Below are 144,179 nucleotides of genomic sequence, written 5' to 3'. Positions count from 1 at the left end.
GGATTATTTCATTAGCTTAACCATATCCCATTAGAAAGAATAAGCATATCTAGAAAGTAAAATTACAAAATAATTATATTTTGGAAGTAAAACACTTGTATAAAATTGTAGAGAAAAAATTGAGAAAAGTTTATGGGGACAAATTTCCCCTCGTCTATACCTCACTGGACCAAGTCCAGTCACATAGGTCACCACTGAAGATGAAAAAATGGAGCACTGGTGTGTCCATGGAAACAACACATCCACTCATCTCCCTCCCGGACGCCCTGGGAAATGCCAGCTCTCTCCACCCTTGCCTTACCCAGGAAGCCACCTCAGCTATTCCCCTTCCCCCAGGGAAATGAAAATACACAATGTCCAGAGAGTTTTCAGGGATTGTCTCGTTTTTGAAAGCACTTAAAATCTTCAGACTCTCAGACCTAGGCTAAAACTCGGAGACAACAATATCATTTTAACTGTTTTCATTCTATTTCCCTACACTGAAATGTTTTTATATACTTTAAGAACAGAATCAAAAGACAGTTGCCCAATGTAACCAAACACAGCGATTCAGAGACTTCACTTTATTAGCAAACAAAACTTTCAACATTCTAAGATCTATTTGACTTTCAAACTAAAATTTATTCCTCTAATTCTTAGTTGAGAAATGAAATAATCTTCACTGCAATATTTATTCCACGTGATTTTGAGGGTCCAAAAAGTCATTATTTCTACTGCAAGAAATTTAACAAATAAATGTATATGCCTGAAACTTGATAGAATCAAGTGCCAGTCTTCTTGTTCCTCTTTTGAAAAGTAACAGATTAAACACAGCAAGTAGATGGAATGTGACATTAGGCTCTCAAACTGAAAACTAAATTACTGTGATGGTGCCTTTATTTCTCATACCAGTAAGTTGAATTTTAGATTATTCAGAAGGCTTCTCAAAGACTTAAAGGGAATAAAAGAAAAAATTATGAAAGTACACAGAAACGATTGTTTAAATAGGGTACTTCATTTGGTTGGAGAAGGAAAGAGCAACCCAGTCCAGTATTTTTTCTGGAAAATTTCATGGACAGAGGAGCCTGGAGGGCTGAAGTCCGTGGGGTCACAAAGAAATGGACACAACTGAGTAACTGAACATGCACTTCATTTGGGTATACCAAGTATGGATTCTATTTTGTATACTTACTCTCCTGTTTCTCCTTCATTACCTTATCCGGGTACAGGCATACCTCGGAGATACTGCAGATTTGGTTCCAGATCACTTTGATATAGCAAATATCACAATAAAATGAGTCACATGAATTTTTCAGTTCCCAGTGCAGATAAAATTAGTGTTTCAACTATATAACATAATGCAATATTATTATGTCTAAAAAATAACACACATGAGTGAGTGCTAAGTTTCTTCAGTTGTATCCAACTTTCTTCTACCCTATGAACTCCAGGCTGCTCTGTCCACGGGATTCTCCAGGCAAGAATACTGGAGTGGATTGCCATGCCCTCCTCTAGGGGATCTTCCCAACCCAGGGATCGAATCCGCATCTCTTAAGCTTCCTGCATTGGGAGGTGTGTTCTTTACCACTAGTACCGCCTGGGAAGTCCGCAATTTAAAAACTACTTTACTGCGAAAAAATGTTAAACATCATCTGAGTCTTCTGAGAGTTGTAATCTTTTTGCAGTAGTAGCATCAAAGATCACTGATTACAAAGACAAACAGTGTATGCTTTCACTTGTATGTGAAACCTAAAAAAATAAAGCAAATGAACAATTATAACAAAGCAGAAGCAGATTCACAGATGCAGGAAAAAAACTAGTGGTTACCAGAATGAAATAATCTTCACTGCAATATTTATCCCACGTGATTCTGAGGGTCCAAAAAGTCGTTATTTCTACTGCAAGAAATTTAACAAATAAATGTATATGCCTGAAACTTGATAGAATCAAGTGCCAGTCTTCTTGTTCCTCTTTTGAAAAGTAGTGGTTCCCCAGAATAGGGAAAGGGGTGGGGTAGGGGCAAAATAGGTAAAGAGAATTAAAGGTACAAACTATTAGTTATAAAAATAAATGTTACAAGGACATAATGTACAGCACAAGGAATATAGTCAATATTTTACATACCTTTGTATGGAGTACAATCTATAAAAATATTGAATTGCTAGGTTGTACACTTGAAACTAATATAATATTGTAGGTTAACTATGTTGTTGTTGTTTAGTCATTAATCCGTATCCAACTCTTTTGTGACCCATTGACCTAGCCCACCAGGCTTCTCTGTCCGTGGGATTTCCCAGGCAAGAACACTGGAGTGGGTTGCCATTTCCTTCTCCAGGATATCTGCCCAGATCAGGGATTGAAAATGCATCTCCTGTGTCTCTTGCATTATCAGGCAGAATTCTTTACCACTGAGCCACCAGGGCAGCCCTCAAGTCACTATACCTCAATTAAAAAAAAAAAAAAAAAAGACGGCTCACAAAGGGAAAAAAACAAGAACAAAGATCATTGATCATACATCATCATAACAAATATAATAATGAAAAAGTTTGAAATATGGCAAGAATTACCAAAATGTAAAAGTGATGAAATTCTGTTAAAAAAAAAAATTGGTGCCAATAGACTTACTCTGTGCAGAGTTGTCACAAACTTTCAAACTATTTAAAAAAAAAACATTATCTATGAAAATAAATACTATATATCTAGCGAAATAAAAGTGAAGCACAATAAAATGTGGTACAGCTGGGCCAACTCTTAACTTACTAAATTAATAAGTTAATTAATCTCTTAGTATCTCTTAGCCAAAAAGTTTAAGTTTTCAAGTATAAGTGGAAAACAGAATACATCAAACTAAGTAAATATTACATTGATTAAAAAGTCTCTTGAGGCTTAAGTTAGTACACAGTATTTTAACAAATAGCTGATTTTTATACAAAAGAAGAACTATTAAAGTAGGCTAGCAAATAGAAATGCACTTTAAATATTACCAGAACTGAAGCTCTATGCAGACAGCAAAAACAAGACCAGGAGCTGACTGTGGCTCAGATCATGAACTCCTTATTGCCAAATTCAGACTGAAATTGAAGAAAGTAGGGAACACCACTAGACCATTCAAGTATGACTTAAATCAAATCCCTGATGATTATACAGTGGAAGTGAGAAATAGATTTAAGGGACTAGATCTGATAGACAGAGCGCCTGATGAACTATGGACAGAGGTTCATGACATTGTACAGGAGACAGGGGTCATGACCACCCCCATGGAAAAGAAATGCAAAAAAGCAAAATGGCTGTCTGAGGAGGCCTTACAAATAACTGTGAAAAGAAGGGAAGTGAAAAGCAAAGGAGAAAAGGAAAGATATTCCCATCTGAATGCAGAGTTTCAAAGAATAGCAACGAGAGATAAGAAAGCCTTCCTCAGTGATCAGTGCAAAGAAATAGAGGAAAACAACAGAATGGGAAAGACTAGAGATGTCTTCAAGAAAATTAGAGATACCAAGGGAACTTTTCATGGAAAGATGGGCTCGATAAAGGACAGAAATGGTATGGACCTAACAGAAGCAGAAGATATTAAGAAGAGGTGGCAAGAATACACAGAAGAACTGCACAAAAAAGATCTTCACGACCCAGATAATCACACTGGTGTGATCACTCACCTAGAGCCAAACATCCTGGAATGTGAAGTCAAGTGAGCCTTAGAAAGCATCACTACGAACAAAGCTAGTGGAGGTGATGGAATTCCAGTTGAGCTATTTCAAATACTGAAAGATTATGCTGTGAAAGTGCTGTACTTGACATGCCAGCAAATTTGCAAAACTCAGCAGTGGTCACAGGACTGGAAAAGGCCAGTTTTCATTCCAATCCCAAAGAAAGGCAATGCCAAAGAATGCTCAAACTACCGCACAATTGCACTCATCTCACACGCTAGTAAAGTAATGCTCAAAATTCTCCAAGCCAGGCTTCAGCAACATGTGAAACATGAACTTTCAGATGTTCAAGCTGGTTTTAGAAAAGGCAGAGGAACCAGAGATCAAATTGCCAACATCTGCTCGATCATTGAAAAAATAAGAGAGTTCCAGAAAAACATCTATTTCTGCTTTATTGACTATGCCAAAATCTTTGACTGTGTGGATCACAATAAACTGTGGAAAATTCTGAAAGAGACGGGAATACCAGACCACTTGACCTGTCTGTTGAGAAACCTGTATGCAGGTCAGGAAGCAACAGTTAGAACTGGACATGGAACAACAGACTGGTTCCAAATAAGAAAAGGAGTACGTCAAGGCTGTATATTGTCACCCTGCTTATTTAACTTATATGCAGAATACATCATGAGAAACGCTGGGCTGGAAGAAGCACAAGCTGGAATCAAGATTGCCGGGAGAAATATCAATAACCTCAGATATGCAGATGACATCACCCTTATGGCAGAAAGTGAGGAGGAACTAAAAAGCTTCTTGATGAAAGTGAAAGAGGAGAGTGAAAAAGTTGGCTTAAAGCTCAACATTCAGAAAACTAAGATCATGGCATCTGGTCCCATCACTTCATGGCAAATAGATGGGGAAACAGTGGAAACAGTGGCAGACTTTATTTTTGGGGCCTCCAAAATCACTGGAGATGGTGATTGCAGCCATGAAATTAAAAGACACTTACTCCTTGGAAGGAAAGTTATGACCAACCTAAACAGCATATTAAAAAACAGAGACATTACTTTTTCAACAAAGGTCCGTCTAGTCAAGGCAATGGTTTTTCCAGTGGTCATGTATGGATGTGAGAGTTGGATTGTGAAGAACGCTGAGTGCCAAAGAATTGATGCTTTTGAACTGTGGTGTTGGAGGAGACTCTTGAGAGTCCCTCGGACTACAAGGAGATCCAACCAGTCCATCCTAAAGGAGATCAGTCCTGGGTGTTCATTGGAAGGACTGATGTTGAAGCTGAAACTCCAATACTTTGGCCACCTCATGCAAAGAGTTGACTCATTGGAGAAGACCCTGATGCTGGGAAGGATTGGGGGCAGGAGGGGAAGGGGACGACAGAGGATGAGATGGTTGGATGGCATCACCAACTCGATGGACATGGGTTTGGGTAAACTCCGAGAGTTGGTGATGGACAGGGAGGCCTGGCATGCTGCGATTCATGGGATCGCAAAGAGTCAGACATGACTGAGCGACTGAACTGAACTGAACTGAACTGAGGCTACCATTGTCTCCAGTGTTCTCTGAAATAATGACATGAAGGACTGAGTTATCTCTACAGAGTTCCTCTCTGGAAGTTAACATGGTACACATCGAAGAATGATGAAATGGCCCAAGTGATTTTCCCACAAAAACAGAAACATCTTCTTATAATCAGTAATATCCTATATACTGTTCATATCCTCCTTCCCAAGCAATGAATTTTCTGATTTCCATTCCCATGGTGGCATTAGAAAATATTGTCACTAAATAACAGGGGATACTCAGGCTGGAAAACTCCTAGATCTTAAACTGCAGAAGATCATAGAAGTGCACAAAAGTAGTACTTTGGGGCTGGGGTGGGAGAAACGGTTAGTGAGCTCAAAAAAATTCTGAGAACTAGAATCAATACATAGAGAACAAACCCAGCTGAAGAGAAAATGGGTAAGAATAAAGCTGACGTTTTTACTTTCATCCAGGTTTAACTTTTAGCTGTTAGAAATGCCCATTATCCACTCATTCTCTCACTCCTTTTTTCAATTAAAGATTATTGAGCACTTACTATGTGCCAAACCTCATTTATTTTTCGCTTCAACAATATATGTACTCAGTCTCTTAGCCGTGTCTGACTCTTTGCAACCCCATGAACTGGAGCCCGCCAGTCTCCTCTATCTGTGGGATTATCTCAGCATGAATATTTCCTCTTCCAGGGGATCTTCCCGACCCATGTATCAAACACACATCTCTTGTGATTCTTGCATTGGCAGGTGGGATTCTTTACCACTGAGCCACCTGGGAAACCCTCAACAACATGCAATATTTATTTAAGTCTTGTGCTTATAAATGAAAAGAAGTGAAATAAGAGGAATTAGGAGTGTCAGAGGGGCTTCCCTGATAGCTGAGTTGGTAAAGAATCCGCCTGCAATGCAGGAGATCCCAGTTCAATTCCTGGGTCAGGAAGATCTGCTGGAGAAGGGATAGGCTACCCACTCCAGTATTCTTGGGCTTCCCTTGTGGTGCAGCTGGTAAAGAATCCACCTGCAATGCAGGAGACCTGAGTTCGATCCCTGGGTTGGGAAGATCCCCTGGAGAAGGGAAAGGCTACCCACTCTAGTATTCTGGGCCTGGAAAATTCCATGGACTGTATAGTCCATGGAGTCACAAAGAGTTGGACATGAATGAGCGACTTGCACTTTCACTTTCAGGAGTGTAAGAAGTGGGATGGGATGGGTTTGCAGTAAAATGGTCAGGAAGGGCCTCAAGGAGAGGGTGACATTTGAACATGGATGAAGGAGGTGAGCTTGTCAAAAGTTAGACACCAGCAGTAATCACAAGAACAAGCACCTGCCTAGGACTGACTCCATTTGGTAATGAGCCATACAAAGTCCTGACACTGGAATTTGAGCAACAGAGCCAGATTTGCCAGCCAAAGCTGCTCATGACGCAAAATAATCAAGAGCTCTACATTTCTCCAGATCCACTCCCTATTTTGTTCCACTCCCAAGGAATTTTTTCTAGACTTGCAAACATAGGAATGTAGGAGGCAGAGAGTTCTTTGTATAAAACAGAAATCTACTCAATACAAAGACCACTATTAAAACAGTAACATAAATACACATAGATCCTAGTTACTCCTCTTTTTTAATTAATCAATTCTGGTTTTGGCTGTGCTGGGTCTTTGTTGCTACCTTCGGACTTTCTCTAGTTGCAGCATGTGGGCTTAGTGTTGAGGCTCTTGACTATAGAGCTTAGCTTCAGTAGTTGTGGCACATGGGCTTAGTTGCTCCTCAGCATGTGGGATCCTTCCAGAACAAGGATCAAGCCTGTGTTCCCTGCATTGGCAGGCAGATTCTTAACCACTGGACCACCAGGGAAGTCCCTCTAGTTACTTCTTTAGCACTTGCTTCCTCTCACTGGACACTCCACCTCATCTCATTCACCTTTTCCCCAATGTCTGGTATTTTCTAACAGTTAATATGACAGTTAATGACCTCAAAGCAGGATCTGCTACATAATTTGTGAGGCCAAAGACACAATGAACATGTGGGGACCCTTGTTCAAAAAGTATTCAGAATTTCAAGGTGGTAACAGCAGAAGTTTAAAAGCATTCAAATGAAGCTCTGGGCCCCTCTGAGAGTGGTGCCACCATGTATAACTTCCCCGGTCACATGTCCAGGAAGCCCAGTCCAGCCATGGACATCTCTTTCCTATTCATTCCTTCTGTACAAATGAGAGCATGAAAACAAAGCCAAACCAGCCTGGATCTCAACAGAAGTTAGACCTTAACATGGATTTCGATCACTGTGTTGTTTAGAATTCTAAGGACACCTTAAAGTAATAATGACTAAAAGGAAGCATAGTGAACTATTGTTTCACTGCACCTCATGGTTAAGACAGTTATGGAAAGAACTCCCAATTTGTCATGACCATCCCAAGACATTCACATAAAGATGATATGTGGAGATGTGGGAATCTCCTAAGCAAAGATGTCCTGTGCCAGTATATTCAAACAATAAACCCTCTGCACAGTTTTCCACAGTGCTATGCTAAGATACATGTTTCTTCCAGAGAGGGAAAGGTTTCTTAAAACAAAAGTGCTATGCCACATTTCTTTGCCAAACATAATAGCCCACCCACAAAGGACACCATGTGATGAGGTACAATAATTTTGATGCCTTGTTAAGGAAACTACTTTTTGATAACCAGGGATGGTTTTTCCAGTGTGCTATGGAGTGATAATGCTACTCCGCCAAGCCCTCTACTGACAAGGATCCCCACGAACTTCCTCAACATTACTAGATGGTGAAAAGGAAAAGCTGCTTCTTTAGAAAACTGTGATTATAACAAGCCAGAGACTAAGTGACTAAATCTAACAAGAGTCTAAACAATACAGCATAGTTCAGGCTAGAATCAAAGCAGAGTTTCCACTTCCTAATCTACAGACTGAAACCACCTAGCTTCTCTAAAAATAAGATAAGAATATTTTAATTTATTCAATTTATTTAAATGGCAGTGGTGTCATTCTGGGAAACTCAAGAAGTTTCCTCACCAGGAGCCCTGTGACATGTCAACTTTCCTAAAACACTACAGGAATAATTTGAGTGAGATCCATACTTACAGTTTTTATGTAAAATCCCAGTAACTGGGTGAAATTCACTCAAACCATTTTAGACATAGAGCCAGGTGATTTTCTGAACCTCTAGCTTCTGTCTTAAGCATGAAGTTTTCAATGTGTAACTACATCAATAATTGACATGGAGTGATACAACATGTTAAAAGGAGACACAACAGCTACTCAAAATCAATCTATGCTACCAAGTCTAGATAACAGACATCTCAAGCACAGGAATTCTGCAATTAAAAATAATAATAACACCAAACTCCCAGTCCATCTCTTCTCTACCTCACCCCTCTTGGCAACCACAAGTCTATTTTCTATATCTGTGAGCCTATTTCTGTTTTGTAGATGGGTTCACTTGTGTCATATTATAGATTCTGCAAATAAGTGGTACCATATGGTATTTGTCTTTCTCTTTCTGACTTACTTCACTTAGTATGATACTGCTGCTGCTGCTGCTGCTGCTGCGTCGCGTCAGTCATGTCTGATTCTATGCGAGCCCATAGACGGCAGCTCACCAGGCTCCTCTGTCCCTGGGATTCTCCAGGCAAGAACACTGGAGTGGGTTGGGTTGCCATTTTCTTCTCCAATGCATGAAAGTGAAAAGTGAAAGTGAAGTCGCTCAGTCGTGTCTGACTCTTTGTGACCCCATGGACTGCAGCCTACCAGGCTCCTCCATCCATGGATTCTCCAGGCAAGAGTACTGGAGTGGGTTGCCATTGCCTTCTCTGCTTAGTATGATAATTTCTAGGTATATCCATGTTGCTGCAAATGGCATTATTTCATTCTTTTTTATGGCTACGTATCTGTATATACCACTTTTCTTTATCCATTCATCTGTCAATGGACATTTAGGTTGCTTCCATGTCTTGGCTATTGTGAATAGTGCTGCTCTGAACATGGGCTTCTCTGATGGCTCAGTCATCATTCTCTGATGGCTCAGAGATGGTATTCTCTGGTCAGAATACCAGACCATCTGACCTGTCTCTTGAGAAACCTGTATGCAGGTCAGGAAGCAACAGTTAGAACTGGACATGGAACAACAGACTGGTTCCAAACAGGAAAAGGAGTACGTCAAGGCTGTATATTGTCACCCTGCTTATTTAACTTATATGCAGAGTACATCATGAGAAACGCTGGGTTGGAAGAAACACAAGCTGGAATCAAGATTGCCGGGAGAAATATCAATAACCTCAGATATGCGGATGACACCACCCTCATGGCAGAAAGTGAAGAACTAAAGAGCCTCATGATGAAAGTGAAAGAGGAGAGTGAAAAAGTTGGCTTAAAGCTCAATGTTCAGAAAACTAAGATCATGGCATCTGGTACCATCACTTCATGGGAAATAGATGGGGAAACAGTGGAAACAGTGTCAGACTTTATTTTTTGGGGCTCCAGGATCACTGCTGATGGTGATTGCAACCATGAAATTAAAAGACACTTACTCCTTGGAAGGAAGGTTATGGCCAACCTAGATAGCATATTTAAAAGCAGAGACATTACTTTGCCAACAAAAGTCCGTCTAGTCAAGGCTATGGTTTTTCCAGTGGTCTTGTGTGGATGTGAGAGTTGGACTGTGAAGAAAGCTGAGCGCCGCAGAATTGATGCTTTTGAACTGTGGTGTTGGAAAAGACTCTTGAGAGTCCCTTGGACTGCAAGGAGATCCAATCAATCCATCCTAAAAGAGATCAATCCTGGGTGTTCATTGGAAGGACTGATGTTGAAGCTGAAACTCCAATACTTTGGCCACCTCATGTGAAGAGTTGACTCATTGGAAAAGACTCTAATGCTGGGAAGGATTGGGGGCAGGAGGAGAAGGGGACGACAGAGGATGATATGGTTGGATGGCATCACCGACTCGATGGACATGGGTTTGGGTAGACTCCGGGAGTCGGTGATGGACAGAGAGGCCTGGCGTGCTGCAATTCATGGGGTCGCAAAGAGTCGGACACGACTGAGCAACTCAACTGAACTGAACTGATATACATACTACTATATATAAAAGAAATACACAACAAAGACCTACTGTATAGCACAGGGAACTATATTCAATACCTTGTAATAACCTATAATGGAAAAGAATTTGAAAAAGAATATATATATACATATACATGTATATGTATATATGTATATAATTTTCTTTGTATAACATATATGTATATAATTGAATCACTTTGCTGTATACTTGAAACTAACACAACATTGTTAATTAACTATACTGAAATTTTAAAAAGATAAAGTAACAATAACAGCACCTATTCTTGTATATCATTTAGGCTTAAAAAATAAAAATAATACATTCATATTCATTATCTCATTTGTCCAAACAGTCCTATGAGTATTTTCAAAAGTATATGTTACCATCTCCATTTTGTAGGTGAAAAACCTAAGATCGAGGAAAGTTAAGGAATTAGTTAAATAGTGGAAAATAGCAAAGTCTCTGCTCATAACATCACGATAAATTCTAAAAAACATCAAAACCCCATCTTCACCCTTGTTCAGAACTCCATCTGTTTTTCACTCTTAATAAAAGTTTGAAATGGAGCAAAGAGAAGAATCTATGGAGGTTCTTCTTCATTCAATCACATTTTCTAACCCAAACTTTCTTCATGTAATCATATTTTTTAACCCAATCCTACAGTCTCTTATCCTCATCCCCAAGCTGTTAGAAGTAGAAGTGGGAGAGGAAAGAATGTAATACCATTTCAGAAACATTTGTTATCACTTTAACAGTGTTGAGAAGAACCATTTTTCAGAGTATCTCATTTTCTAAGCCTGTTACTTTCTCCCCATCCCACTTTCATGACATAGTCTCTTCCCTTCCAACCAGGATTTCTTAAGGCAAAGACACTGTTGCAACTCTCATAGCCCCTCAACACTAGCTGAAGCACAAAAAAAATCATGAATGAAAAAGTGAGTGAATAAAGATCATCAATCTGAAAAGGGGGAAGAAACCTAGTGATTGCCTGCCCAGCTAACGGATTTTTTTATTGAAGACATGGTCACAGCTTAGCACCACCCTTTGATTATTCAGGGGCTTATTTTGTGTTTGTTCTGTATTCTTATTTTGTTTTGTCACTATTAATTAGAACAAACAGGAAAGGATAGACAAAGGAGTAAAAGAGTAGAACATAAACTGGGTTCTATTTAGAGATCTGTCACAATTTGTTGTAAAGCTGGGAAACAAGAATAAGATTACTAAATAAAATAAGGTTTAGAAAATTTGTGCTTTTTAATTCACCACATAAGTAGCAATGATAACTACATCCAAATCCCATGGCTAGCATAAGAATTAGGGTTTTTCAAAGATAAATTCAGAAATAATCACAGGACCATGAGAAAACTTAGGGATTTCTTGGTCCACATTCCCATCCCCATTACAACATGCTCAAGAGATGCTCATCCAGCTTCTCCTTGAGCACTTCCAAAATCAGATGGATTAGTATCTCTCAAAATACCCTATTCCATTTAAGAAAAACTATGTGCTGTGTTCTGACATAATGTGCCAGAATCCAATTTCCTTTAACTTCTTCCCAGTCATCTTGACTCTAGTCACTGAAGCTGTATACCTTCATTTTCTTGATTTTAATCATTCTTCATATCACAGGCTCATTCTATAAAGTGAAAGTGAATGTTGCTCAGTTGTGTCCAATTCTTTGAGACCCCATGGTCTGTATAGCCCATAGAATTCTCCAGGCCAGAATACTGGAGTGGGAGAGCCTTTCCCTTCTCCAGGGGATCTTCCCAACTCAGGGGTCAAACCCAGGTCCCCCGCATTGCAGGCAGATTCTTTACCAGCTTTTAAATGTCTGTGTCACTCTTAAAATTTGATGCTGAGAGTTGAATAGAACAGTGACCTGTACAAATCCTTTAATGCTATATGTAATCTCACTTGTTTGGCAAATTGAATTTCTACAGATACATTCGGGAAGTGATACAGGGTGGTATAAAAAGCATTATCCTTGGAATTTATAGAAAATTAGGCTCTATATCAATTCCAACACTAGACCAACCTTATGATTTGGGGACATTGATAAACTCTCTGGTCGTCACATCAGTGTCTCTAAAACTAATAACAATTAAATTGAAAACTCAATATTCAAATATACAATGAATATACAAAAATCAAAAGCTTTCTGAAAAACAACAGTCAGAAATTGTAATTAAAACAGTGAGACATGACCAAGCATGCATGATGTAATGTGAAAGTAATCCATTCCTGATAGCCACATTAAAAAAAAAAAAAAACTGTTAAAGCCTAAAAATAATTTTATTTAGGAAATGTGAAGAATTTATATGGTGAAATCTTTATGTTTTTATACCTACTAAGGAACTGTGTGTAGGATATATATAATGACATTTTACTAAGTAATATAATATATATGTCTAGAGAGATACACCATTTCTTGAGGTAAAGTCTGAAGACAAAAAATATCACATATTTTCAAATCTATTTTAAGTTTAATGCAATTCCAATCAAAATCTCTATGGAGACATTCTTATTCACTTCTGATGGCACCATGAAATTGTTAAAACAGGATAATTCGGCAATCAGTAAAAGAAAACTCAGAAACTGTTTTACCATTTGACCAAGAATTTTATTAACAAAAAAACATACAAATAATAAAGAAAAATAAGAAATGCATACAAGATGTATTCTTAAGACATTCATAAGATAACAAAATCATTTCTTAGAGTATTTAGTAAAAAGTGGAATCCAATTCAATGTCCAAAAGTAGGGATTAGTTGAATAAATACAGTGTACATATACAGGTATGTAAATATAGTTGTATATATACATATAAAATGGAATAATAAGTATCCATTAAAAATAATTTAGAGGACTAATGATGTGATATATCATGATTATATATATATCTATTTCATGATATATTAAGAGAAATAAGATTACTAAATGTTAACAAACAATTCCAGCTTTAGATGAGCCATAACATATTATGCAGGTGTAAATCATATGTAACAGTATCAATCTCTGATTATCTCTGGATACTGATAATTATTATTAGGAGTAACTTTTAAAATTCTACCAGTGTATGTGAGTTTTTGTTTGCTTCTTTGGCTGTTTGTTTGGTTGGCTGGTTTGTTGGTTGGTAATTTTGGTTTGGTAGAGAGTGACGAAGCATAAGGAACTGGCTGAGTTTTCCACTTAGTTTCTATCAGAATTTAACAAAATGATTGCAAAATTCAATGGGAAAAATAAAGTACTGCTACTAATCAAGACATTTTAGAGAAAAACAACAAAGGAAAACTTGCCCAATAAAATGTTAGTTTATCTCATTGGTGCTACATAGTATTAATACCAAAATCTATAACTAAAGACACACACAGATAAACAGGAGTCAGACCCTAGTGTACAATTTTTAAATGTAAATGATAAAATTAGTAAACAAAAAAGTAAACCAATAAGAAAGAATTATTTGATTAAGTTTCAAATTTAGTTGAAATTTGGGGGGAAATAATTAGACCCTCAGCATTTACCACAAGTCAAAATTAATTCAGCTGGATTTAAGAATGTTTAAAAAACTCTTTAGAAAACTAGAAGAAAATCTAGATGAATAATTACTGTATCTCAAAAAGTAAAAGATATTAAAAATATAAAAGCAAAAAAAAGGGGGAGCTTCCCAGGTGGCACTAGTGGTAAAGCACCCGCCTGCCAATGAAGGAGACATGGGGACAAGGGTTCATCCCTGGCTCAGGAAGACCCCTAGGAGGGGGGCATGGCAACCCACTCCAGTATTCTTGCCTGGAGAATCCCCATGGACAGAGGAGCCTGGCAGGCTACGCTGCATAGGGTCACAAAGAGTCGGACAGGACTGAAGTGACTTAACATAGCACAGCACGTAGGAAAAGTAACTTTTAGTACCTTTAGAAGCAACACATATTAAAAAAAAAAAATTAAAGGAAACTAGGAGACATTATTACAACTAAGTATGGCAAACAAAGGGGGCTTCCCAGGTGGTGCCGGTGGTAAAGAATCTGCCTGCCAATGCAAGAGAGGCAAGAGATGGCAAACAAAATGCTGCTATTCCTTATTCAAAGAACCTGTGTGTGTGTGTGTGTGTGTGTGTGTGTGTGTTCAGTCACTTCAGACTCTTTGTGACCTTATGGACTGTCGCCTGCCAGGCTCCTCTGTCCATGGAATTCTCTAGGCAAGAATACTGGGTAGAGTTGCCTTTTCCTTCTCCGAAAGAACTCTTTCAAGTTGTTAACTGAAAAATTAATAGGCTTACCAAAAAAAAAAAAAAAATGGACTTCCCTAGTAGCTCAGCTGGTAAAGAATCCGCTTCCAATGCAGGACACCCCAGTTTGATTCCTGGGTCAGGAAGATCCACTGGAGAAGTATTCTTGGGCTTCTCTGGTGGCTTAGTTGGTAAAAAAAATCTGCCTGCAATGTGGGACACCTAGGTTCAATCCCTGGGTTGGGAAGATCTCCTGGAGAAGGGAATGGCTATCCACTCCAGTACTCTGGCTTGGAGAATTCCATGGACTATCCATGGGGTTGCATAGAGTCTGACACGACTGAGTGACTTTCACTTTCACTTTACCAAAAAATAGGTGGACATCACGGCTCCCCTGGTGGGAAGAATCAGCCTGCAATGCGAGAAATGTGGGTTCGATCCCTGGGTCAAGATGATCCCCTGGAGAAGGAAATGGCAACCCACTCCAGTATTCTTCCCTGGGATATCCCACAGACAGAGGAACCTGGTGGGCTATAGTCCCTGGGGTTGCAAAAGAGTTAGATATGACGTAGCAACTAAACCATCACCACCAGGTAGTCATCACAAAAATTTTTTACATAATTAATACAAATAGCCAAAAAAATTATACACAGTAATATATAATATTTGACCACAGTAATCTTATAAATCTCATTTAGAGATCAAACTTAGACTATTTTTGCTCTATTTATATTGCTTAAGGATCTTTCATTTATAATATTCCTACTTAATAAGAGTGAGGTAATATACACTGTTTGGCAGAAATGTAAGTTAAAATAAATTTTCACTGAAGCTTTTTACCAATCTGGAAACATCCATACCCCTTGGCTAGGTAACTACATTCTAGGGACCTATCTTGAGGAAATAACTAGACAAAAGTGGTCGAAATTTTATAAACAAGGAATTTCATCATACAGCTACTTATAACAGCAAAAGATTAAAAACAACCTATCAGGTGGAAAAAGGGAAACTGATTAAGCAAGTTATGCTTGTCTGAATAAAATTGAGTTATTTTATTAACAAAATTCAATTACATGAGAAATGCTCATGACACAGTATTAAGTGCAAAAGGTAAAACACAAAACTGCATATGGGCCTCCTTGTGTGGTTTGTTCATGTGTTTTTATAAACATAGTTATCTGTTTTAAGCATTTTGAAAAAAATGCTGGAATAAAATGTACCAAAACGTAGATGGTTATTTCTAAAGTAGTGGGATTATGGGAGATTTTTATATTTTTCTTTAAAGTTGTCTAGATTTTTCAAACATTCAAACATGCCATTAACATATCCTATAAGTTTCATAGTTCACCTTTATTAATAATAAAATTAATCATTAATTTGGGTTCCTCGTTCCTAACAGGCAAGATGTTTGAAATCTTGCCTTGGTCATCTTTTATTTCATTGCTTCCCAAACTTGGCTGTTCATTAAAGTCATCTGGAGCAGTTTTTAGCAACAAGTCATCCGTGCACCCCCACTTTACCCTTGAAATTCTGGCTCAAAGAATTAGCTCAATATGTTTATGTTTACTTGCTTATTGGGCTTAGTTTTATTTTTCTATCTCTATAGTCTAAAAAAAAATGTTACAAAAATCACTTTCAAATAAATATTCCTATCTGTTCACATTTACACAATTTTAGCAAAAAAAAAAATAAGAAATTTTCTCAAAAGTCATGCTGAAACTAAGATATACTGAATTCTCATAATCTAGATACCTATGCTCCTCAGTTGCTTTACCTGCATAACAGGAATAAACATGGTCCCTACTTCTTGGCAACTTGGGGAAAATTAAGTAATTGACACATTTAAGTTAAGTATTCCTGACACATAAGCACTCAGTAAATGTTAGCTAATCATCATCATCTCCAGATCTTAAAATTTTAAGCAAAAGAAATACTTTTAAATGTTTTTTAAAATAATCAAATATTATCTCTTAGATGTTCCTTGTCTAAATACAAGACTGTTTAATAATTAATTCTACAACTTTGAAAAAGGATTAATCAATACATTTAACAGTCTTCAAATATTCCTAATTCACCTTTGTCTCTGTTCAAAAAACTGAGTCATGTATACCTATGACTGACTCATGTTGACATATGGCAGAGGCCAACATAATATTGTGATGCAATTTTCCTTCAGTTAAAAATAAATAAGTTTGGGGAAAAAAATAGGTCATATGCCACCTTCAGCCTTCTGAGGTCTCTTCACTTCACCTAAGATTCCAAGACTATCTGACATTTTCCTGTTGTGTCTATAAATGTTTCTGCTCCCTGAATTGAAATCCATTAGAGTCTGAGCAGCTGTGTCTTCAGTGGTTTATTTCCTCCTGGGCTTTGAGTTTCCTTTAAGTATATTTATTCTACCATTTCCAGGATCAAGATTATTCTCCTTAGTCAAAAAAAAAAAAAAATTGTAGTAAAATAGGAGTGAAGTAGTTCTAGTTTGTCTCTGTCTTGTTAATATTACACTGTGTATCTCAGCAGTAGTCTTTTTGCTCTCAACATAACTTTTTATATAGATTTATTTTTACACACACGCTTTTTGTACCCTTAGTGTTTGCTACATGCTTCACATCTTCTCATCACCCTGCATCTGTACCTTATTTACACTGTTACAAATGGGTAACCACCTGTTCATCTGTATTCTTGGTTTCCTGAACTTTGGGGAAGCTTCCAGTAAAATAAAAGTATTTAGTTTGGTTTTGTTTAGTTTTCTTTTTACTTGAGATCATTTTTAATTGTGTATCAATATTTCCATTTGTAAATTGCCTATGCTTCACGACCTATGGTCCCTCCTTAAAGGTTTGCCTCTTTTTCAACAAATTTTTAAGACAACTTTTCAAGAATTTTAAAAATCTACTTTCATTGAAGTGTAGTAAACCTGTAACTATGTTGAGTATTCTTTTCTGTGAATATTGGGTTAGCGCATCCCTTTCCTTCAAGGTTACTATTATCTGCACTTCACCAGTAAGTTCTGCATTGTTGATAGTATTTAAATCCAAACAATTAGCTTCTATTATTGTTCTTTTGAGACCTTAAACAATGAAAATATCAGCAACGATAGTCATGAAGTTATAAGATACTGCTACCAGAATGAATCTGAAACCATTTGCCTAATTGAATTGGCCCAATTCACCAAGTTCTATTATCAACAATATCTAAATGGCCCCCAAATAAATTTCCATATGGATTGCATTCCTCCAATAACCCTAAATGTAGATGCTTCATAAGGTTCTGTCTTTAGCTGTCCCCTACTTTTCATAAATACATCTCTTGTCATGCTTTGACATAGTCTCCTGGCCTCAGCTATCCCTTCCAAAACTCTGGCAGATTTATCTCTATTTCTCACTTCTGATCTCTCTTCATCCAACATTTCAACTACCTGCCAGATTACTCCACTTAGGTGTCCCAAAGACACCTCAAACTTGCTGTGAATCACCATCTTTCCTCCCAAACTCTCTTTTCCTGAATTTCCTATTTCAATTAATGATTCTGCTCTCCTCTCAGTTACCTGGGCATCAGAGACTTGTACTCCCATTTGACCTGTTCCTCTCCTGCACCCTTGCATTATCAGTTGCCAAGTCCCGCTAATTTTAACTCCTTGGTATCTCTGACATCCACACCTCCTGTTACCTCTTGTTCCAGCTCTCTTGATCTTTTGTATGAGTTGTAAACGATTATCCCCTTCAAGTTGTCCTCCTTCAATATCTACACAATCAGGCTCTCTTAAACTTCTTAAAATGTGGTTTAAACTCTATTATTCCTCTCCCTCTGAAAATCTTTCATTATTCTCTATCTCAACATGTAAATTAATTCTAAACTTTGCGCTCTGCCTTTCAGTATTTTTTAGTGAGGATTTATCCTCATTTCATTTTCTTATTTTATTTCCCACTACTCTCTGTTCAGCAATTTATATTCCAGACTTTTTAATCCGAATAATGTCCCAATTTTCTACATCAGGCCTTTGCTCACAGTGAGCTTGAATGCCTTTTCTCCCTGCCCTCCAGCCCACTAGCAACTACCCAAAGTATTGTTTTATTTGGATGCTTCTTCAAAGCCTCTCCTAACCATATCATGATGATCATGATATCGTAGATAGCATCACTTCCTGTCTCACCTCAACTCTCACCGTACCTCACTTGTGCCTTAGTGATGACATTTATCACTTTATTTCTTATAGGTCCCTGCACAAATGGTTTTCCTTCTTTAAGACATGTAGCTTTCTTGGTGAAAGTATTTACTTCTGAGTAATCTTCAAACATCGAACAACTCTTAGCGTTGCCTTGACAAAAGCATTTGTACAGAAGTCACAAACTATTGAATAAATTAAAAATTAAATAACTCAGGACCAATCCTGCCATCTTGACAGAGTCAAGCATTTTAGAATATTCAGTTCAGTTCAGTCGCTCAGTCGTGTCCAACTCTTTGCGACCCCATGAATCGCAGCACACCAGGCCTCCCTGTCCATCACCAACTCCCAGAGTTTACCCAAACCCATGTCCATCGAGTTGGTGATGCCATCCAGCCATCTCATCCTCTGTCGTCCCCTTCTCCTCCCCCCTTCAATATTTCCCAGCATCAGGGTCTTTTCTAATGAGTCAGTTCTTCCCATTAGGTGGCCAAAGTATTAGAGCTTCAGCTTCAGCATCAGTCCTTTCAATGAATATTCAGGACTGATTTCCTTTAGGATGGACTGGTTGGATCTCCTTGCAGTCCAAGGGACTCTCAGGAATCTTCTCCAACATCACAGTTCAAAAGCATCAATTCTTCGCTGCTCAGCTTTCTTTACAGTCCAACTCTCTCATCCATACATGACTACTGGAAAAACCATAGCCTTGACTAGATGGACCTTTGTTGGCAAAGTAATGTCTCTACTTTTTAATATGCTGTCTAGGTTGGTCATAACTTTTCTTCCAAGGAGTAAGCGTCTTTTAATTTCATGGCTGCAATCACCAACAGCAGTGATTTTGGAGCCCCAAAAATAAAGTCTGCCACTGTTTCCACTGTTTCCCCATCTATTTGCCATGAAGTGATGGGGCCAGATGCCATGATCTTAGTTTTCTGAATGTTAAGTTTTAAACCAACGTTTTCACTCTCCTCTTTCACTTTCATCAAGAGGCTGTTTAGTTCTTCTTCACTTTCTGTCATAAGGGTGGTGTCATCTGCATATCTGAGGTTATTGATATTTCTCCCGGCAATCTTGATTCCAGCTTGTGCTTCCTCCAGCTCAGCATTTCTCATGATGTACTCTGCATATAAGTTAAATAAGCAGGGTGACAATATACAGCCTTGACATACTCCTTTTCCTATTTGGAACCAGTCTGTTGTTCCATGTCCAGTTCTAACTGTTGCTTCCTGACCTGCATACAGGTTTCTCAAGAGGCAGATCAGGTGGTCTGGTATTACAGTTTACCCTGCCATAATGAAACTAAACTGTTGCCATATTAGTTTTCAGTAATGCTTATAGATCTTCATGAAATTTGGCAAAAGGACAATAATTTGCAGTTGATGAATATCTTATGAGGAAAAAGTACTCGTATCTTAAAATAGAGTCATGCCTATAACATTAGAAAATTACCTTCTTAACTACCTACACTGACATGAGAAAGGCATCACATTATCTCTGAGTGACAAAACATTGGGGTTCCTTAGCAACCCTTCTATAAGCATCCTGTTGCCCAAACACTTCAGATGCCCTGCCTCTACACACAGCTTTCATTATGTTATTACTAACCCAGGTAATAACGACCAGCCCAAACTGGCTACCAGCCCGGGTAGGCAATCATTGCTGGGTTCAGTGGTCATGGTCACACATACATAGCGTGCTCTTCTCTATGGGCTGTCCATGGAGAGAGGTGGACAGCTCCACACCAGCATGCAGGGAACTGAAAGTGTGTGTATGCCTTTCTAATGAGAAGCCCCTCCAGTACTGGCTGCCCTGGCGCTGCCAACACACCTCAGGGGTTCACAATAGACAGGACAACTGGGGAAATTGTGAGAAGCTGACTAATTTCCCGCTCAGGGAAACAATGTAGTGAATTAGCTAAGAGGCTGAACTTGAATTGCCTGGGTTCAAATCCTGGCTCTGCCATTGTGGTGTTTTTAGTCATTAAGTCAGCTCTTTTTGTCGGCAAGGACTGTAGCCTGCCAACTTCCTCTGTCAAAGGAATTTCCCAGCAAAAATACTGTAGTAGGTTGCCATTTCCTTCTGCAGGGGATCTTCCCCACCCAGGGATCAAACCTGCATCTCCTGCACTGGCAGGCAGATTCTTTACCACTGAGCCACCAGGCACCAGCTGTGAGAACTTGGTTAATTAATCTCTGGAAACTTCCATTTCCTCTTCTATAAAATGAAAATTATTACACAATATCTTTGTTATCATAACTACTAAGTGTAATATTATTATATCTCTGTTATTATGACTATTAATTGAAATAGTGCCTGAAAAATACTTACCCAAATGTTTGGGACAATAAGTTAAAATATTACTGATATTTGCTCAATAACAGTTTCAAGATATAGTGAAGAATTGACTCAAAGAGATCTTCATAGTTTTTACTGCTATACAACCAGATTTCATTCAAATAAACAAGTGAATCTGAAAACCCAGGCTTGTTGCCAAGCCCTTTTTTTTTCCTTCAAAAGAACTGTTCATGAAATTAAAAAAAAAAAAAACTGATAAGGTCATATACACTTCTTACACACAAAGAGAAACATGTCATATATTTGGACAGCAATGTACATTCAAATGAATTCTGTTACATTCAGCAAATGTACCTGAATTTATACATCAAAAAGGAGTTTTTGTCTTCAAAGGAGTTACACCAGGAAGCCATGCACTTGTTTCCATAATGCTGCCAAATATTTTTGGAGCTCTTCCTTCTGGATTACCTTCTCAGCCTGCTTCAAATTCCTTTAGAGGTCTTTATTGGCAACAAGTGTTTACCTTTGGGAGTTTTCCATTTTGAAAGCAGATTTAGCACCAATTTTTATAAGTAAAATGGAGGATAATGTCACCTCTGGTCAAAAAATAAGGAAATAAGGGCCTTTTTGCATGGCTTGTAAAATGTCTCAAACAATTCCAGACAGGAAAGTTCTAAAGCATTTCAAACCAGTGGAACCATTATCAGAGTTAATGTGTTGCTTTCTGTGTGATTAATGGCTATGTGTTTATTTACTTAATTTTATTAAACAAATACTTATGGAACACTATGTGTCAAGCATTGTTCTCGGAGCTTTTGCATATATTCACTCTATTAAGGCTCATATCTTATGACTTAGATACCCTCACTACCTCCATTTTACAGATAAAGGTAATGAGGCACCAAGTTAAGGATTTTGTCCCAGGATGCACAGCTAGTAAATGGCAGAGCCAGAAACTGAAACCAGGATTTCTACTTAGTATGCGGGGTTTATCTTTTAAAAAGTACAACTTCTGTGTACCAATAGTTATGCTCTCTGGGATTTTAAGGTATTGTAGTTTAAACTTGTGATTTGCATTTCTCTAATAATTAGAGATGTTGAGCATCTTTTCATGTGCTTTTTAACCATCTGTGTGGCTTCTTTGGAGAAATATCTATTTAGATCTGCCCATTTTTTTATTGGGTCGTTTGGTTTTTTGATATTGAACTGCATGAGCTGTTTTGTATATTTTGGAGATTAATTCTTTGTTGGTTGCTTTGTTTGCAAAAGAAGAAGTGGTACATACATACAATGGAATATTATTCAGCTAGTAAAAGGAGCATTATAATGCCATTTGCTGCAACATGGATGGACCTAGAAATTGTTATACTGAGTGAAGTAAGACAGATAGAGAAACAAAAATATGATATTGCTTGTATGTGGTGTCTAAAATAAGCCTACAGATGAACTTATCTACAAAACACAAATAGAGGTACAGATGTAGAAAATAATTTTATGATTACCAGGTGTAAGGGAGTAGGGGCAAACTCTACTTTGGGATTGGGATTGACACATACATACAACTATATTTAAAATAGATAACTAATAAGGACTTACTGTGTAGCACAGGAAACTCTATTGAATACTCTGTAATGATCTACATAGGAAAAGAATCTAAAAGCAAAAGAGTGGGTATATATATATATGTATATATATATATAAAGCAGATTCACTTTGCTGTACACATGAAAGTAATACAACATTGTAAATCAATTATGCCCAATAAAAATTTAAAATAATAATAATAAACGTGATGAAAGATACTATATCTCTCCATGAATTTTTTTAACCTCTGCTAGAAGCCCTCTTAGTATTAACATGCATTATCTGATCCTTTTTTCTCTCTTTCTTCCCATAGCAACGTTTACAGGAGGAAACGGTCACATTTTCTAGCTCCCTAGTGTTCTAATGCTCTGTAGGCTATCCTGTTTTCACACATAAGCAACGCCTTTTACCCAGTAGCTTCTTCAGTCTTGTGCCAAGAACAATCTCTCTCCTCACAATATTTCCTCATGCCTATTTCAAAACTCCCACCTTAAAATTCACAGTTTCCATTGCATCTTTCAGTAGCTCAATCTTGCTAGACTCAATGGGGAAGATAGAAAGATGGAGGGGGGGGAAGGAAAGTCATTAAAATATTTTTAGATTCTCTTTGAAAAAGCTTTTTATATCATTTTCCATCAGTAAGGTACTTTGCATGTTCCACTTCACTCTCTTTTGCTTTGAAATAAGGGTTTCCAAAGCAGCTTCATACCAATGCCAAGAGCATACCACTGGCCAGCCATTCAGTAAAGATAACATCCCCTGGAAACATACTTAAGCAAATTAAAAAAACTGATCATGTTGGAATATTTTTTATTTCAGGATAAAAGAAAAATACAGGAAGAAATCTCACAGAAGCGTCTGAAAATAGAGGAAGAAAAACTAAAGCACCAGCATTTGAAGGTAACTTATGACTTTAACTTCATTTCAGTGATTCTGATTCAAATATTCTAATTGCACTCAAATTTCAATAGTACAGATGCTTTAAGGAAGGAAAAAAATCCCAGCAGACTTATACTAACACCTTAAGAACTATGGAGGAAGACAACAAGCTAGTCTTATTTGCATATGAGACTAACACCTTCTGGAAAACATGGAAAATTGAAAACATGGTTTTATTACTTTTATCCTTTATTACTGCATTTCCTCACTTTCTTGGTAACCTTGAGAATTCAGTCTTAACACTTTGGCCCTAAGTACAGTCTTGCTTATTATCCCTTGGGAGTGGATCCAGCTGGGAAGTTCCTTTTGAAATCAATGAAAAGCCAGCCTTTACCCAGGGGGTGTAAAGCATAACTGTCTGGTCTGCTCAAGGATGTTCGCATTTAAGAGTTCAGTGCAGTGGACTCAGTGTTATCTGAGTGTGGTTCAAGGTACTGTTTTATTTTGTTTTGACAAAACATGAGCTCATAACCAAAAATAAACCTCCATGTTTAAAATCAGACCTTACATCTTTCATGGGTGTGGTCATTTTGTAATAAAAGCACATTGAGTCTCAACATTTTATTATGTAGCTTAGTCACAGGATGCAACCCAATGACAAACAGGAGCTCCTTGTGAACAGGCCTAAGCAGGAAACTACTTATCTGGCAGGGCTTCTATCAGTGGACATAATAAATCCCTCAGTGAAACAGTGCCACATACTCATGGGGTCTACAGTCTTTTGCTAAACTTGCTGAATTCTGCTAAATCCATCTTTCTGATGGATCAAGCAATCACCTCTTGAGAGAAGAGATACAATTTAAGATTCCAGTTAGCTTCATTTCTCTGGATTCTGTTTGCTTCTTTGCTCCTATACAAATTGACATTTCCAATGTTTGATGAATAATTTCAAAGTATAGTCACCCTGCTATCCTTACAGTATGTCACATTGAATTTACCTGAGTAGGAGATATAGTCAAGAAATGCAATGTGTACTCCCAGAAAAATCAATGAGATAACAAATTTTACCAGGTTATCTTGGTACAAGTCAAGTGAAGTCGAAAATATAGATACAACAATTTTTGAGATAGGCAATTTCTAACTGCAAAATCTTTTTTCCTCTCTCTCCTTCTCTCTCTCTCTCTCTCTCTCTCTCTCTCTCACACACACACACACACACACACACACACATTTTGGATCTCAAGTGAACTAATTACTGTTTCTGAGTAATTTCTATCCTTGCAGAATGGGTAGCCAAACATCAGTAGAGTTCACAGTAGGAGAAAAGGTTAATATATCTCCTCTGTTCATTGCAGGAAGTAAATTTCACAAAGAAAAACTCTAACACACTAAGAGATCAATTTCTGAGCTGATGCTTCATCTCAATACTTAACCAAAAAAAAAAGTCTGAAAAGTAATCTAAAATCTTCCCTATAGGTTTGCCTTCTGGAACCCAGGAGATCTCCTCTAATACAATTCAGTCGTCAAAGCATGTTTTATGCTTTGGACTGCAGTACACAGCTGTGCAGATTGTATACTGTGTAAAGATAACTGAGAAAAGAGGGTGCTGAAATCCTGCCCATACTTCCTTGGAACTGTGCACCCTAGCATAGGGCTGCTTCTGTCTGGACGAAGTTTCTTTCTCTCTGCGCAAAAGTGTGGTCCACCTTCCCAAGCTGTGCACTGACCTGGCCGGGTAGGAGTGGGGAGCTGTACCATTTCCTAATTTGCATATTAATGCCTTAGAGACTAACAGTGGCCCTGAGAGTTTCAGCCCTTCTGCTTGCAACTTAGTGGGAAATTCAAGGTTAAATAAATAATTAGGACAAGTTAAACGATGGTTTTTAAAATTTAAACATAAGTATAAACAGCAATTTTTTAATCTGGGATGGTCAAAAAATGTTCTGTTAAAGGTATGCGATTTAACCCAAGTCTTAACAGATAAATAGAAAGTCTTTTGGTCAATAAGCATTTATTAAATAAGCACCTATTACGTGCAAAGCACTAAGCTGAGCATTAAGAATATAAAATACATTTGATCTGCACCCTTAAAATGGTAATGACACCTGAACTGATAATGACATTTATAATTTATAAACATAAGTGATGAACATATATTTGAGGCATCAACTGCAAAGGGAACATAGAGAGAGTGGCTGTTCCAGTAAATCATATTCTTCCAACTTCTGCAGAAAATGGTTGGCTATTCCAAACAGCAACTAGGCATAATTCCACAACAGGATTCAAAAATGTGCAGAAGTATTTTAAAAATCGATTCTAAAATATGTTCACCAAGTCAAAAAAGCTCTGTTGGCTTCAGCAATTACCAGTCTTTCATTTTTTTCTTCATCTACTTGTCTCCATTCCAGTGACCATCCTCACCACTTTCCTGGTTGCAAAGTATTTCATTAGACTTCAGCAACCCATTTTAAAAAACACAAATGTAAATATTTTCAAAGTGCTCCTTCTGTATCAGCAGCACACACACACCTCAAAATAGTTGTGGGAACTCACTCTAATATCCTATAGGTCTGGAACCTGACATTCATATCAATGACATTCTTGGAAAGGAGTTTCCAGGGCCATTAGCAGCATTCTCACATTCAAACACTCCTGAGGCTTGTTCACTATGGATCATCTTGCTTAGTATCATGATCACAATCTTATACCACCTAGAAACACACTAACCTAAACATACTCAACCTAGAAAGCTTTTCTTATCTGGAAGTCTACTTAAATCATGGTATAAAAAACTAATTTATTCCTAAAGTCTCTTGTAATTGCTGTGTAGAATACAGAAATGCTGGGGGGAAAAATGCCAAAAGATCTACTACATGCATGTCACTTATATTTTCATTTAGCTGCTATAGATTTTGATCCTGAATGTCATTGCTGTGAAGTAGATTTTATTCTATTCATCAGCCTCTCAGACTGAAGTGTAAGTCTAAATTGTGACATAAAAGCAAAATAACTGTTGTGATTACTACAATTCGTACCATATCATGTTGATTGCCCATTCAAATTACATATTTTATATTTAGATGCAAAAAATTCTCTGCCAGAGTTGAATGATAATTCCTGAATTATGAATGAAGTTTTTAAGGGTAAAATTAAAATTATTCTTAGTCCTAACCAGACTAAGAACCATGAATGTAGCCCAAGATAATCTAATTATGTCACAGGAACTATTCATCACCCTCTGTAACTTGTCCTCGTAAGACCATCCCATCTGAGTGTTTTTTATAGTGGTGTGGATGTAATTGACTGAAACTATCCTTGTAGGTGGTTTGTAAGAATTGTAGTTTACTTTGATGGCTGTCATCTATCTTCTTTACTGTGCATTAGCTATCATCATATTTCATCAAATAAAAATAAACTAAAATCAAGGTAAATTCTTAAGTGCTTATATACTCAGATTTTCTTGGCATATTATCAGGAGATAAATCTTGACCTTTATTAATAATACTTACTGTGTCTGTGGGAACACATTTTTCTAAACAACTAAACAACTATAATTAAGGGAAAAGATAACATTGGGAGAAAGAATCTGGCTACAAATTGCAATAATAAAAACTGCTCTTACAGGGTGTGTTGTCCACATGCAAGTGCTTGAAACTTTGAAAAAGCCAACACAAATATGATGATCTCAGTTCAGTTCAATTCAGTTGCTCAGTCGTGTTTGACTCTTTGCAACCCCATGAATCACAGCACGCCAGGCCTCCCTGTCCATCACCAACTCCCGGAATTTACTCAAACTCATGTCCATCACGTCGGTGATGACATCCAGCCATCTCATCCTCTGTCATCCCCTTCTCCTCCTGCCCCCAATCCTTCCCAGCATCAGGGTCTTTTCAAATGAGTCAGCTCTTCGCCTCAGGTGGCCAAAGTATTGGAGTTTCAGCTTCAACATCAGTCCTTCCAATGAACACCCAGGACTGATCTCCTTTAGTATGGACTGGTTGGATCTCCTTGCAGTCCAAGGGATCTCAAGAGTCTTCTCCAACTCCACAGTTCAAAAGCAGTGAGGTTATTATTGACGTAATAATAGGCTCTATAGGCTATTATAACCTCTATAGGCTTCCAGGCCCTCTCACTGTTTCAACTAGAACAGACCACATTTCATCTACTCTGTAAGTTTGAATTCCAAATAATATGTATTTGTAATCAGTGTAGTTTTTTAATGTCCTTTGGTAACTATCTAACCCAATCAACTTGTTTAAATTTCTTTTAAATTGAGAGATATTTGTAATCCAGTTGTATTAATTCTAGCATTTTTTTAAAAAAAAAAGACAAAAATTCTTCTTACTTGCTTTCATTCTAATTATTGTGTTAGAGAAAGAAGTTTCAAAATAATAAAGAAAATTCTCATTCTTCTCTCCTCACCATTTTAGACACAGTACATTCCCAGGGAACAATCATTGAACAAATAATTTTAAAGCAGATTAGATATACAGATTGGGAAAGACTAGAGATCTCTTCAAGAAAATTAGAGCTATCAAAGGAACACTTCATGCAAAGATAGGCTCGATAAAGGACAGAAATGGTATGGACCTAACAGAAGCAGAAGATATTAAGAAGAGGTGGCAAGAATACACAGAAGAACTGTACAAGAAAGATCTTCATGACCCAGATAATCACGATGGTGTGATCATTCACCTAGAGCCAGACATCCTGGAATGTGAAGTCAAGTGGGCTTTAGAAAGCATCACTACGAACAAAGCTAGTTGAGGTGATGGAATTCCAGTTGAGCTATTTCAAATCCTCAAAGGTGATGCTGTGAAAGTGCTGCACTCGATATGCCAGCAAATTTGGAAAACTTAGCAGTGGCCACAGGACTGGAAAAGGTCAGTTTTCGTTCCAATCCCAAAGAAAGGCAATGTCAAAGATGCTCAAACTACCGCACAATTGCACTCATCTCACATGCTAGTAAAGCAATGCTCAAAATTCTCTAAGCCAGGCTTCAGCAACATGTGAAACATGAACTTCCAGATGTTCAAGCTGGTTTTAGAAAAGGCAGAAGAACCAGAGATCAAATTGCCATTATCCGCTGGATCATCGAAAAAGCAAGAGAGTTCCAGAAAAACATCTATTTCTGCTTTATTGACTATGCCAAAGCCTTTGACTGTGTGGATCACAAGAAACTGGAAAATTCTGAAAGAGATGGGAATACCAGACCATCTGACCTATCTCTTGAGAAACCTGTATGCAGGTCAGGAAGCAACAGTTAGAACTGGACATGGAACAACAGACTGGTTCCAAATAGGAAAAGGAGTACGTCAAGGCTGTATATTGTCACCCTGCTTATTTAACTTATATGCAGAGTACATCATGAGAAATGCTGGGCTGGAAGAATCACAAGCTGGAATCAAGATTGCCGGGAGAAATATCAATAACCTCAGATATGCGGATGACACCACCCTTATGGCAGAAAGTGAAGAAGAACTAAAGAGCCTCTTGATGAAGGTGAAGGAGGAGAGTGAAAAAGTTGGCTTAAAGCTCAACGTTCAGAAAATTAAGATCATGGCTGTGGTCCCATCACTTCGTGGGAAATAGATGGGGAAACAGTGGAAACAGTGTCAGACTTTATTTTTTTGGGCTCCAGAATCACTGCTGATGGTGACTGCAGCCATGAAATTAAAAGACGCTTACTCCTTGGAAGGAAGGCTATGGCCAACCTAGATAGCATATTTAAAAGCAGAGACATTACTTTGCCAACAAAAGTCCGTCTAGTCAAGGCTATGGTTTTTCCAGTGGTCATGTATGGATGTGAGAGTTGGACGGGGAAGAAAGCTGAGCGCCGCAGAATTGATGCTTTTGAACTGTGGTTTTGGAGAAGACTCTTGAGAGTCCCTTGGACTGCAAGGAGATCCAATCAATCCATCCTAAAAGAGATCAATCCTGGGTGTTCATTGGAAGGTCTGATGTTGAAGCTGAAACTCCAATACTTTGGCCACCTCATGCGAAGGGTTGACTCATTGGAAAAGACCCTAATGCTGGGTAGGATTGGGGGCGGGAGGAGAAGGGGACGACAGAGGATGAGATGGTTGGATGGCATCACCAACTCGATGAACATGGGTTTGGGTAGACTCCGGGAGTTGGTGATGGACAGAGAGGCCTGGCGTGCTGCAATTCATGGGGTCGCAAAGAGTCGGACACGACTGAGCAACTGAACTGAACTGGTAGCACTTTTCTTCAGCGAGAAAAAGAGAAACTGAAACTCTTTGAAAATAATACTTAACAGTTTTTGCTTGAGACATGGACAAGATGCTAGCTAAAACTTCTCTGAAATGTATAGGTCTTCTTGATCTGCTTTGTCTTCTGAGGCTCAAGTCCAAGAATGTAATTCTTTCATGCAAATTCAAGGAAACTTTTTTTCCATCTGATGAAACATAAATCTTTTTTGTTTTGTTCAAGTTGACAGGAGTTCAACTCACCAATATTTAAACAGATTGATGAATTTTGTGGATTATATTATTGGGACAAGTAGGGGGCTGAACTGAAGGGATATCTAAAACCTAAAGAGGTTCTCAGAAGAAAGAAAGGGTGCTGAGTAGGCAAAACAATAAATGTCAACCACAGAGACTAAGACTATCGCTGAATTAGTTTAAGATACAATAAAGGAAAGGAAAGTGAAATCACTCAGTTGTGTCTGACTCTTTGTGACCCCATGGACTGTAGCCTACCAGGCTCCTCAATCCATGGAATTTTCCAGGCAAGAGTACCGGAGCGGGTTGCCATTTCCTTCTCCAGGGGATCTTCCCAACCCAGGGATCAAACCCGGGTCTCCCGCATTGCAGGCAGATGCTTTACCGTCTGAGACACCAGGGAAGCCCTTTTAAGACACAAAGCCATCTCTTGTTTTGCCTACCAATTCAATTAATTCCACAAAAGTGTTTTTGTTTTTTTTTTTTTTTTTGAGCAGTCACTGTGTATTGTCACTGGGATACATAGCAAATGGCTTCAAGGAAATTGTTACCTTGACATCAGATATACATCCATCAACCCAACAAATAATATTAAGGCACTACCATGATAAGTTTCCTATATAATGTTAAACACCCAGTAAACATACAGTAGATGTAAATATACACTACTATGTGATTCTGAAGAAAGAGTTCTCTGAGGGTGAAGTGGGTCTGTCAGAAGGGGACAGATGCAGGGATAGGAAAGAGATCTCCATTAAGAAATAGGACCTGAGCTAGACCTTAGAATATACATATGACTTAGATACATAAACACTGGCTTTAGAAGAAGGTCAAGAAGGGTGCAAAGTAGGTAACTATCTGATTTATTCAGGCAAGGCAATGAGAGAAAAAAATTCTCTTTAATATTTCCACTATTAAAAATAATAAATTTGAAAGCATCTGGAATTTACTTTTGGAGATTTTGGAATGTTTGATTGATATAATAACATATCTTTATGTTTCCTGATATCAGAAAAAGGCTTTGAGGGAGAAATGGCTTCTAGATGGAATCAGCAGTGGAAAAGAGCAGGAAGAGATGAAGAAGCAAAATCAACAAGACCAGCACCAGATCCAGGTTCTAGAACAAAGTATCCTCAGGTATGGCCCTCTCTGAGATTCTCCATAACTACCTTTATCTTGACTTTGTACCAGATTGAATGTGTAAAAGCCATTCTCTTTTTTAGGAGCATAATCAGATCTTCCGTTTGGAATTCTGATAAAGACTATGAAAACACACCACAAAGCAACAACATATATTTTGCTGTAAATGTCCCCAACACATAGCACCACGAAACGCATTTTAAAAATACATATAGGTGACTTACTCATAGCTCTCTGAGCCCATTTTGTCATCTACAAAATGGTATTAATGACATCTATCTTTCAGAATTATTGAACAGATGAAAAACGCGTGTGCTAAACTATTAGCAGCTACTTGAACTCAGCAGGAGATCGAAAAACAATTTTTCACAGCCTCAACCTTCTCTCTTACCTTAGGACAGGTGACAGTTATAAGGGTGTGTGCACACACGCTCCCCCTTATCACCTCTTCCCAGGCCCTCCCCAGTCACAGCCATGCTACTTTGGAAGAGAAGAGACTACAGGACTACTTCACTACCATTTTCTCTCTTCTAATTCCCTGGTTGGTCACGGGGGTTGACTTCACTTCTCAATGTCCTTCCCTGCCCATAACTGACAATTATCAATAGTAAAGCGTCAGTAACTTCTGATATAGCAAGTAAAGTTTTTTAATTGGCATGGTTTAAAATGAGGTGTTGGACATGAGAAAAACTGGAGAGCTCAAATATGAGATGGGATTATTAATATTATTACAAAATATGGATAAGATAGAAGAAAGATGTGAGAAATGTCAAAAATCATTTTTTAACCCACACATGGAAAAAAGATGGAATTTTTTGTGGTATAATAAAGACAATAATTTAAAGCCTAGACATCTTTGAAACATGCTCACTACAAATTTGTTATCTTTAGTGAGGACCATAGTAAAGATCTAGAAAATAAAAATATCCAGTAGTTGTGCTATAACCACTTTTTACCCAATGTACCACACTGTGCAATCAGATTGCATTAGGCCTAAAATTGACAACATGGAAAAAAACTTTCTTTTTTCAACTGATTTTTATTTTACTAGCTTAATTTCATACACTTGTGTATTTAATAGCTAAAATCATTTACTGTTCATCGTTATTCAGATGTTTTTTATTTTTTTCAGATGTTTTTTAAATTAAAAATTCTTTTAAAGTTATATCTTGTCACTGAAATGTTTATATTTATAAACCTCTTAGCTATTTGTTCAAAGATACATCTGTTTCTGAATGGCAGATAGGATATCCTTCAAAAAATAATTCAATAAGTGAAGTCTACAGTTTGGAAAACTTGATTATTCATAAAGCATCTCTTAGGAAAAGCTTCCTAACAAAGTCTGGTTTCGCGGATGATTGCTTTCCTCATTCCTCCATACACAATCCTTATCTCTGAAGGAACCTTGAATTTAATCCCTGTAAACCCTCACCCTGCACAGACACCTCCTTGCTTTCCCTCAGAGTCCCTTCTTTGGAGTCTTTCCACATACTGAACACCTCCAACTTTCTCTGCATCTGATGATAATTGAAGTGGCTACATAAACTCCATTAACAAGTTTGGCTGCTTTCTGAGTAATCCCAGAGAATTTACTAGGACTCTCCTGATTGCTTTCAGGCCTTGCCTGAATGCTCTGAGAAGCACGTAAGCTTCTAGTAGTTTTGGTAGTGACTTACCTAGTTACAGCTCCTATGTGACCAAAAAAGGAAAGAAGGAAGTGGAGAGAAGGGGGAAGAGGGAGGAAGGAAGGAAAGAGTAAGAAAATGAAGGAAGAGGGAGAGAAGTAAGAGGCAGGAGAAGGAAAATGTGTTTGCTGAGTCATATTATGCACCAGGCCCTTTGCATATATCTTCCCACTTAATCCTCATAACCCTGTAAAGCAGGTGTTATAATCTTCATTTTTAAAGAGAGATTAAAGAACTCACACTGTTAGAAGTGGCAAAATAAGAAACCATCCAATGCTGCCTATAAGATAATGACACACGGCAACCTCTGTGAACTGAAAAGGTATGATCTTATTGGAAGTTTTTGAAGCATGTAATGTCCCTTGGTTCTCCTTCCTCTAAAAAGCCTTTACAACATTCAGAACCTTCTTCTGCATCCAGTTAATGTCTTTGTTAAATTACCAATTAAATGTCTGTTTATTATCCAATTTCTGGTATCTCACTGAGACCTTATTTTAGATCTTTAGAATGTCATTAACCCATCAGTGCTCCTTTATTAACACCAAATGATTTTAATCCCCAAGTATAAATAATAATAGCAGTAATGGTTGATTCTTAAATGGCCTTGTGCAATTTACAAAGCACTTGTACTTCCATTAAGTCATTTAATATCCACAGCAATCTTAGAATGAAAGCATCAACACCTCCATTTCATAGCTGAGGAAATAGGCTCAGAGAGGATAAGGGACTTCTTTAAGATCACAGAGCCAGTAGAGGATAGATTTGGGTCTCAAAACAAGTCGGGTTCAATGCTCTCCAGCTGTAAAATTAATAGAGATCTGTAGGTATAAATGCTCAGAAAGCAGTAAAACACCTGACACCTAACAGCAGACTGCATTGGAATTTAAGCCTACATTTAAGCCTAAGGAATAGGCTTAAAAAGATGTATTTGCAAAGAACTAGTAAAGAATTTACATCGTTGTGACCCATAAAGGCATGTCTATCTTGTTTAAAATCTTCAGGGCACAGAATGTTCTAAGGCAACATACAGAGACAAAAAAAATACCCATCTGTGCTTTGACAGTATTAAACAGCCTCCGCTACTGCCCTTCATTATAGAAATCACGTTGCCAAAGCAGCTTTACCTGGTAACTGAACAATTTCTTCACAGATATTTCTAAAGCTGCTAAATAATCAGGTGCATGTTTTTAAATTCATTCCTTTTCAGAAACAACCATCCACAGTACTTAGGGAGCTTTTATTACCACTAAATACAGTACATTTTCCTGTAAGCTCTGAATGGCAACCAACTGATGAGGCTGAACTAGGCAGAGCCATCTTCTTTCCCTAAACAGAGGAGGTATCTCCATCCCTGGGTGTGATTTATCACTAACTTAGGTGCCTGCTTAAGGGTAACATTTGCCATGTGCCAGGTCTCTCAGCTACAGGATAAGATTTTAATAGGAACATCAAAATAGAAATGTTGCTATTACCTCAGAGTCTGTAGCAAAGCCAGACTACCCATGAATTGTGCGTTTCTTTTACTTCCATGGTTTCATGAGATCAACTGAAAAAGCATGGTCTTTGATATTCAAATCCCTGTTCTGCCAACCATAGTTCATAAGCCTGGCCATGCTCTTTCATCCCTTTGGGCCTCAGTTTCCTTGTCTGTAATAGTGGACCATCATAAGCCACTTCACAGGGCTGGAATGAGTGAAGCAACTTCAAGAGTGCCTGACACGTGGTAGGTGTGCAAAAAACATTAGATACTATTTCTCATTAGGAATCAAAAATAATTTAAATAAGGACAGTGTCTAGAGCTTTGGAGATTTGCATCTTATGGCCAAGACTTATTTCTTTGCACTTCCCTGGTGGCTCAGTGCAATGCAGGAGACATGGGTTCAATCCCTGGGTCAGGAAGATCCCCTGGAGAAGGAAATGGCAACCCATGCCTTTCTTTATGCTAATACAAAGAATCTTTTTCTTTGAGTAGTCTAAGGTTATCCCCCAACTACGATTCTTTCCATTTGGAAAATAATTGATTGGTTTTCTTTACGGTTTGAAGACTAAAATGTTAATAATATCAGATAATTTTTACAGAACATTTGTTGTAGACTAGGCACTGTGCTATGCACTTCATTTATATTATTTCATGAATTCTCACAACCATCTTATGAGATAGATAACATTTAATGGGTGAGATTTATAGAGGCTAGCTTGCCCCATGTCATAGAGCTAAAAATTGAAGAACCAGAACATAAAATCAAATTAAGAGTACTAATCATAAAAACAAATTGTGTTCAGGATCCACAGTGAAATTTTCCAAAAGTTAAATCCTATAAAAGCTATTCTCTATAGTATTTTTGGGCTTCTCAGGTGACGCTAGCAGTAGTAAAGAGCCCACCTGCCAATGCAGGAAATCTAATGAGACATGGATTCGATCTCTGGATCAGGAAAATCCCCTGGAGAAGGGCACAGCAACCCATCCCAGTATTTCCGCCTGGAGAATCCCATGGACAAGGAGCCTGGCAGGCTACAGTCCATACTGTTGCAAAGAGTCGGACGTGACTGAAGCAAATTTAGCATGCATGCACAGAATTTTTAATTTCCAACCCATGCTATGACTTCACTCATATATGCATCATTTTATAGAGAGATTTATATGACTCTTTATCATATTAAAAACACTCATAGGTTCCCTGACTCACACATAACCTTTAAGTAAAGTATGTCTGCACATTTATCCTCTTGTTTTTCCTTTCAGAGAGAGGCAACGTTTCAGAAACTAAGTGGGTTTCCATGGTTTTTGTTTCTGAGTCACACTTCAGCTCTGGAACAATATTCATGAGCACTCTGCCTGGTGCCCTGATTAATACCTCAGGAGGAAATGTCCCCAGGAGAAAAACTATATTGAACATCTTCTGAATCACTTTGTTCAAATTAGGGTTTCAATTTGCCTCCCAAATGAGCCCATAGGGTGGCCACTGAACCATTTACTTCCTGATTGTAGGCACAGGTACAAGTCCGGCACTGACTTCTCAAGCCAAACATCCATGTGCACAGATTATTGGTGGCTTAGAAATCCTGTTCTGTCACTTCTGCTGCTTTCCTCTATAAAATACCTACAGCCAAAAGACACCACAAGCACCTAAAAAGAGTCCAAAGGAGCTATGTCATTCGCTTGCCAGGTTCTTCTCTGCTATCCGGCTACCCTGAGGTTCTCCATGACTCTCTCTGCCAAACTGCGTTGCACCAAGCTCCCTACCAGACACTAGCTATTTTCTGAACCATGTCCAAAGACTCCTGACTTCAGTTGGCGCACACAGAGTGCCTGACAGAAATGTCACAAGCATAAAAAGCAAAAGGTTAACTGTCAAGGAAAATGATACAAATATATTGCATTCCCTTTGAGAAAGATTATCTACTTGTGATTAAATGTTCCCTAGTAAGAATTTTTGTTTTAATATTCCGAAGTATCCTTCTGACCTTCTGCCTTTTCTTAATGCACTTTCATTTATCTCCAAATAGGTAGAAACTGCCTTCCGTGTATCGTACTGATAGGAAGGTGCATGTGAAGCACTGGATTTCTATGGGACTGTATATCATGAGAAAGCCTGGAAAGCGGGCTGTAACAGTAGCTATAGGCATCCCACAGCACTTAAGAGAAATTCCTCCACAAGTGGAGACAGACTAGTAGAAAATGCATTCTGCTCAACAGTGTATAAAGCAATAATCTACTCAGTTAACTCAAAAGATAGCAGGTGAGATACCATTTCAAAAAGGAACCCAAGCATTAATGCAGTAATATAAGTTAAATGGCTTTGTTACTGGTTCAGTTCAGTTCAGTTCAGTCACTCAGTTGTGTCCAACTCTTTGCGACCCCATGGACTGCAGCTTGCCAGGCCTCCCTGTGCATCACCAACTCCCAAAGTTTACTCAAACTCATGTCCACTGAGTTGGTGATGCCATCCAAACATCTCATCCTCTGTCATCCCCTTCTCCTCCCCTCTTCAATATTTCCCAGCATCAGGGTCTTTTCCAATGAGTCAGTTCTTCACACCTGACTCAAAGTATTGGAGTGCCCAAAGTATTGGAGCTTCAGCTTCAGCATCAGTCTTTCCAATGAATATTCAAGACTGATTCCCTTTAGAATGGACTGGTTATATCTCTTTGCAGTCCAAGGGACTCTGAAGAGTCTTCTCCAACACCACAGTTCAAAAGCATCAATTCTTCAGTGCTCAGCTTTCTTTATGGTCCAAATCTCACATCCATACATGACTACTGGAAAAACCATAGCTTTGACTGGATGGACTTTTGTTGGAAAAGTAATGTCTCTGCTTTTTAATATGCTATTTAAGTTGGTCATAACTTTTCTTCCAAGGAGCAAGTGTCTTTTAATTTCATGGCTGCAGTCACCATTTGCAGTTATTTTGGAGCCCAGAAAAATAAAGTCATCACTGTTTCTATTGTTTCCCCATCTATTTACCATGAAGTGATAGGACCAGATGCCATGATCTTAGTTTTCTGAATGTTGAGCTTTAAGCCAACTTTTTCACTCTCCTCTTTCACTTTCATCAAGAGGCTCTTTAGTTCCTCTTCACTTTCTGCCATGAGGGTGGTATCATCTGCATATCTGAGGTTATTGATATTTCTCCCGGCAATCTTGATTCCAGCTTGTGCTTCATCCAGCCCAGCATTTCTCATGATGTACTCTGCTTATAAGTTAAATAAGCAGGGTGACAATATACAGCCTTGACGTACTTCTTTCCCGATTTGGAATCAGTCTGTTGTTCCATGTCCAGTTCTAACTGTTGCTTCCTAAACCTGCATACAGATTTCTCAAGAGGCAGGTCAAGTGGTCTGGTATTTCCATCTCTTTAAGAATTTTCCACAGTTTGTTGTGGTCCACACAGTCAATATCTATTGGCATAGTCAATAAAGCAGAAATAGATGTTTTTCTGGAACTCTTGCTTTTTCAATGATCCAGCAGATGTTGGCAATTTGATCTGGTCCCTCTACCTTTTCTAAATCCAGCTTGAACATCTGGAAGTTCACAGTTCACGTACTGTTGAAGCCTGGCTTGGAGAATTTTGAGCATTACTTTACTAGCATGTGAGATGAGTGCAAATGTTGCTGGTTATGGTTTACAAAGCTTAACTCATTATTATTTCTATCCAGATTCAACCCCTACCTAATGCTCTTGTCTCCTTGTGCAAACCAGTTATCCCTTAATGAAATGAATGTCTCATCAAACACAGTGATACATGCTACATGGAAAATATTGCATGCTAAATATCTCTGCCTTCCTGCTCTGACCCAGCCAGCCACATCTAACATCACATTGCAGGGCGACAGACAAGCCGCTCTTCTGTGACAACATAAGAGTGAAGATAAAGAGAAAAAATGGCAAAAAGGGAGGGAAAAAATCCCCACCATTTGTTCCTTTTTAAATTTGCTGTAGCCTGGAAACACTCAAGAAATTATTCTGAGGCAATTATTTGAGTCGAAATCATTCCAAGCATGTTTTTCACTCCGCATATTTGACTAACTGGTTTATAGATTTGTAATAGTTCATCTGTTGTTGTTTTTAATTTCCCAGATATTCTGATTATTTTTAACTCAGAAGCTTTTTAAATTTAACAAAAGGAGCTATTAACCAAATTTTCAGCCAAAAAAGAAAGGGAGGGAAAAATCTATCTCCCCCACAAAAGAGTACAACTCCTAGCACATCATAGGAATATTTATGACTACATAGCTTAATGAATGAGTGATGGATGATGGATGGACTTGAAAATACTGCATATATAAGGAGACCATCTCAAGATTAGACAATAACTTGAACATCAATAAACTAAAAAGGAAAGCTTTGACTTAAAAAAATAAATCCATATCTCTAGTTAAAGGCAAAGTTATGTGGCTCTAGTGCCCTTGGATTTGAGACACTTGTTGACGGCATGTTTTACCATCTTGTCATCATTTTACCTTCTCACCTTTCCCCCTTTTTAATGTGCCTTTTTATTTTCTTATCCTCACTTCCGAGCATTCTCTTTTGCTCGTACCTGCCGATCTCATTTATATGTTAGTAGAAATAAGAATTTAAATGTTCACCTAAAATAAACACTCCCCCACAACAATGGTAGGCTAAAAGGCAGATTAGAGTCACCTCTGAGAGTGCTCCCATCACCCGATTGCAATTCAATAATAACAACTATCCTTTACCGAGTACATATTACTTACTAAGCATTATTTTGAGAATGACAGTTCTTTGAGGGAAGTCTAATTAGGCTTCTTTTACACATAAGATCACTAAAGCACAGCAAGCCATGAACCTTTTAACAGATTACCTAGAAGTCACACACAGATCTTTCTGACTCCAGACCTTATCCATCATGTTTCACACTGCTTATTCCTTATTTAATAAATAATGAGCATTTATAAAAAAAAACCTGCCAATATGTCTTTATTCTTCCAGAGGCAATTCAAGAATCATAAACTCCTCAAAGCAAATTTTTATTTGTGTTCACCTCTCTTTACATTTTTTAACTTTTCAAAGAACTTTGACATTAATTATCCCATTCAAAATAATATTCAGTAACTTGAAACACAAATTTAAGGCTGTTATCAGGGATGTCATAAAACTATGACTGTGAATAAAGAAAGAACCAAGAAACAACTGAACAATCCGGAAAGTGGGAAGAGCGTTTGTTTCAGTTATCCATCTTCCAGGTGGTGGGCATGAGGAAAGAACATTCAGAAGCAAAGACTCATGTGAGAGAAAGGCTCTATGTGGTCATGGGCCCTGGGCCTCCCCATTCCCCAGGAGAGTCCCCAGAGACTAAATTTACAGCTCGGAGAGCTTCCACACCACCCCCTTGCAATGCCTCTTTTGTCTGACATAAAGCAAATGTCACTTAGTTCGTTTAGACCACCCAAAGCTAACTGGTCTTTGTTGGTTATTCTGTGTTATATTGAGGTTGGGATTTATATTTTTGGTGTTCAAATAATAAGAGTCCTGTTCTTGGCATCAAGTATGAGCAATTTAGGAGCAAAGTAAAAATGAAGTGAATAGAAGAGAAAAATACAGTGGTTTCTCTGTATTAGAGATAAATGTTAAGGGTTACAAGACACAAAGCCAGTAATTGTTTCTGAATGGAGACAGTCACTGGCTGAATGTATCATTGAATATGTTTTGTTGTTTTATAATATACAAGTAGTATATTCACTAAAATATTTTTCCCTTACGACTTTTTTTTTTTTTAAGGAAAAAAGCTTTCCAAAATCATGGATAAGCGTATCTGCAGTTAACTTCCCACGACCTAGCTACAACAGTTTTTGAAGGTCACTCAGGAAATTCATGCCACCTATGTAGAGGTCAATTTGAATTATTATTACAGTTATTCAGCTCTTAATAAGTGTTTGGCATGTCCTGCAAGGTTCTCTCCAGGCTCTAATTAAAACCACACACCCTGCTTCTGTCTGGCAGAACATTTGAGAAGCTCAGAAGTAACCAGATTGCAGTATCACACCAACCTCCAGGGTGTGGGTTTATTTGCGTTCATTTGAAAATTACATTTGTAACTTGGACATAAAAGCACCTGATTCTCTGAAAACCAGTTTGGTGTCTTGTTTTTCAGGGCAAATGCAACCCTAATTTACAAAATATTCTGAGTAAGAGGGTTGCTTTTCTGCTAAGTCATTCTCTTTTGATATTACCTGCCTACCAGGCAGTTTCAAATCATGGGAGTATTGTCTGCCCATAAGATAATTGTTAATATTTATAGAGTTATATTAGGAGATGAGATTCACCGATGCAAAAACTGCCCCCATGTAAGTATAAATTATTCAGTTTTTCTAAATATCTACTCTGTTCCCAATTATCAGAACAAACTGACACTTGTTTCAATGTCACTGTCAGGCCAGCTCTCCACTTGGAGTTATCTTGAAGCTACTGTGCTGTATTTGCTCGTCCTGTTCTTCAGGGCTCAGGATTAGAGGCAGTAGATCTGGCTTGGGGAAAACTTAGTGTTTGCTATATGCCAAATGCCCTTTAATTCTCTGGCAGACTTACCCATGGCATGTGATTATTTGCACTGGTGGGTTAGAGCTTTCTTATAATACCCATGCTCTTCAGCAGGGGCTGATTGTAAGGCAGTTCTTTTCCTATGTCCATGCAGAGGGGTAATCTCCATCTTTTCTGATATATTTTTGTTTCAGCTTGGTGAATAAAATGTGCCTGACATTTAAAAGTTTGTTAAATGTTTGATGAAATTTATTGGACCCCAAATTTAAAAATAAAACAGCCTATATTCATCTGGATTACATACCTTCAATTTTATTGAGAAAATACAGCTTGGCATTCTCATTGGCCACATTATCTATAAAGATAAAATATCTATAATCTCTGACCCGTTATAACAATGTAGCTGCCCATGACATGTGATCAACATACTATAGTCAAGAATATCTGACTGAAGTCATCAGCTGTATATACTCAACAGTATCTGTTGCAATTTGAGCTATTTTTAGATCAGTTATGATTAAAAGATAAAATAAAATAAGATTTCCTTTTTTCATTGCAAACCTTAGCCTTTCAGTATTAACTAGTTATTGCCAACACAAACCATGTTGGATTTGATGTGTCATTTAGAAACATGTAAATTCTTTAACTACTAGGAGCAAAAACTGATTTATTTTCTATTTTTACTGACAAACTACCTAAAGTGTAACATGCTAATGACTAATTCTTCAAATCAACAAAAAGTTATGAAAAAAATTCATAAAATTTGTCACACCAAGATTCATCCTCCATAAGATTATGTAATAATTTGCATACTGGTTTTATTGCCTTAAAAGACTCTAGAAGAACAGTGGCTTAAACAATATTAGAAAGGTTCATTTTCCTCCTACACATACTGATCCTAGCTGGGAGAAATTCAAGGGAGGGGAACAGCAACGTTATGTAAGATGATCAAGAAATCCTGTTTCTTTCTGTCTTGTTGCTTTGCTACCCTCTAAGTGATGCCCTTGGTCAAGATCAAAGGAAGCTGACCTCACCACATCTGTATTTCAGCTTAGGAAGGGGAAGATAAATGGAGGACAAACAGCTCTATTTTAAGGATATGACCTGAAAATTGCAGAGGTCACTCCTGCTAGTATCTTATTGGCCAGAATTTAGTCACATGATATCTTTTAAATGCAAAGAATGGGAAATGTAATCTGCAGCAGGGCAGCAGGGAGACACATAAAACTCAGGGAATTCTATTACTAAAAAGAACAGGAGGAATGGACTTGAGAGGAGGGTTGCAGAATGAGCAGGTTGTCAAGGCAGACTAGCATATTCTTTCATGAATTAGACATCATTTATTAAACAGACATTATCCCTATAAATATTATGAATGTTCTAATAATGCTGGAGCACTGTTATTGTTTTCTGACTAGAACTGTATTTTCAAGAATGGATATGTCCCTGAAGCTATAGTAGCACAATGCTTCCTCTAAAATCATTAATATTAAGGTTGAAGATCAAATCTAAAAATGGACCTGGTAGATTTTCTCTTTCACTAGATTTGTCAGAGATGGCCCTCCTCTCCTTAGAAAATTGAGGAGGAGAGAGGGGTAACTAACCCTTATTGAGGAATTCCTCTATGTCAAACCCTGTGCTGCTGCTGCTGCTGTTGCTAAGTCACTTCAGTCATGTCTGACTCTTTGCGAACCTACGGACCGTTTCCCGCCTGGCTCTTCTGTCCGTGGGATCCTCCAGACAAGAATTCTGAAGTGGGTTGCCATGCCTTCCTCCAGGAGATCGCCCCCACCCAGGGATCAATCCTGCATCTTTTACATATCCTGCACTGGCAGGCAGGTTCTTTACCACAAGCGCCATCTGGGAGGCCCTATTGAGAAATTTCTCTATGCCAAGCCCTGTGCTAAAAACTTACAAACATTATCTCGTTTACCTCCTTAAGACAACCCTTTGTGAATACTATTATTATTCCCCAAATGAGAAAACTGAAGCTTGGAGGGGTTTAATATTTAAGCCAAGTGTGTTAGTTTTGATAAGAGCTCACTTTCTATTTCCATGAGTAGGGCTGGAAGAAAAAAAGTGGACCTTCACACACAAAAAACTCCAAAGCATAGGTAAACCACCAGCCACCTCCTATTCTCCCAAAATTCAGTTAGGAGGAAAGAACCTATGGCCCAAGGGAAGAGTCAAGGGTTAAAATTGCCAGCATTCCTCATTGAATTCAATACCCTGTTGGAGGCAAACTTATCTGAGAGCCTGTGAGTCCCAAAAGAAACTGGATTCTTCCTTATCCAGCTTGGGGTAGGGTTGGAGAGGTGGTCCTAGCACTTCCATCAGCTAGTCTCAGAGGTACATCAGTAGTGGCCCAGCCTGGATCTAAGACCTGCTGGCTCAGGCCATCCCAGAGAAGTGTCAGTTGGGACCTCTCTTTGGGTATAGTCCTGCTTTTAATAATAGAGCTTGTGATACCAAGATACAGGTAATTCATCAGTCTTTTCAAAGTAAATAGCTAAAGCCAGTCATAAATTTAATTTCAAATATAGCATTGGTGATTACATTCAAACTGTGGTATTATAATCAAATTGCATAACCAGTTTTATGTTTAAGAGCTAAAGCTTCCATTACTTTGAGCAATAATCTTATGACCAAGCAAATAAAGTGTCTCTATAAAGTAGCACTAGTTTATGAAACCTCAGACTCTGAAAAAGAATATTCTAAGCACTCCTACCAAAAACCAAACTCAAGCAACCAAAGAGAAAGATGACGAAGCCTGGACTTTAATCCTGGTCATACTGACTGGACCACTAAGCAGAGACATTCTCAGCACAGCAAAATCATTCTAATGAAGATCAGGAAAGAAATATTACCTTTAGAGGTAATGAGTCAACATTGTTACATGTTGGTAGACTCCAGCTAGCATTTCAATCCTCACTTTATTATTATGGAAAGTAAAAAAATCCTTTTATACTGATTAGCAAATGAATGTTGTTCGTAAGTTCATAAGAATCCATTTTTTTCCAAGTTTTGTTCCCACAGTGGCTAATTAGCAAGGAGTTAAGAGCTCAGGCTCTACTGGCAGAGACTTGATTTCAAATTCCACCCTGCCACAGGCTGTCTGAAAAGATCAGTTGCCTTTCTAGAGGCTCAGCTTGCTCATCTGTCAAATGGAACTAATAAGATTACTCACGGGGGCTGTTATGAGGACTTATTAGGCCAGTGCCTGGTACAGTGTAAACACTCAATACATATTAAATGTTATTATAATTGCTGACAAGTGAAGTGCTGTAAGATAGGGCATAGATTCTTAAAAAAAATTTTTTTCTCTGAATTCTCCTTTGGCTCCTTATAGCAAACTCTATCAGGTTGTTAGTCCTTGCTAATGCCACAAAAACCTGAACAAGATAAATGGACTTCTTAGCAGCAGAACAAATTGCCCTCTGAAATAACCCTTTCTTGGCTCACCTAGCATTTCTGTGCTGTCCTTTTTCTAAAGACAAAAAAAATTGCATATTGGAATTGGATTGGGGACATTATCTCATGATGATTAAGGGAAGTTATTACTAGAACAGTGCATGAAATGAAAGCTACCTGCTTTCACCTAGGGAGCTCTTGAAAATAACCTTCTTTCTCTCCAGCAAATAAGGAGAGAAAAAATTCCAATAATGGATACTATTACAAATCCTTTTTCGTGTAGTTTGCTTATCTAAACTGGCACGTGATACCTGCTTAACATCTCTCAGAAACTGAGGGAGAAAGGTACTAAGTCATCCATCAGGCCCCACCTAACAGCCCAGGAGGCACCAGGAAGGATATTTCTCTTTCTCTATTGCCTATTTCTCACCAAACTGAATCAGCATTTCTAGGAACTCAGTTCCCATTGAGAAAAGTAATACCTTCTAAAGATGGGAATGGCAGCACTTATGGAAATTCTAACCCATCAGCTGAAAGATAAGCAAGTGAAGTTTAGAGAATTATCCCCCAGTGATCTATCCAAAGCTTTCCAAGTAAAAAAAAAAATAGTTTTACATATACATATGTATACACCATAGATTTATATTTACATGTAAAACTAAAATTTTATGCACACATAAAAAATACAGACATAGATATATACATAAATGTGCATATACGAATGTATCTACACACATATACAGATATAGACGTATATATTACTCCACTTCTTCACTTATACTTGCTAAATTTCTCTCCACCAAAATCTTTGGAAAAGTATTGGATATGAGGCCCTAATTTAAGCCCTGCATCTTTGGAGCTTCAAATCAGAGTTAAGTATCCTCTTAATTATGAGTAGTCACTGAGTCAGGAAAATAAATAAATATATATCTATATGTACATAAGTTTGTATATTTATATAGGTATATATATATATTGGAGTGGGAAATGGCAACTCACTCCAGTATTCTTGCCTGGAAAATTCCATGGACAGAGCAGCCTAGAGGGCAGAGGAGCCTGGCAGGCTATAGTCCGTGAGGCTGCAAAAAGTCAGACATGACTGAGCACACACACAGAGACTGATTTATATATACAGACAGAAAGAGACTTGAAAAGCAAGTTAACCCAATTAATAATTTTAAATAAAAATAGGATGATCAAATTCTTTTCAACAAGTAATAAATTTGGATCCTATATTATGGCTAAGCGGAAGAGAAAAATAATGAGGAAAAAGTAAAAATATCCCAGAGACAGATACTTAAACACCCTTTACAAAGCATGTATCAAGCACCTATACTAGACTAGGCAATGTATTAGGTGTCACAGGTTTGTCCACCTCAATACTACTAACAATTTGAATGAGATAAGTCCTTGTTGTGGGGGTCTGTGCCCTGCATTATAGGATGTTCAGCAGCATCCCCAGCCTCTACCCACTAGATGCCAGTAGCACTTCTTAAGTTGTGAGAATCAAAAATGTCTCCAGACATTGCCAAATGAGCTCAGGGAAGAAATCGCCCTCAGTTGAGACCCACTGTACTGGCTATACAAAATAGCACCTACCTATCAGTTGTAATTTGTATATTCGTTAAGAATCCTCCTTCCTCAAAAACTTGATCCATTATCTGATATGGAACTTGTGAGACCTTCTACTGCTGGGCTTCTGTAGCACCTGCCCCCCCGAGCTCTGATCTTGTGAGAAGAACCATGGGAGAGAAGCCAATTCCCTACCCTGGGCCTCCCATTACTCCCACTGACATCCTAATCTTTTAAAAGGCTTTTTCAAAAGAAAAAAAACTAACATTTATCCCTTAATTATATTTATGTCGTCCACAAATAATATACAGAAGTATCACATCAACATAAAAGAATAAAATATTGAAGTGAGAATTTTAAGAAATTTTCTGTAAAAGTAAGCATCTACTACAGAATTTTGCAATTCCAAGTAATTAGCACCAAGATGCTTCCTTATTATCCCATTTTACAGAAAGTTGGTTGTAACTAAGTGATGAAGGAGAGAAAAGTGTGTGTGTTTGCATCTATTTTGTTTTCACACATGCATCATGATGTGTCATTTGACAGCAGCCTCATATTAATGCAGTTTTTACCAAAGACTTGAAAACCTCCAGAAACATTCATTAGCAGTTATTCTGATGATGCTGACAGGCTTTCAACCTCATATTCTTACCATATTAATCTAAAGATATTCATGAGTACTACCTGACATTACATTATCCATGGGCCTCTTTACAGAGGAAAGGAACTACAAATATCAGTGCATTTCATACTTCCCTGAGATGTAACTGCACAGGCGGACCAAGAACTCTATCTCTGTTCCCCGGGAATAGAAAGGAACAGAGACAGGAGAAAACTAGAATTAGCTAAGTGTTCACTATTTCTTTTATTCCTTATTGAATCCTACAAATCTGCCTGCAATGCAGGAGACCCAGGTTCAATCCCTGGGTTGGGAAGATTCCCTGGAAAAGGACATGGCAAGCCACTCTAATATTCTCGCTCAGAGAATCCCATGGACAGAAGAGTCTGGTAGACTACAGTCCATCAGGTCACAAAGAGTCGGACACGACTGAGTGACTAACACACACACACACAAACCCTACGAAGTACTAAACATTGCCCAGATCACTAAATGTTTAATTGCCCCAGGATTCAGTCCTTGGAACCCCTGAATTTCTAGAAAATTTTATCCACTCCTACAGCTATAAATACGAACTCCTAAATTTTTATCTTCAAACCCAGGTTTAGTTAAGCTCCCAACTTTTATATCTGTCTTCTCCATGTCACCATTTGACTGTCTTAAATTTAACACATCCCCCACCAATCTCCTTTCTTCTCCTTCCCAGATTACTATTTGGCCACTTGCGTTCACAGTTTTCCAATTGTTCAGATCACAAACATTCAAATCACTCTGGACATTTCTGCTTTTTCACATCTCACATGTAATCTATCAACATATCCTGGCAGTTCTTTCTTTGAAATATTTCTGGAATCCAATTGCTTCTCACTCTTCAACCAGCAAGGACCCTAGATTAAGCCATCTTTATCTGAATTAGTACAACAACTGAGACCTCCGTGTTTGCTTGCTTCAGTTTATTCTCCACACAGCAGCCAATGTAATTGTTTAAATTTCAAGTCCTGGCAGGTTTTTCCTCTTCTCAGAATTCCCAAACGCATTACCATGCAGAAGGCCCTGTATGATCTGGTGGCCACCCCATCTCTGACTTCATTTCTCATCACTTGCCTCCTTAATCCCTCAGCTATTATTTCAAGTTTTGAAGTTACTCTTCCTCTCTGTGAAGTACACTCCCCTTAACACTCCTGTGTGTCTCTCCCTCATTTCCTTTATGTCTCTGCTCAAATGACACCTTGTCAGAAATTCTCCATCACCACACTATGTAAAGTAGAACACCCTTCCTAGGCACCTTCTGTCTCCTATATTCTTCTGTTTATAACCCTTAGCTTCTTTTTTCAAGGAAATATTTTTCTTTATAAATAAATGTATGTATGTATATATACACATTTGTTTATTATGTATATATATATTTGTGTTTGTGTGTATTTATAAGTAAATATATGAGGTGTGTGTGTGTGTAAAGTTCAGGGCTAGATTTGATCCTGGGCCATACATATATACATTTTAATGAGTTGGCAAATTTAGCCATGGCCAACTTTTTGTATAGCCATGAGTTAGAAATGGTTTTTACACTATTAAAATATTGTAAAAGTTAAAAAAAATAAAGATGAATGAGCAACATAAACCATATGTGGCCTGCAAAGCCTAAAGTATTTACTATCTGGCCTTTATAGGAAAAGTTTGCCACCTCCTGTATTAGTATACTATCCACTAGAATGTAAAGTCCTTGAGGGCAGGAAGTGCTGCCTTCACCATTACATCTCAGCATGCAGGGTAGCGCCTGGTACAAAGGAAATGCTGAACAAACATTTTTAAATGAATAAAAACAATGAGCCTTAGTGAGGTCTGGTGACTTGTCCAGGGTCACCCAGGAACTTGATAGATGAACCAGAATTCAAGCCCAGGTCCACCTGATTCCACAGCTGGATCCTGAGAGCTTGAGCCTTCTTGTTTTTTACCCAAAGGCTCCCCATTAGATTATCTCTAACATGCTATCAGGTAAAGGCACCTACAGAACAAGACAACGGAAAAGAGACATGATGTATTGCAGAAAACCTTTGATAACACCAAAATAACATTTACATCTGATATCAATTATATTTACTTTTAAATATTTGTTTATTTGCCTGTGGGTCTTCATTGTGACATGTGGGATCTTCCATCTTTGTATGGCATGCAAGATCTTTAGTTGTGGCATGCAGGATCTAGTTCCCTGACCAGGGATTGAACCCCAGACTGGAACGCAGAGTCTTAGCCACTGAACCATCAGGGAAGTCCCTCAACTATGTTTAATGTGCTTTCAAATATATCACCTCTTCTTAGCTTTACCAAGTTTCTGCATCAAGTAAGGTGTATACTATATCCTCATTGTACATATTACAAAACTGAGTTTAAAGAAAGTTTAAAGAATTGGCTTTTACAAGTAGTGAGTAGCAGAAACAGAACAGTCCAGATCTATCACTTTTAGTATTCGACTTTCCACTCTACCAACCAACATATATCCCCACAACTCTACCGATGGGCAACTGTACTACTGTGGATATGGAGGGATTTTAAGAGATTGGCATCACACGTTACTAACTTCTAAGAAACCAGAAGTACTGCATTTTACTTGGAGTTTTGTGATGTGCAAGAGCACCTCAGCTATAGACAGCCAACTACCAACAGTTATAGGCAGCAGGCAAGTCAGAACTTTGAAATGAAAGCAATAAGTAGGAGAATGATCTGCTTGACCGTATCTTGGACTTTTATTGGTGTGACAATAGCGCAGGGATTTTGAGGTGCCAGAGGCATGATCATCTTAAAGAAAGAAGTAAAGAAAACTGACAATTATCTTAGCTGACACTAATACCCACAGCTGTCATCTCCTGAATTAGCTGCTATATCTAAGCAGCCATCCTTCGAGGCAGCTGATTTTAGAGCTCAGAGTATTTGCCTGAGAAATTATGTGTGTTTCATGGATGCCAAGGGCCAGCTTTTCTAACTTTGTGAATGCCAGTGGTAGTATGCTTTTATCCAAGATAGAGATCATGATGCCACACCCTGGAATTAACTTGAATCTGACATGCAGCTCTAAACTAGTCAAGATACCAGTTCAGGATGTGACAATCCGATTTCAAACGTCTGTTCTGTTCCTATGAGTTCCCTTACACTTTGTTAGGCCATGCGATAACTTTATTTTTTAATCTAGGAAACGTAGCCTCTATAAACAACAGCAAATGAGGCCACTGTACTAGATTTTGTCCATTTCTCACCTCTTCACTCACTATAATAGAACACTATTCACTATAACATCGCAACTTTTAGAAAACTAAAATTAAAATGAAGTGTCATTTTTAGTGTTAGGATATGCAGGGGGTTTAAGTGTTAAATAGTTACGATTTTTAAATCAAATTTAATAATTATAATGTTATAAAGTGTTGCTTGGCTAGAAAATAAAATTACAATATTTCTCCAAGTAATTTCTATGAAAACTTGGATAAGAAAAATTGGCAATCTACAGCATTAATGACAGATGGACCATTCCTTTTGGTCCAACTTTAAGATTATGTCTCTTTGTAAGAGAAATCTCTCGATTTCATTTGGAAGTAACATTAGTAGTTGTAATGAAGAAAATGGGACCAAGAGTCAAATATTTCACCTGAGAATCCCCCTTGTCAAAACCAAACAACTTGAAAATTAAGTCAAAATCAGGTATTGTGTATCTTCTATGTACTTAATGTGATGTTTAGTGTAATGCTAAGTTCTTATATGGTATCTGGATACTTACATGCAATATTCCAAGTAAAGTTGGTATATGGGAAATATATCCTTGAGGGCTCTGTATTTGTATTATTTTAAGCAACATAAAGTATATCTTTGTTCAGACTTGAGAAAGAGATCCAAGATCTTGAAAAGGCTGAACTGCAAATCTCAACCAATGAAGAAGCAATTTTAAAGAAACTGAAATCAGTTGAGAGGACAACAGAAGACATACTAAGGGTGAGCATTAGCTAATTTGAAAATTATGACTCCCTCCCAAAATGATTCCACAAATAGTATATAATTCTTCAAAGTATATTCACGCTTAGAATTTATTTTTAAACTGTATTAATCATGGAGAATTCTTTTTTCTTATAGTCTGTGAAGGTGGAAAAGGAAGAAACACCAGGAGGTATGTTTTGAGCAGTCTATGTTATGTCGATCTAAGATATTTTTTGATTAGCCTGCTGAAATTTTTCTCTATTGTAAGTATATTCTAAATGCATTTTGAATTAATATGAATTTTACAGAGTCAGTTGAAGACATCTATGCTAATATCCCCGACCTTCCAAAATCCTACGTACCTTCCAGGTTAAGGAAGGAAAGAAATGAAGGAATAGAAGATGATGAACAAAATAGAAAAGGTATATGAAAACTTTGTCTTCAATGATAGGTTCTCAAACTCATATTTTACAATATCAAATATTAGCAACTTGCTGTAACTTCCTATCCTTCCAAGTTAAGCAATGGTCCATTTTACAAAGTTCCATGAGGTAAGTCACTTGTATAAGTAGCAACAATGGGTTTACAGTATTTCTTCTATACATTTTATTCCTCAGCAAACTAGGTAAGGACAGGGAAGATAAAGACCTAAAGGAGACAAGAAGCTCTTAAAACAAAGCTCCCTTGCTCAAAAATATCTCTCCCAACATATTCTGTGTAGTAGACACTAGAATAAGATGAAATGAATGAACAAAAGTATTCCCCCTGAGGTCGGGCATTATTTACCCCTATGTGAGAATGGTTGCATGAAACTAATGTCGATGGCCCAGGGAAAATGAAGGCTTGTATAGGGGCAGAGAGGGAACCTTTGGATTTTAGAGTGAAAAGAGAAGCTACACTTTACCTTCAGGGAGCAATCATTCATTCATTCAACAAATACTCAGTGCCAAGCTCAATGCCAAGCTCAGTTTTCACACTAGGAATACAGTAATGAATAAAACAGCAAAAATCTCTGCCCTCATTCTAACGGAGAATAAAAGCTGACATTCTAAGGGACACAATAGATTAAAAATCAGGTAAATAAATGAAATATATTAGGAAGTAAAAATGCTAAAGAGAAGAATAATGCAGAGAAAGTGGAAAGGGCACATGTGGGTGAGTGTATTACAATTTTAGTTGGGTAGCCAGGGAAGGCCAAGAACCACCAGGCTGTGGGGGAGAGATGAAATGCAAGATGTCTCCAAAGAGGAAGATGGGGTACACAAAAACAGGCAATGCCACGTTGTAATGTTGCCCAGGATCCCATTAGCTTTACTCTGCCAGGTTACAATCCTGGCCATTAGGATCTTCCCTGGAGGAGGAAATGGCAACCCTCTCTAGTATTCTTGCCTGGATAATCCCATGGAAAAGGAGCCTGGTGGGCTACAGTCCATGGGGTCACTGAAAGTCAGCATGACTGAGTGACTGAGCATGCATACATGCATCAAGATCTTGCCAGGGCCATGAAACAGACTTCAGCTCCCCCTAATCAAGCGGTTCCCCCCAGCTCAGTTGTTTTAATACAGCTGATACTGCTCTATTTTTAGCCCTTCTTCTTAAAAGTAGGAGTGAAAATGAAAAGAAGCATAAGGCAAAATGAGAAGCATGTGATTCTAGCCTTCTTCCTGCCTCTTCAATACCAGTTCAACATTTAACCGCCTCGCAGCTCTGAAAACTTTAGAACACGCCTCTCTAATTTCAACACGTTGCAGGGCTGTACAGCCAGGATGTAGCATAATAAAATATACCTTGCTCAGCCTTTACCAACAGTAAAGCACAGAGTAACATATTCTTCCTTATTAAAAAGAAAACTCTGGTTCTTCCTACTGAGCAATATAAAAGAGTGTAAATCTGTTGTGTCAGATTTTCTCATTAGAAAGGGAACATCTTTTGGCTTCCTAGTGAAAATCCTTACCATTTGGAACAATCAGCCTCCCTTCTTCAGTCTTTCCCATTTTTTAGTAATTTCATACATCCTTGCATAAAAACCATGTCATTAAAGTTGTAGTCTTTATAAATTTCATGAATAAATCAGAAATTTAAAAAAGATTTCTCATAAAAGAATGTCAACAGGTATACTGGACATAAACACTGTGAAAGCAAGTTACTTTACAATAGGAAAAATTGACTAAATCAGAGATCAAATTTGTCTCTCAACAGCTTTGTATGCCATGGAAATCAAAGTTGAAAAAGACTTGAAGACTGGAGAAAGTACAGTCCTGTCTTCAATACCTCTCCCATCAGATGATTTTAAAGGTACAGGGATAAAAGTTTATGATGACGGGCAAAAGTCAGTCTATGCAGTTAGCTCTAATCACAGTGCAGCATACAATGGCACCGATGGCCTGGCACCAGTTGAAGTGGAGGAACTCTTAAGACAGGCTTCAGAGAGAAATTCTAAATCCCCAACAGAGTACCATGAACCTGTATATGCCAATCCATTTTGCAGACCTACAACTCCACAGAGAGAGAAGGTAACTCCTGGACCAAACTTTCAAGAAAGGATAAAAATTAAAGCTAATGGACTGGATAATGACGTGAATGGATCCATACACAACATGGACAATGGACTTGCAGAGGAGAGAGGTAACAATGTCAATCACATCAGCCCAGTTCGGCCGATACCTCATCCCCGATCAATGACTCAACAAGCAGAGGAGATGCCCCACATCCAACAAAAGAGGCTGATGACTCCTTGGGAAGAACCAAATATAATGCAGGACAAGTATACTCCCTCTCCAAAGGCAGGACTGAGTCCCAGCAGAGCACTAGTTGAGAAGTCAGAACGCCAGAGTTCTTCACCCCCTTGCCAGGAAGATGAGAAAGACATTAGATATAATATTGTTCATTCCCTGCCTTCTGACCTGGATGAGAAAGAGCCCGTGACAATGATTTTCATGGGATATCAGCAGGCAGAAGACAATGAGGAAGAAAAGAAGCTTCTGACTGGGTATGATGGGATCATCCATGCTGAGCTGGTTGTGATTGATGACGAGGAGGAGGGTGAAGGAGAAGCTGAGAAACCAGCCTACCATCCCATAGCTCCCCACAGTCAGGTTTTCCAGCCTGCCAAGCCAACACCGCTTCCAAGAAAGAGACCAGAAGTCAATCCCCATGAAAACACAAACCATAAATCTCCCCATAAAAACTCCATATCCCTGAAGGAGCAAGAAGAAAGCTTAGGGAGCCCCATCCATCCTTCTCCACTGGACGGTCAGATAGCAGGAGATGGGACTGAGGATCCATCCTTAACAGGTAACAAACATGACAAGGCTTGTCACTGCTGTTTAGTCATGTGACAATCTTCTCTTTGTGTTGTTACCAAGCCTGCTTACTCTCAGCTTTTTCTGACGCTTCATAGACTAACCCATGCTAAGAATTTTTTTATTAATGCTTATATGAGTTATTATCATCATAAGCAAAGTGATTAAGTCACTTCAAAAGAGAAAGAAAGTGAAACAAAAATGTGTTGCCTTATTTGGGTATTGCATTGATTAACCTTAGTAACTTGAAATTCGTCTTCTGCCATGGTATGGTACTGTGTATGAATGTATTTGAGTCACTATCATGTTGCCATCAATATTAGATCTTTTCCCAGAAGAAATGAAGCCAGCTCTTTTTTTGTGCCTCTTCATGGTTTAGATTTCCTACTTAAGTTAACAAATTGCCTTAATTTTGCAATTAAAAAACTCAAAACAAATTTTATTTTTAGTATGATATTTTATTACTTTGCTATATCTTGTTTCTCTGCACTTTTATAATTTTATTAACTTTATGTCCTTCATTTTTCTACATTTTACAAAAGGTATCAGTTTATTCTACATTATAATATTTATGTCACATAAACTTCCCTAACTTAGAAATTTTATTTTTTTATTTTCTAAATATTTGCATTCCATACATTCTCATTCCCTGTAAAGTTTTATAGTTATCTAGCTTTTTTAGTATTGAATAGAAAATAACACTTTTTCTACAAAAGTGATAGCTCATAAATTTTAAATTCTTTATTATCACTTGAATATTGTATTCTACTTATTTATGAACAATAAATAAAAATATGATCAAACTAATTATAATAGCTGTACTTACCATGCCTAAAGACATAAATCAAATTATCCAGACATAACTACTGCATCCGTGAAAGGGATAGTAATTTTAAATGTTCTAATGAGAGAATTCTCATTAAAAAGCAGTAACTATTAAGTCCCAGCTTATCCAGCAATGAAAGAACTTGATAATCTTGTAGAACTGTGGTAGGACCTAATTGGTGGAACAATTCAAGAAGGATTTTTCCTCTGTAACCCAGCAACCCAGTCTTAGATTACCAATGATACAATAAAATGGACCTCTTCCTTTTTTATTAAATAGTTAAATTAGGCATACCAATTGTAAATTTGATTATCTGAAGAATTTCTAACCTATTGGTAAGTGTACACTTACATTGTCTATCTAAATAAGAGTTTAATGGTGTAAGAAACCTACTAAAACTAAAAGTTCCTCTGTTTTGAGAATGAGCTTTGTTTATTGATCACATTTTGCATCTTAAAGCCATTTTTTAAAGAACAACACAGAAGACTTAGAAAAAAGGAACACACTCTTTATGGTCAAGACCAGTGACATTACCCACTATAAAACCTCCTATTTTTTAACTTGGATGTTAGCCAGCTCCTCCTGAACACCCTTATTCCGTCTCCCATACTCATGTCAACACATTTACCGCAGAGAAAAATATAGGAAGTGACTAATGTTTCCAGACAACACTAATCATGCCACTGAGCTAAAATAATGAAAACAGGAAGACTTTTCCAGACAAAGTAACAATACAAAGTTATGTTCTATCAATCAAAGCATCTTATAAACAGAATCCTCCAAATTCCTTGCTTTCTATCATAATACTGTTTTACATTCTTGTTTTCCAATTCAGCATGTGGATTACACAATGGGTATTTTTAAATAGGTGTTAAAAATAAGTATATCATACTGACCTCAGGGTCACCCATATACATAGAATTTATAGTCACCCATGCATTTTCATTTCACAAGCACCAAGTAGGTGAAGCTTCTATCTCCCTTCCCCCAAAATGCATATTGATACTTGGAAATCCACCATTTGAGTCAACTCCTTTATTTATGGTATAGGTGCCCTACTAAATATAAACATTCCTAGTAGGCACAGTAATAGTAAAGAACTATAAGTCTCTTTTCATTTGTGCAAATGTTATTATCAAAGTCTTATCTAAGAGCAATTTTTAACTTGGAAAAGAGCATGAAGGAGGAAGAAAGATGGAGAAAAGTGGAGCCTGGGGATCCTAAAGACCAGATTTAGATAAAACGTTGAACAGGATGAGACATGACAAGAAAATTTAGGCAAAGTTACGTCCGTTTGCTAAAGTAAGTATAACAGGGTTATGTTCAAAATATCTGGTTCAATGTCAGATACATCCACCAATGAGTGGCCATGTAACCTTTTACTGGGACTTTATTACTACCCCCACCAACTAAACAATTGGTAATCCTTTGGCAATCCTCACCTACCTATTTCGTACTTCTAGCTCTGTTCTCCCCTCTCATAGATGTCAGTGGCATTCCAGAATAAACAGGTAGGGAACCTCAGCTCCAGGAGATTCACGAGCTATTGGTGCCAGAATTGCCAACCTGTGGCAACCATTAGAAGCCAAGGGATACTGAAAGTAAGGAAGCAAGCTCTCTTCTGTCAAGTTAAAAACAGTCAAAACTGTGTGTCTGGGTTGCCATTGGGAGAGAAGATAGAGATCAGAGAAGTTGAATAGAAAGCAAAAGTAAAAAGAGAGGTGATAACTCAGGTTTTTTAGCTGCTATACCAAGGGGCTTTCTCATCGCCTGTCCCCACACAGCTACTTGGAGCTCACACCACCTACTTACCATAAGCCTAAAGAAAGAAATAGCAGACTCTAACAATCTAGAATTCTTTTTTTTACCTTAAGAAATGGGACAGTGAGCTACTGGATTGCCTCACTCCTGAGGATGCAGACATCCAGGATGTCCTTTAAGAATTCACTGAAGGTCTACAGCAGCTGGGTAGGCCTGCTTTACTGAATCTAAGTTGCGGAGTAGTTGTAGGGAGGAGATTTTGCCCTTGCCTTAAAAGAGACCTTCAAAAAGTCCCTTAAAATGGACTTTGTCCCTGCTCTTATTTTGGTACGGGAAAGGTAATGGTCCAAAGACCCAGAGTAAAAACTATAAAGACTTGCCTTCTGCCTTCAGTTTGCTTCTTGATGTGGAGGTACACTCCTGTCATTAGGTTTCACCATCCAACATCTCCCAGCAATTGGGACCACCTTCCTGGCTACAGAGCAAAGGAAAATTATCTCAGCTGGTCCTAAATTCAAGGAAATATTCTCGATCCTGCCACTGAAAATAATCATTTCCCTTAAAGTTCCCAGGGAAATAAAGCTCTTTGGCTTCAATTAAATGACAACATTTCATATAAGTATAGTGACAACAGAATTGACCATGGTCTTGTTATAGTGTTGGATCCCATACTTTCCCATATTTGTGAAAAAGAGCTTCTTAGAAGTAGGGTCACTTCATTTTTCAATACAGAACTAATATATAACTGTGAAATGAGAGAATATGATTTCCTTTTTGCTTTTTTTTTGTTAAACAAAATTTTTCAAACAGCTAAATAGCTGGTGCTTAGGCAATATTACACATGAATGTAATGATTGGTACCTTAGAAGCATCTCTCAATTTTTGGAACATGACTGAGGCAGCTATAATCTGGTTGTAACTATTAAGAGCATGATACCAGTGTTACTAATTTTAAATCTACATTTTAAAAACGGTTTCTATATCTAATATATCAGTAACAGTGAAATATTCTCAAAAAGATAAATTTGCCATTTGAAAGTACTTATATCTTGACAAAGACATTTCATAATGACTCCAACTCCTAATTATTAGCTCACATTGTTTCATTACTTAAAAAATTTGTTCCTGCCATTTCATACCCGAGGATGAAGCCCCTTTCAACACTAGATTTGATGAGTTAAAAAATAACCCAACCATCATGAATTAGGGCTTATATCAATGCCTTTTTCTCTTTAGTAGTACATAGCTCAAAAATATGCACAAAACACAGTTGTTGACTCATAGCTATTTATCCATGGCTAATAGTGTTAATGTGCACTAGTCCTGTATTTACTCAATTTATGCTGTGTTTGCTTTATTAATATTTGTAGAAATAGGTTCCTTCTATTTCTGAACCTGCTTCTTCCCTAAGTTAACCATAGCTTATTATTTCTACTATCTTTTTATGCTACTAAAACAATGCCTACATTGTTGGATAAAATCATCTGAGGTATGTTTCAAACTTTCCTGCAATCTATGAAATGGTCATTTAGAGTGAAGATTAAAGCTTTTTATAACTCTCTATTTTTTCTTTATTTTACAGCCTTAAGGATGAGAATGGCAAAGCTGGGGAAAAAAGTTATCTGAGAGGTGTACCGTCTGCGTAAACATCCATTGAAGAAGAAACTAAGAAACATTTGCAGATTTCTCTTCTGGATATTTTGTTTCTTTTTCCTAAGATACAAAAAAAATTATAATTATAGCCATATTATGCCATGTGGATAAGCAGTAGTCATTATTTGAAAAAAATTCCAAAAAAAGCTGGGGAGAACAAATGCTTAACTTTTCCAGTTACTTGATATGATTCAGTGGAGGGGAAACCAACATATTTTTATTGTATTGATACCAAAGCATTTCTAATAAGAGCTTGTTAAATTTACAAATAAAGTTATTTAAAATAGCCCAACTATATTTTATTAACTGACATTGTAATTTTGCTAACACAAAGACTGAGAGATCATAGGAAGTCACTGTGTTTTATCACAGAAATATTCATCTTCGACTCTGATAAGTAAACATGCCATCCCAAGTCAACAAGGACTCAGGCAACTACATCCCCTGCCAAGGAACAATTCAATTGAGACTTAAAGCTCTTTGCATACATTTCAAAGGTGCATGCAATATTATCCTCTTATTTGGGGACTGGATTTGGATTATCTTATTTGTGTACATGACTTTAAAGTTGATAACCAATATGTTCATTCTTCTTGAAATATCTTCTTTCATTTATTTTGATGTGAATTCTGGGATACAGTGACTGAATATGGCCCAAGGCTGTTGATGGAGGACTTCTCAAATTCTCAACACAAATCTGGTCTAATGTTTGACCAATTCTTATAAATAAGTCAGAATCCTAATGCTAAAACTTACCAATAAAGTGTACCACATTTAATTCCTAAGTGTTTTTGCCAAGATGTTAAATCATGATTTGAAGAATACTCCCATAACAGTTCTCTCCTACTCTACCTTCTTATTCTGTCTCCCATCAAACAAGCCCCCTAAATCCACTCAAACACATCTTCCCTTGGATTGCCAGTGCAAAATACCCAGGTCCTGCCAAGTCTTTCAGTGAATAGTCTGTTTTTATCTCTCAGGGAAAACACTGAATTTCCCTGATAAGTCCACGATGAAATTATCTTAACTACTGATGTGGAGGTAATGAGCAGTAAAAGAAACAGATCCTGATGACGACAAGAATTTACCTGGGGAGCATCAGCCTCAGATGATTTGTTTGCAAAGGGTAGTTTTTCTCTAAGAGGAAAGAGCTCCTCAGCTGGCCTACAATGCTCTGGGAAACCTGAAGGGTCAATTTCAGAGGCACTTTCACAGAAACACCCCTATCCCAGATCCAAGGGTCCCATTCCTTCCCTTTCATGCCTTTGGCTTTAGCATAAGTGACCTGTCAAATCTGCACTTTCTTTTGTAGCTCTGTCATCCTTGTGAATAAATCACTGGGTTTTGTTTTTGTGCACAAAAATTTATTAGAACATTGCTTGGCACCAAGGAAGTGGTCAACAAACAAATGAATGAGTAAACGGTTCAGAAGGGGAAAGATGTAATCTATAAGGGGAGGCTTTGTAACACCAGCTGGTCCCAGGCAACGTGAGCCAGAATCTGACTGGCAGATCATCTAGCCACTTACCATGAGTCGTGGACCACGGCTTGTATGTAGAAGTGGCCCAGCATAGCCAGAAGGTGTGGGAGGCAGGAGCTGGCCTTTTGCCTGGGGATGAACCTGGAGTTGCTGTGAAACTGGCTGCCAGGTAGGCAGGATAGGGCTTGAGTGCAAATCTGGAGCTGGTCAGTCAGAGCTGCTGAGGTGAGACTGGGCCATCCACACACCAAGCCACTGGTCCCTGTACTCAGTCAAAAGGAAGGAAAGCTGGAAAACGGAAGTGAGGTGCTTTCTTGCCCTTGCAGCATCCCTCCAGTACTCTCTATTGACAAAGTGTAACATTGGGCTGCCATGGTGGCTCAGATGGTAAAGAATCTGCCTGCAATGCAGGAGATTCAAGTTCAGTCCCTGGGTTGGGAAGATCCCCTGGGGAAGGGAACGGCAATCCACTCCAGTGCTCTTGCCTAGAGAATCCCTTGGACAGAAGAGCCTAGGGGGCTACAGTCCATAGGGTAGCAACGCGCCAGACATGACTGAGCAACTAACACTTTCACACCTTCTACAATTGCTTCAGCTGGCAAAGGAGAAATGCTTACATAACAAAACAGGACAAAGAAGGTGGATATGGAGATGAGTCATTAAATGATGAAGATAAAGATGAGGCATTAAACTAGCACCGCCAGCCATTTTTCTACTCAGCTTCCATATTTATCCTTCTACATATATTCAACCATTCAAGCAACTGCAAAGTCAACTGTTTACATCTAATAAGAGGCAGTTATCCTTTATATAAAGAGCTCACCTTCTCCCCAAGATGAGGAGACACACGCGCCAGAGTTACTTTATCTACACTCAACTATATTCAACATTATTTCAAAGAACAGCTTTAGATTAAGAGAAAAGTTCAGAGGATAATATAAAGTTCCCATATACTCCTCACCCAGTTTCCCCTGTTATTAACATCCTACATTAGTATGGTACATTTGTTATAACTAATGAATCAAAAGCAATACATCATTATTAATTAAGGTCTCACAGTTTATTCAGATTTCCATAGTTTTTACCTAATGTACTTTCTCAATTCCAGGATTGTATATGGAAAACCACATTACTTTTAGTTGTCATGTCTCCTTAGGCTCCACTTGGCTATGACTGTTTTTCAGACTTTCCTTGTTTTTGATAAGTTTGACAATTTTGAAAATTACCATCCAGGTATTGTGTAAGATGTCTCTCTACTGCAAATCATCTGATGTTACTTTCCTGATTAAACTGAGGTCGTAAGTTTGTGAAAGGAAGACTAAAGAGGTAAAGTGCCATTTTTATCAGATCATGTCAATGATACATACTTTCAACATGATTTATCACTGTTAATGTTGACCTTGATAAACTGGCTGATATAATTTAATCAGATTACTTCACTGTAAAATCATTCTTTTTTGCTTTCTGCATTGGCAGGAAGTCACTATGCACAGCCCACACTTAAGTAATAGGAAGTTAGGCTCACTTTCCTTGAGGACAGAGTATCTGTATCAATTATTTCAAATTCTTCCATACAGATTTGTCTATTCTCCTTCATTTGTTGATTTATTCAATCATTAATTTAAATCAATATGGACTCATGGATGTTTACACTACTCTTGAGTTATAATCCAACACAATTTGTTGCACAAATAGTTTCAGCTTTGACCATTGGAAGCTCTTTCAGTTGGTTCTTATGCGCCTTTGACACACACCCATAAGTGTTTTGGACACATAATGTTACATTCCATCAGATCTACTTTAGTTTCTTTTGATAATGTTTTGCATCTTTCAGTGTGCAAGTCCTTAAATTTATTTCCTTAAATTTATTCCTATTTTATTCTGTTTGATGGTTGTGAATGCAATTATTTTCTTAAATTCATTTTTGGATTGTTTTTGTTAGTGTTTAGACATGCAATTGATTTTTTTTTGTATATTGATTTTGCATCCTGGAACCTTGTGGAATTTATTTCTTATAGTAGTTGTTTTCTGGATTCCTTAGGATTTTCTATGTTTAAGATTATGTCATCTGTGAAAAGTGAGTATTTTTTAATTTCTCCTTTACAATCTGGCTGCCTTTTATTTCCTCACTTAACTGCCCTTGATAAAACCTCCAATACAATGTAGATGCAAAGTGGTGAGGACACTCATCTAGTTTCCAGTCTTAAGGGGAAAGTGTCCACTCATTTACCATTAAATATGATGTTAATTGCTGGCTTTTCCTAGATGTCTTTATCAGGTAGAGTAAATCTCTTTTTATTCCACATTTGTTGAGTATTTTCATCATGAATGATAGGTGGCTCTCTTTAATTTTCTCAACTTTTTCTTCATGTGTTTTGAAGTCTGTTATTAGGCACATATCTATTTATTACCACAATATATTAATGCTGTAATTAATTAAGAAGAGTATATCTCAAAAAAAAAAGTAGAGTCTATCTCTAATGATACTCTTTGGCTGGAAACAGACATTTTTCCTTCTCAAGCTTATTATTTTGTGCTATGATTTTTTCCGTTTATCTACTTTCAACCTATCTGTCCCTTTGTATTTTAATAAATCATATCATGGGTTTTACTTTTTTATCCATCTGACCTTCTCTGCTTTTGATTGGAGTTTTTAGTCCATTAACATTTAATGTAATTATTAATGTGGTTGAGTTTTGGCCTACAATATTATTATTTGTTCTCTCTTTATCCCCACTGTGTTTTTTTGTTTTGTTTTGTTTTTGCTTTTTTGCTCTTTTTTCTTTCCTAGCCTTTTTAATTAAATTATCTAAATAATTTTAAGATTTTATATCATTTTTTCCACTGGCTTCTTATATATGTCTTATTTTTTATTTCTGTAAGAATTACAATATACATCTTGAACTTTTCACTTAGAAGTAACATCGTATAACTTCATATAAAATGCAGACACCTTTCAACTGTATGAGTCCTTTATCTCTTGCCATCCTTTACGCTCATTTATTATATACATTATATCTGCATACGTTATAAACCCCACAAAACAATGTAGACTCCGTTTTTTGCTTTAATCATACATATTTATTATAAAGAACTTAGGTCATAAAAGTCCAAAAAGGATTTTTTATTTACTAATTATTTATCATTTTGAGTTTTCTTCATTTCTTTCCCAGGATCCAGCTGTCATTTCTCTTCAGTCTGAAGAACTCCCTTTTGCATCTTGTAGTGCATATGTGCCAACAAATTCTCTTAAATGTCCTTTCATTTCTGTTTCATTCTTGAAAGATATTTTTTCTGCAGCTAGAATTCTTATTGACTTTTTTTCTCTTTTGGATGTCATTCCACTCTGTCTGGGCTCCATAACATCCCTGTGCTATGCTTGTGCTTAGCGGCTCAGTTGTATCCAGCTCTTTGTGACCCCACAGGCTGTAGCCCGCCAGGCACTTCTGTCCATGGATTCTCCAGGCAAGAATACTGGAGTGGGTTGCCATGCCCTCCTCCAGGGGATCGTCCCAACCCAGGGATTGAACCTATGAATCAGTAAAGTTTCTTTGGAGAATGGGCCGAGTTTCTTGATTCTTATGTCAAGTAATTTTGGATCGTCATCTGTACATCATAAAGTAAAATACTGGATTCTCATTTATTTTTCCCCAATGAAAGTTGCTTCTTTTGTTTTAGTAGGCAATAGCTGGGTTGGACTGCACATTCTTGTTACTTACATTACAGCTCCAATCTCGTCAACTTTTTTCATCTGGTCTAGCTGTTTTGCATCTACTTTATGCACGTGAACATATTCAAGGATTCATCAGAGCTGTGGGCAAACAGGATTTGGGATTCCCCCTCTAGTGTTTTCCTTTTCAGGAAAGGAACCCTCCTCCTCTCACCCCACTCCCTGACAGCTCCAGCTGCTCCAGCCACCAGTCCTCTGGATTTCTATGCCAGGGACTCTGTAGTTTCCCCTGACACTCAACACCACCCACACAACTGACTTCAACTGTTCTGAAGCTAAAAACAGTGAAAACAGGGAACTCCAGGCAATTACCCTCCTCCGAGTGTGGACACCTCATCCGAATCTTCCTACTTCTCACCACTCCCTGGGACTTTTAGATAGCTGCTTTTTGAAGTTTACCCTAGTTTTCTGAAGGAGAGTCTATTTTGCAGGATCTTAGCCATTACTGGCAGTAGAAATCACATATTTAGAATGTATGGATTCAGGAAATTCTTATTCCCAGAACTTGATTACCATGTCTTAGCATCTGACTGGGAATCAAAATATTTCTTTAGGTTCTTACAAGAAACCCAGTTCAGCCCAGTTCAATTCAGTTGCTCAGTCGTATCCGACTCTTTGTGATCCCATGGACTGCAACACGCCAGGCATCCCTGTTCTTCACCAACTCAGAAACCCAGAGTACAGTACAATTTCTTTTACAAGTGAATAAGAAGACATATTAATGTGTATTTCTTTTACAAGTGAATAAGAATATCATATGAAGATGATATACTTCTAAAGATATGTTCTAGGAACTACCCCTCCTTTAAACTAGAGCTATATAACCAGGCACAATATAAAATTACATTAACTTATTTGATAATGAAATAAGAAATTAAGCTGATACCAAATTTAAGGCCAACAAAAGGAATAATCCAAGAGTTGTAATTAGATAAATATTTGTTTTACTGGGGAGAAATTCACAAAAGATAGAGAAAGCATTTTAAAGTAGCATTTCTTATATTCACAATGTTGTACACCCATCACCTCTATTTCCAAAACGTTTTCCTCACCCCAAAATAAAACCTTATATCCATTAGGCATTTACTTCCCATTCCCTCCTCTATTCCCTCCCCTCAAAGCCCTGGTAATCACTACTCTGCTGTCTCCATGCATTTACCTATTTTGGATATTTCATAGAATCATAATATGTGACATTTGTGTCTGATTCACTTAGCCTAATAGTTTTTTTTTTGTTTGTTTGTTTGTTGTTCCTCTTATTCTAGTCCTTCGATGTCTCTGGTAGCCATGGAGAAGCATATGTATTGAAGGTTCATCCATGTGACAGCACATATCTGTATTTCATCTCTTTTTTATGGCTGAATACTAGTTCATTGAATGTATGTATCACAACTTCCTTATTCATTTATCTGCAGATGGACAAGTGAGCTATTTCTATCATTTGACTGTTATGAATAGTATTCCTATAAACATCAATTTTTTATTGTGATAAAATATACATGTGACACAAAATTTTCCATTTTAACTACTTGCATGGATACTATTTACAATGTAATCATCACAAGTAAGCATCACCACCGTAAATCTCCAAAACAATTTCATCATCAACAGAAAATCTGTATCCATTAAACAATAAGTCCCCATTCCGCCCTCCCCACAACCCAGCCCCTGGCAGTCACCATTCTACTTTATATCTCTATGAATATGATTAGTCTAGATACTCCAAGTGAATAAATTACATAATAGCTGTCCTTTCTTGTCTGGCTATTTCACTTAGCATTATGCTTTCAAGGTAAACATCAAATCTTTTACCAAATAAACACTACACATTTCCTAGCTTAAAAGCTACCAAAGTTTAACACTGTAATCAAAAGCAATGACATCATCAACAACCTGTTCAAAGTATCTTTTACTGTTACCACTTCATTCCTTCCCCACAACTTCCCTGTGAGATGGGCCTTACAGGTGAAGGAATGAGGCTCAGAAATGAGTGACTTGCTCAATGACATGAATCTCATAAAGCAAACGTGTATATTCAGCTCTTCCAATTCCACTCCCAAACTCTCAGTCCTTTTTAGTTACAGGATTAGCTGCTTTCCAACCCACCCTTTATAAGGATGGTCAGGAGAGACCTGAGTAGAAGAAACAGTCAAGAAGGCTCCAAAACCAAGAAAGATTTTGAGGCAGAACTTAATAAATCAGTTTTTTCTAGGAAGAGGGGAACAGAAGGGGCATTCCAGGCAGATGACCGTCAGTGACCTGGGTGCAGAGATGAGCCTGGTGGGTATTGGGCAAGAAGGAAAGAAACAGGATGTGCAGAATGACAGTAACCTAATCTCATTTGAAAAGAGTTTAGAAGAATCTTTCTTTCATTCCCATCTACAATGGATTATCTAAAACAAGGACCTTTGTTTTGTTGTTTTTTTTTTCTTGCTTCACCAGAATATACAGATAAATAGAACTTTAGTCAAAAATTACATGTCCACCTAGGGCTTCCTAGTTGGCATCTGCTGCATCTGTCTTCTCCCACTGCAACCTGTAGTCGGGCAGGAGGTGGGCGGGATAAATATCACTTAACACACATTTGAGCCAAAATTCTAATAACCAAGTAGGAATTAAAGTGAGTTTGGATCATTTATTCAATAACTTATGCCATAGGCTACCTATGTCCGCAAGAATGATTTCCAAAGATAGGAAAACAATAAAAACAAAAATAGCATCAGTTATGAACGTTACCACAACCACAACATTCCAGAATTTGTTTCTTAAAAAAAAAGAAAAACTTATTTTTATTTTATAGAAGAATCCATCTTGAAGAACAAAATTCATGGTTTTGCTATTAGGGGCAACATGGTTTAAGATATAAAGGCATTTAGTTTAATAATCACTCCTATAAAAAGATATCTTTTAAAAAAACAGATTGCTTATTACAAAAACATGAAGGAAAATTGAGAGGAGTAAAGATTAGATATTTTGGAGACTTCCTTGGTGGTCTTGTGGCTAAGACTTTATGCTCCTGAAGCAGGGGCCCCGGGTTCAATCCCTGGTCAGGGAGCTATATCCCACGTGCCACAACTTAAAAAAAAAAAAAAGTCCCTCATTCCACAATGAAGATCGAAAATCCCGTGTGCTACCACAAAGACTCTGTGCAGTCAAATAAATAAATAAATAAAAATAATATGTATTGGACTATTGGAGCACAGAGATGCCATACTTACTTTAAAAAAATAAGAATAGGCATTTTCAATTTGTAGATATCAACCATTCATAAGCAGAAGAATCATAAATTTGATATTAATGAAAAGCTTTGTTGGTCTACTAAAATTAAATGGTAAAGACTTCTTTGGACAACTCTATATATCAACTGATATATCCAGTGTCAACAGATGAAATTAGTGAAAAAGATGAGTAAAACAGGTTAGCCTCAGCAATGGAAATCCAGTAAGTTTATGTATTTGAAAACCAAACACACCAAGGTTCATCTTTTCCTTAAACAAATCTCTCCTTGTCAAATGTAATTTATTAACCTTTAAGCCCCTCATAATTGAAAATTAGAGGAAAATATTTTAGTATACATTTAACTTTCTATGTGTGTGTGCCCAGTTTCTCAGTTGTGTCCGACTCTGTGATCTATATATTTTTTTAAATGCTTTAAATGTGCATGCGTGCATGTTCAGTCACTTTAGTCATGTCCAACTCTGCAACCGTATGGACAGGAGCCCACCAGGCTCTTCTGTCCATGGGATTTCCCAGACAAGAATACTGGAGTGGGTTGCCATACCTCCTGCTGGGGATCTTCCTGACCCAGGAATCAAACCCAAGTCTCCTGCATTGCAGGCGAATTCTTTACCACTGAGCCAATAAAAAGGGATGCTCACTCAGTCATGTCCGACTCTTTGCGGTCCCATGGACTGTAGCCCGCTAGGCTCCTCTGCCCATGGAATTCTCTAAGCAAGAATACTGGAGTGAATTGCCATTTTTTTTAACTCCAGGGGATCTTCCAACCCGGGGATCAGACGCAAGTCCCTTGCACCTCCTGCACTGCATGCAGATTCTTTACCACTGAGCCACCTGGGAAGCCCTATGCTTAGACTGTAAGTAGCCTGGCACTTATAGAACATGAACACATAAACATCACATCTCAAACCCTAAGCTACTTATGATAAACACCTATAAAAAGGACAAAAACATATCATTTTACCCAGAAAAAGGTGTAAGGTACACCACTGAGGCTATTACTTATATCAGATAGAATTTAGGTCCTTGGACCAATTGTATTTTTTTTTTTAACATCAGAAAGTTTAAACTATGCTTCCCTAAACTTTTTATTTTAAGAATATCGAGTTTTGTTTGTTTGGTCTATCTAAGATAGTTGTGTTCATTTGTTACCAGGTCACAGAAATGTAAACAGAAGTATCAAACAATGGTTATTAAATAACATGGTTAGAAAACAAATAGAATTAGAACAAGAAAATAACAACATTGGTCCCTAATTTCAGTTCTAACCTATAATGTGATCATTCCCTCAAAGGCAGAAATTTTTCAAAAAAATATTAAGAGTTGGCAAACTTTAAGGGGTAGCCATCCCAAGATATTAAGTACTAAAAATGAATCAGCACAAGGAAACAGGAACAAAGTAGTAGTGTTATGGTGCCACCCACTGGCTAGAAATCCTCATAGCAAATATGAGAGCCAATCATAAAAGAGAAATTATTGAAACAGGAAGGAAAATAATATTGATGATTCCAATTCATTGTAGTATCAGAAACTTCTAACAAAACAGAATCAACCATATTATTTTATTAGCACAAAGAAAGAGAGTAACTCTTACAATGCTCACAAGAATAAATTTTATTAATTTTGAAATGCAAGTCTACAATCTCCAAAGACTAAGACTTTATCTCATAGTCAAAACAATTAACACATAAAATGTCATTTTAGCTCTGTAGCTAAATATATGAAGACACTCAATCAAAAGATGCACACTTGCATTTCACTGCTAAGAAAGAAATTATAATATTAATTATATATTCAAATGTTAATGAAATGGTGTTAACCCCACTTTTACCTTTATCAGGGAAGTAACAAAATACATGAAACAAAGTACATGTCTAAAAAACTGGACTGAAAAATGTGTTTCTCAAAAATTCTTAAGGAAAGGGGAAAGGGAAAAAGTCCTAAGAAAGACCATTCATGGAAACTAGTAAAAAATGTTTTCTTTAAAGTACAACAGCACCTTTAAGTCCAAAAGATATTTACCTTAATATAGTCTCCATTTTATCCTAATGACATCCTTTTGTTTTTCTAAAACAGTTCTTTTCTTAAATGCTAACATTCTTAAAATTTCAGCATAAAAAATATTTGAGTTATTTCTCCTCAAACACAACCTTCCCATTAAGACTCAGAATATATAAACATTGACATCAGTTTATAGTCCATAGGACTCTACTGAATGTTGATCTCTAAAGACCAGATTTCAGAATTTCTCTATAGACATCATCTGATCTTCCCTAATTAGAATTCATGAATACATTCCAGGCAGTCAGGACAGGCATCACGTTTTTTGGCTTGATGGTGATTATCACCTGGTCTGCAAAAGCCAAGGTCTTCACTCGCTCATAGACGGTTGATTGCAGATAAGAACATAGTGAGAAAAGTCAAATTCCCACAAACATAAATTGCTAACACGACCTTTTTAAAAACATAACCCTAAAAGAAAAAAAAATGAGATATGAAAAAAGGAAACTCCAATCGCTAAGGTTTGTGTCAATAAATAAGAAGAAAGAACTTACTTCTGCTTCAGCTGCGGTAAACGACTGGAGGATCTGAATTCTATCATCATCCAGTATTTCAACTGTCAAGAACAAGAACAAAAGTTTGTAAGGCCAGTGGGTGTGCAGGTAAACTCATTCTCAAAGAAAGCCCTGATTTGGAGCATTGGCGGATTTCCAAGATGTATATTCTCGCATTTCAAGTGACCAAATGTTGCAAACTTCTTGCATATTTAAGGCTCTTACAAATCAGGTCACAGAGAAGGCAATGGCACCCCACTCCAGTACTCTTGCCTGGAAAATCCCATGGACGGAGGAGCCTGGTAGGCTACAGTCCATGGGGTCGCTACGAGTCGGAGCCGACTGAGCGACTTCACTTTCACTTTTCCCTTTCATGCACTGGAGAAGGAAATGGCGACCCACTCCAGTGTTCTTGCCTGGAGAATCCCAGGGACCGGGGAGCCTGGTGGGCTGCCGTCTATGGGGTCGCACAGAGTCGGACACGACTGAAGCGACTTAGCAGCAGCAGCAGCGGCAGCAGCAAATCAGGTCAAGCTGGCTACAGCATACATGTGAAAGGACTTTCTTCTAGTGAGAGTTCTAACGATCCAAGAGTTAAATACATATATATATTTTAAATAGCAAGTCATAATCTAGTTATCAAAAGTTATCAAAAGTCCCTTTAGGACTCAAACCCCACACAACATTGTAAATCAACTATATCAATAAAAAAAAAAAAGGACTCAAATCTTATGTATGTTACCCTATCAAGACCCAAAAAACAGTAGGACAGTTTTTACTACTCAGTTCCAAAAAAGCTGCTGAGCACACACACTAGACAACAAAGAGGTTTTGTTTTTAGAAGACCATCTTAGGACACAAAGGACGGTTAGCCTAGAAACCAGGCTAACATGTCACTGATTCTCTACTAACCTCTCCACTCCTAATGGCTACAAGTATCTTACCCTGCCTGGCCCTGGGGCCAAAATGGACCTTGCCACTAGAGAGCACTGGCAAAATATTAAGTCCTCCTTATGTAGCATGCTGGTTAGCTAGCTATATATAATGCAGATGGCAACTTAAGTGATAGCACACAGGAAGTCTGTTCAATAGGTAAAATTCATCTGCAGCTTTGCCCTGTGTTAACTATGGATGAGCATCTCTTCTTCCTCTGTCTCAGGGGTCTGTCAGCTCCAGGGCCCCACGCCAGACTAGCATGCAAAGTAAAAAAGTACTTACAAAGAAGGCATCTTCCCTAAAAGCATCCATCTTCCCCTTCCATTTTACTCACAAATTCTAATACTAATGAATATAAAAAACAAAGGCAGAAAACTTCCACTATTTTTATCATAGACTGAGTGATGGAAACAAATTTTTAGTAAGGTACTATGTAAGAGTCAACCATGAGTGTCAAGAAACTAATTATATTCCAACAGTTTGTATAAAAGTGATTCTACAACACTGCTCTTTGATCAGGTTACCTTTTCTAGAGAGTCGGTAAGCATGTATCTCCAGAATAAGCTCTGTCCCAACGTGCCAGGCTACAAATCCAATCATTGCATATGTTTTCCATGGGCCAGGAAGATTCATTCCTGGCAAATCCATTCCTAGGAACATTGCTGCCACTACATTTATAAGAAAATACACATATTCAAATACAATTCAAGAGGTAACTAAGTATGTGTGTGCATACGTGTGTGAATTATATCAAGTAAAATATACTAAAAGAGCTTATGAGATGAATTAGATTAATAATTAAGACCAAGTAGTTAATTTAGTTTTTATTGTAAGACCAGAAAGGCTAAGATGGGAAATTATAACTACAATCTACCAATTGTTTAAAAAAAGGTGCCCAAACTTTTAAAAATGTTTTAAGTCTGCAATGTAGGAGGGGGAAAAAGTATGGAAACCATTTCTGACTATACCTCCCCTTCACGATTTCTACAGAATGTAGAAATGTGAGGGCAGGAGATTAGCTTAGGTATTTATCACATAAAGCATCAAAAGGAGACACAGATGTAAAGAACAGACTTTTGGACTCAGGGGGAGAAGGGGAGGGTGGGATGATTTGAGAGAATAGCATTAAAACATATATATCACCATATGTAAAATAGACGTTAGTGCAAGTTTTATGCATGAAGCAGGGCACCCAAAGCCAGTGCTCTGGGACAACCCAGAAGAATAGGGTGGGGAGGGGCCTGGGAGGGGGGGTTCAGGATGGGGGGAGGGGAACACATATATACTGGTGGCCAATTCATGTTGATGTAGGGTAAAAACCATCATAATATTGTAAAGTAATTATCCTCCATTAAAATAAATTAATTAATTAAAAAAATACTACAGAATCATACTTGATGTTTAAAAATCACCTTGCCCTGGGAGGTACCATTACCACGGAGAAAACCTGGAGACAGAGGGCTGGGCCCCAAGCCCATTTCAGCCCAATCCATGACAGACCCCCAAGCTGAGCTGCTTATATGTTTGGTCATCAGCATAGCTTATTCTGCTGGCAAAGCCAAACGCTAAAAAAAACTCTTAAAAGGAGGGTTTTAAAGTCATTTTCAAAACCTTGAAACTGAAATAATAGCTTAAATAGTTACTTCTAGAAGTTACTTTCTGGATTTCAATGCTTAAGACTGATTTCTCCTCAACAACCAATTACTCCAGTTACTAATGCATCTAAAAATCATTTAAGCCAAATTACAACTTGCAGTATAAACAACTTTCAATTATATATGAATAAGTGGCATCACAACTACTTACCTGCTATTATTCTAGCAGCTGTTCCCATACTCCAATGAGTCCAGTTAAACATTTTCCTTCTACCAAATAAAGAACCAGTCAGTATTCTTTAAAGTGATGGAACTACAATAAACTCCCAAGAGAATAAAAAGTATGTAATTTCCCTTATTGCTTAGGAATCAGCTATCTGAAATACATTTTAAAACCTTTTTAAGGAAATATAATTTATCATTGAATTTTATAAAATGCAAAAAAAAAAAAAAGAATTGGCTTGCCAATTAATGATATCTACCTTAAGAGCATTTATAAATAAAAACTACAAGTACCTTGGGTCATGTAAAGGTGGTCTGAAAGCTGCCAAAAGAAGCTGAAGAACTGCTAAAATCATCACTATAAAACCAAGGTATGGGTGATAACCTGCATGCTGAACAAAGTTATATCATTTTAATGGTCTTAATCTTGCCCATCAAATCCTCAAATTAAAAATAATACACAAAGAAGCAGTTTCTTAGGGTTTTACTCTAGCCATAAACATTCAATAGTAATAATAAACACTGTTCACAGAGTGTCTATGCCAGGCATATACTTTATACACATTATCACTAATGCTCACTCTGATGCCTATGATTAGTTATCAATATGCCACTTCCACAAATGAGGGAATTGAGGCTCAGAGATGGTGAGTAACGCACCCAGGTCCACATAGTGCACAAATGGTTGTGATGGAATCCAATCACAGAATGCTGCCCATTTCCACCAGTATGTTAGATGACTACTAACACCAGCACAGCCATTTGAAGCCCACCGAAGACTAGTTTTCATTCCAATCCCAAAGAAAGGCAATGCCAAAGAATACTCAAACTACTGCACAATTGCACTCATCTCACATGCTAGTAAAGTAATGCTCAAAATTCTCCAAGCCAGTCTTCTGCAATACGTGAACCGTGAACTTCCAGATGTTCAAGCTGGTTTTAGAAAAGGCAGAGGAACCAGAGATCAAATTGCCAACATCCGTTAGATCATCAAAAAAGCACGAGTTCAGAAAAGTATTTACTTCTGCTTTATTGACTATGCCAAAGCCTTTGACTGTGTGGATCACAACAAACTCTGGAAAATTCTTAAAGAGATGGGAATGTCAGAGCACCTGACCTGCCTCCTGACAAATCTGTATGTAGGTCAACAATTAACAGTTAGAACTGTACATGGAACAACAAACTGGTTTCAAACTGGGAAAGGAGTATGTCAAGGCTGTATATTGTCACTCTGCTTATTTAACTTATATGCAGAGTACATCATGAGAAATGCTGGGCTGGAGGAAGCACAAGCTGGAATCAAGATTGCTGGGAGAAATATCAATAACCTCAGATATGCGGATGACACCACCCTTATGGCAGAAAGTGAAGAAGAACTAAAGAGCCTCTTGATGAAAGTGAAAAAAGAGAGTGAGAAAGTTGGCTTAAAGCTCAACGTTTAGAAAACTAAGATCATGGCATCCAGCCCCATCACTTCATGGCAAATAGATGGGGAAACAGTGGAAACAGTGGCTGACTTTATTTTGGGGGGGGCTCCAAAATCACTGCAGATGGTGATTGCAGCCATGAAATTAAAAGATTCTTATTCCTTGGAAGGAAAGTTATGACCAACCTAGACAGCATATTAAAAAGCAGAGACATTACTTTGCCAACAAAGGTCCATCTAGTCAAAGCTATGGTTTTTCCAGTAGTCATGTATGGGTGTGACAGTTGGACTATAAAGAAAGCTGAGTTCCAAAGAATTGATGCTTTGGACTGTGGTGTTGGAGAAGACTCTTGAGAGTCCCTTGGACTGCAAGGAGATCCAGCCAGTCCATCCTAAAGATCAGTCCTGGGTGTTCATTGGAAGGACTGATGTTGAAGCTGAAACTCTTAATACTTTGCCCACCTGATTCGAAGAGCTGACTCATTTGAAAAGACCCTGATGCTGGGAAAGATTCAGGGCAGGATGAGAAGGGGACGACGGAGGATGAGATGGTTGGATGGCGTCACCAACTCAATGGACATGAGTTTGGGTAAACTCTGGGAGTTGATGATGGACAGGGAGGCCTGGCGTGCTGCAATTCATAGGGTCACAAAGAGTCAGACACGACTGAGCGACTGAACTGAACTGAACTGAAGACTAGTTAGTATCTTCATTTAAGGAACAATCAACCTAGTGTATTGTAATTATTTGTTCAGACCTCTATGTTTCCCGGGCCAAAGGTTCTATGTGATTCCTTGTAACCTATGCAGCTTGGACTTCCCAGGTGGCACTCGTGGTAAAGAACACACCTGCCAATGCAGAAGACATAAGAGATGCAGGTTCTATCCCTGGGTTGGGAAGATCCCCTGGAGGAGGGCATGGTAACCCCCTCCAGTATTCTTGCCTGGAGAATCTAATGGACAGAGGAGCCTGGCGGGCTACAGGCATGAGGTTCACAAAGAGACACAACTGAAGCAACTTAGCAGGAGCAACCCATGTGGCTTAACAGAGCCTAGTCACTCAAAGGTCTCAGCCAAGAAAAATCATCAATGCAACATCTTGATAGTTTCAGCTACACTCCTCCGTCAGTGATGTGTGTTGGCTCAAATCAACAGAGAGTGAGATTAGACCACTTTGCACAATTATGGCATTTAAAAACTTAAGAGAAGGATTACAAAGATGCTCTAATCCATGGCACATTTAGATAGAGGGATATCTCAGTCTGTTGTCACTGACTACCATGCTTGGGTAGTCTCTAAAACCTGTGACCTAGAACAAGGCCATATGGTTTCTAAGCCAAGTAGGAAGCTTCTGCAAATTAGGAACTAAAAGTTGACAGACAAGCAGTATAGAACTTTCAAACTGTGGACTCAGTTATGCAGATAAGTTACAACCTGGACTCTGGAGGTGGAAATTGTCCCTATCTAATAAAAAATAGTAATAGCAGAGACAAAATTCTTTTATGTTTAGAATGTGCCAGGAACTATTTTAAGTGCATTCAGTTAATTAACTATCAACCCTCAGAAAGCCTATGGGATAGATACTCTATTATCTTCATTTGAGTAAACTGAGGGACAGAGAAGTTAAGCAACTTGCCCAAGGTATCCCAGGTAATCAGTGATGACATGAGGATTCAAATCCAAGGATCCAACTCTAGAATTATGCTTTTTACCTTTTTACCACCCTTGTCACAACTACAAAGACTACAAGCTATGAAATTTATAAAGTAAGCATTACACTTGTCACAAGTACCTGGAGAAAATAAAGTCCCAATGTCTCAAGTCATATTAGAAAATCTTCATAATTTCCTTTAAAAAATAGGTTGACCAGTCTAAAAATACTGAAAAAGCAGAAAGGAGGTTTCCTAGTAATACCTATGACCCAAGATTCATCCATATTTGCCCTTATAGCCACAGCCCAAATTGAAATATTAAATTTTGATATCAAATTCTGACTGGCTGTTAAACTAGAAGAGTATACTGGAAACTCAGACTCTGACCTTGGGTACATCTCTGATTCTCAATAAGCCTCATTCATTCATTTGATAAATATTTACTGACATGTCACGTACCAGAATCTGATCTGAGTGTTATAGATACACCAGCAAACATACCCATAAATATCCCATCTCTCATAGAGTTCACATACTAGTGTGAGAAGACAAAAGAAAAAATACATTATTTAAGTAAATTATATTAAATGACATAAGGTAAATATTTCTTTAGGAAAAAACAATAGAGCAGAGCAGGGCTCTTTGAGACACTATCATTTAAGCAAAGACTTGCAGAAGGTAAGGGAGTAGAGGACACATGACCTAGGAAAAAGAAAGAATCTTTGTAAAGACTACAAATCAGTAACATGCTGAGAATTAGCCAAATGTGAAATTAAATGAGCTATGGGTGAGGAAAGGAAGAGGAGACCAATGCAGAGAGTAACTGGGAACCAGTCATGGAGGACTTTGGCTTTAACTTGGGGTAAAATTGAGACAGTAGAAAAACCAGTTTGGGGCATAGGAATGATATAATCTGATTTACATTTTTAAAAAATCACTCTGCTTCTTGATTGAAAACAGACTGTACATGGGCAAGGGTTGAAGTAGAGAGACCAATTAGGAACCTATTGTAACAATTCAGGCAAAAGGATGATGTTGGCTCAAATCCACAGAGTAGTACCAGTGATGGTTAAAAGTGCAGTTATTTCACATGTATTGCCAATGGGATTCCCTGATGGAATTGATACAGGGTATGCAAGAGAGCAGAGTTAAGAATAATTCCAAGGTTTTGGCCCAAGACGGGAACTGCTTGAGATGTCTTGGACATGCAAGTTGAGTTTCTGAGTAGCGAGCTGGATGTATGAGTCTCCAAGTGAGGGTAAAGGTCTAAACTGGAGATACACATTTGAGAATAAGCCTCCATGTCTTCTTTAATGACAAGCGATTATCATCAGTAACGACTTTCTTTGAGGTTTAAATTTGAAAGCACGTGTAAAGCACTTAGCACAGCTGCTCACATAGTAGGAATACAACTAATGTTAACAGTGATAGTCACAGTATTAGAGAAAACCACTTAAAGTATTCATGTTCCTTAGATATCATGCTTTCAACTTTCACCATTCTATAGTGAGAAAACTCGTTAAAGCTACATAGTATATAGTTAGAATTTGAGACCGTCTAAAAATACATTCCACTACCAAGTAATCTGCACTGACATTCTAACTCCATCCCTGACACCAACTATGTGAAACACTCATCAGATGATTCAAAAAGGAGAGAAAGAGGGACATGAAGATATTTCTTTTTATGCATCATTTGAGGAAAAAAACAGCAATCTCCTTTGGCATCAAAATGAATTTTAAACATATAAATATAATGAAAAACATTCTGTTTAAGACCTACTTACCCAGTTCCAGCCTCCTCTGTAAATAAAAGGCAGAAAAGCAGCAATAAAGGTGAGGGCAGAAGTAGTGAGCATGAGTGTTCGATGCACCTGCAAGAGTGAAACAACAAATGAGAAGACAGAGAACCACAAAAGAGAAATAAGCTGATGTAACCATGAAGATCATGGGGTGAGAACCACAGAAGGCATCCATTCAGTTGACATCTAACCACAATTTGTTGTCAGTTAAAAAAAAAATCTTGCTATACCACTGAACTTTAAAGAAAAGTCTAAGCTGCCAACCTCATCACTCAAAAGCATCTGCCAAGACTTCACCTGCACAGAACAGCAGGAATGGATATTTTCACACACAGAGAGCACTTACTTGCCAAGCTCATTTCCTTCCAAACACATTTATTAAGTTCCACCACCAAGCACACTGGTTACATACAATGAAACTGCAAGGAAACAGAAAGTACTGTTTCCTGGAGAGCTTGAGATCTAATTGCGCAGATAAGAGAAACATATTTGAAATGTATAATTCTTTATTAAAACAAAGAGAATACTGAGAGTGAAAATGGGCACTGATAGTGGATTATTCCAGGACAACTGATGCAAACCAAGACTATCCCAGAGAATGTAGGACCTATGGTCACTCTATATAGTATAGATATACACACATATATAGTCACCAGGAAGTAGGACCTATAGTCAGGCAATATGTGCAGATATTATAGCTTTGAAGACAGTGGAGGACTTGAATGGTTGAAAGGGAGGCAAAGAGTTTTCCAGTTGGAAATATCCACATTAGAAGAGGAAAAGAGAGAGAGAACAATCAAAGGCAGAGACAGACAGGAGCAAGCCATGCGACAATCAGTAGTGAGAACAAATAAAACAGATTAACACTGCCAGTCAAAACTGAGAAATGATATTAGACATGGTAAATCTTAAAAGCTACAAATTTATATGAAGTTTCAGGAATACCTTCTTCTGAGGTCAAAACTGTTCCAACAAGCAATATTTTTTTCTACAAGCATACATGCACATTCTATCTCAACACATATTTGTTGATCTTCCACTGTATACGCAAATATCCTTACTCCATGACAAATGAAAGGTAAGGTTTGTTTTATTTTGTTTTGAGGGGTATTTATTGACCCTTGCCCACATTTCTATTAAAAGACTGCCTCCTCATCCCCCAGGGAAGGGACAGCATGAAAAAGGACGCTTTCAGTTTCTCTGCCCACCCACACAGGAAATACATGATCTCGACTGATGAGTCAAGGCTGTATATTGTCACCCTGCTTATTTAACTTACATGCAGAGTATATCATGAGAAACGCTGGGCCAGATGAAGCACAAGCTGGCATCAAGACTGCCAGGAGAAATATCAATAACCTCAGAGATGCAGATGACACCACCCTTATGGCAGAAAGCGAAGAAGAACTAAAGAGACTCTTGATGAAAGTGAAAGAGGAGAGTGAAAAAGTTGGCTTAAAACTCAACATTCAAAAAACTAAGATCGTGGCATCTGGTCCCATCACTTCATGGCAAATAGATGGGGAAACAATGGAAACAGTGACAGACTTTATTTTTGGGGGGCTCCAAAATCACTGCTGATGGTGACTGTAGCCATGAAATTAAAAGACGCTTGCTCCTTAGAAGAAAAGTTATGACCAACCTAGACAGCATATTAAAAAGCAGAGACATTACTTTGCCAACAAAGGTCCATCTAGTCATGGCTATGGTTTTTCCAGTAGTCATGTATGGATGTGAGTGTTGGACTATAAAGAAAGCTGAGTGCCGAAGAATTGATGCTTTTGCACTGTGGTGTTGGAGAAGACTGTTGAGAGTCCCTTGAACTGCAAAGAGATCCAACCAGTCTACTCTAAAGATCAGTCCTGGGTGTTCATTGGAAGGACTGATGTTGAAGCTGAAACTCCCAATACTTTGCCCACCTGATGTGAAGAGCCGACTCATTTGAAAAGAACCTGTTGCTGGGAAAGGTGGGAGGAGAAGGGAACAACAGAGGATGAGATGGTTGGATGGCATCACTGACTTGATGGACATGAGTTTGAGTAAACTCCAGGAGTTGGTGATGGACAGGGAGCCCTGGTGTGCTGCAGTCTGTGGGGTCACAAAGAGTCGGACACGACTGAGCGACTGAACTGACTGATGAGCGAGGGATTGCCTAACCTTCACTAGCCCATCAACCAGAGGACAGACCGCTGCTTTGCAGCATAGTGAGCAACCACTGTATCTTGCTTCTACTTTGCTGCCTTCCTGGGCTTTCTTGATGGCTCAGCTGATAAAGAACCCACCTGTCAATGTAGGAGACACAAGAGATGCAGTTTTGATCCCTGGGTCAGGAAGATCCCCTGGAGAAGGAAATGATAACCCGCTCCAGTTTTCTTGCCTGGAGAATCCCCATGGACAGGAGAGCCTGGTGGGCTACAGTCTATGGGGTCGCAGAAAGTCAGACACGACTGAGCATGCACGCACCGCCTTCTTGGACCCATCTGTACTCAGTGCAGTGGGTGAATGCTCTTCTAATCTTCTTTTGCAACTAGACATGTAACTCAAGATCATGTTACATGAACTCAAGGTCCGTGTTCCAAAGAAACACACATGGTGATGATACATCCTCCAACTCAGTCTGATCTTTCATAAAGCTGTCTTTATTTTTATCTCCATCAAGTATCTTGTGTCTCTTCTCAGTTGGTTAGGAAACCAAAGGGCAAAAAGAGATTATAAAGATTCCAAAATCACCACTATAACCACCAAAAAATCCACTTAATTCATATGTTTTCATGTTGCAACATTCAAGTAATATGGAAATTGCACTAGACTATTTCTCCACCTACCTGAAACCAAGCTGCATCACCAAATAAAGTCTTTGACCAAACAGGTTTGAAGAACCGGGCAATCAGTACACCTACACTAACAGTAGTCATCCATGCCACAAACATTAAGGCACCTACAGGTGAGAAAATGCAATGGTTGACAACACAATCTAATTAAGCTATTTCTTAAATGACCAATCCAAATGCTTAGAAACAGTCAACAAAATACATTCAGCTGACATAATAAATACAATCTAAATATCAATGCTTTTACCACCACTACTACTTCTAATAGCCAACACTTCCAAAGCTCTTATTTCATGCCAGGCACTGTCTCCAAGTACTTTATGCATATTAATCTAACTGATCCTAACAACAATTCCTATAAAATATTTACAATTATTATTCCAGTTTTGCTATATGGGGAAGGAAATCACAGAGAAGTTAAGTAACTTGCCCAAGGTTATAAGTCAGAATATGAACCCAGTCTTTTTTAAATTAATTGTGCTCTTAATCATTACACTAATACAACCTGTCTATAGCTTTCTCAGAATCTTCTCACATTTTACTCCTAAAAATAATGGAAAACAAATAGGCACATTTTTTCTGAATCCAATTACTGTTCAACTAGAGCTAATAGTAGAAGTGAGATAACAACAATAAAGATATTTTCAAGTTTTACTGAAGCTCCCACTAGAATGGATAATTCTGGAGTATATAAAGGAAATACACCAATTAAGAAAAGTTCCCTGCCAGTATTAATATTTTATAAAAGTAGAGTATAGTACAGTATACACTTACACTATTCTCCTATTTTTAACCTCATTTTTCAACAATAACTGGACTGCTTTTCAAATGGAATCAATTTTTACTTGTACAACCAGAGTACATCAGAGCCTTATTTCTAGGCTACTGCTCTTCCAACTTGATTCCCTTCATTTTAAGTATGTGATACATAATGATAGCACTGAGTTACTTTGTATACCCTCAAATACTTGTACATTGACCAGTTCTTCAACAACAACAACAAAAATTACATCTTTGAAACCAGGTGAAAGTGTTAGTTGCTCAGTTGTGTCTGACTCTTTGCGACCCCATGGACTATAACCTACCAGGCTCCTCTGTCCATAGGATTCTCCAGGCAAGAATACTGGAGTGGGTTGCCATTCCCTTCTCCAGGGGATCTTCCCAATCCAGGAATCAAACTCGGGTCTCCAGTATTGCAGGCAGATTATTTACCATATAAGCCACCAGAGAAGCTTTGAAACCAAACTACTGTTATAATTAAACAATCACAATCACAAAATACTAACTTATTACCATTTTAATAAATGGCATAATTAAAGCCTCATAAAAGTTAATTCACCCAATAATACTCAATCCTGGCTGCAATTAGAAACAACTAGTGTACTTTTTAAAAATTCTATTGATAAATGTCTTAAAAGCTCCACTGGTGATTTTAATATAAGTCAGGGTTAAAACCACTGAAATACCCCTATTCTCTTTTTGTGAAGAAATAGCAAACATTAAGATAGATAATGTTACCTGCCAATGTTATTGCCTAAACTTAGAAGATTTATGGACATTTGCTAAATTGTGCCTGTCACCATTCTCAATCTAGCCAGCATTAAATTTATCCCACAAAGTTAAGTTTATTACACAAAGTAGTAATAGTACTACACATGTAACTTACCATGAACCTTCAGAAGGAATAAAGAACGGGATCCTCCTATGTTCTTTGGCTCACCTGTTACATTGTATTTTTCATATGTAATCAAAGGTTGCTGAGAATGCTTATGAATTCGACCTGAAATTTAAAAAAAAAAAATGAATTACTTTCTCAGGAGAGAAGGAATGGAGAGACAATGACATGGCTTGAAAACAAAATTTCTTAAGGTAATAAAAAATAAATTTCAGTAGAGATGATATATAATACTATATACTGACATTATATTAATATGTAACATGTATTAATATAATATTAATATATAGTCTTAATATATTATAATAATATTCATTATTTATAAAATAAAATCTATAATGTATAGAATTATTCCAGCTAGTTTATGTGGCTATGAATGTCCATTCTGGGAATCTATCCTGCAGAAATATTCCCTTTTTAACCAAAGATATATATACAAGAGTGTTCATAGAAACATTTGTTTACACTGGCCAAAAAAATTTAATCAAGCTAAATGTCCATCATTAGAAGAATGAGTAAACAAATTATGGAACACACATAATTTTTAGAATACAAGTGTCAAAAGGAATCAAAATAATTAAGAAATTTGATATGACATGAATCTTTGTCTCAAGTAAGTATTAGACCACAGACTACACCTGCTGCTGCTGCTAAGTCACTTCAGTCGTGTCGGACTCGGTGCGACCCCATAGGCGGCAGCCCACCAGGCTCCTCCGTCCCTGGGATTCTCCAGGCAAGAACACTGGAGTGGGTTGCCATTTCCTTCTCCAACTCATGCATGCATGCTAAGTCGCTTCAGTCGTGTTTGACTCTATGCGACCCTATGGACAGCAGCCCACCAGGCTCCTCTGTCCACAGGATTCAATGACTTCCAAAAAGAAATATGTATACAGGTTATTTATCTAACTAAAATTAAGCAAAATAAAAATTAACAAAAGAAAGCTAGGAAAAAGACGTCCAGCTAGATATTTATAAAACTCTTCTAAATAATCCTTAGGATACATAGGAAGTCAAAACTAAAATTACAAATCTTTTTAAACAAATAACAATGAAGGCACTTTATATCAAAACACAGGTGATGTAATCAAGGTACTATTCAAAAGTTTTTAATCATTCTAAAGCATTTTCTTAAAAAAATTAAAGAAGACTTTGAAGTAAATAATTTAATTCAAGATGCAATTTAAAACTACAAAACATAACCTAGGAAACCAGAAAAGAAGATGAATTAAAAATAAATGAATGAAATTAACAAACTATTAAGTCTAAAAATGCGAAAAATTAATTCTGTAAAAGCCAATAAAATTGAGTTTTTGATAAATCTGACCACAAGATAAAAAAATCACAAACAATATTAGAAATGAAAACAGTGACATAGCTCCTGATATGAAGATTTTTTTAAATTATATAAAAATACTATATACAACTTTAAGTCAGTCAAAAATATTTCAAATTCTAACTGAAGTGGATGAATTTCTGAGAAGATCTAGAATTACAAAAATTGATCAAAGTAGTAGTAAATCTGGAGAATAATAACAATAAAATTTTATTTAATTAGTCAAATATTTCCATCCCTAAGTCTCAGGCTGTTATGTGAATGAGTTCTACCATACAATTTAAAAAATTTTTTAACTTAAAAAATTCATATTTATTTAAACTCTTCTTGAGTTCTTTCTATAAGATTAGCATAACACTGAAACCAACATGAGGCAGGCATGCACAAACACAAAAACACACACAATCCCACAACCATACACCAAAAACATTTATGAATATAGATGTGAAAAGCTTAAATAAAATATTAGTGAATTATATTAATCTGCATTAAGGGAATAATAAGACGTGACCAAGCACTCTCATCCCAGGAAAGTGAAAATTGTTCACTGTTCAGAAATATACAAAAGTAGCGATAAACTATCACCTCAGTTGCTGCCTAAAAGACAGTAGATGAAATTCAGCACACACCCATGACAAGAACTCTTTGTATAGGTAGTAAGAACAGAATATTTCTTAAACACAACAAAATATAACCCCCAGAAAAATACAATAGACATGACACAACACTGAATGTTAGAAGCAATCCCATTAAAATCAAGGATAAGACAAGAACATTTGCCATATTACACTATCATTCCACACTTTTCTGGGAGAAGTAAGAAATGCAGTGAAACAAGAAAAGAAAGAAAATGAGGGCTACTAATGCCATTATTTGCCCACAATACAATGTTTTATCTAGAAAATCCAAAATATTCATTTGGAAAACTAGCTGGCTACTTCCAAAATAAGCATTCAAAAACCAATAACTTTCCCAAACATCAACAAATTGAGAAAATTTAAGAAAAAAAATTCCATTCACAATATTATGTATTAGAAATTTATAAAATACCTAGGAACAAGGTAACAAAAATAAATAAGCCCTATAGGAAGACATGAAGAAAACCTCAGGATCTGAATCAATGCAATTTCCCAATATATTCCTGGATAGGAAGACTCAAAGTGTTGATTATCCCACAAATTAATCTAAAATTTCAATTCCAATCATAAAACCAATAAGATTTTTAATGAAACTTAACAAATCATTTCTAAACTTTATCTAGAAGAGCAGATACACAAAGAGGAGGCAAGAATTCCTGAAAAAAGAAGGCTAGGAGGGGAATCATGCTTTATCAAAACTTAAAACCTATTATTCAAACAGTACAGTAATAGACAAATAGATCAATAAAAGAATAAATTAGAAATAATGTGATTTACTGACAGATTTTTAGTGTGTGATAAAGAGCCTTTAGAAACAATAGAGAAAAAATGGACTGTTCAAAAACTAGTACTTGGACACCTGGTTATTCATTTGGTGAATACAATTATATCATGTCTTGTTATACCAGAGAAGATCAGAGATAAAACAGAAAGTGAGAAGTTTTTATAGTGAATACCTAGAGACTAGTGTCAAGAAAAAGGAGACAATAGCTATCAGAAGTTACAAAAATGTCAAATAGAAGATAATGAAAAAAAACTATTGAAAATGACAAGGAAGGCATTGAAGAATCTAAAAATATTGCATTAGTACAGTGGTAGTGATAAAAACCAGACCACATTCTTAACAGCCTGAGAGTCAAGTTGGAAGAAAAGTGTTTTTAAATTGAAGTACCATGGAGCCATGGGCTAACATGAACTTAACCTTCATTAAAGCAGAAGTCCATATAATTTTGGTGTTCCATTGCATGGCTCCATTATAAATTTGGTGTTTTTCTTTAAGGGACATTGAGTTCATGTTTAGCATCCTGATGGCTTAACGGTTAAGAATCTGCCTGCAATGCAGGAGATGCAAGTTCAATCTCTGGGTCAGAAAAATCCCCTGGAGAAGGAAATGGCAACTCACTTCAGAATTCTTGCCTGGATAATCCCACGGACAGAGGAGCATGGCAGTCTACAGTCCATTGGGTCACAAAGAGACGGACACAACTGAGCACATACATACGATGCTTTCACTTCACTTCCTACAGTATTATTCCTAAATTGTCAAAATAACGGTCATGTGATAATGGGGTCTCTGCTTCATTAATTATTTAAGTTGGTAGATTTTCTAATTGTGAATAACTTATTCACGCAGATGAGTTCTGTCTTTCAGTTCAGACTCAGCATTTCACATGATGGCTTATTTCACGATAAGACAAAGCTTTCTGGGGGTAAAATAGCAGTTAGAACAAGGTTTTAAATGGGTTTTACTAAATGTGACAATACTTTTAACTCTCAATTATCTTTTATTTGTTTCTGACCCCTTTTCCTAGGTGATTTCTCCCATTGCGGGCCATTTCTCAAATTTTTCTTCTTAAAGTAAAATATATATCTTGTTTCTTTTCATTGATCCAGCCTGTAAATGTGTGCTGAAAAAAATCAGAATATATTTATCTACATAGAATAATTTATTTACAGAGAAGGTTTTTTTCCTCACTGACATTGTGTTATACCTTAATTCCATTTGTTAATACTGTGCAAAACAACCTTGTTTACAAGGGAATTGGGTAAACATTTATACCATTTTGTTCACTGCATTTAGTAGACATGAATGTTTAATAGTCATGTAATCATCATGATTTAGTAACTTGGAAGAATAGCTATGACAAACCTAGACAGGGTATTAAAAAGCAAAGACATCAATTGGCTGACAAAGGTCCATATAGTCAAAGCTACGGTTTGACTTAGCGACTGAACAACATGATGTAAAGAAATGTGATAATATTCAGGTATCTGTTTTCTGAATGTTTTAAATTCTAATCTACAAGCACTGTGATACCCAGAGACGAGAATTAAATACCCTGCGAGAGGTAAAAAAATAAAACAACTCAGCAGTTAGAAAAAGAACAGAAAGATAGCTATATGCCAGCTTAACACCAAATATAAGGATAACAAGAAAAATTAGTAGAAAATGAAAATCTGAAAAGTTATGTGAAATCTGAAAACATTAAGCAATTTCATCTGAATATTAATATTGATCACTTTCGCTGAATCACTTTGCCTATTTGGATGAAGAAACTAGTTAATTTTTCTTTTTACTAATAACGTAGTGTCCTTTGGACCTTGGCATAGTCTGTAAGAATCATCAGAAGCTTCTGATTCAGCATCACACTCCCTCTGACCTTCAGTCTGCATTACTAAACAATGTCTCCTGAGCTTGTCAAACTTGCCCAGGACGACCTTGTTCTATTTATGTTTACATGGGTTACAGAGATATGACTGCTCTGAAAAATGGTTTCAACCTCACAAAGTCTCACTGTTTTTAAGCAGAGTGCAGCATATAAGTGATCCACATACATATGACCAGACAACCAATGGACTGGAACAATGGACTGGTTCAAAACTGGGAAAGGAGAACATCAAGGGTACATGTTGTCACCCTACTTATTATTTAACTTATATGCAGAGTACATCACGTGAAATGCCAGGCTGGATGAATCACAAACTGGAATCAAGATTGCCATCAGAAATATCAATAACTTCAGATATGCAGATGATACCATTCTAATGGCAGAAAGTAAAGAGGAACTAAAGAGCCTCTTGATAAGGGTGAAAGAGGAGAGTGAAAAAGCTGGCTTAAAACTCTTAACATTGAAAAGACTAAGATCATGGCATCTGCTCCCATTACTTCATGGCAAGCAGATAGAGAAAAAGTGGAAACAGTGATAGACTTTATTTTCTTGGGCTCCAGAATCACTGAGGACAGTGACTGCAATCATGAAATTAAAAGACGCTTGCTTGTTGGAAGGAAAGCTATGATAAAGCTAGACAGCATATTAAAAAGCAAGAACATCACTTAGCCGGCAAAGGTCCACATAGTCAAAGCTATGGTTTTTTCAGTAGTCATGTATGGAGGTGAGAGATGGACCATAAAGAAGGCTGAGCATCGAAGAACTGATGCTTTCGAATTGTGGTGTTGGAGAAGACTTCTGAGAGTCCCCTGACAGCATGGAGATCAAACCAGTCGGTTCTGAGGAAAATCAACCCTGAATGTTCATTGGAAGGACTGATGCTGAAGCTGAAGCTCCAATACTTTGGCCACCTGATGCGAAGAGGTGATTCATTGAAAAAGACCCTGATGCTGGGAAAGATTGAGGGCAGGAGAAGGGGGCAACAGAGGATGAGATGGTTGGATGGCATCACTGATTCAATGGACATGAGTTTGAGCAAACTCCAGGAGATGGTGAAGGACAGGGAAGCCTGGCATGCTGCTGTCCATGGGGTCGCAGAGTCTGACACAACTGAGCTACTAAACAACAACAAAAACAACGAAAGCAACAATGACCTATGCTGCTAAGTCGCTTCAGTCGTGTCCGACTGTGTGCGACCCCATAGACGGCAGCCCACCAGGCTCCGCTGTCCCTGGGATTCTCCAGGCAAGAATACTGGAGTGGGTTGCCATTTCCTTCTCCAATGCGTGAAAGTGAAAAGTGAAAGTGAAGTCGCTCAGTTGTGTCTGACTCTTAGCGACCTCATGGACTATAGCCCACCAGGCTCTTCCATCCATGGGATTTTCCAGGCAAGAGTACTGGAGTGGGGTGCCATTACCTTCTCCGACAATGACCTATGGGGCAACTGTATGTTGTTCCCTAATACAAAGGAACTAAAAAATGAATTCCCTGAACTAATAATGTCCAGGTTGGTTTGTTTTGTTTTGCAGTTTGGTTTGGTTGCTTTGCACTCTACCAGTTAAAAAAAGAAATGTCTGTGATTTATGTATATGTTTGTTAATAAACATATTCATGTACTATTGTTTTAATATATTGTGAACACTATTAAAATAGAAATTTTTAGTGAGATAAAATAAATCTAAATAGAAAGTTCTAGCATTCTTTTCTGTATCCCCTGGACTATCTTGCAATATGTACACCTTTGTTGGAAGAACACTGTCCTAGAGCACTATACAGAACAATCACCTGAAATGCTTGTTAAAATGCAGATTCCAAGCATAAACAACCGAGATTCAGTGAGTCTGGGATGGAGCTCAGGAATGTGGATTTCAGCAGTCATTCCAGGTGGATCTGAAGCAGGTTATCTGATCCCCACATTTTGGAAAATACCACAAAATATGATAGAGATTCTCCCTACCATGCCGTGAGCATAGAAACACCAGCAGAAGAGGGAGATAAAACAATGATCTATTCTGCACACATATCATCCACGAACTCAGTTTTTCCAGGAAAATACTAATTAATGAAAATATTGTTTCTATCAGAAAATGCATTCTAATTTCTACAATGCTGGCCTAAGAAGAAACAGTTGTCATCACCATACACCCAAAAACAGACATAACTTAAAATACAATGGAATTCACCTATTTAAATGACACTGCAGTACATGTGTACAATGGAATATTACTCAGCCATAAAAAGGAATGCGTTTGAGTCAGTTCTAATGAGGTGAATGAAATTTGAACCTATTGTACAGAGTGAAGTAAGTCAGAAAGAGAAAAACATATATCATATAATAATGCATATACATGAAATCTAGAAAGATGGTACTGATGAATCTATTTGCAGGGCAACAATGCAGACATAGAGAACAGACTTATGGACACAGGGGATGCAAGGAGGAAGGAGAGGGTGGGACAAATGGAGAGAGTAGCAGGGAAACATATATGCTACCTTATGTAAAATAGCCAGTGAGAATTAGTTGTATGACTCAGGAAGTTCAAAGTGGTGCTCTGTGACAACCTAAAGGGGTGGGAGGTAGGAGGAAGATTCAAGAGGAAGGGGAAATATGTATACCTATGACTGATTCATGCTGATGTATGGCAGAAACCAACACAATATTGTAAAGCAATTATTCTTCAATTAAAGATTAATAAATTTTTTTAAATAAATGATACTTTTTCTTTTAAAGTGTGAACTTTTTAAAAGTATAAATGCAAACTGTTAAATCTCCTAGCAATTTAAGTCATCCGTTCAAGTTGATAATCATTTTTGGAGTACCTGTGACATTCTGGGCACCAAAGGAAGTAGCTGGATATGATGAAAAGGGCAGAGCATTTGTAACTGGAACCAACTTGAGTTTAACTCCTGAGTCTGCTACTTGTGTGATTTTGAACAAGTTGCTTCACCTTGCTAGGCTCTAGTTTCCTTATCTCTACAAATGGGCAATATAATATCTATTCATAAGATCTCTGTGAGGGCTTCCCTGGTGGCTCAGTGGTAGAGAATCCACCTGCCAATGCAGGTTTCAATCCCAGATTTCACATGCTGCGGGGCAATTAAACCTGTGCACCACAACTATTGAGCCTGTGCTCTAGAGCCCAGGAACCACAACTACTGAGCCCTTGCGCTGCAACTACTGAAGCCTTCACACCCTTGAGCCCATGCTCTGCAACACGAGAAGACACCACAATGAGAACCCTGCACACCACAACTGGAGAGTAGCCCCCGCTCATCACAGCTAGAGAAAAGCCCACGCAGCAAGGAAGACCCAGCACAGTCAGTAAATAAATAAATAAATAAATTTAAAAAAATAACATAGAAACCTTAAAATAAAGTTTTAATAAATTGTATTTCTTAAACTGTACAGTTTTTTTTTAAAAAAGAAACTTCTGCAAGAAATAATGAGATACATACAATTTATAGTAAGTGACAGCTGCAGATAACAATAATACAATTACCTGCACTTTAGTAATATGTTTTAAAATGCAAATATTTGAGTTCTTCTCATTAAAAATTCATTTCCTACATTTCCCATGTTAGAAGGTATTGAACACTGAGGCTGTGAGCTCAAAGAGTTTAGGTTCATATTCCAACTCCACTGTTTACTTGTCTGAGCAAATGACCTAACCTCTCGAAGCCTGTCTCCTTCCAGGTAAAATAGGGATAATAATAATGCATATCTTGTGTAGGTTTTTATGACGATAAAATGAAAACCTTAAATGACAGTGCTGAGCCAACAACTGGCCTCATTAAGTACTAAGTAATTTTACCCATTATTATCATTTAACCAAGAAGTTATTTTCAAGCTACATTTGCTGTTGCTGGTGCAAGTAAGAATACACAATTTGCCTAAGATAACCAAACATATCACCCACAACTAAACCTACAAATATTCCTAAATTTTCTCTAACACTGAGTAGATATTTCATCCTGCTTTAAAACCTTTTGAACCTCTACTTTACCTATAGTATAAAACCTAAACAACATGATAGAATATAAACTACTATATACAAAACAGATAATTAACAAGGTCCAACTGTACAGCACAGGGAACTATATTTAATATCTTATAATAAATTATAGTGGAAAGAATCTAAAAAAGAATATAATTTTTTCAGAAATACATATGTAGTTTCAAATATATATCTGAATCACTTTGCTGTACACTAGAAACTAACACGACATTGTAAATCAACTGTACTTCAATTAAAAATAAATAAACCACATGATAGACTATGCAAGGCTTTTCACAATTTTGCCCACACCACATTTCTGTTCCTCCTCCTCTCTTACCCCGTTCTTCCATTTTATGTGCCCAGTGCCTCACCACTTTCAGAGTAGGCCATATGCTCCAAGTTTGGGGATATTAAGTTTGGGAGATGAGTCACTAACGACAACATTACCTTGGCATTTCCTGCAATTCTTCAGAATATCATTAGCTAAGACCTTAAACAAAATCTATTTATTCCTTTTAATATGTGTTTCAGTACCTATCAGGGCTGTATTAAAGGTAAGCCAAACATTCAAACTCATAAAACTACCTTGTGCTACACCTGGCATCAGACTGACTTAGAAGGCTGTGAGACAGGAAACACAGTACACCTGCAGGGCACCATGAGGGCATCCTTTTTCAAAGGGAGAAGCTTACTCAGCTGTTAAGGAGTTATTTCCTTTACCCATCTCTACCACCCTGGAGAAAGCTCAGGTCCAAGGAGATGAGATTCATATTGGACAGGTCATCCACAAGAGCCAATACTTCCTGCAAAAACCCTGCATAGTCCTGCCTTTAGGGTCCCTGCAAGTAAACTGCCAAAGTCACAAGATCCAAGGAAGCTCAAAGATACAGCTGTTGATCAGGTATTTACAGTTTTTCCTGGCCCAAATGCAGTTAACCAGCCAGAAATCACTTTTATTATGTTACCATATAACATAGTTGACACTACCTTTACCTAGTTTCCAGGGAAACAAAGCTAGAAGGTCAACTGAAGTCAAACTGTCAGGCAAAGATGGAAAAGAGTTTGATAACTCTTTATTCACAAATGCATATCTTTAAAAGACAGCAATTACCATAGTCTCTCTAAAAAAGAGGGAGAGGAAAAAAATGAGAGACAAACCTTACAAAGATAGTTTTTTATCAATATACTTACCATCAGCAGCTGCACCATCTGCTACAAATATGTAGTAGCTTGCATTTAGATCAAATCTATTCTTAACCCCAGGAAGGGTAATGTTTCTTCTGAAAGAACACTGCATAACACCATCCGCCAACCTCCAAGCCATGTCCTCAAGAGGGTCCTGCAAAAACACACAATGGGTCTTCTCAGCACATTCCAAATATTTGCTAAAAATAAGATGTGATCAAAATCCTGGACCTGTTCAATTTCCTTTCTCTAAGATCCTCTGTGCATGTTTTGTCTGCAGTGTCATTGTTTTTCCACTTCCTCTTTGAAGAGTACAAGAAACACATTCTCCCAGTTTATTTGTGTTTATCTCACTTGGCAAAAATAGTATTTTTACTACCTAGGCTAGAAACTTTGGCAGATGCGCTAACTCCATCTGGCCCCTAACATACAATCAACAACACTAAAACACTTAGCAAGTAATACGCTAGTAGCCAAAAGGCAACTTGTAAGAAGCTCTAACCTCACAAGAAAGCTATGCAGAGAACATGTCACTACATGGTAGCTACTGCCCCTTCAGAACTCATTGGCTTGTCAACTGCCATGTGAAAATGACACTTCTCTACCAGAAATAGGCCACGTTTGGCACAGATGTCAACATCGGGCACTTAAGACAATTGCCCAAGGCACTGAACCAGCACCTACCATATATCCACCTCTTTCTCATTAGTCAAGAAATTCTGTATCACTAACAAAAACCTCTTAAGAAACTGTCTGCAAGCTTTTGAAAAGATGTGGCTGCTTTGACCCTCTTAACAAATCATGAAATATTTTAACAGATGCAATGAAAAAGAATTTAAGTGAAACAAACAAGAATTCATCTTTTGCTAAAAAAGAAAATTTTCCTGTGCTTTCTAAAGCGTAGAAAAGGGGCATGGTAACTGTAGTTTATATTACCAGACTGTATACTGGGAATTTGCTAAGAGAGTACATTTTAGCTGTTCTTATCACAAAAAAAGAAAAAAGTAACTGAGGTAATGGATATATTTATTAGTCTGACTTTAGCAATCATTTCACTATGGAGAGGGATATCAAAACATCATGCTATACACCTTAAATTCATACAATTCACACATATATATAATAAAATGCACATATATATAATACACATATATATAATAAAATATATATAATAAAATGGAGAAAGGTTTCTCCCAGACTATAATAAGATAGGAACTCTGCTACCAGGACCCTGTTTGGTCTCTGCTGCTAACTGCAGGTTTGGAAGCTATTTTGCACCACAGCCATGGCACTGTCAGCCATATAGCCAGAAGATGGACCAGCCAGGTGGAGAGTTCCAGAATCTTCACACCTACCCCAGAATCCATTACAGGGTGACTTCGCCCTGTCAAATGGGAAGGTTGTATGTGGACAATCTGATCTTCAAGAATACACATATAAGCATCATCATCACCCTGAAAAACAATGACAAATGAAAAAAAGGTCAAGGGAATTTCAACAAGGGAGCATTCTTTGTCAGTCTAATTCTTATCTCTCCTTTAATCTCCAATATTCCTTAGCTCTAAAAACTAAATCTTATTTAAAGTGACTATCAGACAGCAGACTGCATCTTTAAAGTGCATTTAAGTTATGATACAAATGAATGACAGGGCTTCCCTGGTGGTTCAGCAGTTAAGGAATCCACCTCCCAATGCAGGAGATGTGGGTTCAATCCCTGGGTCAGGAAGATCCCCTGGAGAATGAAATAGCAACCCACTCCAGTATTCTTGCCTGGAGAATCCCATGGAGGAGGAGACTGGTGGGCTACAGTCCATGGGATCACAAAGAGTTGGACATGACTTAGCGATAAACAACACTACCACCACCAAATAAATAATATGGATTTTAAGTTATTATGTATAATTTTGGTTCTTTCATCTATTCTAAATTGTTCTCCATAAACTATCTAACAAGGTCTTTAACCGGCTTTTGTCACTAAGTTCCTTAAACAAGACCCAAGACTAACAAGTTATAATTAAAGTCTTGTTAAAAATACCAATACGATATTCTAACACTTGTAAAATTTACAAAAAATTTTAAATTTCTTGTAAAAAGTTCCAGTTTTAACTCTCAAGTACATAACATTAGCAAAGAAGTTCCCTGTTACACATCTTATACTCAAATCAGAATTAGTGCAACTCAAGAAATTTGGAGTTGTCATAATTTAAATCACTACGCACTATGGCACACAGACCAACTTTAGCCTGATGCTTTTTCTTGTAGAGGCCACAAGTTGAGGATGGTGTTTACATATCTAAATGGTTTTTTAAGAATGATATTTCATGATAAGTGAAAATACATTAAACCCAAATTTCAGTGCCTATAAATAAAGTTTGACTGGAACACAGCCACATATATTAATTTACAGCAGTCTGTGGCTGCTTCAGCGCTATAAAAGAGTAGCTGCAAAGAGACCATGCGGCCCACAGATTCTGAAGTGGTTGCTATCTAGCCCTCTGCAGAAAAAGTTGGCTGATCTCTGATTTAAACAAACAATGTGTGTTTTATAGAATGTTTATCATCAATGAAACAATAGAATTTTCTTGTTATTTCAAACAAAATTTAATATAGCGAAATGGTTGATTTTGAGGCAAACTGATGGTAAGAAGTCAACTAAGTCATTAAGGCAAACCTCTCAAATACTGGTGAGGTGATGAGGCTGAAGGAAAGGTAACTCTCAGTTTTCATGGCTCTACAGTGAGGGGAAGAGAAGGTGGTATGACAACCTTATGCTCCAGGCAGCTGTAGAAACCCCAAATCTGGAGCATGGTAGGACACATTGGAGAAGTTCCAACCAAATCCCAGAATTAGACAGAATCTCCTACTCCTGTTTGCTCCTCTCAGTTCTAGCATTTAGAATGCACTCTATAAGAAAAGATCAAGTCAGAGAAATAAAGATGACAACATAGTTCTTATGATCAAAGACTATGTTTTAATAGAGGAGACAGTTAAAACAGTATGTGAAATATGATAAAAATAGAGATTTAAACAAAGTGCTATAGAAAGACAAATTAGGTAGGGTCAAAGGATTGAAAAAGGCTTATCAGAAAAGATAGCATTAACTATGCTTCAGAGAATAAAAAATACATGTGGATAAGGTAGAGCTGCAATTAAGGGAAGGTTTTTCAAACTGAGGAACTTCTAGGACTAAAGATATAGAAATATAAACAGTATATGGAAACTTTAGAAAACAGGTAGCACAAAGCTAAAACATATACAGCACAAGGCCAGAAATACCAACAAAGACTTTGAAAAGTTTTGAAAATGTGTTAAAGAAAAAAAAATTTTCCTATAACTCCTAAAGGTTCACCAATGCTTTGGGGGCTAGGATTGAGGTTACCTCAAATGCGGTCTAAAATCATAACCTGAATCTATTGTAAAAATTGCAGGGCATTCTACAAAACAACCAGCCAGGAAAAAAATCAAGAAAAAAGGTAGGGTAAACATTCTAAAGAAAAGGAGATTAAAGAGATATAACAATTAAATGCACTGAGTGATAACTGATTGGTCTGGATCACAGATTTTAAATATATATATATATATATATATATATATATATACACATATATACACATGAACTTATTGGGACAATTAGGGAAATTTGAATATACACTATATTGAATAAAATTATTATATATTTGATGGTGATATTATGATAATTGTAGGAGAATATCCTTCTTAGGAGATACATGCTAAAAAGGAAACAGAAAAGGTCATGATGGCTGTAACTTAATTTTCAAATAGTGTAGGGAAAAAATGTGTGTTAATATACAGGGAAAAAGTTAATCTACACACACACACACACACACAAGGAAAGAGAGAGAGTGACAAACGCAGGTGAAGTGTTTACTGGCGCTCATTATACTAGTCTCTCAACCTTCACATAGGGTTAGAACTTTTCAAAACAAAAAGTTAGGGTGGGTAAAAGAAGAACCTGAGAGGCAAATAAAAGAGTAGAATCTAAGTCACAAAGTTTTCTTGAACACCAGAGAATGCTGGCAGCAATGAATGAGATAGTCAGTCCATAAGATTCCCAGACAGTATCTGAAAAGAAGCGAGATCAATAATAGTAGTTACTTTTTTACTATTGTTGTTGATCACCAAGAATGGGAAACACAAAAGGATGTTAGAAGGGTAGATAATAAATTCAGTTTGTAGATGATGGCCTGTTTTGTCCAGGACATTCATCTGGAATTAACCACCCAGAAGCTGGAAATTTCAAACTGGACACACAAGAGAGGCCAGCACTGGGAGCATTCTGGAATTTGAATGTTAAGAAATTATGTACGGAATAAGACAACACCGGGCAGGGGAAGACAGAACAGCAGCTAATACAGTGTGTATACTTGAATACTTTATCGCAGAGAACAAAAACAAGTATCTAAGATGAGGGAGATGTGTATATTCTGAATTTCAGTTAAAATTCAGATATTAGCAAATACTATTAGAAAAAATATGGAAAGTTGTACTTTCAGTTTTAGTGATGAGGTCTAATAGCAAAACAGAACTGCTATCATTAATGTACAAACCAAACTGAAAAAAGGTATAATTTAGCTTATCTAATCAGTATTCATAACATCAGATACCTTTGGTATTTGAACTTATATGACATACTAATAAGAAATCGCAGGTCATAAAAATATCCTAAGAATTTAAAAATAATCAAAAATAGAAACAACCACTTTACAAATATTTTTGGTGATGATTTATTTCCCCCAATTTAGGCAAACAGGTGTACAGATGATTTTAATCATCAAATAGGCTTGCTCCATAAATTAACTGCACCTGTATAATTAAGTCTTTTTATAAACATGTTTGATGAGTACTATACTATAAACATAAGATTTCTAAGTAAGATAAATATATCTTGAATTAGAGGTAAACATTTTTGTGTCATCTATGCCTACAACTTAGAATTAATTGTTCTACTTGTAGGCTCCTCATCACAACACTCTCTGTAACAATACTGTCTTTTCCTCTGGCTGACAGATTCTATGTGACCAGAAAAGGAAACGTGTTAGTGTACTACTGCAGGGAGTTTGGCTAGAATTCTTTTATTTAAGTGACTAGAATACATATCTAAATGTATACTCTACCTTACACATGCACCTTAATGAACCAACACTTATTCCAACAAGGCTATCATTGTTAACCCCTGCTGGACTCATCTTCAGAGTTTCCTTCATAGCCAGTTCCATTCACATAACAGGCACTACCACCATCTTTCCTTATTGCTTTACAGTCACATTTATTTTTAACCCAGCCTCCTTATGAACCATATGAATAAGGTTCATTTTTGCCAAAATTGAGAACAAAAGGATATGCTGTAAATATAATGGTAATTACAAAAGGAAAAATGGGGAAAATGTTTTGAAGAATTGCAACATCATTTGATCAAATATAAAATTTCCCATAAAAGCAACTTTAAAAGGGAAAGAGTCACAATTTCTTTTATGGTATTTTTAGAAGCCTATGGAATATCTTCTATCTCATAGGTTTAAGGTATATCCTGTGTTGAATGAAGAAAGATAATGAGTGCATGTGAAACTACATTTTAAAATAAACAGGTGATATCACATATTGCAATGTCATCCACCCCCAAAAAAGTCACACCTGGCTCACTGAAATATTTGCAGCCAGCATAACAAGGATTACTGAGATTAGCATGCACTTTAAAGGAATATATTTGTTCTTCTATCACAGAATCTCAGAGTTCCTTTTCTTTTTAAGAAAAATAATGATTTCCTTAAAAGTGATGTTTAAAACCTAACAGGAAGAAAACTCTCAAGAAAAGACTTCCTTGCAAAAAAAAAAAAAAAGACTCCTTGCATTTGTTAATGTGGAAATCAGAGTTCCTTTTCTTTTTTAAAAAATAATGATTTCCTTAAAAAGTGATGTTAAGTTTAAAACCTAACAGGAAGAAAACTCTCAAGAAAAGACTCCTTGCATTTGTTAATGTGGAAATGAGAGGCCTTCTCCATTTGTAGCCAACCTCCTCCACAGTCAGCTCTGCTGGAACAGGATAGACACATGTCCTGGCCTTTACAGCCTTCTTCCTCTCCTGGGAAATCAGAATGCTAATGCAGGACTCTGTTCTTCCACACCACAGCACAAGGCTGCCACCTACAGAATCTCTTAATCCATTCAGCACTACCCAAGGAGAGTGAGAAATTTGGTAGACCCGGTAAAGAAGCCATTTATGCCTGGAGACACTAGATTTAATTCCCTGTTGGGGAAATGTGCCATGACCATCAAAATGAGGGCAACAAGAGCAGCAATCGAGGCTGTAGTCACTTGAGAAAACTAGGAGTTGAAGACCATCACAAACAACATGAGATTTTATGAAGAGCAACTTTTTCTTAACTGCACTTCCTGCTTTATCTCAGAGACAGAGGTAGACAGATCAAGTGGCAAATCCACTGGAAACAATGCTTTTCCTAACTTTCCTCAGGACAGCCTTGTTCTTAGACATATTAATATGGAATGGCTCAACTCAACACTGCTTAACTGAGAATCCAGGTTAGTTTCTCTGCCCTCCCTTCCCATTCCTCCCTAAAGTATGAGAATCTGACTCTGGAACAAATGTTAAACTGCTGTTGATTATCACTCACTCCAGTGACTCTCCTTTCATCACCACTGATGTAAGTGAGGGGTACAAACCATCCATCGGTCATGAGAAAATGCCAAGGATAAATAGCCTTTACTGGGACCGCTCATTTCAACCATCACTGATTGGTCATCTCGTGTGAAGGACAAGAAGACACAGGCAAGCTCTTTCTCTGGGTCACAGTTCAAAGGACTCCTGATACAGAACTTCTTGTTCCCACAGTCTGAAGCATTGAACTAGAAAAATGACAGGGGAAAAAGACTCTTAATTATCAAACAGGCAATTCATCTCCAATGACAGAAGAGCTGCTACCTTGAAGTATGGGTTTTAACAAGAATACATTTTCATAATAAGGATTCAAACAAGGGGAAAAAGACCACATCCCAAATTAAAAAGTATCAAAGCAGTAGTTAGGTTGTAAACTTTTAAACTTAATTAATATTAATTAAAATTTGGAAGACACAACATTAATTGGACTATAATTACACATAAGTATTAAGATCCCTTTAATACACAGAATACTTCACATTAATTATGTTCCGGAGCGAAGTTTTGAGTAAACTTTGAGAAATTTCTTAGGGAATATTTAAGTCCACATTGACATTCTTGCCTAAAGGATATCCTCTAGCTTTCAGAGATGGAATTTGTAAAAGCAAACAAACAAACCCTTAGCAAGTTTTTATATTTAGATCCTGGACTCTGCCTCTAGAATTCAAGTTTGACATTAAAATAATGTAAGAAAAAAATGGTTACTCCCGTATATATCACTGCTCCAAATAATAGTAATAACAATTTAGTGGGGAAAAAGCAAAAACAATCTATGATGATTTAATTCAGAGCTTCTTGGTATGGCAAATAAGAAAGACTATTGAAAAATGTCAGCTCTACAATTTGACAGAACAAATAAGCAGTCATACTGAGTTAGAATGAGCTGTGACAGCACATTTCAGAAGAGAGCTAAACATGAGTTTAAGTAACTAGATTTAATGGGAACTGCACAGAAAAACTCTCATTTCTTCTTCTACTCTACCAATATTTCTGGCCACCAAACAAGTGTGGGCATTTTCCACAATAAGCAATTCTGCAATTCTCTGCAGACATAACTTAGTGTACTACAATTCAACTCTACTCTGACACTATCTACCTGAAATTGGTGTCAGATCCCGTAGGCTAAGGGTTCAGTCCCACAAGACTGCACCCACTTCAGATGCCCATCACAGATGCCAGTCACAAGCCCCAGGTTGCCACCTGTACTTCTGAATTGTTGGCTATAAACTGGAGGTTCCCAGCACCTCCTCCTTGAGTTAGGCAATTTACAAAGATGGCTCACAGAACTTGGGAAAATAGTTGACTTACTAGATTACCAGTATATTATAAAAGGATAAAAACCCACAAATGGACAGATGGAAGAGATGTGTAGAGTAAAGTATGCAGGAAGGAGCAGGTGCAGAGCTTCCATAACCCCTCTGAGGCACCAGCCTCCCCACACCTCCACGTGGTCAGCAATGCAGGAGCTCTCCGAAACCTACACTTCTGGAATTTCTATGGAGGCTCCATTATGTGGGATGGAGAAGGAAATGGCAACCCACTCCAGTATTCTTGCCTGGAGAATCTCATGGACAGAGGAGCCTGACAGGCTACAGTCCATGGGGTCGCAAGAGTCGGACACAACTTAGCAACTAAATCACCACCACTATCATGTGGGATGAAGGATTATTAGCTCAGTTTTCAGCCTCTCTCCCTTCTCTGGAGAATGGGGTCAGTGGGCTGAAAGCAGCAAGCTTCTAATCATGGCTTGGTGTTTTGGGGGACCAGCACCCATATTGAAGTCCACCAAGAGTCACCTCATTAGAACAAAAGATACCCCTTCATTCAGGAAATTCCAAGGGATTTAGCAGCTCTGATTCAGGAACTGGGGTCAAAAGGCCAACTATTAATAGATACCAAACAGAGGCCAATATATATACACAATTTTTGATTATTATTTCACAGGAACTTAAAGAGAAAGTATAGTAGAGTGGAGAGAACAAACCACTAGAAGCTAGGAAACAAGGGTTTAGTCTGTCTCTGTTCTCCCCTTTACTCCATCGTTCCATCGTGTTTGCTAAAGAACTTATCTCTCAGGGTCTCTTTATCTTTAACTATGCAACAGGGACCCTGAGGCCTCCTCTAGCTCTCTACAAGTGCCAACATCCTGTGACTCTGAATAAATCTCTCCATAATTGGAGATTATAAACTTGATACAGAGAGACAATAAAAAATCGCCAACAAGATCTAGTGCCTTTTATATGAATATAAGAAAAGATAACAATCTTTTTTTAGATTGTTAATAGATTCCTCCTGGGAAGCTCAGATCCAAACTGCCTGGGAATCCCCTAAAGCAACTTTGAAATAAATAAACATTGAGACTAAACAAACTGAGAATTACTGCAAACAATAAATCGAATTGTTTGGTCAAACAAAAGTAATCAAATGGCTCATCACATATTGCGTAATGTGGAAAAGAAGGTAAACAAAACAAGACACTATATAGGGGCATAGAAGCTTTAGTCTTCCCTATGAGAAAAAAGAGCTATAAAGAGACAAGAAAGTGGAAGGAAGAGAAAAAATGAACTAATATTTACTAAATACCTATTAAGTACAAATCAATCAGAAATCTTATATTCATTCTATTTGGTTCTCACAGTAATATATATGATTTTATAAGAACTAGATATTATTATTTCTCATTTATAGGTGAAGAAACTGAGACTTTAAGATTTAAGTAATTTGTCCAAACTCAAACAGAAATTAGACAAATCAGAATTCAGGCCTAAATTCGTTCTTCTAACAGTAATAACTTTCCTTAAGACATTTTTTGTTATAGTCACTTCTGAATTGAGAAGTCTAATTCATCAGAATTGCTTTCAGTAAAACCTTTCCAATGTTTGCAACGTGAATAACCCTTTCCAGGATGTGTTTTTTTAACTGTACTTCTTTTGAATCAGAGGGCCTAAATAGAATTCTAGCTGATGCGCGTGCAAGAGTTCAACCTGTAGAATTCTGCAGTACTCATTGGCCTTAGTTGAAATAAGAGTGAAGAATTATATCACCATTTCAAGATTCTCCCCCCTCCCTCAGTTTAGCTGAAACCTAAATTTAGCTTCAGCTTTAAGCTCCCTCTTCAGGTTTGCTATTTGGCTGTATTTTAAAAAAGAAAATAAACCCTGCTGCTTCAGATTTATTTTCAAATGAAAACATATTCACTGCTAGTATAGACTACATGTGAATGTCACAACCACACCTTGAACATGTAGGGACCTGCACTCCTATTATTCTAACCTGTAAGTCATAATGTTGCAGTGAAGACTCCCTCCTGATTTCTGGACAGGCATTCAAAAACCTGCTACCATAACCCAGGACAGCTACTCCTTTACAAACATCCTCAAGCACAGAACCACAATTTCTAAGGAAGTTGTTCCTTTAGATCATATTTGATGAAACTATAAAAACTCTACTTACTGATCTGGTTAAATGGGAGACTGAAGGTACCGTTGGCATTGGTGCTATTGTAGCTTCAGGTGTTGTAAAAGGGAGTACATTTGGTTGTGAAATTACAGGACCAGGAATCTTCACCCAGTAGATTTTGTACTTCTCAACGACTGTGGCTCTGAAATGCAGTACCAGCGAGATTAGAAAGAACCATGATTGTGGCTCATCACAAAGCGAACAAAAAAAGGTAACTAACTATGGACATACAACCAGAGTACAGGTATTTCCTGGAGATATTGAGGGTTCAGTTCCAGAAAACCACAATAAAGCACATATTACAATAAAGTGAGTCACAGAATTGTGGGGTTTCCAAATGCATATAAAAGTTGTGTTTACACTACACTGTAGTCTATTAAGTGTGCAATAGCACTATATCTAAAAAACAACATCTATACCTTAATTTAAAAATTTTTTTATTCGCTAAGTTGTGTCTGACTCTTTTGGGACCCAGTGGACTCTAACCCACCAGGATCCTCTGTCCATGGGATCTTCTAGACAAGAATACTGGAGTGGGTTGCCATTTCCTTCTCCAGGGGATCTTCCTGACCCAGGGATCAAACCCATGTCTCCTGCATGGGCAGGCAGATTCTTTACCACTGAGCCATCAGGGAAACCCAATTTTAAAATACCTTCTTGCTAAAAAATACTAACCATCTTCGGAGACTTCAGCAAATTATGGTAGTAACATCAATGATCACTGACCACTGATCAATGATCACCATAACAAACATAATACTGATGAAAAAGCTTGAAATGTTATGACAATTAACAAAATGTGGCACAGAGGCACAAAGTGAGCAAATGCGTTGGAAAAATGGCTCCCATAGACTCATTTATGCAGGGCTGCCACAAACCAATTTGTAAACAACAAACTATCTGTGAAGTCAAATAAAGCAAAGTGCAATAAAACAACAATGCCTATACTACCTGACAGAATTTTGTAGGAGGCAAATCTCTAATGACTCTCTTCAACCTCATTGCTAAATGAACTTTGACTGTTCTCTCTCTCTTGTCTTATCTGTTCTTTGGGCATATTCACAGCAGCTATGAATGACAGACCCAGGGACTGAAGTGCATAGACTTCTACTCCTAACATATACATGACATACTACTACTACATTTTTCACAGTGGTCATTCAAATTATTCCAAAAGGCATGTATAACAAGCAGCTACAGAGAGAAGCTGTACAGAGGCTGCACAAGCAACCATCAGCTCTTACTGGGGTCAAATCTCCTTTTTCACATTCCACTCAACACACAGGTGCATAGCTGCATTACTGTGTGCTGGTGATCTGTGTACAAAGTGAAGCAGAAAACAGAGACAGGGTAGGAGAGCAATTCTCCCCTTAAATGACATTCCATTTCCTCCTTGCGAGTAAGATTAAGAAAGAGGTACTATTCTAAGTCTACTGAATTTCATAACTCTGAGGAACACACAGGATCTTACTTTTCTGACAATCTAATCTGCAAGTAGTAACAATGAAAAAAAAAGTCATTCAAATTTCAGGACTGCTTTTTTTCATATTCTCATACTAATACAGGAACAAAACTTTAAAAAGTATTCATCCATACACCATACAGATTCAAGTTATTAACTGGTGGCTCTAATAAGTTTGAAGCCACTACAACACTTCATTCACTCAACAAATGTCCATTAAGCGTCTATTAGGTCCTCAGTCCTGTGCTTGGTACTCAGTATACACCGCTGGAAAAAACAAACAAAACAACCACTTACATCAGTAAACTGGTGTCATTACTACACCAAACCTCTGACATACTGGTGAATATTCAGTAGTTATAAAAAATGATGCAGACTCTCATTATTTCAATTATACTAGTTACAGAGTTGCAAACTCTTCTACTCACAGGAACTTTATGTGATTTGGGGCACTGCCTGGAGCATCCCAATAGACTTTGATTTCTGGTTTTTTTGATGGACTTCTATGACTTACAGCTGACCCCTGAAAGAAAATGGAAAAGAACTACCACTCAGTTACTCAATACCTCAATATAGCCGGAACTACAACCATTTATCATTGTATGACCCTGGTACTCTGTTAAACACAAGGACTCGCATGCTCAGTAAATACATGTTGATTGGTTGACATCAAATTAATAGCTGGCTCTAGAGTCAGCTGAAATGTAAGAACTGAAGAGTTACAAATACTGGGTGTGTTGATGCTGTATAGAGTCTGCTCATTATTTCATTTATGCGGGGCTTTCCTGATGGCTCAGATGGTAAAGAATCTGCCTGCAATGCAGGAGACCTGGGTTCGATCCCTGGGTCGGGAAGATCCCCTGTAGGAAGACATGGCAACCCACTCCAGTACTCTTGCCTAGAGAATCCCATGGACAGAGGAGCCTGGCGGGCTGCAGCCCATAGGGTCACACAGTGTAGGACATGACTGAAGTGACTAAGCAGCAGCAGAAGCATTATTTCATTTATACTGTAAGTTTATGGTTTTCTATTAATATGTACAAATAGAATGCAGAATATTCACCAAAAGAAAAAATTCCTGCCTCCAAATATGTAGTATTATCTTTTAGTAAATCCTTTCTCTTGAACAATCTTGTTTCCCATTTTCATTTATCTGAAGACTCATCCTTTGAGGTCTAGCTTAGATCAGCTCTTCCAAAAAGCAATCACTCAGTTCCCTACAGTCAGTGTGGCATTTCTGCCATGCTTCTCACCCACCCTGTGTATGGTTCTAATCTGAGTCATCATACTATTCTACTAATGTGTCTGTCCCATATCCATATGTTCTGATTATGTGCCATATAGCATATGTCCATATGCTTTACTTATGTGTAAAGCTCTGAACTCATCAAATAACAAATCTTGTTCATCACCATATCCCTTGCAGGAAAGTTCCTGGTATAGTAAATGCTCATTTAATTAATTAATTAATTACAAAAGTCAGACCTCTGTTTCACTCTAGAACTCTATCTTCAATATCAACATCCTTCAAAATTCAGTACAGTAAGAAACAATATTTTGATAAAATATCAAAAGCTATAAACTCTTAAAACTATGAGCCTATCTTTTCTAGGATGTTGATGTACAAAAATATATTGCCAGTAGAAAAATTACATGGAAAGTTTGCTCACTGTGACTCTATTCAGATGTCTGCAATACATAGGTAACGTCATTGTTTGTCTTGCCAATACCACTCCAGTGAAAAGACCCATGGAAACTGATAGAAATCAGTTTCAAACTAAACACAAACCTGTACATCTTCACAGGTCAGAAGCTGTGACACGTGACTGTCAATCAATGTGAAGGAGCCAACAGGAGGGCCACTCAAATTCTCAGCATCACGTGCTTCTAAGAGAAAGCCTTTAAATGGTGGCCCTGACAAAGTAACTGAGAAACAAATAAAAAGGTAAGTTAAGAGTTTAGCAACATCCCCCAAAAAGACTTTTAGAAGAAACATGTCACAATATTGGGTGTACATATACAAAACTACTCCAGGAGGGAAAACAGTAGAAATCATCTCATAGTCAATGAAATTGTAGACCATGTTCCACAGGACATTATTCCATGAGGTGTAATAGCTATTCCACAGGGAAGAAAAGGTTGGTTATGGTCAGAATGTGGTTCACGGGGCCAAAGTAGCTTGAAAAATGCTGGTTAAAAGTACACTTGTGTCCTGACTGCAGATCCCTCAGGATTTTAACAACCTACTATATCCTATGAAGCTCTAAGAAATAGAATACATGTAACGCATAGAGTGTTCTAAATTTATTTTTCCATAAACACTTTTTGTTAGAAAGTATCTATTAATAGTTTGCATTTCTAACATTGCAGAAAATAGAGTTTGTAAAATGCTATTATAGATATATCCTTAAGTTTCAGCCTACTTTGTGCCAGAAGAATTAGGGAAAGATAAGAAATTATACAATATTAAGTAGAATAAGGTTTAATATCTTAAGCCAGATAAAATAAGCTTCATTTTCCTCTTCCACTGAGTAAATAGTACTGTTAATGAAGATATATTAAATAATGACAAAAATATTTTAAAACCTATTCTGCGGAATTCCCTGGAGGTCCAGCTGTTAGCATTCAGCCCTTTCACTGCAGGGCTGGGTTCAGTTCCTGGTTGGGGAACTAAGATCCTGCAAGCTTTGTAGCGTGGTCAAAAAAAAAAAAAGCCTAGTCTGAATGGATAGTAAATATACTGCTTACGAAATATAGTCATCAGTAGTAGTTAAACACAAAAGTGAGAAGTATAAGATCATGGTATCTTATGAAAGCAGATGAATAGATTAAATGAAACTATATAAATCCAACAGTAATAAAGATTCAATGTACAGTAAAAAAAGCAAAATGAAAAATGCAAACAGTTAATACCAGCACAATACCTTTGATTTGATCTCCTGGCCTGAATGTCATCTGACTCACTGAAATGTGGTGAACGGGATGAGACTGTGGAGTATGACCATGCTCAGGAATCATTCCATGGCATGACTTTGTTACTTTTCCACTGGGATAATTAGCCACAAAACTAACATGCAGCAGAAGGATGAAGGCACTGATGGTAAATCCAGGAACTGTCATCTTAAAAAGAAGATTAAAAGCATATTATTTTCAAAGGTGACTAAAATATAAGAGCTTTCATATGACAGGACAATAAGTTCTAGACAACTGTTTGCTTTCAATAATCATTTAACCACATTCTCAAAGTATGCAATATAAAGAACGTGATGTATGAAGCTTGACCTGGATTTGAAGCTCAGCTTTTCTAATTACTAACTGTGAAACTTTAGGCAAATCACTTAAGCCTCCTTTCTTACCTGAAAAATAAGGAAACGAAAACTCTCCTTTCAAAACAATTTTAATAAAATCTATAATAGATATAATCAAAATTCTGAAAAGGAAGAATTTCAAACCAGTCAATCTTAAAGGAAATCAACCCTGAATATTCATTGGAAGGACTGATGCTGAAGCTCCAATACTTTGGCCACCTGATGTGAAAAGCTGACTCAATGGAAAAGACCCTGATGCTAGGAAAGACTGAAGCCAAAAGGAGAAGGGGACAGCAGAGTATAAGTGACAGCTAGAATAAATGCTAGCTTTCATTAGCATGATCAGGAAATAACAAAATAATCCAATAAAAGCAAAAGGTTTTGCTCCATTTCATACTAGAAAATTTAAACAAATAAGAAATGTTTCTTCTGAATTTAAATATCATAATCTGAATAAATCTTTGATATGAATTCTCCTAACTTCCCATTAAACTACCCATAATGACAATTTTATTTGTAGCACTGAAAGCTGAGGATAACAACCAATTGCAAGAGACAGTATTTCTATTATCTATAGCTCAACTGGGCTTCCCTGGTGATTCAGTGGGAAAGAATTCACCTACCAATGCAGGAGACTCAGGTTCAATCCCTGGATTGGGAAGATCCCCTGGAGAAGGAAATGGCAAGCCACTCCAGTATTCTTGCCCAGGAAATTCCATGGATAGAGAAGCCTGGCAGGCTATAGTCATGGGGTCCCAAAAGAGCAGAACACAGTTTAGGAACTAAACAATAGTCCAGATACTTCTGAATTGTTAGCCAATGAAATTTTCTTCTCTCATCCAATTTATCTGCCTCTTATCACCTGCCTAACAGAAAACCAGTCCCACCCTTGTCTAGTCCACCTCAACCACTCACTTTGTGCACACATTCAGAACCTGCAAATCACAGTATTTAATAAGACTAGAGGTAGACAGGTAGGCTTCTCTGGTAGCCCAGCTGGTAGAGAATCCACCTGCAATGCAAGAGACCCTCTTCGATTCCTGGGTCAGGAAGATTCTCCGGAGAAGGGATAGGCCACTCACTCCACTATTCTTAGGCTTCTCTGGATGGTTCCGTCGGTAAAAGAATCCGCCTGTAATGTGGGAGACCTGGGTTCAATCCCTGGATTGGGAAAATCCCCTGGAGGAGGGCATGGCAACCCACTCCTGTATTCTTACCTGCAGAATCCCCATGGACAAAGGAGCCTGGCAGACTGCAGTCCATGGGGTCCCAATGAGTCAGACATGACTGAGCGACTAAGCACAGCACAGCACAACAGAGGTAGATGGGTATGAACATGTTATAGGGCAGCAAAGTTCACAGGGTAGACAGACTACAGATGAAAAGAGCTCAAGAGGCAGTGCATTCTCCATAGAAATGGGAGCTTTCTATACTGTAACTTTGGTTATAAAATAAAAACACCCTTACAATCACTAGAACAAATTATCCTTTTATAATCATGTAAATTACAACCACACGTTGGACCAGAACTAAACTACAGAAATTCCTGCTAGACACAAGAAATTGTGTTGGAGCTACACTCTTTAACTGGCCCTACATGTTACACCAGTGGCAAACAACAGGTAGCTTAGCAACCAATTCTATCCCCCTATCTTTTATCAAACATTGAAGCTAGACAGAATTATTCTCATTTGAAGATACGCTAAAGGAACAAATGAACCAATCAAAAGCTTCTGATAAATTCTATATCATTAGAGAAGCATATACCTAGGCAGCATATTAAAAAGCAGAGACATCACTTTGCCCACAAAGGTCCAAATAGTCAAAGCTATAGTTTTTCCCATAAGCATGCACAGATGTGAGAGCAGGACCATAAAGAAGGCTGAGTGCTGAAGAATTTATGCTTTTGAATTGTGGCACTGGAGAAGACTCTTGAGAGTCCCTTGGACTGCAAGGAGATCAAACCAGTCAATCTTAAAGGAAATCAACCCTGAATATTCATTGGAAGGACTGATGCTGAAGCTCCAATACTTTGGCCACCTGATGTGAAAAGCTGACTCAATGGAAAAGACCCTGATGCTGGGAAAGATTGAAGCCAAAAGGAGAAGGGGACAGCAGAGTATGAGATGGTTAGGTAGCATCACTGACTCAATGGACATGAATTTGAGCAAACTCTGGGAGACAATGAAGGACAGAGAAACCTGACATGCTACAGTCCATGGGGTTGCAAAGAGTCAGACACGACTTAGCACCTAAACAACAACAACAGCAAAGATTTCTCTGTAGACTCAGAGGAAAAGCATAACTCTGAAAATCAGTTCAGTTTAGTTATTCAGTCGTGTTCGACTCTTTGTGACCCCATGGATTGCAGCACACCAGGCTTTTCTGTCCATCACCAACTCCCGGAGCTTGTTCAAACTCATGTCCATCAAGTCAGTGATGGCATCCAACCATCTCATCTTCTGTCATCCCCTTCTCCTCCTGTCTTCAATCTTTCCCAGCACCAGGGTCTTTTCTAATGAGTCAGTTTTTCATATCAGATAGGCAAAGTATTGGAGTTTCAGCTTCAGCATCAGGCCTTCCAATGAATATTCAGGATTGATTTCCTTTAGAATGGACTGGCTTGATCTCCTTGCAGTCCAAGGGACTCTCAAGAGTCTTCTCCAACACCACAGTTCAAAAGCATAAATTCTTTGGTGCTCAGCTTTCTTTATGGTCCAAATCTCATATCTATACATGGCTACTGGAAAAACCATAGCTTTGACTAGACAGACCTTTGTTGGCAAAGTAATGCCTCTGCTTTTTAATATTCTCTCTAGGTTGGTCATAGCTTTCCTTCCAAGGAGCAAGCATCTGTTAATTTCATGGCTACAGTCATCCTCTGCAGTAACTCTGAAAACAGTTAATTACTATAGGAAACAATATTTAAGAAAATAACTGCTAGAGAAATAGAAAAATTTTCTGTTCAAACATGGCTTCTAGATCCTTTTGTTAGGGCAGACCAGCTTTTAAGGCCATACAAGATTTACTGGAAAGGATCAAGGTCATTATTTTAACCATGTTTTCTTGGCCAAGTTATTATGAGAATTAAGTGCAGAAACGTGCCTCACCTAAAGAATAGTATAGTGAAAAGTTTGTTTGTGAATATAGTGAATATTGTGAATATATTCACTATAGTGAATAATTAGTTTGATTTAACTAATATTTATTTGGCACTGATTTTGTGTCCGGTAAAAGTGGAAACAAGATTTTTAGTCTCTGCTACGAATCCACCTGTCAGTGCAGTAGAACCAAGAGACACAGGTTTGATCACTAAGTGGAGAAGATCTCCTGGAAGAGGAAATGGCAACCCACTCCAGTATTCTTGCCTGGAAAATTCCATGGACAGAAGAGTCTGGCAGGCTACAGTCCACAGGGTCGCAAAGAGTCGGACGTGACTGAGCAACAGCAGACATGCATTTAGTAGCTGAATAACATCAATCAGTTCATTTAATCTCTGTTCCAGTTTCTTCATTTGCAAATCACAACAGGCGAACTGGAATAAATCCAGGTCCAATCCTAACATTACAATTTTAGGAAAGCAAAGTGGAAAAGCATACTAGGAATTATCAGAGCACACTGTATAAGATGAGAAAGGGAGGTGACTAAGACACCATTCACTACTGTCATTCATTAGGAAAATATAACAAGGTCAGACACAGAAATAGAAAACAGCAATTTCTTTGTCCTTGGTCAGACACTGACCACTCAAGGTAAAGTCTATTTTCATTCCAATGGGCAATGACAATTTTCCAATTAATGATTTAAGGAACAACTTTTTAAAAATAATACGTTAATTCATTAACCAATCTATGCTAACAAGATTGCATAGTTATTAAAAGCAATAAAGAGTTATATGTGGAAACATTTAAGCTAAAACTGTGGAAGGTGGATAATGAGCTATTATATTATAAGACCACCCTTCAAGCACTGGAAAAACTCCCACAAATTTTGCATGATTTTTACAGGTTTTTAATATTCACATTCTACCATGAGTATGATATAGAGAACAAAAGAAAAGATACCGGGGCTTGGATTTTGTCATCCAGGACGACAGACCTCTTAGTTTAAAAGGTTAAAAGAAAGATTATCCTGATTCTCTAACTGAAAAATTACCAAACCTGATGAGATTTATACAGTTTTCTTTCTTGCCTGTAAGACAGGTACTTAGTAAAAAGGCATAATGACTGCCTTTACATGCTCTGGGCTTCCCAGATGGCTCAGTAGTAAAGAATCTGTCTGGAGTGCAGGAAATCTGGGTTTGATCCCTGGGTGGGGAAGATCCCCTGGATTAGGGACTGGCTACCCACTCTAGCATTTCTGCCTAGAGACTTCCATGAACAGAGGAGCCCAGCAGGCTACAGTTCATGGGGTTGCAAAGAGTTGGACATGACTGAGCAACTAAAACTTAACACACTCTACATATGTCTCACATGAAAATAAACTTTATTACTTAAATACTAAGCTCTTGTACCTGGATGAATATATAATTATTGTGACTGTGAACTATAGAGATTAATCAAGGTAATATGTTTATTACAACAAAGTAAAATTAAGATAAAATGAGAAGAATTCAATTGAAAATACATGTAAGAAAAAGGATTATGTGTTAATTAAGGATACTTTTAAATAAAGCAGTCATTAAACATCTTTTAATTGTGTTACTCCAGGAACATGTGAGAAAAAAGAAATACGGAGGAAAGCACATCTTTGAAAACCATGTGAGATAAGTAAGCTAGCAAATAACTAATCAAGTCTAGTTATATTTCATTCAAGCTCTAGCTTTTATCACCAGTCATTTATTTTAAATGAAAGCATCAAAGGAGTTCAAAAGTTAACACAGACACAAAAAATTGTGGGAAGTCGCCAGTAACACCCACTCCACATCAAACAGGAAATGAGTGTAGGCACTGAGAGTCTTAATTAAAGCATAGGTTTGAAGTAAAAAGGTTTTCTCAATTATGAAAAGTCACTAAAAAGTAAAAACTTAACCAGAAGAGTTTACTATAAAAAAATATAAAAATTTGGGGAAAGATATTTTTTGCTATATCTTGTGGGTATTTTTAATTTTTTTTACCACACCCAAAATTAAGAAATATATTAATGACCTTACAAACATTTCAAGAGCCATCATTTACTTTTACCACACATGATAAACCTATATATTTTCTATTCCTTCCTTTTTTTTATCCTGTTACATCCTTGTTGTTGTTGTTTACTTACTAAGTCATGTCCAACTCTTTTGCAACCCCATAGACTATAGCCCTCCATGCTCCTCTGTCCATGAGATTTCCCAGGCAAGAGTACTGGAGTGGGTTGTCATTTCTTTCTCCAGGGGGTCTTCCTGACCCAGGGATTGAACCCATGTTTCCTCATTGGCAGGCAGGTTCTTTACCACTGAGCCACCAGGGAAGCCCTGATTATATCCAACTGAATTGTTATTTCATAATCTACCAATGACTTTAACCTGCAATTTGAAAACATTATTTCACGGCACATACAGACCAGACCATTAAAGTTCAGTCTTGAAAGTTCTAATTTAGGAGGATCAGGGATTTCAGTTAAAAAAAAAAAAAAAAAAAAAAAAAGGAGAGTTCTCAGAACTATAGAAGAGACAAATAAGCCAAGCCACAAGGAGGATTTTGGAGATAGAGATGAACTTATCCAATGGAAAAAAGTCTGATTCTGTATTATTTCATTTGTTAATCTGAACAAAAACTATAAATATGGCTAGCAAATAAGCTTTCTTTAGAGATCTGAAAACTGTTCCAAAGAGGTAAAGGGAGAGATCAGTATTACGTGATTTTTAGAGAGGAGGGTATGTGCAATCAAGTACACATCTTGGTAAAATTTACTGTTTTTCTCAAGGAGGAGATATCTTAGTGAATGGTTTTAGTGATCCTCTAACTCCATGGGAAATAGATGGGGAAACAGTGGAAACAGTGTCAGACTTTACTTTTTTGGGCTCCAGAATCACTGCTGATGGTGACTGCAGCCATGAAATTAAAAGATGCTTACTCCTTGGAAGGAAGGCTATGGCCAACCTAGATAGCATATTTAAAAGCAGAGACATTACTTTGCCAACAAAAGTCCGTCTAGTCAAGGCTATGGTTTTTCCAGTGGTCATGTATGGATGTGAGAGTTGGACGGGGAAGAAAGCTGAGCGCCGCAGAATTGATGCTTTTGAACTGTGGTGTTGGAGAAGACTCTTGAGAGTCCCTTGGACTGCAAGGAGATCCAATCAATCCATCCTAAAAGAGATCAATCCTGGGTGTTCATTGGAAGGTCTGATGTTGAAGCTGAAACTCCAATACTTTGGCCACCTCATGCGAAGAGTTGACTCATGGGAAAAGACCCTGATGCTGGGTAGGATTGGGGGCAGGAGGAGAAGGGGACGACAGAGGATGAGATGGTTGGATGGCATCACCGACTCGATGAACATGGGTTTGGATAGACTCCGGGAGTTGGTGATGGACAGGGAGGCCTGGCGTGCTGCAATTCATGGGGTCGCAGAGAGTCAGACATGACTGAGCAACTGAACTGAACTGAAGTATGGGAAGATGCAAGAAACTGGGTTCATAAAATTTTCCCCTAAAAATGTCTATCTGCAGGCCTGTCCTGCCAGTTTTCCCAGAGCAGAGTGCCTCATGCTTATCTTCACTGTGAACTTCTTTCAGGGTATACCATAGGCCAATGACTGAAGCAGTTGATGACTTGATTCTGAAGTTGGGCAACATTCTTTACAATTCTTTCCCTTTCGGTCTTAACTTCAACCAAGGTTTAGTAAGCATTTTGTGACAAATTTGCCCCCTGGTAGTAGGAAGACTCATTCCTAGATCAGCAAGGATTTCACTGATAGGCTCTCAATGTGCTATTACTGAACTAAGCCCAGTTAACAGTAGCCAAAAGTCTCCAGACCACCTGTCTTACTAGTCTGTTATGGTCCAAGAAATGGTTCCTTTTTGTTGCTTCTTCCCACTACCAGAGTTACACTTACAATCGTTGAGCTTATAGTACTGCATAATTGGTTAATCATTTCAGGTTTCCTAATCATCACTAAATTTACCTGAGGTCAGTGACACATTTGGTAGTGCAAGAAACAATAGTCATGTAAAATAGGCAGAATACAAATAACATAGCTAGTAACATTAATAAGGACATCAGTAAGTATTTAAGCTAAAGACTTTCACCAGGTGCAACCCAGTATTTCCCCAGGTCATCTGACCAGTTTGTTTTACATCAATCACTGTCTTTAGGAGAAATAATATACCGGCTTCATACACAAAAGTGAAAGTGTTAGTCATTCGGTTGTGTCTTTGCAACCCCATGGACTATAGCCCACCAGGCTCCTCTGTCCATGGAATTCTCCAGGCAAGAATATTGGAGTGGGTTGCCATTCCCTTCTCCAGGGGATCTTCCCAACCCGGGGGTCGAACCTGGGTCTCCTGCATTGCAGGTGAATTCCTCACCATCTGAGTTCACCAAAGATGTCTGCATGGACAAGGTAATCAACCTTGGGTAATCAATCCTTACTGGATTGAGAAAGGAATGTTATCTTTAAAGGAGTAGCATGACTGGTACCAGAAGGAAAATCGATCTTTATTGTTGAGGAGGTATTTGTCTGGTTAACCCATAATACAAATGCATAGTGCACACTAGAGGGGAGATAGGTGGCCAAAAGGGGCAGAGAAAAAGTTTATGTTTAAATGTTCCTTGTCTGGCAACCCACTCCAGTATTTCTTGCCTGGAGAATTCCATGGACAGAGGAGCCTGGCAGGGTACAGTGCATGGGGTCACAAAGAGTTAGACATGACTGAGTGACTAACATTTTCACTTTCACTTGTCTGGCATAAAATATGAATATTTATTTCATCGTAACCATAATATAAAAACATTGCAATCCCTAAAGCACTTGAATGCTTCTTTCAGAATTTCCATAAGCACATTCCATAATGTTTAAAATTAACAACTACTTTTTATTCAATATTGCTTTTATTTTATTAACTAAAATTACAACGGCATCATTTTCTTTTACTTTGTTATAAGTATAAAATTTTTCAATTTGCTTATAAGTTAAACATGCTTTTGTTTATGTTTTGGCCTAGAAACAGAACTATCATTTTTTAATAATGCTTTTATTCAAAAATGAAATTGAAATTCCAAGCTGAATGATAAATTAATTTTGGGACACAGTATGTGTAATTTCAGGATTTCATCTAGAAGCTAGGGCAAAACTGTTAAGCCTATGACCAAAAGCTAGAGGGCCTGGGGTTAAAGGTACCCATAGGTGTTCACCTTACCGTGGCAGAGCTAGGCATGAAGAGTTTTAGAAAAGTAGGTAGAACCAGAGAAGGATAAGGAGATTGACAAAATCAGATAAGTTAAGACTAAGCACAAGAGATATACAGAAAGCAATGAAATTTCTATAGCAATAAGAAAGGAAAGGATTAGTTTTACTATATATAGAGGGGGGAAGAAAGGGGACATAGCGTGAAAAAGGAGAAAAAGAAACATACATTTGGTGATAAACTAGTAGAGACTACATCTAACATAATCCTTATAACAAGCATCATTTTAGAGATGAAGAAACTGAGACCAGGAAATACACACAAAATCCTGTACACTTTTAGGATTAGAACCCAAATCTAACTCCAACATTTGCATTCTCTTCACTTCAAATCTTTGCTCCCTCCTTGGAGAGAGAGGATCTGGAAGGTGCATCGAGAATCCAAATTTCACAACAAACAATGTGAGTGGGGGCATATTATGACAAATGAGAAATGGAAATTAGCCTACTTTTTTCAGAATGTTGGGTCTACTATATGAGTCTGAGAAGCAATGTAGAGATTTCTCTCATAAAACTAAAGCCCCTGAAACAATGGATATAAAAACAACTGGTATAATGCTTAAAAACACTGTCAATAAATGGTAATTGCCATCATTTATTATCACTAGTCACTTTCCATATCGCCATTATGTGCTAAGTTCTTCTGATGAACGCCATTGTTGTTAAACAATTGAGATTTCCATGTGTTTCTTTCATCTGCATTTAATTTGTTCAAGCCTTTTGAAATATTTCAGAAAATGTGGTCCCCTTCTTGCCAGTAATTTAACTTCACCTTCATAGAAAGCTTCTGTATCAAGAGTTAAACTGACTTTGATAGCTGAATCTTAAATTTTAGAGAAATTGAAAACCAGGTCAAGTGTTTCCACTTCCCCAGATAAAAATGTTTCAGACTCCATTTTCACAGCAGGAAGTACAGAGAAAAATGATTTTTTAAAATTAACAATTGGAGTTATGACATTTTAGGTAAAGGTTCTAAAAAACAAAGAGCATTTAAAAAATGGCACATTGACAGTCAATTTGAGACCTGTCACGTGTGACAACCTAAAATGGTTGAAAAGAATTTAGAGTTTCAGTAAAAGAAAAGGTAAAGGAAAACCACTGAAGAAAAACAACCGGAAGCTCTCCAATCTAATTCTGATTCCCCTAATCACAGCATCATCAGAAACCTTTTCTCTTACATGAAGATGTCATTGTCATTGGACGCACAGTGTGTGACTGCTCAGTCATGTCCGACTCTTTGCGACCCCATGGACTGTAGCCCACCAGTCTCCTCTGTCCATAGAACTTTTCAACAAAAATACTGGAGTGGGTTGCCAGTTCCTTCTCTAGGGGATCTTCCTGATCCAGGGATTGAACCCACATCCTCTGTAGCTCCTGCACTGGCATGCAGATTCTTTACCACTAAGCCACTTGGGAAGATATCCATCCCCAAGACTCTTTCCCTTGATCCCTGCATTTCTCTACAGGCTATCCCTTCCATAGCCTCAGTTATCACTCCTGAATAATATTTCCCAAATGTTTCAATTGCCCCCATTCCACATCTCCATAATGCTTCGACTCAGATTTCCAAGTATCTATAGATTTCTGTTTGGATGACAATAAGCTCATTTTTTTCTGAAATGAAATTCATTATTTTTTCCTCCAAACTAGCTCTTGCATCTGACTTTCCTATTTTGATGGTAGCCTATCAACATTTCTAGTCAACAGATTTGAAATCCCAAATTCTCAAGATTTGACTCCAAACACTCTCTGGGACCCCAGTTTCCAAACAAGCTCAGCAGATTCCACCTCTTCTCTTCCATTTGCCTACTTATCCCTTCAGCTTCTCTCTTCTACCTTTCATTCTATCTGCTGCTTTCCATTCCAACAACACCTTCAAGCATAAAGCTTTCATTACCTGTCACCCAGATTAGTGAAATCCTTTCCATTGCCTCCTTGTTTCTGCATCTCGATTCTAATCTGTCCTACAAAACACCACAAGATCATTTCCCTAAGGCACAGTTCTCATTACGTCACTCCTCTCTCCAAACACCTTCTACAGCTTCTCAGGACTTACTCAATCAAGGACAAAAGTATTAGGCATTTAATGTGTATTCAACCCAATCCATGCTCCAGCAACAATGTACCATTTGTACTTGTTTCTGGAACAACTACCTCACTTTTTTTCTACCCATGTTCTATCTTCTAACTGGGACCTCCATTATGCTACATATCAAATTCCTACCCATGTAAAAACAGAAATATGTTAAATGGGGGAAAAAAAAAAATACAAAAATATCTGAACATTGTTTAAAAAAAAAAAGGTAAGTTGCCTATCATTTCATGTAAAATGCAAAAGACTGGTAATATCCAATATAAGCAAGGATGTGGAGAAGTAAATGTACTCATACAGTGAAGAGTGTAAATCACTGCAATATTTTTGGAGGAAATGTAACAGTCTCCTACTGAACTAAAATATGTTTAACCTTTGACTGAGGAATTTCACTTCTAGGAATTTGTCCTACAAAAAAAAAAACCCATACAGTAAACAGCACAGGAAATATAGTCAATATTTTTTTTAAAAACTTTGAATGGAGTATATTTTATATAAATTTGAATTACTCTGTTGTATACCTGAAACTAATATAATATTGTAGGCCAACTATACTTCAATTTTTAAAAAAGAAAAAGAAAACTCCACACAGTTATGCAAGGATTATTTGTAATAACAAAAATTTAAGACAATTTAGTGTTTACAAAAATATTCTATGCTATGCACGCTCATGCTCAGTCTCTGAGTCGTGTCCAACTATTTGCCACCCCATGGACTGTGGCCCATCCTCTGTCTGCAGGATTTCCCAGGCAAGAATACTGGAGTGGGTTGCCATTTCCTTCTCCAGGGAATCTTCCCTACCCAGGGATTGAAACTGTGTCTTCTGTGTTTCCTGCATTGGCAGGTGGATTCTTTGCCACTGAGTCACCTGGGATGCCCCTTATTCTATGCTATCTCCAAACTCTAAAATAATGTGTACCCACCATTATGTATAACTTAAGTAATCAACAAGGATATCTATATAGCACAGAGAACTATACTCAATATTTTGTAATAACCTATAAGGGAAAAGAATAGATACATATAAACATATATATGTGTATAAATATAACTGAATCACTTTCCTGTATACTTAAACTAACACATCACTGTAAATCAACTATACTTTAATAAAATATAAAATAAAATACTGTGTATCCATTTAAAAGAATGAAATAGAGTAAATAATGACAGGAATAGCAGCTAATAATTACTGACTGCTTTCTAGGAGGTAGAAATTCTTTTAAATGCTTTGCAAATATAAACTCTTTTCACAAAATCCTAAGACATGAATCTGCTCGCACTTAGGTGGAGACATGCTCACGCCATAGTGAGGAATGAAAACAACATACTACAAAAGGATCTTAAGTTACATACAAAAGAAAAGAGAAAAGAAAAAACACCATCCTTTAACCATTCTCAATAGTGGTTACCCCCTAGGAAAGTGTTTTCAATATGGGAAGAGGAATGGACTTCTTTTTAATCCTTTTTGAATTGTGTATATTTTTTAAAGCATGCAGTGCTTTGTAATTTTAAAATAGACTACAAACATGCATACGTGAAGACTGTAAAGAAATATTAAATAAACTGTAAGATGTTTAGAATTTTTTTCAATTTTCAAATATTCTATATTACTTTTACTGTTTTTTGTTTTTGCTTTCATAAAACCTCTATGCCTCTTTCAAGGTCCATTTAAAATGCTATCAACCACTCTGTCCTATGAGACAGTGTATAGTAAGAACTCTGAAATCACATAGACCTAGGTTTGAATCCAGCAGGCACCACCTTAGTGACTGACCTTGGGCAAATTATTTAACCTCATTGGGCAAAATTTCTTATTTTGTTAGACAATGATACCAATATCATGGGCCTTCATGAAGATTAAATAAAATAACATCTGTGAAACATTTAGCACAGTGTCTACCACAAACCAGATCTTCCATAAAATCCTTTCTTCCTTGGAATATTGCCTAATTCCGCCAACCTTTAATAATTGATCTCTTCTGGGAGGCTCCATAAGCTGTAGTTTTTTGCTAATAAAAAATGTTAATGCATTTTTCTGCCACAACTGGTTGACTTGTCTTAAGGCAGCAAAGGCATCCTACTCCTTGATTTCCTTTCACAATGACTATGCAGACAACCTTGAAAACAGCACTCAATTCAGTGCAATAGTGTGATTTCCAGAGAATCTGACATTACCTAAGCAGACAGGTGTGAAACAGAAGGTACAGTCAGCAAAAAGAATCAACATATTGGCTTATTAAAAGACTTAGTAGAACTCAGCCCCTTAAAAAAAAAAAAAGTCCTTCAAAAAGTCTAGCTCATTGTTTTCAGTAAATCAACAGACCACGTTTTAGCCTCCCACCTCTGCACTATCCAAGTAAACATTCAAAGCTTTCTTCCACCTTTTCTCTAATTCAGAGAAAGAAGAAAATATCTGAACTAAAAGTTTAGCTTTATAAAGAATTATTTCTGATAATACATTTACAAACTGAAAACTCCCCCTTTACCCCTAGGACAGCATAAGATATTAAAAAAAAAATTAAAGGCAGAGGTAACACCTAGTCACCCCAGAGCCTCTCTGAAATTCTAAACGCACACCAGAGCTGGGGGTGGGGGAGCTAAAATTCCTAAATTAAAAGACACTTCAAAAACCAAATAAAGTATGCCATTAGGTTAAGTTAAAAGGGAGTTTCCATTGGTAAAAATTAAGGACAAAACACTAATGCACAAATAAAGTCAGTGCTTTTCATGATCCCAAACATGTCTCTACTTACAATCATCCTTTTCATGGGATTACAGCTCTGTAGTCAAAGTAATGGGACATATTATTAACCTAATTCGTTAGTGAACACTCATTAGCTCGACACAAGCTCACAAGCTCCAGAACACAGTTCGTTAATAAGACATCCATCCTGCGTCTCCGACAGCCCGGGTCAGCACAAGCGACTGCTCTCTCAGTACAGTCACTGAGCTGGAATTAATTCTTAAGCGCCTTGCAAAAAGCTCTGGCAGAAAGAAAACAGGAGACACTTACCTTGAGAAGCAAAGGCAGCCTATCCAACTTCCGGTTTCATTAACAACGCGTATCTCTTTTTCAGCAGCTGGGTGGAGCCAGCTTACCCATAAGAAGAGTTGCCCAAAGTAAGCAGCAAAACAGGATTTGCAAGACAGGCACTAGTCTCAGGACTCGGTTTCTGAGAAACAACCCTTCTGTTCTACACAAAGAAACAATTTTACCATTACCAACTAATCACTGTTTCACTGAGAAAATTAAATTTTTGTCTTTAACTATAAAACCATTTGAAATACAACCTGTTCTGTATAATGCTAAGTAAAGACAGAGAACCTGTTTGTGCTTAGGTAAGGGTTGCCAAATTTAGCAAAATAAAGCATAGGATGTTAAATTCAAATTTCAGATAAACAACCAATCATTCATTAATATAAGCACTATCCTATGCAATATTGACGACACACTTATATTAAAAAATGATTCATTGTTTCCCTAAAATTCAAATTTACCTTCTATTTTATCTGACAGGGCTTCCCTAATTGCTCAGTTGGTAAAGAATCCGCCTGCAATGCAGGAGACCCCGGTTTGATTCCTGGGTCGGGGAGATCTGCTGGAGAAGGGATAGGCCATGCACTCCAGTATTCTTGGGCTTCCCTTGTGGCTCAGCTGGTAAAGAATCCACCTGTGCAATGCGAGAGACCTGGGTTCCATCCCTGGGCTGGGAAGATCGCCTGGAGAAGGCCACTATTCTAGCCTGTATAGTCCATGGGGTCACAAAGAGTCGGACATGACTGAGCGACCTTCACTTAGCTTAGCTTAGCTTAGTTTATCTGGTAACCTTATCTATGGAGTAACAGTAATTAGTAGACTATTCCAATTAACTACAAACGGTGTAATAGAATCAGACTGCATTAAAATGAAACCTTTGAAAGTGAAAGTGACATAATGCCAAAAGAATTCTTTTATTACGCAAAATTTACCTTGGGGCTTCCCCCGAGGCTCAGTGGTAAAGAATCCACCTAGTCATAGGTTGGATCCCTGGGTGGGGGAAGATCGTCTGAAGGTGGAAATGACAACCCACTCCTGTATTCTTGCCAGATAATCCCATGGACAGAGTTGCCTAGTGGGCTACAGTCCATGGGGTCACAAAGAGTTGGACAGACTCAGCGCTGACCACGCACACCTTGGAATTTAGGAGTTTTGTTTGTTTTTGTTTCTTTTCAAAGCCTTTGATCTTTGTTTTGCCAATATTTTTTTGTCAAAAAAAAAAATTCAGGGCTAGGAAAAATTGATATTAAATACCTCAGACCATGACTAGTATGTGCAGACTGAAAAACAGACTGTCACACATGTCTTGACTTGTGATCACTAGTTGGCAATCACATTAGTAAATTTTCTAGAACTATTTCAAAAAAGGAAAAGAGTAGGGAAGAACACCATCACTTTAATTTTTAGGAACTTGCCACAAATTAACAAAAGCCCCCTCTACAGGATTTTAGAGAGAAGCTTTAAATAAAGAAGACTCTGATTTTCTATCCTAAAGCTGCTTGGAACGTGAATGAACTTAAACTGAGTCAGTTGAACTTCAGTCCTTCCATATTGAGGGTCAAGTGGTGACATAACTTTCTCTAGTTATAATTAGACTCTTTTCAGGAATAGTCCCTAGTGAATACTTTACATGCCAAAAGCATGATAAAAAGTCTATAAAACAAATAATTCTTAGAATATGCTATCAATCTTTCATCCTAAAGCACTCTTAGAAAGCAGTATGGTATGGCAGAAAAAACTGAACGGAGAGGTTTAGCTCTATCTAAAACCACCCTTTCCAGGCTTATCATTTCCCTTAACGTCCCCAGTCCTAATTCCCCTTATCATGCCCTCCCAGAAGCTCACCTCTTCAGCTACTTGTCAGCTGCCAGAAAAGAAACGCTATTTATTAAAGTCTTCAATGGACACTGGACTCTGAGAAGTAGATACCAGCCCATTGGATCCCACTCTCAGGCCTCTAAATTAACAGTTCTCAAATTTGGGGGCTTCAGGACCCCTTTGCAACTCCTAAAAATTATTACAGCCCCTAAGAGATGTTTGGCTATGGGGGTGATATCTGTCAATATCTATTGCATTAAAAAATTTAAAATGAGATATATTTAAATACTTATTCTCATATTCCACATATTTATTTATGGACACTGACAATAATGAACTCATTACATGTAATTTTTTTTTTTTACTCTTAATATTTTTTCCTCTTGCTTTTATAAGTGTTTTCCAAAAATAAGAATTCAGTGAGAAGAGTAGTATTGTTCAAATTTTTACAAATTTCTTCTGTGCCTGGGTTAATAAAAGACAGCTGGATTCTCATATCTGCTTCTCCATTCAGTCTGTTGCAACACAATACAACACATCATGCAGTCACTGGAAAAATCCACTGCATACTCATATGAGAATGAGAATGAATAAGGCAAATAAAGTATAGCATGAACAATGATAACCATCTATTAGGCTTCCATTTTGAACAAGCACATGAATTATCATATCTAAGTCTCACAAGGACTCTAGGTAAAAGGTATTTGTCATTGACATACTGCAGCTGAGAAGGCTAAGGCTGTGCCTGGCTAAATAAATCGCCCAAAGTCAGGCAGAAAAAAGTGGCCGACAGGGATCTAAGCCAGAGCTACTGAGTCTCCATATACTGAGTCCCACTGCCAAGTATGAATGAGGGCGGATGGGCCAAATGTATAAATCTTCCTATTGCAGTCAGCATGTCATTAAAAATTCAGTTCAGTTCAGTTCAGTTGCTCAGTTGGGTCCGACTTTTTGTGACCCCATGGACCACAGCGTGCCAGGCCTCCCTGTCCATCACCAACTCCCAGAGTTTACCCAAACTCATGTCCATCAAGTCGGTGATGCCATCCAACCATCTCATCCTCTGTCGTCCCCTTCTTCTGCCCCCAATCCTTTCTAGCATCAGGGTCTTTTCCAATGAGTCAACTCTTCACATCAGGTGGCCAAAGTATTGGAGTTTCAGCTTCAACATCAGTCCCTCCAATGAACACCCAGGACTGATCTCCTTTAGGATGGACTGGTTGGATCTCCTTGCAGTCCAAGGGACTCTCAAGAGTCTTATCCAACACCACAGTGCAAAACCATCAATTCTTCAGCGCTCAGCTTTCTTCACAGTCCAACTCTCTCATCCGTACATGACTACTGGAAAAACCATGGCCTTGACTAGGTGGACCTTTGTTGGCAAAGTAATGTCTCTGTTTTTTAATATGCTGTCTAGGTTGGTCATAACCTTCCTTCCAAGGAGTAAGTGTCCTTTAATTTTATTGCTGCAATCACCATCTGCAGTGATTTTGGAGCCCCCAAAAATAAAGTCTGACACTGTTTCCACTGTTTCCCCATCCATTTCCCATGAAGTGATGGGACCAGATGCCATGATCTTAGTTTTCTGAACTTTGAGCTTTAAGCCAACTTTTTCACTCTCCTCTTTCACTTTCATCAAGAGGCTTTTTAGTTCCTCTTCACTTTCTGCCTTAAGGGTGGTGTCATCTGCATATCTGAGGTTATTGATATTTCTCCCCGCAATTACATTCAGGTAAAACATCTCCAATTGATTAGGCCCTGCCTCAACTCCATAAAGGGTCTCCCTGACAGCTCAGTTGGTAAAGGAGACCTGGGTTCGATCCCTGGGTTGGGAAGATCCCCTGGAGAAAGGAAAGGCTACCCACTCCAGTATTCTGGCCTGGAGAATTCCATGGACTGTACAACTTCTTAAAACCAAATCCACTGTCTAAAATGAACTTATTTTCACTCATTCTTTAATTATATCTCATCAAATTTCATCCAAATTCATCTCCTCTTCTTTGTCTCCAGTGCCTTCATTCTGGCTTACATCCTCATTACTTCTCAGCAGGACTATGGTCATTATCTACTAAGCACCTTCAGTTTCTCATCAACTTCATAAGCCATCCCACATGCTATCATATTAATCTTCCTAAAGTATAACTCATACCATGTAATTCTCAAAAGACCTTCACTTACTACTTACTACTGAATGAATGAACGTCCAGATTCCATAGACTGACGGTCAAATGAAACAATATCTGTAAATCACAGTGGCTGCCACAAAAGTATTTGTAAATGAAACATCCCATCTTCCTATGCCTCACAATAAGAAATTGTTCCAAAACTACCCAGAAACTTCTGACCAAACTCTGTTCATTAAATCCACATTTTACATGTTCTCTGACAACACAAAGCCATTCTCAGCATTAGATTAGTAGTAGCAATATTCTTCTTCATGCTTTTCTTCCCACCAGTTCCAGGTCACTTCACAGTATGCTCCTCTAAACACAGCCTATTTCTTAAAGTACTCAGTATAATGTGACTCCTCTATGATGAATGATCCTGAACAATATCTGCCACTTCACCCAACCCCTGGCTAGAATTATCTGTCTTCAAAAGGTAACTAACATTGTTACTGAGATCCAGTCTTGACTTATCTAGGTAAAATTAATCTCTTGAAAAAAAATCTTTATTTTCACCATAATTTCTTTTCACTATAAAAAAAACTTGGAGATGATCTGAAGTCAAAAAAGTCTACTCCAATGAAAATACATAGAAGATAACTCTTTGTGGCATAGGACATTGCTTTCTGATAATAATTCTTTTCCAGTGAGATATTTCCTTGTTGTGCCACACTGTCCTGCTCTTTGTAGAAAGTCTAAGCCTTCCATTACTCCAGCTATTAATATAGAAGCCCTGTTCTACCTATTACTAATGATAATCCAAAAAATGCCACTGCGCATTTCCAAAGTTGCGGCAGGAAGCAGATATAAGGTATGGGAGTGGCTCCACTGTGTAAGGCTGTGATTAGATGAGCCACTCCCGATCCCAGTGGAATGAAGCATTTTGCTTTTGAAGAAAATAAACACCAACAAGGGAAAGACTCAGAGTATTACCCCATTTTAGTAATAGTTCTGCTTCTTCAGGCTTCCTAGGTGGCGCTAGTGGTAAATAACCTGCCTGCCAACGCAGGAGACGTAAGAGATGCAGGTGCGAACCCTGGGTCGGGAAGATCCCCTAGAGGAGGGCATGGCAACTCACTCCAGTATTCTTGCCCGGAGAATCCCATGGACAGAGGAGCCTGGCGAGCTACAGTCCATAATATAACAAAGAATCGGACATGACTGAAGAGACTTAGCATGCATGCATGCACTGCTTCTTCAGGTTGACAGGTAAACCAGAGAAGCTTGGCTTAAAGTGAAGGTGAAAAGGCAAAGGAGTGTGGTGAAAAGAGCACTAGATCATTTTAGACAAATCACTTACCCTCTCTGCTCTTGTTACCTCAAAATTAAAAGTGAGGTGTTACGACCAGAATCATATATTTCGTAAGGTCTCATGTCAAATTCTGAATGCAGTTTCTGGTGGCCAAGAAGAGGCACATAATGGACCAGAAAAATATTAGATTTTTAGGTGGTCAGTTTAAAAAAAATTATCACAATCATCCAACAAATATTTTGTCAAGTAACCTACTGTATCACAAAGATTGTACTAGGCACTAACCTATATTTGTACAAAGAGGTTCTAAATCTACTGTAATATTTTGTGTCTTCCTAGGTGGGTGAGAAAGAAAGAAGGAAGGAAGGAAAGAGGGAGGGAAAGGGGGAGATAGGGAATAAGGAAAGGGCACAAATACCTAGTAAACCCATGTGCCTGTAGATACGCAGTCTTGTAGTTTTCCGGACATCTGAGCATGTTCTTTGTCCCATACCCAACACTGTATGTTTTATGAAGATAAATTTGGTTCAGGCTTCCATAAACACCTCCACTCTTAGACTTTCAACTTTCCTTGATGTTAATAAACACCCAAAATATAATTATAGCCCTCACCTTTTATATAATAATCAATTCCAATCTTGTTTTCTTGCTTTCAAGCTAATTGAGCACCTCTCCATTCAAAAACTGAACTCACTCTATTTCTCCTAGTGAGCTGAATAATAGTCTCCAAAAAGTTATCTACATGCAAATCCCCAGAACCTATGAATGTTACAAGGCCAAAAAAAGTGCGGAGGTGGGGGTAGGGGTGTGGCAGATGTCACTGAGTTATTATCTTGGATTATCCAGGTGTGCCCTAACTGCAATCACAAATGTCCCGGAAAGAGAGGCGGGAGAGTACACCCAGAAGAGAAGACAGCGTGACCCTGGAAGTAAATACTAAAGAATGACAGCAGCTACACAGAAGCTGGAGAAACAAGGACCAGATTCTCACCTAGAGCCTGTGGAGGGTGTGTGGTTCTGCCAACCTCCTAACTTTGGCCTGCTGATACTGATTTTGGGCTTTTGGTCTCCAGAACCATGAGAGAATAAATTTCTGTTGTTTTAGCTACCACGTTTATGGTAATTTGTGTTGAATAGTAATAAATATTGAGGTTGCAAAGAACAAAGAGCTTTATTGGGGGTCTAAGGAATTGCGATTTGGGAGACACAGATTGGGAGAAAACCAAAAGAGTGTTCTGGGGAAGAGAGAGAGTCAGGGGCCCACAAAGATAAAAGCCACATGGCCTGCCAAAGAACCATGACTGCCCCTGACGCAACAAAGGAAATATCTGTCCTCAAGGAATCGTGAGCTGCTCTAGGGCAAGGGCCCAGCAGGCAGATAGGCTGCCAAGAGCCCCCTAGATTAACAACAGTCCAACAAGGATGCTGAGTGGGACAAGAATCAAAAGGCCAGATTTCATCCAGGCCAAGACGCAGACAAGTCACACCTTCTCAGTGGCCTCCTGGTTCATTTTAGAGAGTTTTCTTAGCAAAACCAACTCCATTTTCTTATTTTCCTTTCACATCTGTTACAGTAGCCTCAGGAAACTTGATCAATTTCTCTTTGCAATTTCTTCTTTGTTTTTTCAATTAGTGGTACCTATTTTCCTCACAACACAAGCTAAACCTGGAGATGACTTTCAACTTTTTGTCTTTTTCATATTTTATAGCTCAGAATTTTTCATCTCCAAGCCACAGCCCAATTGTTAGTGGATTATATAATCTTAGTGGTCACAATCAGAAAAAAAAATATTAGAGAATTAAAATAGAAAATATCAGAGAAAATACCTTTATATGAAAAGGGTAAGTAATTGTTATTTCATGAGCTTTTCTGATTATGAGTAGATATGTCCTGGTTTGTGAGATAAGATGTATTTCTCACTGTGGGTAACAGCCCCAAATGTTGAAACCAACTGCTTTTCATCTCCCCAAGTCAATTATCAGTGCCTTCTTTCTCAATATTGTTGGGGATGAAAAAACTTTCTTCTATCCTTCTAAATTCTTCACAATGGTCTAAGAATTAAACTGACATGAGACAGAAAAACAAGAAAAGTTTAATAACATGTGCCCCTGGGAGAGATGCAGCAAAACTGAGTTACTTGCCAAAATGACCTAAATCCTCACCTTGAATACCGTCTTCAGCTAAAGACAAATGAGGATGTTGGGAGTAGTAGGTTGGAGACTTTAAAGAGGAGGAAGGTAACTGACATAGAGATAGAAAAGTAAATGTTTGATAAATAAATGTTTGCTGGGCCATGTAGAAACTATGGGACACAGAGTGTACTCTGACCCCTGGGCCCAGCTGAGTTCCCCCTCAACACCATCCATATCTCTGGTGATAGCTCTATTCTGGGAACAGGCCCTTTAAATTATTTAGACAGCCAACAGCTTTAGAAGAGAGACTTCCTGAGTCTTCTATTACTTAAAAATGATCAGCCTAAATTAATCCTCATACCAAAGAGGATTTTAGAGTGGCAAATTTTGCACCCCTACAATACTTATATGTAGGCCTTCTTTCCACAGACTTTAGACTATCGAGGGCCAAACGCAAAAACAGAATGTGCAAAAAAAAAAAAAAAAAAACAAACCAGAATGTGTAAAAGAAAGGGAATATGGAAAGAAGAAAAAAAAAACAGTAGGCAGTCTAAAAATAGTGAAGCTTTTTGTCCATTTGTTGCATAAGCTAATTCACTGACAGCTAACTATCAGTGTGCTAGGCTGGACAGTGTGCCATTGAACAACTGGAAGGAGTCAATAAAGATAATAATCTCAGTAGGTTATGGATTCTCCAGGAAATTTGATAATCCATGGAGCAATCTGCTGCCATGTCTGTCCATTGGTTTCCAGCTCTGATAGGCACGTGTGCACCGATACTCCCCTCCAGTCTCTTACCTCCCGTCATCCAACAACAGAGCTGTCTACGGATCACAGTGATCTGAGTGCTTGGGAGAGTTGCTTAGTAACTAAACACTTCCAGTGTCTTCTCTGGGTCTATTTAACGCACTGTTCTCTGCTGCCCCCAGTAGGCCAAGTTTGTTCTTCTGTAGCCTGAAAATGAGATATTTTCTTTTAAGATATTGACAATAAGACTCTAAATGCAGAACGCTGAATAAATTCCTAACTTGAATCACTAATAAGTTTACTTCTCTGAGAGCAAAGGAAGCAACAACCAGAACTGTATTTCTTGAGTCAATTCTGATCAACAGAGAAAAACTGATGAACCCAAGACAGGAAATTTGAGGGGAAGAGGAAGAATTGGAAATGGTATCATCTATTTGGATAGGAAGATCAGTGGGAAAAGGAAAGAGCAGATTTGAAGGGTGGAAAGCAAGAGCTGAGTGTTGGACATTTTAAGTTTTAGATGCCATTAAAATAGCCAAGTGAAGCTATCTGTTGATAGACATGTATGAAAATAAATATTTGAATCATTGGTACTACAAAGTGAGCATGGATGGAAAAAAGAGATCTGACAAAATGAGTTTACTAATGTTTAGAGGTTGGGAAGAACAGGCACATATACACATAAATCTTCCAATTAAATTATCCTCCAATTAAAAACACTGACCATGATGAAGAAAAAATTGTAGTCCCTTCCTTGATTAATAAAACTCTAGGATAATACAGTCTTAGAGATAATAAATTTCTCTCAAGTTTTCTCTCTCACCATAGCTGGAATATCTCCTTCTTCAAGGAAGTCTCTGCTATTAAGGTCTTTTAGCATGCTCATCATTGCATCATGCTCACCCAGATATCTAGGATTATCACTCTCACTGAAAGTCAACTGATTATGAACTTGAACCACATCTACAAAATACCTTCATAGCAATGTCTAGCTTAGCATTTGATGGAATAACTGGGGATTATAACCTAGCACAGTTGACATCATACTACTGTATTTAAAACACAGCTCCATGTAACTCTCCTTCCTTACTCTGCTTTATCTTCTTCACAGAACTCATCACTACCTGACATTATGTTTATATATTTATGACATTATGCTTATATATTTATTTCTCTATTCGTGTGTTGGCTATCTTATTTTCTAGACTGTAAGATCTGTCAGGGAAAGAATTTTATCTTTCATCTCTGATTTTAACCATTTGTTCAAATAATCTCCTATTTTGGACATTGTGTTTCATTCTGCTGCTTTATTATTATGACCAACATTAATATAAACATCTTTGTATATATATATACATTCTGGGTCACTTCTCCAATATTTAATTTTTAAAAGTAACCTTTTTTAATGTCATTTTTATTAATTTTTTCAAATTGTTATTTATAGAAGTATAATTCTACACAGTGAAATTTTCCCTTTTTAGTGTAGAGTTCTGTGATTTCTGACATACGCATGAAACATATGCAATCATGTAGCCACCACAATCAAGAAATAAAGCGTTCTCAAAGTCCCTTTGTGACCCTTTAGTCAACACTTGTCTCACTCCCACCCTAAAAACCATTTGTATTATTTTGCAAGGACTCCTATAAGAAAGTACCACAAACTGAATTTCTTAAAGAATAGAAAATCTACATCTCAAAATCCAAAATCAAGTAGTCAGCCGGTTTGGTTTTTTCCAAGGGCTGAGAGGGAAGAATCAGTTGCAGGCCTCTCTCCTTTGTTTATAAATGACTGATTTCTTCCTATATCTCTTTACATCATCTTCCCTCTATATGTCTCTGTGTCCACATTTTCCTTTTTTATAAGGACAGCAGTGATACTGAATGAGGGTCTACCTAAAGCCTTCTTTTTAACTTGATTTCCCTGATACAGACACTATTTCAATAAAGTCACATTCTGAGATCCTAGAGCTAGGACTTCAACATGTGAATTTTGGGGCAACACATAGTACCATTAATCTGCTTTCTCTCCTTATAGACTTGCTTTTTCCAGAATATCATATATGTCATACATAAATGAAATCATAGCCTCTATGGCCTTTTGCATCTGGCATTTTTCACTTAGCATAGTTATTTGAGATTCATCCATGTTACGTGGATCAGAAGTTCATTCCTTGTTATTGCTGAATAATTTCCCAGTGTATGTATATACTAGTTTGTTTATCCATTCACCAGCTGAAGGACATTTGAGCTGTTTCCAGTTTGCAGCAATTAGAAATAAAGTCACTATAAATATTCACATCTGTATGTTTAACTTAATAAGAAACTACCAAACTGTTTTCCAAAGTGACTGTACCATTTTTTTTTCATTCTAACCAACAATATGTGAGGATTTAAACAATGAAGAAAACTGCATTTTGTGACATCATTTGGTAATATATAAGGATATTAATTCAGCATTACAGAAATGATGGAAGCAAATGATGGAAGGTGGGTATAGTTTTAACTCAGAGTCTATTTTCTGCCTATACCACTCCACCCCAAGAAAAGCTCTTTGTAAGCAGCTTACTCAGAGAGAAGGAGACATTCTTCTAATTGCAGCAAGTTGTTTATACATATTTAGTTCTTACAAATTTTATCAAAATAAAACATGTTTCTTAAAATCCAAGTAGCATAGAAGCCTTATAATGAAAAGCAATGGTCTTCCCAGGTGGCTCAGTGGTAAAGAATCCGTCTACCAAACAGGAGATGCAGGTTGGATTCCTGGGTCAGGAAGATCCCCTGAAGAAGGAAATGGCAACCCACTCCAGTATTCTTGCCTGGAAAATCCCATGGACAGAGGTCCCTAGAGGGCTAAAGTCCATGGTGTCACATAAGAGTTGGACACGACTTAGCAACTGAACAACAGCAACAACAATAATGAAAAGCAATCATTCTGTATTCTTCTGTCCTGTACCATCAGTTCCCAAACCTAGAGGCAAAATCTTTTATATATACCTGCTTTGGTTTTTCTGGTGGTTAATATCATTTTTCTTAATGATATACTCTTCCTACTATTTCTTGATATATCTTAAGATGTTTTTAATTAATTTCCTGCCACTCTGCTCACTTCTTCCCCCTATATGTTCATATTACTATTTTTAGTTCTATGGGGAAGATCCCGTGGCAACCCACTCCAGTATACTTGCCTGGAGAATTCCATGGACAGAAGAGCCTGGCGGGCTACGTGAAATTGCAAAGAATCAGACAGGACTAAGCAACAATCACTTTTGCTTTCACTTTTCACTTTCACTGGCTACTTGTGTGACTTAATATAATATCTAAAATTCTATCTAATAGTCTCAAATACAGACATCATCCTTTGAATTTCTCCTATAGTAGATGGGGATAATAGGACCTCTAGCATGCTATATTCATTCTTTTCCCCATCCCCTCCTGTCTTGTGTTAATAACTTGGTCAAGGTGAATAACATTTACATTCTATTCTGTAACCATAATTAAGTCTTGCCTGCTTTGCCTGTAAATTGATTTCAAAATTGAAAACTATAAAGACATCTCAGTTCAGTTCAGTCGCTCAGTCGTGTCTGACTATTTGCGACCCCATGGACTGCAGCACACCAGGCTTCCCTGTCCATCACCAACAACATCTGTATTACAATTATTATTTTAACATTGTTCTTTGAAGAGTCAGGATAGATTTCCTAATTTATATCTCCAAAGTCTTGATCCAAGTGCCACTCAGCATGACAATGTACAATACAGATTCTCTTTTCTTACTGCTCTACTCATTGTTATAAATCAGACGATTTTGTGTCGCTTCACATTTGGAGCATTGACTTTTCTGTAGTGTTTAATGTTTTGTTATTCTGCCTTGGGGTTTCTCATAATCTTCTTTGTTTCTTATAGTACAGAGAAGTAAATGCATTCCACATAGTATCCTTAGTGTCATCCAGTTTCTTGCTCATTCCATTTATTGGAATCACATAGCCTGATTTGTGAGTATCACTCACATTACTCAGATATGAACTCATTTGGTGTTTTTTTTTTATTTGTTCATTGTCTTCCTTACACACACACGCACACACACACACACACATCATGTTTCAATTAAAATGTAAATGTCAAGACAGCAGAGATCATCAGTCTTATTTTCCACTGTGCCTAGAATTAGTAAATCCACTCGGGGGGGCTTGATTCACTCTCAAGCTCATTCCCACTGGCACACAAACATATATTTCTCCCATTTGGACAAAATTTTCCTTGGTTTCATTTCCCCTGCCTAAACTATTCTAATTTTTTCATGCTCCCTGTTGCAACATAATGTAAGTGTTCCCTGTACTCTTTATATTAGTCTGTTCTGCGTAAAAATATTAATACCATAGACTAGATGGCTTAAACAATATATGGACATGTATTTCTCACAGTTCTGGAGACTGAGAAGTCTAAGATCAAGGTACAGCTGATTTGGCTCCTGCCTTCTTCCTGGCTTGCAGACTGCCACTTTCTTTCTATGTCCTCACCTGGCCTTCCCTTGCTGTGAAAGAGCAAGTCTCTCACTTCCTCTTTTTGTAAAGCCACTAATCTCATTCTGAGGGATCCACTCTCATGACTTAATCTAACCCTAATTACCTCCCAAAGTCTCTATTTCCAAATACCATCACACTGGGGGTTGGGGCTTCAACAGATGAATTTGATGGAACACAAAGATTCCACCCCTGACTCTTCAAAATTCATATCCTTCTCATAGGCAATATACATTCATTCCATCCTAACAGCCCCAAAGTCTTTAACTCATTCCAGCAAAAACTCTAAAGTCCAAAGTGCCATCTAAATAACATTTAAATCAAGTAAGTATGAGTCTCCAAGTATCCTGAGGCATAACTCCTCTCTAGCTATGAACCTGTGAAATCAGGCAAGTTTTCAAACCAGGCACATTCCAAAATATGCCAGGCCAGGCATAGGATAGATACTAGCATTCCAAAAGGGAGAAATAGACAACAAGGAAAAGATGGTAAATCCCAAGCAAATTCAAAATCTAGCAAGGTGAATTTCCCTCAGATCTTAAAGTTCAGGAATAATCGTTTTTGGTTCAACACTCTGCCTTACCCACTTCCTTTTGTAGCTCTGCTGGTGGGGGACGGGGGGGGGGGGGGGGGGGAGGGGGGTTGGAGAGCGGAAGGAGAGGGAAGGGGGAGATTTGAGAGGGTGAGGCATGCCTCCAAGACTCTGCAGGGTGGTCCCAGTCTCATAGCTCAAGAGGGCACTCCTAATCCTCAGGGTTCGTTTGGAGGCCAGAGACTATCTGCCTTGTTGAGACTGAGGTAGAGGCCCTGAGGATCTCTAAATCATTTTTCCCTCTTCTTGGAGAGCAGCACACATTCACAACCAAACAGTTCTATCCTCCTGTCTGGTCAAATCCAAGAAATCCAATCATCTTCCTTTTTTTAATTCAATTTTTATTTTATGTTGGTGTATAATTGATTTACAGTTTTGTTAGTTTCAGGTGTACAGCAAAGTTATTCAGTTATACATATACATATTTTCATTCTTTTTCAGATTCTTTTCTCATATAGGTTATTACAGAATATTGAGGAGAGTTCCCTGTGTTATACTGTCGGTCCTTCTTGATTATTTATTTTATATTTAGTTATGTATATATGTTAATCTCAAACTCCGAATTTATCCCTCTCCCCAACCATTTTGCTTTGGTAACCATTAGTTTGTTTTCAGTCTGTGACTCTGTTTCTGGTTTGTAAATAATTTCATTTGTCTCATCTTTTCAGGTTCCACATATAAGTGATGTCATATGATATTTGTCTTTCTCTGTCTGACTTACCTCTCTTAGTATGATCATCTCCAGGTCCATCTACATTGCTACAAGTGGCATTATTTCATTCTTTTTTATGGTTAAGTAATATTCCATCATATTTATTATGTGCCACATCTTTTTTATCCATTCCTCTGTTGATGGACATTTAGGTTGTTTCCATGTCCTGGCTATTGTAAATAGTACTGAAATGACCACTGGAGTACATGTGTCTTTTTTTGAATTATATTTCTACTCACAGTCAAGTATTTCACAGGGAATGAAACATTTTTTAAATTAAGAATAAAGTCTAATATCAATCTAATAACTATAGCAGTCCCTAACCTTTTGGCACTAGGGACTGGTTTTTATGGAATGCAATTTTTCCACTGATTGGGGTTGGTGGGGTGGGATGGTTTCAGGATGATCCCAAGTGCATTATATTTCTTTTGCACTTTATTTCTTTTACTATTACTTTGTGATATGTAATGAAATAATTATACAACTCATCATAATGGAGAATCAGAGGGAGTCCTGAGCTTGTTTTCCTGCAACTAGAGTGGCTGTAGATACAGATGAAACTTCTCTTGCTCACCCACTGCTCACTGCTCTGAAGTACTGATCTGTGGCCTTGGGGGGTTGGGGACCCCTGGTATAATGCATCTGGAAATTGACAAATTATCTGACATATTGTGAGCTCTCAGCTTTAGGCCGAGCTGCACCACTGCTGGATTTAAGATTATTCAGGCTTATTTGGGGAACAACATAGGCAGGCTCTACAAAGCTCCCTTTGTGTGAGGAGCTAAGGTATCACCTGAGAGTGAACTTTTCCCAGAGAAATCAAGCACCACAAAGCTGATCAGGTAACAGACCTTTGGTGGAAGGAGAAGGACAATTCTGAGCACAGAGTGGTGACTGTCAGTTATATTTATTTCCAAGAACAATCTCCAAGGACTTATACTGCAGTCCTGTGAAGAGGGGAGTGACCTAAGCAAAACCACAAAACTGCATATTTATTACCTATTGTCGTATAACAATTTAGCACACATTTAGTGGCTAACAACAACACACCTGTATCATCTCGCAGAACCTGGGTATAGCTCACCAGGTCCTCTGCTTCAGGGTCTCTCATGAAGCTTCAATCAAGGTTTCCAGCATCTCATCTAAAAGCTCAACTGGAGAGGGATCTGCTCCCAACTTCACATGGTTGTTAACAGGAGTCAGCGATCTCTGTCCTGCTGGACTGGGGGCCTCCATTTCTTGCCTGCTGACAGCCAGTAGTTGCCCTCAGTTCATTTTCACTGAATCTTCCAGACACGGATGCTTGCTTCATGTACTCAAGCCCAGAGGCAGTCAGGGTACTCTGCTAGCAATACAGAAGTTACAGTGTTATGTAATTTAATTATGAAAGTGACAACCAATCTCCTCTGCCACAATCGGTCAGTTAGAAGCTAGACACAGGTCTCACCCACGATAAAGGTAAAATGGTGACACGGGGCATGAATAAAAGGAAACAGATAAGTGGGGACCATTTTAGAGTTTCTCTGCCTCAAACTGATTTCAGAGCTCAAAGTCATTGAGGTCTCAGCAACATGGCTTTAGTACTGTTTTAACAGAGTGCTACAGAAGAGAAGATACTTAGTGATGGAACCTCCTTGTGAGTCTGAGAGCACAGAGGAGCTTGAGGGGACTTAGGAGCCAATCTGAGGCTGAAGAGCACTAAAACACACTTAGAGTTCTTTGTATTTTGGCTTAGGATCAGCCTTACGAGGGAAATACTCACATCTGAATTTAATAAATGTAAGTACCCACATGGTGGCAGTAGACACCAGGAAATTCTAGGTATTATCCCCTATTGAGGTACACTGCTAAGTCGCTTCAGTCGTGTCCAACTCTGTGCGACCCCATAGACGGCAGCCCACCAGGCTCCCCGTCCCTGGGATTCTCCAGGCTGGAACACTGGAGTGGGTTGCCATTTCCTTCTCCAAGTACACTAGAACAAGTTTATCTTCCTACATGGCAACTCATGTTTTCGTTTTTGTCTGATAACGTTTTCCTTAGAAGTCTCAAGAATTTCCAGGTCCTCTTCAAATGGATATGATAAGGGATTGTCTCCTCCTTTATTTATGTGTATTCTACCACAATCTCCTCAAGCCCCACAAACATGGGCTAATCCAGAGAGACTCCCTCAGAAATCTCTAGACTAGAAATAGGAACCTGTCTCTATATTCATGTTTCCCCCCAAGGCCCAGAGGGTACAAGCCAAGTTCTCCTAGTCATTTCATCACCATACTTCCATGACAGCTCCAGGAGAGACCTACATGTTCTGTGGCTCAGGAAGCATCCAAATGAGAAATAAAATGCCCCTCTCTGGCTTCTTGCAAGCTTAGCAATCTTTTCAATTAGCTCTCTTAATGCTTTCCTGTGTAGATCTGATAGATTCAGCCCCAGGGAAAATGATTGGGGGAAGAAACGAAAAGAACAAAGATTCTGGAGTTATGATCAGTTTGAACAGACTCCTTTTCTATAAGAATAGTGTGAGGGAAGTGAGAGTTCCTACCCTCATAAATCAGCTACTGCTGGTGCTCCAGGTCCTAGGCAGCCCTAAAGCAAAGCCTGTTATGCAGGAAAAACTTCTGAACTAAACACAAGTACCTCCATTAGATTCATCAATAAGAGAGCAAAAAAGGTGGTCTGGATCAATTCCAGCCTCACTCTCACCTGTTCCTAAGTACTGATAAGAGAACACAAGGATTTCTGGACAAATAAAAGGAGGACCTTGAGGGAAATGGGCCAGAAATGCTGCTATTATAGGTGTGTATGTTCCTATCTTCTGTTCTGTGGCACTAATGGGAGCTATTTCCACCCTAAACTTGAAAAATGTTTAGCCTCAATTACTTCTTTTTAAATATTAGGGTTTTTAAAGGTTTCACAACTGGAGATAAGTGAGCCAACACAGTGTTCTTCATACCCTCAGGCAGCCTCCATCCATCTGATGCAGCTGTCTGCTGAAATCTGCCAATAGGACAGTTAAAAATAGATGGCAGCTCCCTTAAAAGAGTTGCATGATTGATTTATACAGTCTTCCAGAGTTATTTGTCTAGCTCAGTTGTCTCCAAACATTTTTGCCTGTATACATGTAAAAGAAATTTGAAAAAGAATGTATCATTCACTAATTTTTTAAGTTAACTAATATTTTTTATTATGTTTAAAAGTTAATTTATCCTTGGGTTAATATTACCTTTATGACTAGAATGAGTCAGGATTTAGCTATTTCTGTTTTTCATTTATATTTATAGCACTAAAAAAATCTTATTTTTAAATGTAAGTAGATGAGAATGAGTTTTGTTAGTAAAATTTATGATATATTAAGTAATATATTTTGCATCTGATAATTAGAATAACATTTACATCAGAGAAGGAGAACTTGGTTTAATAAAGCTGGTTTTCTGAAGTTTAGGGTACTGTATCACAGGTGATTTTTTTTTAATATTTTGTTTTACAGTCCTTATATATAATTTTAGGTCCTACTTTTTTAAGAGCATGAAAAAGAATGATGAGAAAAACAGAAAGACAAACAGGAAGAGAAATAGAAAACGTATCAAGTCTAGGGATGGATTCAGGTTTTGTTGGTCTAAAGCTTATACATTATGAGATGCAGACCTCTTTTTGAAAAGAATACAACATTATAAATTTTTTAAATTAGGTGGAAAAGTAAATACTTATATAATATTAGAATAAAATTGTGACAAATTATACAGGACCAGAAAAGGTCAGTTTTTGTTCCAATGCCAAAGAATGCTCAAACTATTGCACAATTGCACTCATCTCACATGCTAGTAAAGTAATGCTCAAAATTCTCCAAGCCAGGCTACAGCAATATATGTGAACCGTGAACTTCCAGATGTTCAAGCTGGTTTTAGAAAAGGCAGAGGAACCAGAGATCAAATTGCCAATATCCGCTGGATCATCGAAAAAGCAAGAGAGTTCCAGAAAAACATCTATTTCTGCTTTTTGACTATGCCAAAGTCTTTGACTCTGTGGATCACAATAATCTGTGGAAAATTCTGAAAGAGATGGGAATACCAGACCATCTGACCTGTCTCTTGAGAAACCTGTATGCAGGTCAGGAAAGCAACAGTTAGAACTGGACATGGAACAACACACTGGTTCCAAATAGGAAAAGGAGTACATCAAGGCTGTATATTGTCACCCTGCTTATTTAACTTATATGCAGAGTACATCATGAGAAACGCTGGGCTGGAAGAAGCACAAGCTGGAATCAAGATTGCCGGGAGAAATATCAGTAACCTCAGATATGCGGATGACACCACCCTTATGGCAGAAAGGGAAGAAGAACTAAAGAGCCTCTTGATGAAAGTGAAAGAGGAGAGTGAAAAAGTTGGCTTAAAGCTCAACATTCAGAAAACTAAGATCATGGCATCTGGTCCCATCACTTCATGGGAGTTAGATGGGGAAACAGTGGAAACAGTGTCAGACTTTATTTTTTTGGGATCCAAAATCACTGCTGATGGTGATTGCAGCCATGAAATTAAAAGACGCTTACTCCTTGGAAGGAAGGCTATGGCCAACCTAGATAGCATATTTAAAAGCAGAGACATTACTTTGCCAACAAAGGTCCACCTAGTCAAGGCTATGGTTTTTCCAGTGGTCATGTATGGATGTGAGAGTTGGACGGTGAAGAAAGCTGAGGGCCGCAGAATTGATGCTTTTGAACTGTGGTGTTGGAGAAGACTCTTGAGAGTCCCTTGGACTGCAAGGAGATCCAATCAATCCATCCTAAAGGAGATCAATCCTGAGCGTTCATTGGAAGGACTGATGTTGAAGCCGAAACTCCAATACTTTGGCCACCTCATGCGAAGAGTGGACTCATTGGAAAAGACACTAATGCTGGGTAGGATTGGGGGCAGGAGGAGAAGGGGATGACAGAGGATGAGATGGTTGGATGGCATCACTGACTCGATGGACATGGGTTTGGGTAGACTCCAGGAGTTGGTGATGGACAGAGAGGCCTGGCGTGCTGCAATTCATGGGGTCGCAAAGAGTCGGACACGACTGAGCGACTGAACTGAACTGAACTGAACTGATACATTTCAAAAGGATAAATTCTGCAAACATCATGTAACTTAGAAAAGTATAAGAATTTAATAACAATATTAATTCATATCTGTATAACAATTTTTCTACACTTATTGGCTCAATACTTTTAATCATCTCTTCAAATGACAATTCATTTTTATATCATTTTCCACGGGAAAATAGCTAAGTGTTTTCCTCAATATAGTTGATACATTTTATTACTGATAGTTTAGAAAAGCTACTTTTTGTTTCATCATTATAGGCAGTTATTGGTTAAGCCACATCTATCATTTTCTCCCAGTTTCTTTCTCAGGAGGTGCTTCTTGCCAGGGCAAGTCTTAAGAGGCCCCAATCCTTTGACTGGCCAGGCTATAGCTATGGCATGGCGGCTCAGCACCAAGGCCAGCTCCACCAGGTCCTCCCTGCCCCCCTTTCTCACCTACCCCAGTGAGTGTGTTGCTCTGCTATGACTCCCTCAGGAGTAACTCATTATTTGGTAATAATGAGAGCATGAACGAGTAAGGTAATCAAACAACCACAGTTCACCACTGCAACTGTCCCATGCTTTTGAATTTGGAACATCCCCCAAAGGGTGAAACTACCCCTTTACGAATGCCATGCCTCACCCTTACTAGACATGCACACAAGACAGGAAAAGACAATGGCCTATGAAAGGTTTCTAAGAGCCTTATCCAATACCAATACTCTGATTGTTCCTCTGAAGATTGCTTATCCCGGGTGATGCATCCTGGAAGATTTGGGATGAATAAGAGATATTTCTTTTGAAAAGTTGGGAAATAGGGACTATAAAAGAGAATTTGGGAAAGGGAAAAGGAGAAACAGCATTTATATAAATTCTCTAGTTGCTGAATATATTATTCTCTGAGGCTATATTTTTCTCTGATATGAGCCAACATCGATATAATTACTTCCATCATTCAAATGTTGTTTGTATTTTTTCTTCTGTATGTTTTCTAATATTTTATCTGCTTAACCTATCAACAATTTTGTGATACATGTTGAAATATTCCATTGTGATTGTAAATTTACCAGTTTCTTCCTATAGTTCTATCCACTTTTGCTATGTAAATATTGAGTATATTTTATAGGCATATACAAGTGTAATGTTATTGTTATATATTTCTAGTCAATTGAATCTTATTACAGCTTTTATCCTATTATATTGTAATCACTAGTTTATTTGTATGTTTTCCATTAGAGCATTGGCCTATGAGAAAGGTCAGTGTTTGACTCATGAGTAAATACCTGCTACCACTATTATAGCTCAGGCTCTCATTACCTCTTTCCTGACTATTAATATAACTTCTAACCAGACCACTACTAAACTGCCAATTTCAGCCCCTTGACATTTCTATCAGATTAATCTTCTTTGAGAGCAGCTCTGATCTTAACAGTGCTTTTTTAAAACTGTGGGTTCCTGCTGCTCACGTAATACAGTACAACTCCATAACACATCATTCAAATTTCTCAATGACCTAAAATTCAGTCATTTTCTCCTCACATACTATGAAACCAATCAGAATTTGACTATATTCTGAAATCCTCATTAGCCCTGCATAGATCCTACATCCCTCCTGCTTTCCACATATACTATTCAGATCATGGCATAATTTTCCTCCCCACTCCGCAAGTCCAAATCCTTTTAAAACCAATCTTAAAAGCCTCTTCTGAAAGTTTTTGGTATACTCACCCCAAAAAAATATCTTCTCCTCCTTTTTAATGGTGCTATGAACTGGATGTTGGTGTTCTCTCAAAAATTCATATGTTGAAGGCTCAACACCCAGTGTGACTTTATTTAGAGACAGACCCTGTGAGGAGTGATAAAGGTTAAATGAGGTCATAAGGGTAGAGCTCTAATCTGATAGGGCTGGTGCTCTTATAAGAAGAGGAAGAGACCCCAGAGCTCTCTGCCTCTACCATGTGATGACACAGTGAGAAGACAGCTGTCTGCAAACAAAGAAAAGAGCCCTCACCAGGAATAAAATCAGTCGGCACCTTGATCTTAGACTTCCCGGCCTCCAGAACTGTGAGAAATATATTTCTGTTGTGTAAGCCACCCAGTCTGTAGTTATTTGTTATGACAGCCTGAGCTAATACAAATGACAATATACTACTTTAGGAATATCCCTTCTTAAGTTTAGATTTGTTTGCATTGAATTATTGCTGCTCATGTGGCACAGGTATTTCTCAACTATTAATGTCCAATAATTCATAATGAGTCAAAGAATCCAGCAACCTCCAAACCAAAGGTATAATCTCATATGCTTGCTTGACAGCCATGTTTGCTTGTCAGATTTATATTTATTTGGTATCTTGTCATCAAAATCTCAAGTCCTTGACAGGTTGTTTACAAGATACGTGTGATATTTTGAAACCTAAAATGACTCTGTTGTGTAATCCTTAAGCTCCGAGACTAAAATGTTTGTTTCCATGGTTTGTTATGAAAAATTATGTCTACTACTTATGTATTTAATATAGAAATTTGAATTTGACTATATTCTTCACTTATGAAATATTTGAGTAATATTTTAACTGAAAGTCTCTGACTTCACTGATTCTGTTATAATGAACTCAGCCAGCATAAAAATATTGTTCGAATTCTAGAATTAAAAAAAAAATCACCTATTTCCCTTCTTGCATAGGTTGTACAAATAAAAACAGTGAATGACTATTTAAATAATCTAATAGTAGAATCATTTTTAAAAACACAATGCAGATTCTCTACTTTTTCACTTATACAAATGTGCTTTGCATGTATATAGCATTTCTTTTTTCCAAACACTTTTATTTATACATGAATTTGACAGTTACTGCATGCCTGCAATGTCTCATGAACTGTGCTGACACTGAGGAAAAAATCATGAGCAAAATGTAGGAGAGGCAGATGAAAATTAAATTCCAAAAATTATAGGTGATAGAGCTTACTATGCTCCAAGCCATGTTCTAAGCATTATGTGTACACTAAATCATTTAAGGCTCACAACAACCCTTAAAATAGGTTGTATTACTATCCCCATGTTAAGGAAATTGAGGCACCAAGAATTTAAGACCTAAGATTCCAAGCCAGGCAGTCTTGGCTTGAAAATACTTGCTTTTTATTTATTTGCTTATTTATTTTTAAATCCTTGCTTTTAAACACTCAACTCTACTCAATGGCCTCACTAATCACACAAGTAAATGTAAAATTGCTTCTGTATTATTCATTAATAAAGGGATATACGGAGGCTAGTAAAGGCCTCCATAATGGGGAGTTGGAGCTGGTCAGGAAAATCAAGGAAGGCTCCCTGAAGAAGTCTGCTTTGTATTATTCTAAGAACTAATTTTCTACTTCAAAAGGTAGAGCCAGAAGCAGATTTTTTTTCCCCTAAAAGAGAAGGGTATTATGTACAGATAAAGACTCATGAGCTATGGATAAACTATTATGTCCAGATTTTTGTTATTTCTGGTGGTGGGAGGATTGACCTGTTAACCACACTGAAGCCTGTTCATCATAGCTTGAAGCAGAAGTCTAAAGGTGAAAATTAAAGCTCTGGATGGGGATGAGAGTCCCCAGAAAAACAGCAGAGTAAGAAGACAAGGCCAACATTTAATTGTCAATTGACAGAGGATAAACCTAAAAAGATTTAAAGAGAAAAAGAAGAGGTTTGGAGGAGAAAAGAGAGGGAGAGAGAAGGAAAGAAAGAAAGAGTGAAAGAGAGAAAGAAAGGAAATAAAAAAAGAACAATCTGAGAGGTAAAAGGAAAATCAAGAGACTTTGGTCAACAGAGGCAAGAGAAAAACACGACAGGAGAGGCTAACAATGTCAGATGCTACTGAGCTATCAGTCAGATAAAAAATGAGATTTAATATCATGAAAGTCAATGGTAACTCAACAGGAGCCATGGGAATAGAGCAATGATTCTCAATTTTGCTTCAAAGGGGTCATTTGGTAATGTCTGAGGACATTTTTGGTTGTTACAGCTGCAGAGAGAGGGCTGTTACTGGCATCTAGTGAATAAAGACCAGAGATGCTTCTAAACATCCTAAAATGTGTAGGACTGTATTGCAAACATAAAATACTGGCCTAACATGCCAATGGTGCCAAGGTTAAGAAATCCTGAAGACAGAGCAATGTAGGCAGAAGTTGGATTGGAAAAGATTTAGAAATGGCCAGGGGGAAAGAAATAGAATCAGTACACAGAAACAATTTTTCAAAAATTTGAACAGAGGAAATAGGACAGAATCTAGAAGGGAATGAAGAAATTAACTGAAAAATTTCTTCTCTCTCCCTCCTTTCCTCTTTTTCTTTCTCTTCATTGGGAGACATTTGATCCTGTCTCAAACAGCTCCAACTGAAGAAAGTGAAAGTGAAAGTCACTCAGTTGTGTCTGATTCTCTGCGACCCCATGGACTGTATAGTCCATGGGATTCTCCAGGCCAGAATACTGGAGTGGGTAGCCTTTCCCTTCTCCAGGGGATCCTCCCAACCCAGGGATCGAACCCAGGTCTCCCACATTACAGGCAGATTCTTTACCAGCTGAGCAACCAGGGAAGCCTTGAGTATTAAAATAAAAGATAATTCATAACTTCAGGTACCTTAGAAGGTGGGAGTGGGTAAAATAAAAGCACCAGAGGAGGAGTTAGCCTTAGGAAAAATAATTGCCCCTGTACTGTAACAGAGGGAAACTAGAATAATATGGACAGATAATGGGACAGGTGATGGAGTTCTTTTAAGGGCTTCTACTTTTTCTGTGGTAGATTAGTCGCTAAGTTGTGCCCAATTTTTGTGACCCCATGGATCATAGCCCACCAGGCTCCTCCATCCATGAGATTTCCCAGGGATCAAACCCAGGTTTCCTGCACTGCAGGTGGTCTCCTCCATTGCAGGCAGACTCTTTACTGACTGAGCCCCCAGGGAAGGATGCTTTATTTTAGTGTGTTATTGTTGCTGTTATCCAGGCTAGAATAGTAGAGTGGGTAACCATTCCCTTCTCCAGAGGATCTTCCCAACACAGGGATGGAACCCAGGTCTCCCACATTGCAGGCAGATTCTTTTCCATCTGAGCCACCAGGGACTCTCCCAAAGCAGGGTATGCAGAACAAAGCTTTGATTATCACCAATAAATGAGCTATGCAAGATAGGTCCCCTGAGGTTCAGCAGAACTCTGGGTGAATTTTACATGATCATACTTAAGAATAAGCTTTATTGAGGAAACTTAAGGGGTCAACAATAAGAAAAGTCACAAGTCCTTTGATTTTCCCATTTTTCCCATGAAGACGTACATAGGGCCCTTGACCATCTCATGGACACTCGATCTAGTACTCCAGGGCAGAGTCCCCACTGCCATGTTGCTCTCATTTCTTACAGGGCAAGCATGACAGCAACCATACTGGGAAGAGATAAGCACACAACTTAAATGTCAGGCAGTCTGGGTTGCATGTCATCTATTTAGAGGAAGTAACTGTGAAAACAGCTGCCCAGCACCTGAGGACAGTAGAGACCATAGAAAGCTGTAGTTCCTGCAAGACACTAAAACAATTTCATCAGTCTTACAGGAAGCTGAGTTCAAGTGTGACTTTTCCCACTGGGTAAAGGGTTATTCCTGGTTCCAGGTAGTCCAGGGGTTCAGTAACCGAGTATGAGTTCTTGAGGTTACTTTCAGAGAATCCTTCCCCTTATGCCATGAAATTCTATACATTATTCAATAAATGACATTTACAATTGCTCAGAGCTTGTATATATATTTCAGCGGACTTCTCTTACTTTATTTCTTCATTATCCTGTGTGGTTTTTAGAGAAAAGAAAGAAACAGAGGATATGGTTTCAAAGTGAAGAGAGGTCTTATGAAACAAACCATAATGTTGCCGGCACTTGCCCACTAAAAATGTTTAAGGGTTATTTACAGATAATATTTCTAAATGTAATTTCTGATACATATACAAAAATAACATACGCACAAATACCTAAATTTCAT

General features: G+C 37.8%; 2 protein-coding genes across 4 annotated transcripts in view; one reads left to right on the top strand and one right to left on the bottom strand.

The window, feature by feature from the left end:
* The window catches only part of PALMD (palmdelphin), a 60,606-nt gene extending 2,038 nt beyond the window's left edge, over positions 1-58,568 (top strand). Inside the window, exons 2-8 of the mRNA XM_081493257.1 lie at positions 23,332-23,412; positions 30,868-30,992; positions 50,145-50,259; positions 50,398-50,431; positions 50,550-50,663; positions 52,441-53,535; positions 57,713-58,568. Of these exons, the coding sequence (XP_081349383.1) occupies positions 23,332-23,412; positions 30,868-30,992; positions 50,145-50,259; positions 50,398-50,431; positions 50,550-50,663; positions 52,441-53,535; positions 57,713-57,756 (1,608 nt within the window). The 3' untranslated portion in view covers positions 57,757-58,568. The remainder of the gene's footprint in view (positions 1-23,331; positions 23,413-30,867; positions 30,993-50,144; positions 50,260-50,397; positions 50,432-50,549; positions 50,664-52,440; positions 53,536-57,712) is intronic.
* Positions 58,569-67,820: 9,252 nt separating this feature from the next.
* FRRS1 (ferric chelate reductase 1) lies at positions 67,821-140,007 on the bottom strand. Of its 3 annotated transcripts, XM_081493255.1 has the most exons (19): positions 139,916-140,007; positions 134,176-134,470; positions 127,353-127,508; positions 119,163-119,343; positions 105,285-105,480; positions 104,150-104,286; positions 102,789-102,883; positions 100,893-101,040; positions 97,445-97,627; positions 92,101-92,199; positions 90,752-90,899; positions 80,914-81,027; positions 79,242-79,354; positions 76,402-76,488; positions 71,833-71,930; positions 71,528-71,586; positions 70,246-70,389; positions 68,786-68,847; positions 67,821-68,702 (listed from the first exon to the last, which is right to left on the bottom strand). In XM_081493255.1, the coding sequence occupies exons 5-19, from the start codon at positions 105,478-105,480 to the stop codon at positions 68,610-68,612; spliced, it is 1,776 nt and encodes a 591-aa protein (XP_081349381.1). In that variant the 5' UTR covers positions 119,163-119,343; positions 127,353-127,508; positions 134,176-134,470; positions 139,916-140,007; the 3' UTR covers positions 67,821-68,609. The 3 variants fall into 3 exon arrangements, with proteins under 3 accessions (XP_081349381.1, XP_081349380.1, XP_081349379.1); XM_081493254.1 differs by lacking the exons at positions 127,353-127,508; positions 134,176-134,470 and having other exon boundaries at positions 139,916-139,992; XM_081493253.1 differs by lacking the exons at positions 119,163-119,343; positions 127,353-127,508; positions 134,176-134,470; positions 139,916-140,007 and adding an exon at positions 118,903-119,028.
* Positions 140,008-144,179: the final 4,172 nt, after the last annotated feature.

This window comes from Giraffa tippelskirchi, chromosome 5, assembly GCF_054371585.1.
Source record: "Giraffa tippelskirchi isolate mGirTip1 chromosome 5, T2T-mGirTip1v1.2.pri, whole genome shotgun sequence".
Taxonomy (NCBI): Eukaryota; Metazoa; Chordata; class Mammalia; order Artiodactyla; family Giraffidae; genus Giraffa; species Giraffa tippelskirchi.
The sequence above is the reverse complement of the archived record's forward strand: the minus strand, read 5'-3'. Positions and strand labels throughout refer to the sequence as shown.

Coding starts and splice junctions, on each gene's coding strand:
- FRRS1 (XM_081493253.1), bottom strand. Junction 92,200..97,444: donor TTTCTCATGACCGATGGATG/GTTTGTACCCCT, acceptor ATTGTTTTTCAG/GGTGATGATGATGCTTATAT. Junction 90,900..92,100: donor ACCCTGTAATGGATTCTGGG/GTAGGTGTGAAG, acceptor GTGTTTTTGCAG/GACCCTCTTGAGGACATGGC.